General features: G+C 43.5%; 4 protein-coding genes and 1 non-coding gene across 7 annotated transcripts; 2 read left to right on the forward strand and 3 right to left on the reverse strand.

Moving 5' to 3' along the window:
- Positions 1 to 4,568: 4,568 nt before the first annotated feature.
- Positions 4,569 to 20,720, reverse strand: LOC109901904 (protein O-linked-mannose beta-1,4-N-acetylglucosaminyltransferase 2). Its single transcript, XM_020497915.2, has 2 exons — positions 20,456 to 20,720; positions 4,569 to 9,247 (listed from the first exon to the last, which is right to left on the reverse strand). The coding sequence occupies exon 2, from the start codon at positions 9,171 to 9,173 to the stop codon at positions 7,398 to 7,400; it is 1,776 nt and encodes a 591-aa protein (XP_020353504.1). The 5' UTR covers positions 9,174 to 9,247; positions 20,456 to 20,720; the 3' UTR covers positions 4,569 to 7,397.
- LOC109901902 (FAST kinase domain-containing protein 4) lies at positions 6,403 to 53,469 on the forward strand. Of its 3 annotated transcripts, XM_020497914.2 has the most exons (12): positions 35,887 to 35,980; positions 36,376 to 36,736; positions 37,336 to 37,851; positions 38,091 to 38,411; positions 41,824 to 41,998; positions 43,331 to 43,488; positions 43,624 to 43,734; positions 44,118 to 44,262; positions 44,426 to 44,677; positions 44,749 to 44,860; positions 44,936 to 45,050; positions 52,884 to 53,469. In XM_020497914.2, exons 3-12 carry the CDS (start codon positions 37,438 to 37,440, stop codon positions 52,983 to 52,985), a joined length of 1,905 nt encoding a protein of 634 aa, XP_020353503.2. In that variant the 5' UTR covers positions 35,887 to 35,980; positions 36,376 to 36,736; positions 37,336 to 37,437; the 3' UTR covers positions 52,986 to 53,469. The 3 variants fall into 3 exon arrangements, with proteins under 3 accessions (XP_031644298.1, XP_031644300.1, XP_020353503.2); XM_031788438.1 differs by lacking the exons at positions 35,887 to 35,980; positions 36,376 to 36,736 and adding an exon at positions 6,403 to 6,593; XM_031788440.1 differs by lacking the exon at positions 36,376 to 36,736 and having other exon boundaries at positions 35,879 to 35,980.
- Positions 22,543 to 22,615, reverse strand: trnat-ugu (transfer RNA threonine (anticodon UGU)). Its single transcript has one exon. It is a non-coding gene; the product is annotated as a tRNA-Thr (tRNA).
- Positions 53,470 to 58,582: 5,113 nt separating the features above from the next.
- Positions 58,583 to 76,780, forward strand: LOC109901899 (serine/arginine repetitive matrix protein 2). Its single transcript, XM_020497910.2, has 10 exons — positions 58,583 to 58,956; positions 65,449 to 65,717; positions 65,798 to 73,211; positions 73,329 to 73,553; positions 74,283 to 74,371; positions 74,639 to 74,707; positions 74,826 to 74,972; positions 75,085 to 75,213; positions 76,165 to 76,287; positions 76,479 to 76,780. The coding sequence occupies exons 1-10, from the start codon at positions 58,872 to 58,874 to the stop codon at positions 76,491 to 76,493; spliced, it is 8,565 nt and encodes a 2,854-aa protein (XP_020353499.2). The 5' UTR covers positions 58,583 to 58,871; the 3' UTR covers positions 76,494 to 76,780.
- A 1,426-nt stretch (positions 76,781 to 78,206) lies between these two features.
- Positions 78,207 to 81,906, reverse strand: LOC109901915 (Golgi-associated plant pathogenesis-related protein 1). The gene is made up of 5 exons (XM_020497927.2): positions 81,330 to 81,906; positions 80,161 to 80,269; positions 79,875 to 79,978; positions 79,168 to 79,245; positions 78,207 to 78,674 (listed from the first exon to the last, which is right to left on the reverse strand). The coding sequence occupies exons 1-5, from the start codon at positions 81,340 to 81,342 to the stop codon at positions 78,514 to 78,516; spliced, it is 465 nt and encodes a 154-aa protein (XP_020353516.1). The 5' UTR covers positions 81,343 to 81,906; the 3' UTR covers positions 78,207 to 78,513.
- Positions 81,907 to 144,179: the final 62,273 nt, after the last annotated feature.

Raw genomic sequence — 144,179 nt, forward strand, 5'->3', positions numbered from 1 at the left:
TTCAATATATCCACATAATTTTCCTGCGTCATGATGCCATTAATTTGTGAGGTGCACCAGTTCCTCCTGCAGCAAAGCACCCTCACAACATGATGCTGCCACCCCATGCTTCACGGTTGGTATGGTGTTCTTCAGCTTGCAAGCCTCACCCTTTCTCCTCCAAACATAACGATGGTCGTTATGGCCAAACAGTTCTGTTTTTGTTTCATCAGACCAGAGGACATTTCTCCAAAAAGTACGATCTTTGTCCCCGTGTGCATTTGCAATCCGTATTCTGGCTTTTTTTATGGCAGTTTATGGAGCAGTAGCTTCTTCCTTGCTGAGCGGCCTTTCAGGTTATGTCGATATAGGACTCGTTTTACTGTGAATATTGATACTTTTGAACCTGTTTCCTCCAGGATCTTCACAAGGTCTTTTGCTGTTGTTCTGGGATTGATTTGCGCGTTTCACACCAAAGTACATTAATCTCTAGGAGACAGAACGCGTTTCCTTCCTGAGCGGTATGACGGCTCCGTGGTCCCATGGTGTTTATACTTGTGTACTATTGTTTGTACAGATAAATGTGGTACCTTCAGGCGTTTGGAATTTGCTCCCAAGGATGAGCCAGTCTTGTGGAGGTCTACCATTTTTTTCTGAGGTATTGGCTGAATTCTTTTGATTTCCCCATGATGTCAAGCAAAGAGGCATCGAGTTTGAAGGTAGGCCTTGAAATATTTCCACAGGTACACCTCCAATTGACTTAAATGATGTCAGTTAGCCTATCAGAAGCTTCTAAAGCCATGACATCCTTTTCTGGAATGTTCCAAGCTGCTGAAAGGCACAGTCAACGCAGTGTATGTAAACTTCTGACCCACTGGAATTGTGATACAGTGAATTATAAGTGAAATCATCTGTAAGCAATTATCTGTAAGCAATTTTTTGAAAAATGACTTGTGTCATGCACAAAGTAGACGTCCTAACCGACTTGCCAAAACTATAGTTTGTTGACAAGAAATTTGTGGAGTGTTTGAAAAACAAGTTTTAATGACTCCAACCTAAGTGTATGTAAACTTCCGACTTCAACTGTATATAATAGGCGATGTCAGAGGAAAGCCCATAAAATTGTCAGAGACTCCAGTCACCCAAGTTATAGACTGTTTTCTCTGCTACCGAACGGCAAGCGGTACCAGAGCGCCAAGTCTAGAGCCAAAAGGCTCCTCAACAGCTTCTACCCCCAAGCCATTAGACTGCTGAACAATTAATAAAAATCGCCACCGGAAAATTTACATTGACCCCCCCTTGTACACTGCTGCTACTCGCTGTTTGTTACATATGCATAGTCACGTCACCCTCACCTACATGTACAGATTACCTCAATTAGCCTGTACCCCTGCACGGTGACAGGTACCCCTGTATATAGCCTTGTTGTCATTCTTATTGTGTTACTTTTATTATTACTTTTTATTTTAGCCTGCTTGGTAAATATTTTCTTCTTCTTGAACTGCACTGTTGGTTAAGGGCTTGTAAGTAAGCATTTCACGGTAAAGTCTACACTTGTATTCGGCACATGTGCCAAATAAAGTTTGATTTGACTTGATATGTCCATTGCTCATGTTTCTTGGCCCAAACAAGTCTTTTCTTCTTGTTGTTGTCCTTTAGTAATGGTTTCTTTGCAGCAAATCGACTATGAATACCTGATTCATGGAGTTTCCTCCGAAAAGTTGATGTTGAGCTGTGTCTGTTACTTGAACTCTTGTGAAGCATTTATTTGGGCTGCAATTTCTGAGGCTGGTAACTCTAATGAACTTATCTTCTGCAGCAGAGGTAACTCTGGGCCTTCCTTTCCTGTGGCAGTTCTCATGAGAGCCAGTTTCATCTTTGCCCTTGATGGTTTTTGCGACTGCACTTTGAGAAACTTTCAAAGTTCTTGACGTTTTCTGGATTGACTGACCTTCATGTCTTAAAGTAATGATGGACTGTCATTTCTCTTTGCTTTTTCGAGCTGTTCTTCCCATAATATGGACTTGGTCTTTTACCAAATAGGGCTATGTTCTGTATACCACCCCAACCTTGTCACAACACAACTGATTGGATCAAATGCAATAAGGAAAGAAATTCCACAAATTAATTTAACAAAGTCACACCTGTTAATTGAAATGCATTCCAGGTGACTACCTCATGAAGCTGGTTGAGAGAATGCCAAGAGTGTTGAAAGCTGTCATCAATGCAAAAGGTGGCTACTTTGAAGAGTCTCAAATATAAAACATATATTGATTTGTTTTTTGGTTAGTGCATGATTCCATATGTGTTATTTCCTAGTTTTGATGTCTTCACTATTATTCTACAATGTAGTAAAAAAATAGTAAAAAAATACTGTATACTGTATATAAAATAATGTTGCTTTATTCAATAACTCAGTTACTCAATACTTACTTTTTTTATCATTATAATAAACATAATACATGTACACTAGTTTCTGGCACACTTCAGTCTTAGCAAATATATATTTTTTTTTACTGGAGGTGGTATACACAACCTAACAAGCAAAAGAAACACACAAAATACAACATCACATTGAACAACAACAGTTCAAAATAATCTATTGAATACAAACACTGACAGAACTGCATTTGAGAACATCTTTTTTTTAAACAGTTCAAGTTGGACATTCAAACCGAAACATCTCAGGCAAAAAGGGACAAATTCCAGTTAATGTGGAATTTAGTTCATCAGTAGGATACCTCAATGGGTACAGCACAATGGGTAGGATATTCACATACTAGCAAGTCAGCACTGCATTTAAATCCCTTGATTATTATGACACCATTAATGTCCATTAAATGATTATACCAATAATCAACAATGCAACACATTGCAAAGTCTATGAATTGGCACTGGCGATCTGTGTGTCACTAGTGCTGTTTTAGGGGAAGAGAGAAACCCAATCCAATGCTATTGATTCACAGATTCCTGTCACCACTCTCAGCTGCCTCAAAAACCGTTTCAAACCTGTGCCCTCTGCTGAAAACTCAACGGTGGGACAGAGTGATCTGGGGCCGCATGTCAAGCGCTCAAGAGTAGGAGTGCTGATTTAGGACAGTTTAACCTTTTAGATCACAATACAGTGCCTTCAGAAAGTATTCACACCCCTTGACCTTTTTCCACATTTTGTTGTGTTACAGCCTGAATTTAAAATTGATTCAATTGAGATTTGTTCACTGGCCTACACACAATACACCATAATGTCAAAGTGGAATGATGATTTCCCCAAAAATTCTAAATTATACTGAACAAAAATATAAAGGCAACATGTAAGGTGTTGGTCCCATGTTTCATGAGCTGAAATAAAAGATCCCAGAACTGTTCCATATGCACAAAAAGCTGGTTTCTATCCAATTTTGAGCAGAAATGTCTTTAAATCCCTGTAAGGGATTATCTCTCCTTTACCAAGATAATCTATCCACCTGACAGGTGTAGCATATCAAGAAGCTGATTAAACCCAGTGGGTGGGCCTGGCTCCCAAGTGGGTGGGTCTATGCTCTCCCAGGCCCTGCGCCCCTGGCCAGTCATGTGAAATCCACAGATTAGGGCCTAATGAATTTAAATGGACTCATTTCCTCATAACTGTAAATCAGTAAAATTGTTCATTGTTGCGTTTATATTTTTGTTCAGTATAATTAAAAATGAAAAGCTCAAATGTCTTGAGTCAATAACTATTCAACCCCTTTGTTATGGCAAGCCTAAATAAGTATTTAAAAAATATTTAAAAAAAACAGACATTGAATATCCCTTTGAGCAGCTGTGAAAGGTGAAAACTGAGGATGGATCAACAACTTTGTAGTTACTCCACAATACTAACCTAATTGACAGAGTGAAACTAAGGAAGCCTGTACATAATTCAAATATTCCAAAACATGCATTATGTTTGCAACAAGGCAGTAAAGTAATACTGAAAAAAATGTGGCAAAGCAATCACTTTTTGTCCTAAATACAAAGTGTTATATTTGGGGCAAACCCAATACAACACATTACTGAGTACCACTCTCCATTCTTTTCAAGCATAGAAATGGCTGCATAATGTTATGGGCACGCTTGTAATCGCTAAAGACTGGGGAGTTTTTCAGGTTAAAATAGAAATGAAATGGAGCTAAGCACAGGCAAAATCCTAGAGTAAAACCTGGTTCAGTCTGCTTTCCACTAGATACTGGGAGATTAATTTACAGTTCAGAAGGACAATAACCTAAAACACAAGGTCAAATCTACACTGGTTGTTTACCAAGAAGACACTGAATGTTCCTGAGTGGCTGAGTTACAGTTTTGACTTAAATCTGCTTGAAAATCTATGGCAAGACCCAAATACAGTTGTCTAGCCATGATCAATAAACAATGACAGAACTTGAAGTATTGTGAAAAGAACAAGGGGCAAATGTTGCACAATTCAGGTGTGAAAAGCTGTTAGAGACTTGCCCAGAGAAACATGTATTGACTAAGTGGGTTGAATACTTATAAAGATATACTGTATTAGTGTAATTTTTCTTCCACTTTGACATTAGATTATTTGTAGATGGAAATAATTGTACGTTTTTCCCCAACCATTTTAATCCCACATTGTAACAGCAAAATGTGGAAAAAGTTAAAGGGTGTAAATACGTTCTGAAGGCAATCTATATACGCTTAGTAGGACAGGAGGGCTGCAGCAAGACCTGATCCTAGATCAGCACTCTTACTCTGGGGGCTTGGTACATACTGGGAAGCTAGTCATTACTTTAGTTTTGCACACCACAAGGCAATGTATATACGCTTAGTAGGACAGGAGGGCTGCAGCAAGACATGATCCTAGATCAGCACTCTTACTCTGGGGGCTTGGTACATACTGGGAAGCTAGTCATTACTTTAGTTTTGCACACCACAAGGCAATGTATATACGCTTAGTAGGACAGGAGGGCTGCAGCAAGACCTGATCCTACATCAGCACTCTTACTCTGGGGGCTTGGTACATACTGGGAAGCTAGTCATTACTTTAGTTTTGCACACCACAAGGCAATGTATATACGCTTAGTAGGACAGGAGGGCTGCAGCAAGACCTGATCCTACATCAGCACTCTTACTCTGGGGGCTTGGTACATACTGGGAAGCTAGTCATTACTTTAGTTTTGCACACCACAAGGCAATGAAATGTAACAGGCAGCATTGCACACCATCATATAGACTTGGGCTGAGTCCCAAAATGGCACCCTATTCCCTATAGAGCACTACTTTTAGGCTCTGGTGACCTTTATAGTTCTTGGTCAAAAGTAGTACACTATAAAAGGGAAGAGGGTGCCATTTGGGATAAAGACACTGAATCACGCATGGTTAGCAGCATTGATGAGCCCTAGAATGGGTTATTACTCCAGTTTGATTCAGGGCATAGTAGTCATTACCAAAGCATCACAGGCTAATTATTTCACAAGTTTATGCATGCATATAACCTGCACAAATTTTCTATGATCACAATCAGAAATGGTACCGATTAATAGTAAGTAAGGAATTCTGATCATTTTCTGCAACTGTGTAGACTGAATAAAAAATTATAATAGGACAATTGAACTCAGAATTGCTGTAATGGGCACACTGAAGTGACATGAACCTTTTTGTATTTATCTTTTGACACACAAGGACAAAGAAACTGATTAAAGAAGCTCCAGTTTTTCTGAAAGAAATAGAACTAACCCTCACATATCTAGCAACTGCACCGCATAGCAACAGAACCTTTCACATAAATACATAATATATTCTCTTTATTTTAATTTAGAGGAACAATGTTCGTAAAATACTGCTACTATTTGAAGGAATAATGCATGTTTTAGTCCGCATCTTTAGAAAACTGCAAACATTTTCCTGGAGACACTCTTTGAAAGTTTTTATCTGCCTTGAATTAATATCTCAAATAATCTAGAAGAGGAAGAATTTATTATCCATGGGTCACAATAGTTCAAAAAGGTAACTGGCAAATATTAAAGCCTCAATGAAGCACAAGATAATTCAATTACAACTAATAACACATACTTAATGGTACTGTAGACTTGTAACCACATTTTCAAATTCATTTTGGTTTCTCTTAAAGGGATACTTCGGGATTTTGGAAATGAGGACCTTTATCTACTTCCCCAGGGTCAAATGAACACCCTTCTTATATGTTTCTGATTGCGGTTTGAAGGAAGTTGCTAACTAGTGCTAGCATAATTGCTAACTGGATTTAGTGTAATGACTGGAAGTGTATGGGTATTTGCAGCTAGCAGGCCTGGGCAAGTCCAGTCCTCTGGGTCCTGATTGGTGTCACACTTTTGCCCCAGCTAACACACCTGACTCCAATAATCAACTAATCATGAACTTCAGTTAAAAATGGAATTAGTTTAAAATCAGGTGTGTTTGCTAGGGGGGGGGAGTGTCACACCAATTAGGCCCCCGAGGACTGGAATTGTCCAGGCCTGAAGCAGATACCCAGCTAGCAGATACCCATAGATTTCCAGTCATTGTGCGAATGCTAGTTAGAAGTAGTTTTGCAATCCTATCTTCCTTCATACTGCACGCAGAGGCATAAATAGGGTGCCCACGAGTTCATCGGCCTCTGGGTAAGTAGAAAAATTGCTAGAATCTTACAGTATCCCTTTAAGGTTTTGGCAACATTCTGCAAACAATTATGTAAATTGACAATTAGAAAGGCAACATGACAAAGCTACAACTTTGTGCAGGAGGGTAGGCTAAGCCACAATGTTGTGATTTCCCAGATAACAAATCACAAACCAATCAAATCTGAGATTTGCTGAAAACCTACATTACATACTCAAATAAGTACAGATATAGATAGGTTCAGTGTTTTAAGACTAATAAAAAATATTTTTGCTCATAAATAAGTATATTAAAGAAATTCCTATATCTCAAAAAGATACGTTGTATAGTACTTTCTGCTATTGGTACATAGCATGTACCAATAGCATGGGACGCATGTTCCTGCGTCCCATGCTAAATGCCATTGAACTTCCATTGCATTTCACTCTCTGTCTGAGGACATGGTTGTCTCTCATCCTAGATACAGATCACATCATATCAACTATCCTCAAATCGGAGACTATCCTCAATCAAAGATTTTCATATTAATGAGATTCAACGGGATCTTAAGCACTTACAAATTCGTAACATATCATACGAATTGTAGGAAATATACATTTATTGTGCAGGACGTAACATATCATACAAAATGAATGACATCGTATACAATTGTGCACAATTTTCTGGGACCCATTTTGGCTCGTGAGCGCTACTTTCAAAACTACTGGCTGAACTTATCTAGTATCACCTTCAGTAATCCACAAACCCAATATCTGATCATCCGGAACAAGCAGTCTCAAACTTGTAACTGTATAGATCAACACAAATTATGTCCTGCACATGAGTACATCGGCAAAAGGCCCCAGGAGGTTTTTGTTAAAGATGCAGCGCACCCACACCAGGTACGTCGTAAAGGGTTTGATGTTTTCAGAGAAGGTATAGTTCTGGTGGGGGAGAATATAAGGCATGTACGTGTTCTCTCCTTGCTCCTGGATCCACACTTCGTACTTCACTTCCCTGACCTTCAGGTACTTCAGGTTCCAGGGGATTTGCCAGGACACAGTCAGCTTGGCCTCATTGGTGGCCTGGACCGATGTCTGGCACTGGGGCTCTCTGACCCGGCCCGGGTGGACCGTGCTGGCAGGCTTGGCCTTCTTCAGGTTGGGCCTGGTTTTCACGATCGCTCTGAGAGCCTCTAGTAAAGAAGGGATGTCCACTATGGTGTCCTGGTAAATACGATAGAGCCACTCAGGGTTGCGGCAGCACAGGTGTCTGGGTACTTCCTTACTGGTCAGGATGTGATCCTGCTCTTCCTTATCCAGGTGGGCTATACCTCCCTGCTCCCAAGGCCTCTCTGGGTAGGCCACAGAGTTCTCCTCCACCATGTTCCTCCAGGCCACATACTGCAGGTCCATGCCTGGTAGAGAGGCCAGGGTTTTGTAAGGGGTGTACTGCTCTGGGTTGACCGCATAGGGGAAGAGCTCCACAACGATGGCCCCCCGGGGGAGGAAGAGAGAGGAGACCAGCTGGGCCCCGTGCATGCTGACCAATATGGAGGCCCCGCTGATGACCTTGACGATTCTGGGGAAGTTCTGCTCCTCCAGAGACACAGTCACCGCTCTCATCTGGAACTCCTGCACTAACGCCAGGATCAGCTCCGCTTCGTTCAGGATGAGTCTGTTGATGGAGCGACTGAACACTACGAAGTACTCATCCTTTTCCTCCGCTACACTCTCCTCTCCTCCTCTCGTGGTGATATTGAGCTTCTCCATCAGCGATGAGGCAAACTGCCGGATCTCGTTCCCAGAGACCAGGATGTTGGCTTTGGGGCCCTGTGGCTGGACAAAGCCGTACTGGTACCATGTGGTCATCTTGGACAAGCCCACGTAGGACTTAGTAAAGCACATAAGTTTGCCAAAGTTCCTCAGCTGCTCTTTGAGAAGTGGCTGCTTGCTGCTCAGCAGGCGGTAGAGGTCAAAGTGTGCGCCCTCACCCCAGCCCTCCATGAAGACCAGGCGGGCCTCATCGTCCAGGTCCGAGTACTGCCGCATGGTGTAGAAGATGGGCAGCAGGTCATCGTGGAACACGTGCATAAGGTTATCCGGATTGAACCGGTTGAGGATGAGGGTGACGTCAGGGACGAACACAGGCTTGGGCATGAACTTGAGGGCAGCTGCGGGCAGCTCCAGGAAGTTGAAGTACTGGGTGTTGTGATCCTCCACAGAGGACAGGTCCAGCAGGGCCGGCTGGAAGCGCCGGGGCCCCAGGTTGGGTAACATGAAGGAGGAGTTGCTGTGGAAGAAGACAAACTCTTCAGCCTCGGTGCAGTAGCACAGGTAGTCGAAGCGGCAGATGCGGTCAGTGTGCATCTTGCCGGTGCAGACCATACGGGTGCCATGCTCCTGGAGGGCGAGCAGAGCGGCGTGGTAGTCTATCCGGGCCTGGGACAGCTCCTGGGACTGATGGGTCAGCTGCAGCTCCTCCTCCAGTACTGCGGCGTGCTCACTTAGCCTCACGTACTTCCAGAGCAGTGCTGCCACCACCGACACCAGCAGGCCATTCAGAATGGCCGCCACGTTCATCCTGCAGCTCGCCGCACGCATCACAGCTCCATGTCCAATCTGATCTCTGATCTCACATGCATGCTCCGCCTCCCGCTAGCCAGGCGCCGATACACCTGGAGAGTGAGAGAGGGGGTGGGGGGAGAGAGAATTTTTTGCATATTACTGATATCATGTTTCCAACTGAACATACTATATTTCAGACGTAGTAATCATAGAAATAATATCAAAGTGTAAGCCTATTATTTTCAGTGCATGATGAAGGTCTACATACCGGTAGAACAATTTCAGGGATCAAAGTCCCTTCCCTTGGAGAAGTCTTTGTCTGCATCCCAAATAAAGGGATACTCCGGGATTTTGGCAATGAAGCCCTTTATCTACTTCCCTAGAGTGAAATGAACTCGTGGATACCATTTTCATGTCTCTGCATGCAGTTGGAAGGTAGTTTCTCACTAGCTTTAGCTCAATTGCTAACTACAGTTAAAGCAATGACTAGAAGTCTATGGAAATGGCTAACAACGCTAGTTAACATTGGCTCGCAATACCTCTAACTTCCTTCATACTGGACGCAGACACATACAAATGGTATCCACAAGGTCGTCGGACTCTGAGGAAGTAGATAAAGGGACTCATTGCCAAAATCTCAAAGTATTCCTTTTAAATGCACTACTTTTGGCCAGGACCCATATGGCTCTGATCAAAAGTAGTGCACTGTATAGGCTAGGGAGTTGGGACCTATCCTTTGTTTACCTTGGTGGATAAGCACAGGCATTCCTAGAACCTCAAATCACATTCCCCTCCTGGTTATGTCTTGATGAATGACATTGTGAGAAAGGGGAAAAGAAAAGTTCCTCTTAAAACTACACTAACCTGCATATTGAGAGAACAAGTGAGTCATGTGGTGAGACATGCTATCTGCGTCCCAAATGCTATTCCCTATATAGTGCACTGCTTTTGATCACTCCAGGACCCATAGTGCACTACTTTTTTACTGCAGCCCTATCTTGGGAATAAAGTGCCATTTGGGATGCCGCCACTAATTCAGATCCCAAGCAGCTGCTTCCAGACTATCTAAAGGTTGACTGCTACAAGAACAAATGTTTCAATAGGCTAGCCTCTGCCTGGAATACTATAAATATCACTTTCCATAATAGCGGCTGAGATTAAAATATAATTATTCCAGTATAAAAAAGTTGAGTAAATAACATTGAGACTTAAACAATTCATTTAAACAATTCAATTCATATTCATTTAAAATATGCTTTATATCACCATGATAATTTAGCAATACTCAAAAAGAAGAGTCAAGAGTTAGCGTAGTCATTGGCATCTATAATATTCATCAGAATCTACGGACTATCTCCCTAACCTTCAACTTTAGACACTAAATACACTCCCTTCCTCTCCCTGGAGCCAGACTGTCTGCAGTAGGCTTGGTAGGTATACTGTATATGCCGTATTCCAGAGTATTTGGTAATAGCCACGGGATGGTTTTTCAATACCAAATCTTTAAGTAAATACCTGCAGTCAACTTGTGCAGTAGGTTAGGAAATAAAGCAGATCACGTTCTTCATTTCACCTGTCAGATTATTATTCATTATGAAGTGTAGGCCTACCGGCAGTCCCCAGTCACATGTGTTTACAAGCACACAACAACAAGACATCGGAGCTTTGTGAGTCACATTGTTGTGCAGCATGCGCCAGGTGATCTAGTTAAAGTATGGAATTCACAACTAAATGTTTGCCAGCTAAATATCTTAGAACTATTAAAGGAAAACCCCACCCAAAAACTATATTTTGGTATTTGTTTCATTAGTCCATTGTTGACATAGTCCCAAGTTTTCAAGATGTAACTTTCAAAATACAGAAATCTGGCCCGTATGATGAATTTTGCATCATCTGATGCTGCGTTTTGCAGAGCTAAATGCTCTGAAGATGTGAATTTGGTTTGCTGATTTAGTACCTAGTTATCTATGAAAATGGAAGTATCAATGAACATGATTGTGGGAAATTAATGAATGCTCAGTTTGTCTGGCGCTGGAGTACCACGTACCGCTAGCAGCATTTTAGACACAGACTTAAGTGCTAGTCATCTAGTCTGTTTTATAAATGTGCAATGAGTAGAAAACAACATGATTCTGGTTAAATTTATAACAAAAACGGATTTTCATATGAAGCTTTGAAAGCCAGATCAGTGATTATTGCAAAAAAAGCAGGTTAAACTATTGTGATAAAATAATTAGTGGGTCAAAGGCTTATATTCATAATCCCTGAATTCATTAGATTATTCCTGTTTGAAATCCAGTGTATTGACCTTTATTTGTGCAACAAAGCTTATTCAGAGAAAAAGTTTCAAAAATCAAGATAAATCACCCATAAACTTGAAAACAATCTAGATATGGTTTTTAGAACTACCTTGCTGTCTAATATTAGTTTTGTGTGTGCAGCAAACTGTGAGTAGAATTTTTTTGTTACTTTTATAAACTTTATGAGCTGTGATATCTGTCCTGCAAACAGTTTATCAGAGACTGTAAAAATGTTTGCATGCGCTCGTTTGTTAGCATTGCTAATCTTGGTATTACAGAGGCTCAGTGGGGGTTGAAAATATGTGTGTGGTGCCGGTATTACCGAATATCCCAGGATGGCACACGGTCTGTTTGAAGGTAGGACAATCTGGATACCACCCAAGTCTATTTTGCAGCCAAGCCCATCTATCCTTCAATCCCATGTTGAGTCAAATAATTCCAGTTTAACCCTACCTCAATGTCTCTAATGCTTTGAGCAGCAGACATGGAGCACAAGATTCATAGAGCAGATATCATGGAAACATAATGAACGGGCATTGCCACTTCTAACACACATTTGGACAGACACACATGCACCTCTGATTTCTTAAAATGTTCCTCTGTAAAATCACTCTATCCTAAAAACTCCTGGAGAATCCTCCTTTGCCACTAGCATCCCCAGAGAGCAGCCATCCCCCCATGGTCTTCCTGTCTCTCTCTTCTCTCCAGACTGAGCTCATAAAGAACTCCAGTATCTCTGGCCAGTCTCAAATGGCACCCTATTTCCTATTTAGTGCAATACTTTTGACCAGGGCCCATTGGACACAGCCAGCCTTACACTCTCCTAAAGCCCCGGACTCTCTCTCCTCTAGCAGCCAGCCAACCCAAGGGCCCTGGAGGAAGAAGCCAGACTGAACAAAGACATGATGGCTCCATCTCTCCCTCCCTGCACTCTCTTTCACTCTCTCTTGCTGCTCTCATTCTCTTTCCATATCTGCTCTCATATGCTGCAATAGAGACAGGCTAAAAAAAGTCCTCAGGCTATTTTGACATCCAAATACATAGGCTACAATATGTCAGTGGTAGTAGTAGGCTCAGTATTTGTGGTAATACCCTGCAGTTGTAGCTAAGTTATAGGAAAAAGATCAGTTACCCAAGAGCTTTTTAACTTTTTTTCATTATGATTTGAGATTTAGTTAAGCAAAAGAGCATGATACTAATTCAGGTGGGAAAAGTCTTATTGTATCTATAGAGCTGGAGATAAGGGCTTCCATCTATAGATACAATATGATAGCAATGCAGATGTACTGGTACTCAGAATACTCATATGTGAACTGCACTACATTTGAAGTGATTGACCTGATCAGAAGTAGTGCACAACAAAGGGAATAGGGTGCCATTTGAAAAATAAATTACCTACAGGGTTCCTCTGAAGTTTGACCAAGCCCCCTACATGGGATTTAGGTCCAGAAATTACTTCTAAGATGTCAAATGTACCTGTATAGGCAGACAGCACAAACCCCTCGGCTTTCCCTTTTAGCCTACCCATTTAACCAATTCCTACATGCGTTTAAGTTGGTATGATATTCAGACAATACCACTTCATTTTACTCATTCACATTCACGAAGGATGAGAAATGGGCTAATAGTGCTCAATGCATTTTTTTGCTGCTTAAATGTCACAGCATGAAGACCTAAAGCAGCATTGCCCTCCAATCCATGAGGACAAGGGCAATGGTGCCAGTGGTGAGCGTTAATCCTCCTCAATGCACACAGGCAGCCCACAGGGATGCGTGCAGGGCCCACTGCAATTCCACTGTGCCAAGTACTGAAGGTTTTTCCAAACGTCAGCCTGCCTCTGTGATAAATTAGCAGGCAATTCCATGGCATCATCTAACACTGCACTGACCCACTGAGGTTTCGGCTGGAGATCAAAAGTTTTTGTGAGCGAAAATGTGGATCCAAACTCCACCGCTCCACTCCACAGTGTTCTCCCTAAAGAGGCACCCCATGATGCTTTCCATATTAAATATCCTGTTGTGTAATATTTTATTCCAATTCTGAATTATACAGATGTATAGAAAAGGATGGTAGGATGTATTGGGACATGCAGAACACTCAATTTAAGAAGTGGATTATTAATGATTACATAGCGTAATGGAAAGTCTCGCACAGTTTGACAATAAATCTGGACTTTCTAAAAAAAGACTCTGGCACCGTAACCAGCACGCAGAAATGACAGGACAAGTTTAAAAAAAAATACTTAGCCATCTTCTTACTAGGAACACAGAACTAGAAAGATATTCTAGATAAGATTTGTTGCACAACCGTTCACTGTCATAACCATTCAGGCACAATGACTTCAATTCACCTACATTTCGGTGCTCCAGATAATATTGCGGTACACACACTACTAAGAGACGGCCTTGAAGTCCATCATATGTGGCGAAATACATGTTCTATGTAGTGTGTTTTGTGAAACAGACAAAGTAGGCTACAGTGAGGGGAAAAAGTATGATCCCCTGCTGATTTTTTTTTAACATTTGCCCACTGACAAAATGATCAGTCTATAATTTTAAATGTTAGGTTTATTTGAACAGTGAGAGACAGAATAACAACAAAAAAATCCAGAAAAACACGTCAATTTTTTGATTTGCATTTTAAATGAGGGAAATAAGTATTTGACCCCTCTGCAAAACATGACTTAGTACTTGGTGGCAAAACCCTTGTTGGCAATCAGAGGTCAGACGTTTCTTGTAGTTGGCCACCAGGTTTGCACACATCTCAGGATGGATTTTGTCCCACTCCTCTTTGCAGATCTTCTCCAAGTCATTAAGGTTTCGAGGCTGACGTTTGGCAACTCGAACATTCAGCTCCCTCCACAGATTTTCTATGGGATTAAGGTCTGGAGACTGGTTAGGCCACTCCAGGACCTTAATGTGCTTCTTCTTGAGCCACTCCTTTGTTGCCTTGGCCGAAGGAGGTTCTCACCCAAGATTTGACAGTACACCCAAGATTTGACGGTACATGGCCCCATCCATCGTCCATTTGATGCGGTGAAGTTATCCTGTCCCCTTAGCAGAAGAACACCCCCAACGCATAATGTTTCCACCTCCATGTTTGACGATGGGGATGGTGTTCTTGGGATCATAGGCAGCATTCCTCCTCCTCCAAACACAGTGAGTTGAGTTGATGCCAAAGAGCTCCATTTTAGCCTCATCAGACCACAACACTTTCACCCAGTTGTATTCTGAATCATTCAGATGTTCATTGGCAAACTTCAGATGGGCATGTATATGTGCTTTCTTGAGCAGGGGGACCTCGCGGGCACTGCAGGATTTCAGTCCTTCACGGCGTAGTGTGTTACCAATTGTTTTCTTGGTGACTATGGTCCCAGCTGCCTTGAGATCATTGAAAAGATCCTCCCGTGTAGTTCTGAGCTGATTCCTCACCGTTCTCATGATCATTGCAACTCCACGCAGGTGAGATCTTGCATGGAGCCCCAGGCCGAGGGAGATTGACAGTTCTTATGTGTTTCTTCCATTTGCGAATAATCACACCAACTGTTGTCACCTTCTCACCAAGCTGCTTGGCAATGGTCTTGTAGCCCATTCCAGCCTTGTGTAGGTCTACAATCTTGTCCCTGACATCCTTGGAGAGCTCTTTGGTCTTGGCCATGGTGGAGAGTTTGGAATCTGATTGATCGATTGCTTCTGTGGACAGGTGTCTTTTATACAGGTAACAAACTGAGATTAGGAGCACTCCCTTTAAGAGTGTGCTCCTAATCTCAGACCAAATTCAAGAAAGCGTACAGAATGACTCCAACCTAAGTCTATGTAAACTTCCGACTTGAACAGTATATAGGTTTTCAAAATGCACAGTCGTGGTGGGTGATACACTGCTGAAGCCTGCTGGAGCCTGTTTCCTCCAGCATCTTCACAAGGTCCTTTGCTGTTGTTCTGGGATGGATTTGCACTTTCCGCATACCAAAGTACGTTCATCTCTAGGAGACAAAACGCGTCTCCTTCCTGAGCAGTATGACGGCTGCGTGGTCCCATGGTGTTTATACTTGTGTACTATTGTTTGTACAGATAAATGTGGTACCTTCAGGCGTTTGGAAATTGCTCCCAAGGATGAACCAGACTTGTGGAGGTCTACAAAATAATTTTGATTTTCCCATGATGTCAAGCAAAGAGGCACTGAGTTTGAAGGTAGGCCTTGAAATACATCCACATCCAGGTACACCTCCAATTGACTCAAATTATGTCAATTAGCCTATCAGAAGCTTCTAAAGCCATGACATAATTTTCTGGAATTTTTAACGGCACAGTCAACTTAGTGTATGTACATTTCTAACCGACCTGCCAAAACTATAGTTTGATAACAAGAAATTTGTGGTGTGGTTGAAAAACGAGTTTTAATGACTCCAACCTAAGTGTATGTAAACTTCCGACTTCAAATGTGTGCGTGTGTATCTATAAAAATAAAGTATGTGTATGTATTGTAAAAAATAATATATATATATATATATATATAATACATTAATTTTTATAATACCATCTTTGAGAAATAACAAAAAAAAAAGCTATACAGTCAAGGAGAAGAGAAACTGGGCATTCTGGGCACATGTCCATAGATTTTTTGCAGAGGAACACAGCATTAGCCATTGCAAAATGCATAGAAATGCAGGAAATTCGCTTTAAAACTGCAAAATTGTCTCAGCTCAATTGAAAAATGTGTAGAATTGCAGAAAATGTTTTATAACAGCAAAAATCTCTATGCCGCCAATAGACTGTTAGTTTACATTTCCTCTCCCAATGAACTTTGGGGATGTCAAAACAATAACTGTCTACAAAAATCTCTTCACTTTAAAATGTTGATGACTTCTACTTGCCATTGTCATTCACCTGATAAGACGTGATTTTTTTTTCTGCTAACATATGATGAAGGTCCCTGGTTTGCCTGGCTGGGGGTCTCTGGGCAAGAAAAGTTTGAAAACCCCTGGACTAAATAATTTTTAAACATTTTTATAATATGTAAACTATAGAACTACACATCTACTGAACTAATTATTAGGCCTAAAATAGACATTGACAGCCTAGGTTGTTTGAAAACTGATGTCCTTACATAGCTTAACTTCTGTTGCTGCGGGGAATAACACACTCTGAATGAAAAGTAAACAGAGTGCTTTTTGCTTGACATTTTCTGTGTGAGGAAGTAAATTTTACATTAAGAGTAAAATGATCCAATTGGAGAAAGGTCAGCATAGTTCCCATCATAATCATATGCATGCATGAACTCGGGCTACAACTGGGAATGCTTCACATTTAAATGATATTTCTGTCTGGCTTAATGTTACCGCTCCAGCTCCACTTCATCAGAATTCAGTCTCCCTAGAGCTCCCACCCACCCACCACGCTTCTCAGTCAACCAACTCACCCACATCTGCTTTCCCCTAATAGTCCCAAAATCTTTGTTATACTGAATGCTGCTTATAAATAATGAAACAGGCATTAAGAAAAGTAAATATTCCCTTCGAAGGCAGCAGGCAGGCGATACAGTAAGTAAATATGCCGTGCGTAGAAAAACTGTTAAACCAGCCAGACTGGACAACACATTTCTAGCCTGAGGTTTCACCTGACTTCGCTCTATGCTTTTACAGTAAAAACAGCTTTCTGCTTTTGTCTCTCTGAGAAGACAAAAAGCACAAAGCCTGGAGTAGTTCTGTCTTTATAGATGTCCCTGGGTGACCTAGTAATCCCAAGGCTCTTTCTTAATTGTCCTGATTCCTCAGATCCTCTCTCTTTGCCTCCTCAAAATGTACAGAAGATCCGAGGTTCCTTGGTCTAATCTTCTTCTCCAATGCATGTCGAGGAGGCAAAGAGAGAGGACGTGAGGAATCAAGGAAAGACAATTGAAAAATAGCCCTTGTTTCAGGGAAGCTGAAAAGGTCTTTGAAATAGTAAAGACAATTCAGCATCTGGGCAATTCCACAGTAGAGCAGAGTACAGCACAGCAGAGAGCATTCGAGTACAGCAAAGTACAGTTCAGTACAGTAGTCAAGTAGAGTACCGTAAAGTACAGTACTATAGTGTACCTAACTCTAGTGTGCCCACTAGAGTATAGTTCAGTATTCTTTACTTGGTTGTAGCCAATTCAACTGCAGAAATTCCATTTGCGATTTTTTTTTTTTAATATTTCATTACCAATCAAGTTATAATCACAATAATTCATAAACCAAATTGATATCAGTAAAAAAAAATCACTGACAACTTAATAGATCTACCTTTATTTGTTACTTGTGAACTTCTAATTTCTCTCCCTCATTAGGAGGGGAGGATAATGGAAAATATCTTAAAGATTGATAACAGAATCAAGGCACAAGGCAATTTTCCTGAAACTTAAAGGCAGAAAAATGTATCCAAAACTAAATATAAAGTGTTGATATTTGTTGGCAAGGGGTGTTTCCTTCAATATGAGTGTTATATATATATATATATATCTAATACCTTTAGACTATTTCTGGTAGAGGTTTTCCCAAAAAATACCCCTTTTCCATCTTTGCTTACTCCTACATTTTAAGATGGAAAATTGTAAAAAAAAGTATATATCCCTTAATTAATAAAAAAGGATTTGCCATACTCCTTTGAACTTCACATGGGTTATTTTTAGATGGAAATGACCATATCCTTTTTACATAGTCACTAATCTCTTATCTATACATGATCAAACCTCTGATGGGATGGGAGCAGGAGACAGTAGTGTTTCCAAACTGCTCCTATATGCATTTGGTTACAAAAGGGTGAGCAGTAGCAGCAGTAACCAAGGAGAATGTTGTTAAGCCTCTCTCTGATGACATCACAGCAGTAGCGACTCAGCTGAGGCTGAGCGTGCCAGGTCTCTCTATCAGGACTTGGCTGACAGGCCTTGCACAGCTCCCTAGTGTTTTGTATTGCCGTTTGCCTTGGAGATGATAAGCACCCTGATGATGGGGATGGGAGAAGCAGCAGCCTGGAGATTCTAATGCATTTTAATAAGGCTCCCGCTCCACGATAGGTAAACAGCGCTGTTAGTATCTTACTCTGGCATTTCTACCCACTGCCTGTCGCTGGCTTGTCCCTTCAGGATCACCTTGGAGATTCCCTCCCTGCTCTGCATCCTCATCCTTTTGAAGGACAACTTGCTCACCTCTCCGTTCACACAAAGAACCACTTAATAGACCGCTCTTCTCAGCTAGTTTATTGTCTGTGTCCTCCAGGCTCATTTGAGGCGTCCCCTTTTGTCATTTTTATTCCTGGCCCAATTGTGGCATGTCAGGTTGGATCAAGCCTCCTAGCGCTCATGTTAGCTAGAGCTACAGACCAACGCACAACATTAGCAGCTGTACCATATTCTCCCTCTCTTTCGCTCTGCTGGGGACACACTGTCAGCCTGCCACTGTCACAAAAACCCAGATGCAGTTAAAGCCACCGTAGCCTGTAAGGTTTCCAATCATTTAAAATGCACCCCTTGAATTCTAAAAGAAAATCACTTATAAACCCCTTAATAGCCTAGATTATTTTCCTTAAAGTTGACAGTACTTGTTTTGTTTCCAGTCATTGTTGCCCCAGGGGGGCCCATGAGAAATACTGGCCGACGCATCCATTCTGCAGGTTCAGGAGAAATGTCAGACAGAAGCGAGGACAGAACATCCTCTGGAAACATTGCAGCATAGCACATTATAATTCAGCCACATGACAGACTCCTAAAAGGCCAGAAAATGAAATGCAATACTATGACATAGAAAAATAGAATAGGTATCTCATATAGGCCTAAAAGGAAGTGTGCATTACACAGATATCCTAAAAAGCAGAAACTGTGTATTGTCAATAATACACCAACGAATTAGGCTACATTCCTAATATTCAGATACACACACACACACACACACTTCTCATCAACTCCCCCAGATTTCCACTTCATCTACAGGCTGCCAGCTGAGCTCCCATTCACTATAGAGTACCTTCTTCACAGAAGTACCGAGGCAATGAAAATTAGGCATTCATATTTAGGACAGGTTGGCTGTTTTCATGATATGTAGGCTATAGCAGCACCCACTCACCTGAGACCAAGAGCAACAGGTGAGAGAGGTCCATATTGCAGAAGAAGTCATGATAGCCTACTTTAAAAAAATGAATCATTCATAGTGTTGGCTAGGCCTATTTGTGAAACTATTAACTTAATGTGTAATCAAACACGGGATTCAAGTAGGTCTGGACAGGGGTGATGTTTGTAGGATGTAGTCGTTTGTATGTGCTGTATTGTTTAAAAGACATCAAATAAAATATTGTAAAAAATGTATTAAAAGGTCGATTCAAAAACGAAATATGAAAACCTCAACTTTAGTTGGTGGGATTTTCATAAACGTCATCCTCAGTCAACATGGATTTGTCTGTATGCGATTTAGGAAATTCTTGAAAATGTAAGGTATTAATTACTTGGGTTTGTGATTACCCTGGTGTAGCTAAATCTATTCCAGGATGAATCAATCCCAGACCAGAAAATACTACCTGACCAAACTGTCTTAGCAGTTACCCTTTTATGTCATCCAGAATTGAGTTGAACACACAGAACCCTCATAATGACAGGACAAACGTGTTTACTTCAGTCTTGTTAAGGCCTAGACAAAACTGTGTTAATGAAGAATCGCGATTGATAAATGTCAGGGTTCAGATTACCATAGTTATGATTAAACACGTATAGCCTTTGTAGGGCTAAGCTTGACTGATATTCATGAAGACTCCATGGGCTGCTTAGAAACAGGTGCTGTTCATATTTGAAGCCATAGCCTAATTTGTCCAAGCAAACCGCTAACGTTACATTCTTGCGTTAAAATAATGTCATGCCATGAGCAGAATACATTGATACAGTAGCGTCAAGACAATTTGCCAATGGCCGCAGTGCTTTTGAATTCGAAACTTTGTCTTGAAACTAAGTTTTCAAACATCACATTGAAAACATGACATGCACCGATAATAAACGTTTTTTTATTATTCTTACCGGGGAGTTTCGATTAAACTGAAAAGGTATTTTCTTCACTGTAGCTGAAACGTTTCAGCTAAGGCAGCATTACAAGCTCCAGAGCATACTCTCCGCAGAAACGTTCCAGAGGATTGACGTGATAGAATGAACCTCCTTAACGATATGCCTCGATGTAGGTGCAACAGTACGAAATATCAACGCATTCATTCATCAAGTTCAAGTTAAACAGTATTTTTTTACGTTAGCTGTCAAAAAGGCGATTTCGATTATACTTGCTATCCTGTCTCCACCCACTGCAAAGTCAAATCCCATATCCAAAACTCGCGAGATGTTATCGGCGCTTTCTCCACACTCCTTGGTGTGACCATAATTACAATGTAAGAGGACATAAAATGTTAAAAATATATCTATATAATTCCACATAATGCGAGGTTCAGGAATTTGCACAACGATTTGATTGTATATTTTATGGAGACCAAAGTATGGAACATTTATAATTTTCTCTAGTATTATGTTCATCTTGCATAGACCACTAGTTACAATTCACTCATGTGCGAACTACTTTGTTTTTCAGGACAAGCTATATACACATATCACAAATTGCATAGAGAATGTTTATATAAGAAAACATTTCAACATACTGCATTGTTCTGCTCTCCTCACAGCTCCATATTTCCTTTGGCATTTCATTAATCACAGTTTGCACCCTACTGACAGGGGGTTAGGGGACATTACATTTGCATTAATCATGCTCAATCTCTAAATAAAACAGAGTGGCTGCGTTTATACTGACACACACACCAAAAAAATATAAAATGCAACATGTAACAATTTCAAAAATGTTACTGAGTTTTAGTTCACATAAGGAAATCAATTAATTTGGACCTAATCTATGGATTTCACATGACTGGGAATAAAGATATGTATCTGTTGGTCACAGATACCAGCGTGCCAGTGGCCATCAAAGGTGAGCATTTGCCCACTGAAGTCAGTTACAACGCCAAACTGCAGTCGGGTTAAGACCCTGGTGAGGATGATGAGCAGTCAGATAAGCTTCCCTAAGACTGTTTCTGACAGTTTGTGTAGAAATTATTTGGTTCTGCAAACCCACATTTTCATCAGCTGTGCGGGTGGCTGGTCTCAGACGATCCCACAGGTGAAGATGCCGGATGTGGAGGTCCTGGGCTGGCGTGGTCTGCGGTTGTGAGGTCGGTTGGACGTACTGACAAGGGGAGTGAAACAAATGCTCAAGTAGGACTGCTTTCCTACTGCCATATACAATAATACATTGATCTCTGCCAGAAAAAGATCAATGAAAATAAAATGCAGAAACAAAACAAATCTGTAGTGGTGACATGATCAAATACAATGACATCCACAGATTTCACACATTCATCTCATATGTCAACAATGATTGCATTGGTCTCTCAAGCGAGGCCCTTCCCCCTGGGGACAAAGCTCCACAAACGCCCCACCCCGGCTCCCAATCCAGGCATTGAAGATATTAATAAAATATCTGTTTGTCATCTGCCCACGGGTGGAACAGTAGGCTACTCTTGCGAATTTCAATTATGTGCTGTCTGTCCATCAAATCTTGCGGCGTTGAATGATCATTGAGAAGCAAAAGAAGAGTTGTATGTTATTTATTGTTAATACGCACATTGTTTTGCTCCAATGCAATGTGTAGACAAGGCTGCATGTTAGGCAATGTAGTACTGCCAGAGCACACGTCAGCCAGGCCGAAACATATGACCCTTCATGGAAGGTCCCACCAGCATGATCTGAACTCGCAACCCCTGGTTTACCAGACCAGTGGACTAACCATTGAGCCATGACTGAAGCCATAAAACCCAGTAACTCGCTATACATTTTTTTTAAACAATAAGTCTAAATGTTTTTCTGGGTGTCTGTGATAGCTGGCATTGATAATGTTAAATGGTAACATGTTAACCTGATAGAAACTTCATTTCTGTGCTGGCTGTTCTGTTGACACGAGACAAACTACTACAACAACATAATTCTTCACAAGGTATGTATACATGAGCAGAATTTAACACAAATCGGGATTGTACTGACCTGGATTAAAACATGATACCCTTTAGTCAAGGCCCCAGTGAGAATTGAACTCACGACCCCTGGTTTACAAGACCAGTGCTCTAACCACTGAGCTATGGAGCCTTACCTACTCACACCTTGAGACAACAGGTAATTTACATATCACAACAGATCTTGCCAATTCACAGACAGAAGGCCACACCTCATGCCACTCACTCTACCACACTCAGCTGTTAGTGCAGTCTGGCCCAAACAGCTAAACAGGCTGTTAGCATATGAAGCAAAGTCAACTACTCTTGGCTTGAGTGTCTGCTGGTTTTCAGTCTTTCCATTACATCATGATCTACATGAGATTTAGACCAGAGAAACATAATACACATTCTTACATGCCAATTGGACCTGTGCAATAAAATGCACTCACCTCATCTGTGGCACTGCCACGACTTGCCACTAGAGAGCAGCAACAGACCATAAAATGCATTACCATTGACAGAACATCTCCGCCTACAGATGATCACTGCATATTATCGTCTGTTGCTGCACTCTAGTGGCGAGTACTAGCAGAGCCACAGAGAGTTTATTAGCAGGGTTGCAGATATAAATGCAGGGTACAGTGAATATCTTAAGTTCTTACAGTGCAAGTCAAAGGGAAGTGAATGAAACAATAGCAACATAATTAATAATTACATATTTACAACTGTAACATGATAAATGTCCATTGGGTGGGGGCAGGTTAAATGTAAGTTGAGATGGGGGGGGTCCATAGGGGGAGCGTCAATGTATAAACTTAATCTCCACTACAAAAAGCATCTAGACATTATCTCCCATTTCTTTTAGACTAGCATTTAGTTCTCAACAGCAGAGATTTGTATAAACCAGTCTGTCTCTCCGACCTTTCCAATATTGAATTGATCTTTTTATTTATTTTCCTTTATTTAACCAGGTAGGCTAGTTGAAAAAAGTTCTCACCGTCTCCACCTTCCCATATAAAGTGAATGTGTCCGAACGAGACAGACAGCAAATTGAGCTGGTTGTCATACAGTGGCAACATACTAAATATTTTTCAGTCGGCTGGTTAAATCAATACTTTGTTGCAAAAACAAAAATGGATGAGTGGAACATTTATTTTGGTCTTCTGGCGGCATGACTATAGATGATTGGGAAAAACAGATGGCAATAATACCCAGGCACGCAGATTTGGGGGATACTGCATTGAGAGAAAAGCCACAACGAATAAAAACAGTTAAGAATATAAACTGGGCTGTGCGTTGCTTCGAGGGCTGGATAACAGAGAAAAAAAAAGTTGACTTAAACTGTCACTAAGGAAGTTTAATTAGTTTCTCCGACAGTTTTATGGAAATTTAGGAAACGGGAAGGGGGAGCAGTACAGCATAAGTAGCTATCTGGCACTACCAGTTTCTAAATGACCCACCCATCGGTCACAGCTGGTGCCTTATGAAGGACACTAAATTTACCACCACGATTCATGCATTTATGGCCAACATCAAACAGCTAAGGCAAGGAAAATATATCACAAAAAGCCACCCTCCCATCACTGACAAGGACATGGCCCAGCTCCAAAACTTCCAAGCTCTGAATCCCGGTACACCAAGGGGTCTGGTCCAGAAAGTGTGGCTCGACCTCCAGTTACATATTGGTCGAATAGGAAGAGGGGAACAGACAACTAAAGCCCAACTCATTCCTCGTAAAAACAGACGAGAACGGTCTAAGGTATGTTGTTCATAGCCTGTTTGTGTTATCTCGTAATTAGGAAAACAGTTGGAAAACAATATTATAACAACGCATTCTCTCAGATACACCACTCTCACATATAACAAGGCCACAAAGAATTGTCTGGACCCAAGGGAGAGGAGCAGGGAGTCCAAGAGAGGATTCATGTTTGAGCAGCCAGGGAACCCACTATGCCCGGTGGCATAACTGGGGAAATATCTCTCGAATTGCCTGGAGAATGCCCTTGCATTTTATCTCCACCCAAGGAGGGGAGTGTATCGGGGACTCGATCTGGTACACGTTAGAGCCGATGGGAGTCACAAATGTATTAACTCATGGCCTGCTTGCAATTATATGGTGTTGTTTAGTCTGGGCATCAGTGATTTACTGTCTAAATTGGTCTGGGTTTAGTTCAGCTGTCCTGTTGCACTTACCCAACATGACCACTAGAGGGTACCAAACATCCACAGGAGTGCCTGCTTTCTCCACAACACACTGCATGCAGAAAACACAATGTTTTAGGTATGAAAAAAAAAAAAAATCTGCCCCCTCGTGGGAGAAAGTTGGAAACGCTTCCGGGTTATGTATGTCATCCTAATCTTCTCTATCATTCCAAGCACAAATAGTCCATTTTTACAGACCCTACCTATAGGACCAGACTAGCAGTCTCATTGACAGTTAATCTCTGGAAACACCCTGATACTCACAATTACTTAAAACACAAGTCAACCGCCGCTACACACACACAGCACTTTTGGAGGTACTATCTAAAAGATTCTAACAGTTGCCTTTTACCGAGCCGGAGAGCAGGCTGGGGGCTATGTAGAGTAGCGGGCCCGTGCTGGGCCTGTGATTGGTGTCGTTAGACAAAACCCAGGCTTTTAAACCCCCCTCCCTTCCCCCATAACACTATTTGCTAGGCTAGTAGAAACTAAACTTATCTTAAATCTTTATCTAGAAGCAGCTTTTACATAGAGCTATGACAGGTCAGGCTTAGTGTGTGTGTGTCTTGAACTCTTTCACATATGTAAACAGCAGAAACTCTTACCAACAAGAGGGTTATGAACTAAACACATTTGTGCTACACTCAAGTCGCCATCTTTGATTTTTTTTAACAGTCTTCTTTCACGTCCGCTTGTGCAGTACTCATGTTGTCCGCCAGATGGGGCTCCATCCACAGCAAATACGACTTGGGGGTGCGCAGAGGACTGATAAACGCTGTTCCACCGAGCCTATGAACCACCTAGCCAGAAAGGCAAGTCTGTTGACAACAGATGGACATTTTTATTAATTTCACACGTTTGACAACACATTTCTACAATTTTGGATATGACAAAGCATGGTAATACAACAATACAACAATCTCAGACGAATCTATATTTTAGAATGCAAAGTTCAAAGTAGACAAACTGACAGACTCCAAAATGGAGGAGAGCGAAACAGTTTTTATATAAATAGGTTGCACTTTAAATTACAGCAGCACTGAATAAAATGGTTGTAATTACATGTGGTAAGCAACAAGTTATAGCTAACTACTCATACCGAAGTGTAGCGGAACGTGTATAGCTAGTCTGAAGGTGCCCCAGTATCTGCGCGTTAGAGATGTCTACGATGAATATCGATATCTCTAAAGTAGATACTTCGGCTGTCTGATGGGAATGCATGGCCATAACGTAGTTAACTTTGACTTTTTCAACAGCAGTAGCTATAACATTAGGCCTTTTATAAAACCAGAGCAACTCAAGCTTACCTTTCGCAAGCAACCATAAAACTTTCAAGGTGTGATTCTGGTAGCTGCTAACTCGTATTTCTCGATAGATTACAATATCCCAAATGCGTTACCATCAGAATAGTTCAACTCGAGGCACCCCATCACCGCAAATTGTCTACATACACCTGGAGATGGTTGAAAGAAATAGAGCCTGCTCTGTATGCATACATTATGCAAATATCCATGTACACACTAGGCCTACACACAAAATAAAATGTGGCGGTTGTTACTCCAGTTTGAGTAGGTGTTCTAGAGGCATATTTCTAATATCAGTGCGCCATAGAAAATTCTATCTGACATTTCCAGAGAGGCAACGTGCAAAAACAACGGTATTCCAACCACTCAGAGACTGACGTCAACGTTGAAGGATCATACCTGAAATATTGATGTCATCATGTGAACCAATTTTCAACATAGATGGAAAATATTGTAGAACGTGTTGACTTTGTAAATCTGAAAAATGCGTGATCAGCTAATGTTTACTATCAGAGAAAGCAACAAACTGGGCACATTTATCTACAGTTGTTTATTCCATTCTAAACCCTATCCTGGCCTGCGTATATACACTACATTACCAAAAGTGTGTGGACACCAACTCATGGAACATCTCATTACAAAATTATGGGCATTAATATGGAGTTTGGTCCTCTGTTTGCTGCTATAACAGCCTCCACTCTTCTGCAAAGGCTTTCCACTAGATGTTGGAACATTGCTGCGCTGACCTGCTTCTATTCAGCTACAAGAGCACTGATGTTGGGCCCTCAGCCGGAGTTCCAATTCATCCCAAAGTTGTTTAATGGGGTTGAGGTCAGGGCTCTGTGCAGGCCAGTCAAGTTCTTCCACACCGACCTCGACAAACCATTTCTGTATGGATCACTTTGTGCATGAGGGCAATGTCATGCTGAAACAGGAAAGGGCCTTCCCCAAACTGTTGCCACAAAGTTGGAACAGAATCGTCTAGAATGTCATTGGTCACTGCCAGATGGTGAAGTGTGGTTCATCATTCCAGAGAACGCATTTCCACTGCTCCAGAGTCCAATGGCGGAGAGCTCTACAAATCAAATCACATTTTATTAGTCACATATGCCAAATACAACAGGTTTGGTTGGGTTGTGTATCGGAGGACGCATGACTTTCAACCTTCGTCTCTCCCGAGCGCGTACGGGAGTTATAGCGATGAGACAAGATAGTAGCTACTAAAACAATTGGATACCACGAAATTGGGGAGAAAAAAATGGGTAAATTAAAAAAATATATATATAATAATAAAATAACAATAGCGAGACTATATACAGGGGGGTACCGGTACTTTTATTTATTTTTTATTTCACCTTTATTTAACCAGGTAGGCTAGTTGAGAACAAGTTCTCATTTGCAACTGCGACCTGGCCAAGATAAAGCATAGCAGTGTGAGCATACAACAAAGAGTTACACATGGAGTAAACAATTAACAAGTCAATAACACAGTAGAAAACAAAGGGGGGGTCTATATACAATGTGTGCAAAAGGCATGAGGAGGTAGGCAAATAATTACAATTTTGCAGATTAACACTGGAGTGATAAATTATCAGATGGTCATGTACAGGTAGAGATATTGGTGTGCAAAAGAGCAGAAAAGTAAATAAATAAAAACAGTATGGGGATGAGGTAGGTGAAAAGGGTGGGCTATTTACCAATAGACTATGTACAGCTGCAGCGATCGGTTAGCTGCTCAGATAGCTGATGTTTGAAGTTGGTGAGGGAGATAAAAGTCTCCAACTTCAGCGATTTTTGCAATTCGTTCCAGTCACAGGCAGCAGAGTACTGGAACGAAAGGCGGCCAAATGAGGTGTTGGCTTTAGGGATGATCAGTGAGATACACCTGCTGGAGCGCGTGCTACGGATGGGTGTTGCCATCGTGACCAGTGAGCTGAGATAAGGCAGAGCTTTACCTAGCATAGACTTGTAGATGACCTGGAGCCAGTGGGTCTGGCGACGAATATGTAGCGAGGGCCAGCCGACTAGAGCATACAAGTCGCAGTGGTGGGTGGTATAAGGTGCTTTAGTGACAAAACGGATGGCACTGTGATAGACTGCATCCAGTTTGCTGAGTAGAGTGTTGGAAGCCATTTTGTAGATGACATCGCCGAAGTCGAGGATCGGTAGGATAGTCAGTTTTACTAGGGTAAGCTTGGCGGCTTGAGTGAAGGAGGCTTTGTTGCGGAATAGAAAGCCGACTCTTGATTTGATTTTCGATTGGAGATGTTTGATATGAGTCTGGAAGGAGAGTTTGCAGTCTAGCCAGACACCTAGGTACTTATAGACGTCCACATATTCTAGGTCGGAACCATCCAGGGTGGTGATGCTAGTCGGGCATGCAGGTGCAGGCAGCGACCGGTTGAAAAGCATGCATTTGGTTTTACTAGCGTTTAAGAGCAGTTGGAGGCCACGGAAGGAGTGTTGTATGGCATTGAAGCTTGTTTGGAGGTTAGATAGCACAGTGTCCAAAGACGGGCCGAAAGTATATAGAATGGTGTCGTCTGCGTAGAGGTGGATCAGGGAATCGCCTGCAGCAAGAGCAACATCATTGATATACACAGAGAAAAGAGTCGGCCCGAGAATTGAACCCTGTGGCACCCCCATAGAGACTGCCAGAGGACCGGACAGCATGCCCTCCGATTTGACACACTGAACTCTGTCTGCAAAGTAATTGGTGAACCAGGCAAGGCAGTCATCCGAAAAACCGAGGCTACTGAGTCTGCCGATAAGAATATGGTGATTGACAGAGTCGAAAGCCTTGGCAAGGTCGATGAAGACGGCTGCACAGTACTGTCTTTTATCGATGGTGGTTATGATATCATTTAGTACCTTGAGTGTGGCTGAGGTGCACCCATGACCGGCTCGGAAACCAGATTGCATAGCGGAGAAGGTACGGTGGGATTCGAGATGGTCAGTGACCTGTTTGTTGACTTGGCTTTCGAAGACCTTAGATAGGCAGGGCAGGATGGATATAGGTCTGTAACAGTTTGGGTCCAGGGTGTCTCCCCCTTTGAAGAGGGGGATGACTGCGGCAGCTTTCCAATCCTTGGGGATCTCAGACGAGATGAAAGAGAGGTTGAACAGGCTGGTAATAGGGGTTGCGACAATGGTGGCAGATAGTTTCAGAAATAGAGGGTCCAGATTGTCAAGCCCAGCTGATTTGTACGGGTCCAGGTTTTGCAGCTCTTTCAGAACATCTGCTATCTGGATTTGGGTAAAGGAGAACCTGGAGAGGCTTGGGCGAGGAGCTGCGGGGGGGGCGGAGCTGTTGGCCGAGGTTGAAGTAGCCAGGCGGAAGGCATGGCCAGCCGTTGAGAAATGCTTATTGAAGTTTTCGATAATCATGGATTTATCAGTGGTGACCGTGTTACCTAGCCTCAGTGCAGTGGGCAGCTGGGAGGAGGTGCTCTTGTTCTCCATGGACTTCACAGTGTCCCAGAACTTTTTGGAGTTGGAGCTACAGGATGTAAACTTCTGCCTGAAGAAGCTGGCCTTAGCTTTCCTGACTGACTGCGTGTATTGGTTCCGGACTTCCCTGAACAGTTGCATATCACGGGGACTATTCGATGCTATTGCAGTCCGCCACAGGATGTTTTTGTGCTGGTCGAGGGCAGTCAGGTCTGGGGTGAACCAAGGGCTGTATCTGTTCTTAGTTCTGCATTTTTTGAACGGAGCATGCTTATCTAAAATGGTGAGGAAGTTACTTTTAAAGAATGACCAGGCATCCTCAACTGACGGGATGAGGTCAATGTCCTTCCAGGATACCCGGGCCAGGTCGATTAGAAAGGCCTGCTCACAGAAGTGTTTTAGGGAGCGTTTGACAGTGATGAGGGGTGGTCGTTTGACTGCGGCTCCGTAGCGGATACAGGCAATGAGGCAGTGATCGCTGAGATCCTGGTTGAAGACAGCGGAGGTGTATTTGGAGGGCCAGTTGGTCAGGATGACGTCTATGAGGGTGCCCTTGTTTACAGAGTTAGGGTTGTACCTGGTGGGTTCCTTGATGATTTGTGTGAGATTGAGGGCATCTAGCTTAGATTGTAGGACTGGCGGGGTGTTAAGCATATCCCAGTTTAGGTCACCTAACAGAACAAACTCTGAAGCTAGATGGGGGGCGATCAATTCACAAATGGTGTCCAGGGCACAGCTGGGAGCTGAGGGGGGTCGGTAGCAGGCGGCAACCGTGAGAGACTTATTTCTGGAGAGAGTAATTTTCAAAATTAGTAGTTCGAACTGTTTGGGTATGGACCTGGAAAGTATGACATTACTTTTCAGGTTATCTCTGCAGTAAACTGCAACTCCTCCCCCTTTGGCAGTTCTATCTTGACGGAAGATGTTATAGTTGGGTATGGAAATCTCTGAATTTTTGGTGGCCTTCCTGAGCCAGGATTCAGACACAGCAAGGACATCAGGGTTAGCAGAGTGTGCTAAAGCAGTGAGTAAGACAAACTTAGGGAGGAGGCTTCTGATGTTGACATGCATGAAACCAAGGCTTTTTCGATCACAGAAGTCAACAAATGAGGGTGCCTGGGGACATGCAGGGCAGAGTCAATGTGTGGGGGCACCGGTTAGTTGAGGTAATATGTACATGTAGGTAGAGTTATTGAAGTGATTATGCATAGATGATAACAACAGAGAGTAGCAGCGGTGTAAAAGAGGGGGGGGGGGGTTAATGCAAATAGTCTGGGCAGCCATTTGGTTAGATGTTCAGGAGTCTTATGGCTTGGGGGTAGAAGCTGTTTAGAAGCCTCTTGGACCTAGACTTGGCGGTCCGGTACCGCTTGCCTTGCGGTAGCAGAGAGAACAGTCTATGACTAGGGTGGCTGGAGTCTTTGACCATTTTTAGGGCCTTCCTCTGACACCGCCTGGTATAGAGGTCCTGGATTGCAGGAAGCTTGGCCCCAGTGATGTACCGGGCTGTTCGCACTACCCTCTGTCATGCAACCAGGCAGTCATGCAACCAATCAGGATGCTCTCGATGGTGCAGCTGTAGGACCTTTTTTGAGGATCTGAGGACCCATGCTAAATCTTTTCAGTCTCCTGAGGGGGAATAGGTTTGGTCGTGCTATCTTCACAACTTTCTGGGTGTGCTTGAACCATGTTAGTTTGTTGGTGATGTGGACACAAAGGAACTTGAAGCTCTCAACCTGCTCCACTGCAGCTCCGTCGATGAGAATGGGGGCGTGCTTGATCCTCTTTTTCCTGGAGTTCACATTCATCTCCTTTGTCTTGATCAAATTGAAGGAAAGGTTGTTGTCCTGGCTTTCTCAGGCCTGTCCCTGAGAAAGCAGTATATCATTCGCGTCGGGCTCGTCAGACTCGTTATGGAATAAAAGTCCGTGGTGAGTAATCTCTGTCCTGATGTCCAGAAGTTATTTTCGGTCATAAGACACGATAGTGACAACATTATGTACAAAATAAGTAAAAAAATAAGTTACAAACAACGCAAATAAACAAACAAAAAAACACAATCGGTTTGGGACATGTAAAACGTCAGCCTTCTCCAGCGCCATTTTTTCGTATCTCCAGCAGACATTTGGCATTGCCCATGGTGATGTTAGGCTTGTGTGCGGCTGCTCGGCCATGGAAACCCATTTCATGAACCACACAACGAACAGTTATTGTGTTGATTTGCTTCCAGAGGCAGTTTGGAACTCGGTAGTGAGTGTTGCAACCGAGGACAGATATTTGTATGCGCTACGCATTTAAAAAGAGAGGGAGAGAGAGACACAGCTGCATGTGAGCTCTCACATTTTTCAACATGTTTTTTGAGAAGGAGTAACTCTGCAAGATCATGGTTGAACCATCTGGGTCAGATAGTTAAGACTCATTCTTCTTTAAGGTTGCTGTCCCTATCATCGCCAAGCCTATCTCTGAACTTTTTAACCCGTCTCTCCTTTCTGGGGAGGTTCCCATTGCTTGGAAGGCAGCCACGGTTAGTCCTTTATTTAAAGGGGGAGATCAAGCTGATCCTAACTGTTAAATGCTTATTTGCCCTGTTTATCAAAAGTGTTGGAAAAACTTGTCAATAATCAACAGACTGGCTTTCTTGATGTCTATAGTATTCTCTCCGGTATGCAATCTGGTTTCTGCTCAGGTTATGGATGTGTCATTGCAACCTTACAGGTCTTCAATGATGTCACCATTGCCCTTGATTCTAAGCAATGTTGTGCTGCTATTTTTATTGACTTGGTCAAAGCATTTGATACGCTAGACCATTCCATTCTTGTGGGCCGGCTAAGGAGCATTGGTGTCTCTGAGGGGTCTTTGGCCTGGTTTGCGAACTACCTCTCTCAAAGAGTGCAGTGTATGAAGTCAGAACATGCGCTGTCTCAGCCACTGCCTGTCACCAAGGGAGTACCCCAAGGCTTGATCCTAATCCCCACGCTCTTCTCAATTTACATCAACAACATAGTTCAGGCAGTAGGAAGCTCTCTCACCCCTTTGTATGCAGATGATACAGTCTTACACTCAGCTGGCCAATCCCCAGATTTGTGTTAAACGCTCTACAACAAAGCTTTCTTAGTGTCCAACAAGCTTTCTCTGCCCTTAACTTTGTTCTGAACACCTCCAAAACAAACATCATATGGTTTGGTAAGAAGAATGCCCCTCTCCCCACAGGTGTGATTACTACCTCTGAGGGTTTAGAGCTTGAGGTAGTCACCTCATACAAGTACTTGGGAGTATGGCTAGACGGTACACTGTCCTTCTCTCAGCGTCTAGATGTACTTTACCATTCGGCCATCAGATTTGCCACCAATGCTCCTTATAGGACACATCACTGCACTCTATAATCCTCTGTAAACTGGTCATCTCTGTATACCCGTCGCAAGACACACTTGTTGATTCTTACTTATAAAACTCTTAGGCCTCTTGGCACAGCGGTTGCATTAAAGAGAGGTATACAGTGCCTTGCGAAAGTATTCGGCCCCCTTGAACTTTGCGACCTTTTGCCACATTTCAAGCTTCAAACATAAAGATATAAAACTGTATTTTTTTTGTGAAGAATCAACAACAAGTGGGACACAATCATGAAGTGGAACGACATTTATTGGATATTTCAAACTTTTTTAACAAATCAAAAACTGAAAAATTGGGCGTGCAAAATTATTCAGCCCCTTTACTTTCAGTGCAGCAAACTCTGTCCAGAAGTTCAGTGAGGATCTCTGAATGATCCAATGTTGACCTAAATGACTAATGATGATAAATACAATCCACCTGTGTGTAATCAAGTCTCCATATAAATGCACCTGCACTGTGATAGTCTCAGAGGTCCGTTAAAAGCGCAGAGAGCATCATGAAGAACAAGGAACACACCAGGCAGGTCCGAGATACTGTTGTGAAGAAGTTTAAAGCCGGATTTGGATACAAAAAGATTTCCCAAGCTTTAAACATCCCAATGAGCACTGTGCAAGCAATAATATTGAAATGGAAGGAGTATCAGACCACTGCAAATCTACCAAGACCTGGCCGTCCCTCTAAACTTTCAGCTCATACAAGGAGAAGACTGATCAGAGATGCAGCCAAGAGGCCCATGATCACTCTGGATGAACTGCAGAGATCTACAGCTGAGGTGGGAGACTCTGTCCATAGGACAACAATCAGTCGTATATTGCACAAATCTGGCCTTTATGGAAGAGTGGCAAGAAGAAAGACATTTCTTAAAGATATGTGTTGTTTGAAGTTTGCCACAAGCCACCTGGGAGACACACCAAACATGTGGAAGAAGGTGCTCTGGTCAGATGAAACCAAAATTGAACTTTTTGGCAACAATGCAAAACGTTATGTTTGGCGTAAAAGCAACACAGCTCATCACCCTGACCACACCATCCCCACTGTCAAACATGGTGGTGGCAGCATCATGGTTTGGGCCTGCTTTTCTTCAGCAGGGACAGGGAAGATGGTTAAAATTGATGGGAAGATGGATGGAGCCAAATACAGGACCATTCTGGAAGAAAACCTGATGGAGTCTGCGAAAGACCTGAGACTGGGACGGAGATTTGTCTTCCAACAAGACAATGATCCAAAACATAAAGCAAAATTTACAATGGAATGGTTCAAAAATAAACATATCCAGGTGTTAGAATGGCCAAGTCAAAGTCCAGACCTGAATCCAATCGAGAATCTGTGGAAAGAACTGAAAACTGCTGTTCACAAATGCTCTCCATCCAACCTCACTGAGCTCGAGCTGTTTTGCAAGGAGGAATGGGAAAAAAATTCAGTCTCTCGATGTGCAAAACTGATAGAGACATACCCCATGCGACTTACAGCTGTAATCGCAGCAAAAGGTGGCGCTACAAAGTATTAACTTAAGGGGGCTGAATAATTTTGCACGCCCAATTCTTCAGTTTTTGATTTGTTAAAAAAGTTGTAAATATCCAATAAATGTCGTTCCACTTCATGATTGTGTCCCACTTGTTGTTGATTCTTCACAAAAAATACAGTTTTATATCTTTATGTTTGAAGCCTGAAATGTGGCAAAAGGTCGCAAAGTTCAAGGGGGCCAAATACTTTCGCAAGGCACTGTATCTATATTTCCATATCTAACAATTGTATTTTCATCTACATTTATAATGAGTTTTTCTGTAAAATTATGTGGCTCTCTGTAATATCACCGGATGTTTTTGGAACGTGCCAATGTATACTGAGATTTTTAAAATATAAATATGAACTTTATCAAACAAAACATACATGTATTTGTGTAACATGAAGTCCTATGAGTGTCATCTGATGAAGATTATCAAAGGTTAGTGATGAATTTTATCTCTATTTGTGCTTTTTGTGATTCCTCTCTGGCTGGAAAAATGGCTGTGTTTTTCTGTGAGTTGGTGGGGACCAAACATATTCGTTTGTGGTGCTTTCGCTGTGAAGCCTATTTGAAATCTGACACTGTGGTGGGATTAACAACAAGATTACCTTTAAAACAGTATAAGATACATGTATGTTTGAGGAATCTTAATTTTGAGATTTCTGTTGTTTTGAATTTGGCGCCCTGCACTTTCACTGGCTGTTGTCATATCGATCCCGTTAACGGGATTGCAGCCCTAAGAAGTTTTAAACCAGGCACACGTGAGACGTTTTACAGTTTTGAGACTATGAAATGTGTTTCAAAACATTTACTAAATTTCAATTGAGAGACTTAGCGAACACTTCTTAATGGGCTGTTAGCTGTGTATTCAGTGGTGGAGAAAATACCATATTGTCATACTTCAGTGCAAGTAAAGATACCTCAATAGAAAATGACTCAAGTAAAAGTGAATGTCACCCAGTAAAATAGTACTAGAGTAAAATGTAAAAAGTATTTGGTTTTAAATATACTTAAGAATCAAAAGTAAAAGTATAAATCATTTCAAATTCCTTATATTAAGCAAACCAGACGGCTTTATTTTTTGTTTTTTAAATTTACGGATCTCCAACAGTCAGACATAATTTACAAACAAAGCCTGTGTGTTTAGTGTGTCCGCCCGACCAGAGGCAGTAGGGATGACCGGGGATGTTTTCTTGATAAATGCATGTATTGGACCATTTGCCTGTCCTGCTAAGCATTCAAAATGTAAAGTGTTCTTTTGGGTGTCATGGAAAATGTATGGAGTAAAAAATACACTATTTTCTTTATGAATGTAGTGAAGAAAAAGTAAAAGTTGTCAAAAATATAAATAGTAAAGTACAGATACCCCAAAATCCTACTTATGTAGTACTTTTAAGTATTTGTACTTTTAAGTACTTTTGTGCTGGCGTCTTGTTAGAAGGTAACAGATGATTTTATTACAGTGGTTAAAATGGATTTTCATTGTGTTCCATGATGTTTATTGCTCCCTAGTGGAGCTTTCTGGTACTTAGAAAGACTGTACGGAAACAGGAAGTAGAGTAGTCTTTCTGCACGCAGAGAAGCAGCTAGAAACAACGCTACGGTGCAGGTCTTTCAGTGCAGTTATTTCTTGTCACGCTTCAGCCTCGGAAAATATTTGTTTGTAAGTTAGATTCAAGCATATTGCTAGTGATGATAATCTTGTTATTGATATAATTGCTTACTTATCAATGTTAGTTGGTTGCATTTACTCACACAAATTGCCTTTCCTTTCATGTATGACGTCAGCTGTATTACTTTGCTCGTGCGTCATGTAAACGAATTGTAAAACATACAATACTGTAGTTTTGTTACTGTTTCTAGTGTAATATGCTTTGTTATTGTACAGAGGTGGTTGCACATTATTAGAGTAATTAAAGGAGTTAGACAATTACCATATGAGTAACAATTAGCTATATGGTTTGGCATCATGCCAGATGCATGGTACTTTGGCACGTGCTTTGTATTTATGCAACTGTGAATTGACTACTAAAGTATATTCTTTTCTGTATTTTGCAGTTTCACAACATAAACGTTTTCAATATATTCATTCAAGAAAAGTTACGCCTTGGGAGTTTTATTGAAGACTTAGTTAACTATCTGTATAGTTTTGCATGGGAACGCAATTGAAAGGCAGAATAACTTTACACCACTGTGTGTAGCTAATTCTATGGGTTCCGCGCATAGACATCAAGACCAGGTTCTGCAATAAAAAAAATACGATCTAAAGTGCCTTGAAACAAGTGGACCAATCGCAGCTTCGTCCGACAATCATGTGACACTGGTAGCTTTGAGGTCATTTTCTTGCGACTATTGCTGACAGCTCCATGTGAATGTCGCCTTCGTTTTCTACCACTAGCTTTCTATCTTATTTATCAAGGTAAGAACAGGCCTTTAAATATATAAATGGCAACTACATGTATTTATATGTCTACCTAAGACCTGTCACAGGTGTAGTTGTGAATGCAGAGAATGTTGCCAGTCTGAGTTTCATAATTGTAATAGCTAGAACGGCAGAAACCCTAGTCGGCAAGGTCAGAATACGCTTGATGGCAGCTCAGCTTTTGAGACTGAAATGTTGCTAGTGACGTTAGTGGACTGAGCTGAATTATGACTACTTGCCACAACCATGTCTATTCATTGATTTCCTGCAAATATTTTGTTTGTAGTAGTACAGGCTACACGATTGTTGACACGATGTTATGTTACACAACACAATCCCCTCGTTACTGTTACTAATTGCTAAAGCGTCTCAAGATAGCTAGGGTAAGCTTGTTGACAGCAGTCCATGACCGGCAGACTACGGAGAATAAGAACATATAGTCCTTATCATAAAGTTGCACATGAAGGGGTTGTTTGGGCATAGCAACATGTGATCGTAGGTTCAGGAACAAAAAATAAATAATGAGAACCACAGTGATATTCACTCTCTTGAATTAACTCTCTCTCTCTTTCTTTTTCTCTATTGCTCGCTCTCAGGTGTTAGCACGGTAACTCTGGCTGCTGTGTTGTGAATACGTGTCTCGCTTCTCTCTGGCCTGGTGCTGCTCTCTCTGGTCTCGTGCTGCTCTCTGTTTCTCCATGACCAGCCGTCTGCTGGGCCGATGTGCCCGTCTCCTCCCCAGGCCTCCCCAGGCCTCAGCCGCCGCTGCCCTCCTGCCAACCCCTGCAGCTGGGCCAGCAGAGCCACTGTGGGCCCAGGCCTGGCGGCAGCCTGTGTTAAGGGGGCTATGTGAGGGCAGGAGTTTGGTCAAAGAGGAGTATCCCATCGAGCCCAAACGCACCCAGCTGGATGAGCTCTTAGAGAGGGCCCAATCTCCACAGGATGTCCTGCAGGCATGGGCGGCACAAGGAGGAAAGGCCAATCAGGCAGCTAAGGCTCTGGTTCAGCTTGTCAGATTGGCTGGGAGAGAGAAAGGTGGGGCTAAAATGGACCAATTTGAGCTGCTGAATGATCCTAGACTGCTAGACATACTGGACACGGTTACTGCACAGGTAGGAGAGGGTGTTGTAAGAAGGGTCAGGGGATAGGTAGGATGAGGAAAGTTGAGGGTAGATAAGTGGAGGGCTGAGAGGGGATGAAGATGGGTAAGGAGTGATGAAAGCAAGAGACATGGGGCAGGTTACAGTTAGGGCAGAAGGCAGCTCAAAATATTCACTAAACCTTTCGGTGCTCTCTGAGAGTTTCTTTGAGTGTGTAAATTGACAGTGTGTGCGTGTATCTCTTACCCCAGGTAGCGTCGGTGTGGAATGGTACGCTGGTCTCTCTGCTGCGCTCCCTCTCTGCTCTGGGTGTTCCTCCTACAGCTGCAGTACAACGCTCCATCCAGACAGAGGTGCTGTGGCGTGTACGCAGGCTCTCCTACAAACAGCTGGCTTTCTTGGCAGACTGGGGAGCAGGGCGGAAGGGTCAGATGGAGGTGTCGCTGGTGAGTGCAGCGCTAAAACAGCTGGAGCTCCGCTGGACTGAGATCGCTGACGCTAGAACAGTCAGTACCCTGATGGCTAGGGCTGGACACCTCAGTCCTGCACTGATGGACAGACTGGAGGATAAGGTAACAAGCACTACTACCCCCACACTACACATACTAAGTTATCAAAAATTTATTTGGACAGTGAATAAAAATACATTTAAATTGTCGCTATACTCCAGCATTTTAGATTTGAGACAGAATGTTTCAGATTAGGCGACAGGAAAGAATGTTAGCTTTTATTTTAGGGTATTTTCATACATATCTATTTTACTGTTTAGAAATGAAGCACCTTATGTATCTAGTCCCTCTAATTGAAAGTCATAAGTATTTGGACAAATTGACTTAGTTTATTAAACTAGTCAAGTTTAGTACTATTTGTCACCATATTCCTTGCACGCAATGATTAGGGATGGGCATTTGCCATTTTTTGACTGTTCAAATATCCTATATTTATTTTCTGAGTACTCAAAGGAATTTAAAAATATATATTTTTAGAACACAAGAACTGCACTGGAAACAAATGTGCGCATTTATCTATAGGCCTATGCCAACAGTGCTCGACAAAGCCAAATGTATCATAACCATTACAGATAACAAATCCTAATTGCTAAATTGCCCCATATACACAGTATTCAGTCAATAAAAAAGCAAGTGCCATTTAAGATGAATTTATTGAAACCTTAATATCAACTGGTAATATTATATTGTGGAACATGATCTTCAAAAAGGCAGTAACCTCAGCAGTGATGCTTGCTTGTAGAAACATATGGCTGTGCAATGGCATAGGCTTGCTTGTTAATTTAGCAGACAAGATGCTCTTATTTCCCGAGCCCTTATCACAGAAGACACCTATATTATAGTAAAAAAAACATGATGTAATATAACAATAAAATTGAACAAAGTATTCAGACCCCTTTTTCCACATTTTGTTACATTTTAGAATAAAGCAGTAAAGTATTACATTGTTTTCCCCCCTCATCAATCTACACACAATAACAAAGCAAAAACAGATTTAGACATTTTTGATAATTTATAAAAAATTAACTGAAATATCAAATAAAATGGTATTTGTCATATGTGCCGAATACAACATGTATAGGTAGACCTTACTGTGAAATGCTTACTTACAAGCCCTTAATATCACATTTACATTGGTATTCAGACACTTAGTACTTTGTTGAAGCACCTTTGGCAGCGATTACAGCCTCGATTCTTCTTGGGTATGACGCTACAAGCTTGGCACGTGTATTTGTGGAGTTTCTCCAATTCTTCTCTGCAGATCCTGTCAAGCTCTGTCAGGTTGGATGGGGAGCATTGCTGCACAGCTATTTCAGGTCTCCAGAGATGTTCAATTGGGTTCATGTCCGGGTTCTGGCTGAGCCAGTCAAGGACATTCAGAGAATTATCCCGAAGCCACTCCTGCGTTGTCTTGGCTGTGTGCTTAGGGTCCTGTTGGAATGTGAACCTTTGCCCCAGTCTGAGGTCCTGAGCGCTCATGAGCAGGTTTTCATTTAGGATCTCTCTGTACTTTGCTCCGTTCATCTTTTTTATAAAAAAAAAAAAAAACGTTTTACCCCCCTTTTTCTCCCCAATTTCGTGGTATCCAATTGTTGTAGTAGCTACTATCTTGTCTCATCGCTACAACTCCCGTACGGGCTCGGGAGAGACGAAGGTTGAAAGTCATGCGTCCTCCGATACACAACCCAACCAGCCGTACTGCTTCTTAACGCAGAGCGCATCCAACCCGGAAGCCAGCCTGGCAACCTTGGTTAGCTCTCACTGCGCCCGGCCCGCCACAGGAGTCGCTGGTGCGCGATGAGACAAGGACATCCCTACCGACCAAGCCCTCCCTAACCCGGACGACACTAGGCCAATTGTGCGTCGCCCCACGGACCTCCCGTTCGCGGCCGGTTACGACAGAGCCTGGGCGCGAACCCAGGGACTCTGATGGCACAGTTGGCGCTGCAGTACAGTGCCCTTAACCACTGCACCACCCGGGAGGCCTGCTCCGTTCATCTTTGCCTAGATCCTGACTAGTCTGCTTATCCCTGCCGCAGAAAAACATCACCACATCGTGATGCTGCCACAACCATGCTTCACCAGACGGGATGCTTAGCATTCAGGTGAGAGTTTCATGAGACCAGAGCATTTTTTTCTCATGGTCTGAGAGTCTTTAGGTGCCTTTTGGCAGCTCTAAGTGGGTTGTCATGTGCCTTCTACTGAGGAGTGGTTTCTGTCTACCATAAAGGCCTGATTGGTGGAGTGCAGCACAGATGGTTGTCCTTCTGGAAGGTTCTCCCATCTCCACAGAGGAACTCTGGGGCTCTGTCAGAGTGACCATTGGGTTCTTGGTCACCTCCCTGATCAAGGCCCTCATTCCCTCGATTGCTCAGTTTGGCCGGGCAGCCATCTCTAGGAAGAGTTTTGGTGGTTCCAAACTTCTTCCATTTAAGAATGATAGAGGCCACTGTGTTCTTGGAGACCTTCAATGCTGCAGACATTTTTTGGTACCCTTCTCCAGATCTGTGCCTCGACACAATCCTGTCTCGGAGCTCTATGGACAATTCCTTAGACCTCATGGCTTGTTTTTTGCTCTTATGTGCACTGTCAACTATGGGACCTTATATAGACAAGTGTGTGCCTTTCCAAATCATGTCCAATCAATTGAATTTACCACAGGTGGACTCGAATCAAGTTGTAGAAACATCTCAAGGATGCACCTGAGCTCAATTCCGAGTCTTAGCAAAGGGTCTGAATACTTATTTACATAAGGTATCTGTTTTTTTTATTTTTTATAAATGTGCAAAAACGCCTATATTGGTTTTCGCTTTGTCATTATGGTGTGTGTGTGCATGCATGCATACATACATACAGTTGAAGTCGGAAGTTTACATACACTTAGGTTGGAGTCATTAAAACTTGTTTTTCAACCACTCCACAAATTTCTTGTTAACAACCTGTAGTTTTGGCAAGTCGGTTGGGAAATCTAGTTTGTGCATGACATAAGTAATTTTTCCAACAATTGTTTACAGACAGATTTCACTTATTCACTGTATCACAATTCCAGTGGGTCAGAAGTTTACATACACTAAGTTGACAGTGCCTTTAAACCTCTTGGAAAATTCCAGAAAATGATGTCATTGCTTTAGAAGCTTCTGATAGGCTAATTGACATAATTTGAGTCAATTGGAGGTGTACCTGTGGATGTATTTCAAGGCCTACTTGTGTCATGCCCAAAGTAGATGTCCTAACCGACTTTGCCAAAACTATAGTTTGTTAACGAGAAATGTGTGGACTGGTTGAAAAACGAGTTTTAATGACTGCAACCTAAGTGTATGTAAACTTCCGACTTCAACTGTACATATATAGCGGAGTGGAACTGTAATTGCCACCATCAACAAATCTATCTCAACCCAACACTCCTTTTCTTTTCTTTTGATTTTCTTTTCCTTTTATTTTCTCTGTCTCCCCCCTCTCTCTGTTCCCACCCCAGGCGTTAGAGCTAGCTGAAGGGTTTGGGGCGGAGGATATCCGCAGGGTGTCTGTGTCTCTGGCGTCTCAGGGACGCCGTTCGGTGCCTCTGCTCAGAGCTCTGTCCTACTACCTCCTACAGAAACCCTCAACAGACCTTTCCACACCGCTACTGTTGGACCTCGCCTACGCATATGGTACATAGACTCACTTGACTAAAATATTTCAGTTGTTGTGTATATTAAATTTGTTTTATTTAGAATGTATTATTTTATTTCATCTCCATATAGGTGCTGCCTATGCTGTCTGCCAAAATCAATCATGTTTAGTTCTTCAAAGTAAATAAGGCATACTGTTTTTTTTTTCTCTAGAGAAAATGTGCACATTGAGCTCAGAAAAAAACTGAACAAAATGGAATTCAAATAATTTAATCACTGTAGGTCAATAAGTTGTTTAAAAACCGAACAATAACCGAAATGTCTGTTAATTGCTCAGCAGTAATATATATATATATATATATATATATATATATATATATATACACACACATAAACTGGAGATGTAAAAGGATGTGCCACAGGGTTGAATGCTGGTACCATTGTTCTTCTCCATTTTTGTTAACAATATACCTAACAACAAACTACCTCCGGTCAACTGATATTTCAGCCGTGAATTTTTCTTTGTTCCAACAGATTTATAGGGGCATTGAAAGAAATGCCTGTGCCCTCAATTATCAAGGTGCATGTGCAAAAAAAGCCTCCTGTATTTCCATCTTCACGTGAATTATGGGGATTTGGGCCTGGTCTCGGGGAAGCTGTCGGACTCATTAAAGGAAAAATCTTTGTCCAGTTTAAGGAGAGTAATCTCTGTTCTGATGTCCAGAAGCTCTTTTTGGTCATAAGAGACGGTAGCAGCAACTTTATGTAAAAAATAAGTTACTAACAATGCAATAAAACGAACAAAATAGCACAGTTGGTTAGGAGCCCGTAAAATGGCAGCCATCCCCTCCGGAACCATTATATAAGTGTTCAATGATTTTTATATATATATACATGAATATATGAATGAAAACGTGTATATGACGGTTTGATAAATACCAATCATTTGAGGTGCACTCAAATCCTAGAATCTCCAAGTACGCCAGAATTTAGTAAGAAATGTTCGCACGGTTGATGAATGAGGCCCCTGGAATTTCAGCCTGTTCAGGTGGGATGGAACATTTGCCCCACATCATGATCTTAATATAATAGACCAATGACTGGTCATCTGGGTAAGTGGTGGACTCTAGACCATCCTATCAGCCAATCAGGGCTGTGTATGTAAATATCTTAAATGCCCACACAATCAGACATCATTTCAGGGGCCAAAGGAGGTTTAGGGAAATAAATTATAAAAAATATTTTCTGTAATTGAACACAGTGATTTATTAGACATACAGTGATAATTTCAAAATAAAATTACAAAGACTGCATGGGGGCTTTAAATTCTCTCTCTCTCTCTCTCTCTCTCTCTATTTTTCTTTCTTTCAGGGAAGTTGAATTTCCACCATTCCCAGGTCTTCCAGCGATTGGCAGCCGAGTTGTTACCCAGAATGCCAGATATTAGTTCTGCCGATGTTACTCGCTGCGCCAAATCACTAGCCTTCCTCAAGTGGCTCCATCTCCCATTGTTTGAGGCATTCGCTGAGGTCTGCACACACTCAGACACTTCTAAGCACGTCTTAAACTGGTTGGATCATCCCCTAGCCCTCTTGAGTAACAAATATTGCTTTAACTCATCCTCTTATTTTCTTCCTTTGTTTGATTTTTTAAAAACTATTCAGCACTACAGCGTGAACAGTCAGAAGTACAGCACACTGCAGCTTTGTAACCTGCTCATGTCACTGGCCAGGCTCAACTTCCAACCCAGCAAGGGAGAGGAGTTCTACAAGAAGGTAAACAATGAGAGTAGCAATTTGTTTCTTTATTTACCTTATGCTGTTAAATTTGATTTAACCTTTATTTAACTAGTCAGGTAAGTCAGTTAAGATCAAATTCTTACTTAAGGACTGCCTACCCCGGCCAGACCCGGACGGCGCTGGGCCAATTGTCTGCCGCCCTATGGGACTCCCAATCACAGCCGGATGTGATGCAGCCTGGATACTTGAGGATAAATATTGTGTAGAACCGACTGGGTTCTCAGTCATGTAGAGTCATGTCAGTGCTGCACATGACAGTTCTATCAACTTTGGTTGATGAGGGGAAGAGGCATTTGGCTAGAGTACCTTCCCAGAATGTAGTCCGTGTTTGTCAACTCATTCCTCCTGTGTGTATGTAGGTCCACTCTGCCCTGGAGGGTGTTCTCCCTAGCCTGGAGGCGTTCCTGCAGATAGACGTGGTGTGGTCTCTGTGTGTGTTACAGCAGGCCAAGCCCCAGCACATCACAGCCCTCAACCAACAAACACATGTTGCCAAACTCTCAGGTAATCACACACTCTAGTACTGGTCCACCCCAGGAGATGGCAGCAGAGGACAGATTCACTGATGTTCATGTGGTCTGTGCTCATAGCCCTGTGCATTCTCAGTTGTACAGACTTGGGTGATTCTGCTGATTTGATGTTGCGTTGCTATATTGTTGTTTCACAGAAGGCAGTCTGTCTCGAGTGGAGAACTATCGCCTGAAGCTCCTCCACATCATTGCTACCCTCCAGTTAGAACACCCAGAGTCTCTGTCCTCCACCCTGCCTACAGAGGCCATGTTGATTTCCTCCACCCTGGGCCGGGACTCCCCCCTCTCCCCTCTACAGACTGGGCTGAAGGGGGCCCTGGATAATCTGGTGGGGGGGAAAGCAGAGGCCCTACGTACCGGGGTCAACACTATATACGGCTGGACCATAGGTGAATACACGCGCACACACAAACACTATAAGGCTGGAACAACAGGTGACTGACTTGTTGTGTCCTATCAGATGGAGAGCTGGTGGTGGACAGTGAAAATAAGCCAATGGACCTGGTGACACTGACAGCCCCTCACCTGCCTGGAGGAGGCGGAACCAATCCCCTACCTGAGGGTGCATGCAGGTGAGGGAAGAAGGGTGTGTGTGTCTGTGTCTGTCTGTGTGTGTGCATGTGTTCTGACAGTCCTCCTCTTTGCAGGTTAGCGTTCTTGACCTGGGAGTTTCCTAACTATGGCTCCAGGAGTAAAGATCTGCTGGGACGATTCACCATGATGAGACGGCATCTCAAACTGGCTGGCTTTATCCTTGTAGAGGTATGGAGGGATGATGAGGAGAGAGGGAGTGATGCAGGTGGACTGAAAGAGACGTTCTGGCAGTCATTATAACAGTAACTGTCTATCGCATACACACAAACCCTAACCACAGCATACTCTCCAGCCCAGGCCAGACACTCTTGGGTGTAATCACCAGAACAAGCCTCTTTCCTGGGGGAGATCCGGTAGACTGGGATGGACACCGCATTACTGCATTACACTGCTTGAAGCTCATTGCCTCAAACTAACACACGCACAGTACAGCAGTCTTCTGAAGTTAAAAGGGAATTGACTTCCATCCACTGTAGATGTCTAGGTGTGATTCATAGCACATCCCCTTAGCATGTGCCTCAGAGTTGTTACATAGGGAATGGGCTGTGTGAGATATGCTCGTCTCAGTGTTTCCACTTCAGCAAATTAACTCATCACCCTGACAAAGTAAAATGGTTCTTTATCCTTCTCTGATTAACAGACTATGAGAACGACAAGCTCTTTGTGTGGCTAATAGGGTTGTCAGTATAACACAAATCTCTTTTCCATGGCAAAAAGAAAGCACAAAGCCAAATATACTCTATTGTCCTTTTTAAAAACTGCTGTATAAGCTGAGTATACAAAACATTAAGGACACCTTCATATTGAGTTGCACCCTCCCCTTTTGCCCTCAGAACAGCCTCAATTCGTCAGGGCATGGACTCGACAAGGTGTCAAAAGTGTTCCACAGGGATGCTTGCCAAGGTTGACTCCAATGCTTCCCACAGTTGTCAAGTTGGCTGGATGGCCTTTGGGTGGTGGACCATTCTTGATACACATGGGAAACTGTTGTGTGAAAAACCCAGCAGCGTTGCAGTTCTTGACACAGAAACCGGTGCAACTGGCACCTACTACCATACCCCATTCAAAGGCACTGAATATGTTTTCTCTTGCCCATTTACCCTTTGAATGGCATACGTACAGGGCATTCTGAAAGTATTCAGACCCCTGGACTTTTTCCACATTTTGTTATGTTACAGCCTTATTCTAAAATGGATTAAAAGGTTTTTACCTCATAAATCTACACACAATACCCCATAATAACAAAGCAAAAACAGATTTTTAGAAATTGTTGCTAATTTATAAAAAATAAAGTGAAATATCACATTTACATAAGTATTCAGACCCTGTACTCGGTACTTTGTTGAAGTACCTTTGGTAGCGATTAGAGCCTCGAGTTTTGGGTATGACGCTACAAGTTTGGCACGTGTATTTGGAGTTTCTCCGATTCTTCTCTGCAGATTCTCTCAAGCTCTGTCAGGTTGGATGGGGGAATGTCACTGCACAGCTATTTTCAGGTGTGTCCAGAGATGTTAGATTGGGTTCAAGTCCAGGCTATGGCTGGGCCACAAGGACATTCAGAGACTTGTCCCAAAACCACTCCTGCTTTGTCTTGGCTGTGTACTTAGGGTCATTGTCCGGTTGGAAGATTAACTTTCTCCCCAGTCTGAGGTCCTGAGCGTTCTGGAGCAGGTTTTTATCATGGATCTCTCTCTGTACTTTGCGTTAAACTTTCCTGGGATCCTGACTAGTCTCCCAGTCCCTGCGGCTGAAAAACACCCCCACAGCATGATGCTGCCATCACGATGCTTCACCGTAGGGATGGTGCTAGGTTTCCTCCAGACGTGACACTTGGAATTCAGGCCATTGAGTTCCATCTTGGTTTCATTAGATCAGAGAATCATGTTTCTCATGGTCTGATCGTCCGTTAAGTGCCTTTTGGCAAACTCCAAGCGTGCTGTCAAGTCCATTTTTACAGAGGAGTGGCTTCCATCTGGCCACTCTACCATAAAGGCCTGATTGGTGGAGTGCTGCAGAGATGGTTGTCCTTCTGGAAGGTTCTCCCATCTCCACAGAGGAACTCTGGAGCTCTGTCAGAGTAACCATCTGGTTCTTGGTCACCTGTCTGAACAAGGCCCTTCTCCCCCGCTGGACCAGACGGATTACCAGAACGTGTACTCCGAGCATGAGCTGACCAACTGGCAAGTGTCTTTACTAACATTTTCAACCTCTCCCTGTCAGTCTGTAATACCAACATGTTTCAAGCAGACCACCATAGTCCCTGTGCCGAAGAACACGAAGGTAACCTGCCTAAATTACCCGTAGCACTCACGTCTGTAGCCATGAAGTGCTTTGAAAAGCTGGTCAGGGCTCACAACACCATTATCTGAAAAACCCTAGATCCACTCCAATTTGTATACCGCACCAACAGATCCACAGATGATGCAATCTCTATTGCACTCCACACTGCCCTCTCACGCCTGGACAAAAGGAACACCTATGTGAGAATGCTACAGCTCAGCGTTCAACACCGTAGTGCCCTCAAAGCTCATCACTAAGTTAAGGACTCTGGGACTAAACACCTCCCTCTGCAACTGGATCCTGGACTTCCTGATGGGCCGTCCCCAGGTGGTAAGGGTATGTAACAACACGTCTGCCACGCTCATCCTCAACACAGGGGCCCCTCAGGGGTGAGTGCTCAGTCCCCTTCTGTACTCCCTGTTCACTCATGACTGCACGGCCAGGCACGACTCCAACACCATCTTTAAGTTTGCTGACGACACAACAGTGGGCCTGATCACACAACAGTAGGCCTGATCACCGACAACGATGAGACGGCCTATACGGACGAGGTCGGAGACCTGACCGTGTGGTGCAAGGACAACAACCTCTCCCTTAACGTGTCAAGACAAAGGAGATGATTGTGGACTACAGGAAAAGGAGGACCGAGCACGTCCCCATTCTCATCGACGGTGCTGCAGTGGAGCAGGTTGAGACCTTCCAAGTTCCTTGGTGTACACATCACCAACAAACTAATATGGTCCAAGCACACCAAGACAGTCGTGAAGAGGGCAAAACCTATTACCCCTCAGGAGACTGAAAATATTTGGCATGGGTCCTCAGATCCTGAAAAAGTTTTACAGCTGCACCATCGAGAGTACTGGTTGCATCACTGCCTGGTATGGCAACTGCCCAGCCTCCGACCGCAAGGCACTACAGAGGGTAGTGCGTACGCCCCAGTACATCAGCGGGTCCAATCTTTCTGCCATCCAGGACCTCTATACCAGGCGGTGTCAGAGGAAGGCCCTAAACATTGTCAGACTCCAGTCACCCGAGTCATAGACTGTTCTCTCTGCTTCCGCACGGCAAGCGGTACTGGAGTGCCAAGTCTAGGTCCAAGTACATTTTCTATTGTGTTATTGACTGTACGTTTAGCCCATGTGTAACTCTGTTGTTTTTGTCGCACTACTTTGCTTTATCTTGGCCAGGTCTCGGTTGTAAATAAGAACTTATTCTGGCCTACCTGGTTAAATAAAGGTGAAATAAATCAAATTTAAAAGAGCTAGGCGATATGCACAAAATATCAAATCATGGTATTTTTCAAATATTTGATGCTATTTGACGGTATTTCATGTTTTTGATTCATATAAATTCTACATTTGCTTTATGAGTAGTGCGTGACCCTAGGGTGGCAACATATAAACGTCCCTTTTTCGGGACCCTGTCTTTCAAAGATAATTTGTAAAAATCCAAATAACTTCACAGATCTTCATTGTAAAGGGTTTAAACAGTTTCCTATGCTTGTTTAATGAACCATAAACAATTGATGAAAATGCACCTGTGGAACGGACCTTAATTAAGACACTAACATCTTACAGACGGTAGGCAATTAAGGTGACAGTTATGAAAACTTAGGACACTAAAGAGGCCTTTCTACTGACTCTGAAAAACACCAAAAGAAAGATGCCCAGGGTCCCTGCTCATCTGCCTGAATGTGCCTTAGGCATGCTGCAAGGAGGCATGAGGACTGCAGATGTGGCCAGGGCACACAATTTCAATGTCCGTACTGTGAGACGCCTAAGACAGAGCTACAGGGAGACCGGACAGACAGCTGATCATCCTCGCAGTGGCAGACCATGTGTAACAACACCTGCACAGCATCGGTACATCCGAACATCACACCTGCGGGACAGGTACAGGATGGCAACAACAACTGACCGAGTTACACCAGGAACGCACAATCCCTCCATCAGGGAAGACATTCTCCTCCCTCATGTGGTACCCTTCCTGCAAGCTCATCCTGACATGACCCTCCAGCATGACAATGCCACCAGCCATACTGCTCGTTCTGTGCGTGATTTCCTGCAAGACAGGAATGTTAGTGTTCTGCCATGGCCAGCGAAGAGCCCGGATCTCAAACCCATTGAGCACGTCTGGGACCTGTTGGATCGGAGGGGGAGGGCTAGGGCCATTTCTCCCCCCCCCCCCCCCAGAAATGTCTGGGAACTTGTAGGTACCTTGGTGGAAGAGTGGGGTAACATCTCACAGCAAGAACTGGCAAATTTTGTGCAGTCCATGAGGAGATGCTGTGCAGTACTTAATGCAGCTGGTGGTCACACCAGATACTGACTGTTTCTTTTTATTTTAATCCCCCCCCACACACACACTTTGTTCAGGGACACATTATCCACATGTCTGTGGAACTTGTTCAGTTTATGTCTGTTGTTGAATCTTGTTATGTTCATATAAATATTTACACATGTTAAGTTTGCTGAACATAAATGCAGTTGACAGTGAGAGGACTTTTCTTGCAGAGTTTATACTCAATTATTTCAATGGGTCTTTCTCCATTCAGTTTTATACTGTTCAATTCAACTTCATCCTAATATAATTTCCTGCGTTTCCCTCAGTTTCTGCATTTCCTGCACTCATTTGAGAGAATTTCCAAACCGCCACGATATGGGCAAAAAAACTGGGCCTTATTTTTAACCAAATGTTGCAATTGTGATTTAGATCAAAACACTTGGGTGAACTTTTGGAATCATGGAAATATGTTTATTCTAATTCTATAGTTAGAATATAAATAATAGTTGGCACTTTGATTACAGTGTTGTTTGACATGACAAAGAGTAAAAATGCCATTAGCTAGTTGTTGTGACTGGGTAGGAACCAAAGTGATGTTCATAGTTTCCTAGGTGACCCTGTAATCTTTGGCTACATTAAATATTTATTCATGTAGCCAACATATTCATGCTTCGCCTATTCCTCTTTGATATAGAAGGTACTTTTGAAGAAACAACATGCTGATTTAGGCCTCCACTAGCACTGGTATCAGGCTGTATTAGCTAGCTACGTTTGCCTAACTCATTAATTTAAGTAGCTAGTTAGCTAACACGATTTAGCATAAGTTGCTAAGAAAACACAAACTAGCTGTTTTGTAGATGTAAGGAACACTCAAATATTGTAATTATAGAACGCTTGTGGATTTATATTAAGATCAAAGTGGAAACAACATCATGGTCATCAACATTGTTCCATGTGTTGCATTGACCATGCAGTCTGAACGAAAGTGTCTCGTGGTCAAGCAACAGCAAATGCGCTCCTAGAGTGACTGGGTGGGACCAGGTCTGTGTGGGAAGCAGCATGGAGAGAGAGAGCGGAGAGGGATGACTCAAGGAGCGGGGTAACCTATACAAATGGCCGTTACAGACGGCGTATCACATTTTAACAAACCAAACATTATAATACCGTTATAGAAGGTAAACTAAAAACACAAACCGGCCCGTTCATCAATACCGGTGTATATAGTCAAATATGTATACCGCCCTAGGTCCAAGAGGCTTCTAAACTGCTTCTACCCCCAAGCCATAAAACTCCTGAACATATAATCAAATGGCTACCCAGACTATTTGCATTGCCCCCCGCCCCCTTCTATGTCACTTTAATAACTCACATGTACATATTATCACAATTACCTCGACACGTGCCCCTGCACATTGACTCTGTACCAGTACCCCCTGTATATAGCCTCTATTGCTATTTACTGCTGCTCTTTAATTATTTGTTATTATTATCTAACTTTTTTTGTTGTTGGTATTTTCTTAACTGCATTGTTGGTTAAGGGCTTGAAAATATGCATTTCACTGTAAGGTCTACACCTGTTGTATTCAGTGCATGTGACAAATAAAATTGGATTTGAATTCCTTTGACCTCATGGCTTGGTTTTTGCTCTGACATGCACTGTCAACTGTGGGACCTTATATAGACAGGTGTGCCTTTCCAAATCATGTCCAACAATTGAATTTACCACAGGTGGCCTCCAATCAAGTTGTAGAAACATCTCAAGGATGCACCTGAGCTCAATTTCGAGTCTCATAGCAAGGGGTCTGAATTTTTAACATTTTATTTTACCTTTATTTAACTAGGCAAGTCAGTTAAGAACAAATTCCGTTTTCAATGACCGCCTAGGAACAGTGGGTTAACTGCCTTGTTCAGGGGCAGAATGGCAGATTTTTACCTTGTCTGCTCGGGGATTTGATCTTGCAACCTTTCGGTTACTTGTCCAATGCTCTAACCACTAGGCTGTATGCAAATACGGTATCTTTGTTTTTTTTATTTGTAATACATTTGAAATAATGTCTAAACCTGTTTTCCCTTTGTCATGATGGTGTATTGTGTATAGATTGGTGAGGAATAAAATTATTTCATACATTTTAGAATAAGGCTGTAACATGACAAAATGTGGAAAAAGTCTAGGGGTCTGAATACTTTCCGAATGCACTGTACACAATCCATGTCTCAAGGCTTAAAATCCTTTTTTAACCTGTCTCCTCCCCTATTCTACACTGATTGAAGTGGATTTAAAAGATGACATCAATAAGGGATCACAGCTTTCATCTGGTCAGTCTGTCATGGCAAGAGCAGGTGTTCTTAATGTTTTGTATACTCATATTAAATATTGTGATATAGTTTGGAAAATTCAATAATTGGACTCTAGGTGACAACATAATGTTTGTTTCCAACTTTTGGACAGTTTTCCTCAAATTAACTCTTGACTTTTTAGTTTCCTTGTCACAATACTTAGTATAGTGATATTGGTATCGTGACAACCCTAGTGGCTAATGCTGGCTAGCGGTGTACCGTATGATGCTATAGTTGGCTAGCTAATGCTATAAAAAACAATCTAATGCTCATTTAATGCTGCATCATGCAGGGCCAGGCTGGTCTGTCTCCCTGAAGGATGCCAGTTATAAAAAGGCCTGATAGTCAGTCAGGAGCCAGGAGAATAGCAGCAGCAGCTCTGTCTCATCTAGGCCAAGCTCCTTAGCCAATCCCAGCACACGCTCTCATCTAGGACAATCGCGTTAGCCAATCTTACCGCTCTCATCTAGGCCAATTGTGTTAGTTTGAGAGCTCTCAGGTCTGCAGTGGTGCATGCTGGGTAAACTAGGCCACTGAACTTACCTGTGACAGACTTCCAGACATAGGCCTTTTATCAATTAGATTTGTCCACCTCCTGTGTCCTCTGTCCTCTTTCACCTTCTTTTGAAAAAGGTCAGTTAATCGGGGAGAGTCTGCAAGATAAATGTCTAAAGTGATCAAAACAAATTAGGTAGTTCTGACTTTTTATAAATAAAATAATAAGTAGCATATTGTTTTTAAACGTGCATGTTTTTTTCCACTGACACAACAAAAGCTGATTCAAAGGGTGTGTGGCAGATTTAAACACTTTCCTGTGGTAGGATACACATGAGTATCCTCAAAGAAAGGTGGCAATTGAGGAGGGGAGGACACTCTTCTTACTAATGAATTGACACACATCTTGACAACTTATCTGTTTCTGGGTCATGGAGGAGAGAAGATGAAGGATTGACTTTTATCCAAATGAGAGAACCAGCTAGATTGTCTCCAACCCTGATTTGCTTAAAAACACTACTGGGTGTATGTCAGCTATAGTATTGCAAGGTAAAGAGTATTATTGATAGACAAACCCCTGAATCTGTACTTTCTGTCCCTCCCTAGGTGCCATACTATGAGTGGCTGGAGCTCAAGTCTGATTGGCAGAAAGTGGCGTATGTGAAGGATAAGATGGGGAAGGCCATTGCTGAGGAAATGGCGAAGTGAACTAGGCCAAACAGCAGAAGTTTAGAACTGAACCAGACTCAACTGGACTGGAAAGAGGAGAGCCAGGATGTCAAGGACGGCTCACCAAAACCAATCTGGTCTCAAACAACTCTGAACAACAACCCCACACACACACACACACACACACACTAATCAACCCACTTTAAAACAAGCTGATTGGTGGAAAATGTCTTTGTCGTTTTATCTTTGGTTGCCTTGCCGGTGCGTGGGGCTTTCCATGTTACCATGGAGACGGCCCCTGAGAGTTCTGAATGCTGAAGAGAGCAAACAGAGAGGGAGAAAGAGAGAGTGGGCTCTATAGCAGAAAGCAAGGGAAGAAAGACCTCTTGCTAAGGAGATGTGTCCCTAAGTGACACTCAGTGAAAGAGAATGGAGAGCAGCATCATATAATCAACGCCCCAATCAATGTTAAAAGCTGTGTATCACCTGTGAATAGAATGGTCTAATTAAATGATCAATATGAGCTTTGTTGAGTGATGTTATTATTGAATACATTATTTTATGCTTTCATTTTGATATACGTGTTCCACACACTGTCCTCCATGTTAGCACAAATGTTCCATGACTGTAACATTGTTTGTGTTTGAGAGCATAAAATCTGTGATCCATTGTGGGTAAATTGTGACTGACTGATTTACAAATAATAAGTATTTATTCATGATGCAAGGTGATTTGTAGATCAGTCAATCAAATTTATTTATAAAGCCCCTTTTAAATAAGCTGATATCACAAAGTGCTGTACAGAAACCCAGCCTAAAACCCCAAACAGCAAACAATGCAGATGTAGGAGGCACGGTGGCTAGGAAAAACTCCCTAGAAAGTCCAGAAACTAAGAAGAAACCTAGAGAGGAACCAGGCTCTGAGGGGGGACCAGTCCTCTTCTGGCTGTGCCGGGTGGAGATTATAACAGAACAGGTCCAAGATGTTCAAACCTTCATAGATGACCTGCAGGGTCAGATAATAATAATCACAGTGGTTAGAGAGGTCAGCACCTCAGGATTAAATGTCCGTTGGCTTTTCATAGCTGATCATTCAGAGTTGGAGACACGAGGTACAGTAGAGAGAGGTCCAGGTCCAGTGAACAGGTCAGGGTTGGGGAATGCTGCTTTTTAGTTAGCTTTGCGACAGTATCAACATTTTGGATTGTTCTTATTCTCCTCAATGAAGTTGGAAAAATAGGATTATCGAGCAGCAGTGAGGGCTCTTCGATACTGCACGGTACTGTCTTTCCAAGCCAGTCGAAAGACTTCCAGTTTGGTGTAGCGCCATTTCCTTTCCAATTTTCTGGAAGCTTGCATCAGGGCTCGGGTACTTTCTGTGTACCAAAGAGCTAGTTTCTCATGACAAATGTTTTTTTTTGTTTTTAGCGGTGCGACTACATCTAGGGTATTACACAAGGTTACATTTAGTCACTCAGGTGGTTAACAGGTTTTTGTACTCTGACGTCCTTGGGTAGGTGGAGGGAGTCTGGAAGGGCATCTAAGAATCTTTGGGTTGTCCGAGAATTTATAGCACGACTTTTGATGATCCTTGGTTGGGGTCTGATCAGATAATTTGTTGCGATTGCAAATGTAATAAAATGGTGGTCCGATAGTCTAGGATTATGAGGAAAAACATTAAGATCCACAATATTTATTCCATGGGACAGTACTAGGTCAAGAGTATGACTGTGGCAGTGAGTAGGTCCGGAGACATGTTGGACAAAACCCCCTGAGTCGATGATGGCTCTGAAAGCCAGTCAGACATCATCCGCCTGCACTGTTGGCTGCAGTGTGGACAAGCCCATTATCTATGGCTCTGGTAGGTCTTGTGTTTAGAGAGGACGTTGAGTTGGATGAGCTTCTATGGTATCATTGGCATCCTGATGGTGTGATATTCAGCCTGAGGATGCTTCTCTTCACAAGATGCAGCTAATAAGACATATTTATTATTAAACGTGATGGGTCAGTGGTGTGTGTGTGTTGTGGGGGAGTTGCTGAATGTATCCCACAGGGATCGGCTCACACACACTGCTGTTGTGTCCATGCCGTCGCATACCCCTTGACTTATTTCACATTTTGTTGTTACAGCCCGAATTCAAAATATATATTTTTTACCCGTCTACACACAATACCCCATAATGACAAAGTGAAAACATGTTTTTAGAATTTTATTGCACATTGTATTGTAAATTAAATACATAAATATCTCATTTACATAAATATCCACACCACTGAGTCAATACTTTGTAAAAGCACATTTGGCAGTGATTAGTCTTTCTGGTTACGTTTCTAAAGCCTTGTTCACACTGCAGGCTTTAATGCTCTAATCAGTTTTGTTTTTCAAATCCATTTTGGATTATTGACTTTCCAAACAGCAAGTTACAAGTGACCAAATCTGATTTGTGTGTGTCCAGACAGCAGTTATTTGATTTGATGACATGGCAACGATAGTTGTCATAGTAACAATGGGTGTGTGCAGTAGTGTAGGCTGATTGGTGGTGGTGCTCGTGAATCCTATCACTCAGAAGGTATAGAGCAAGCTAAATGCTACAACAATGCCTGCCGTGGACGTTTCCCAGTTGCTTTGTATGTTCAAAATCACAGTGTAAGAACACTTTTAAAGCGTCAAAGTAGATTTGTAGTCAAAACTGTAACTCGGCCACTCAGGAACATTCACTGTCTTGGTAAGCAACCTTAGTGTAGATATGGCCTTGTGTTTTGGGTTATTGTCATGCTGAAATATTTTTTAATCTCCCAGTGTCTGATGAAAAAGAGACTGAACCAGGTTTTCCTCTAGAGGTTTGCCTGCACTTAGCTCCATTCCGTTTATTTTTATGCAAAAAAAATCCCCAGTTCTTGCCAATGACAAGCATACCCATAACATGATGCAGCCACCACCATGCTTGAAAATATGAAGAGATGTTGTGTTGGATTTGCCCCAAACATAACACTTTGTATTCAGGACATAACGTTTATTTCTTTGCTACATTTTCTGCAGTTTTACTTTACTGCCTTATTGCAAACAGGATGCATGTTTGGAATATTTTTTATTCTGTACAAGCTTCCTTATTTTCAATGTAATTTTGGAGTAACTAAAATGTTGTTGATCCATCCTCAGTTTTCTCCGATCATAGCCATTAAACTCGGTAACTGTTTTCACCATTGGCCTCATGGTGAAATCCCTGAGCGGTTTCCTTCACCTCCGGCAACTGAGTTAGGAAGGACACCTGTATCTTTTGTAGTGACTGGGTATATTGATTCACCATCCAGAGTGTAATTAATAACTTCACCATGCTCAAAGGCATATTCAATGTCTGCCTTATTTTACCCATCTACCAATATGTGCTCTTCTTTGTAATTGAATCTGTGTTTGAAATTCACTGTTTGACCTTACAGATAATTGTATGTGTGAAGTACAGAGATGAGGTAGTCATTCAAAAATCATGTTAAACACTATTATTGCCCACATTCCATGCAACTTATTGTGTGACTTGTTATGCACATTTTTACTCCTGAACTTATTTAGGCTTGCCATAACAAAGGGGTTGAATACTTATTTACTCAGAACATTTCAGCTTTTCATTTTTAATTAATTTGTAAAGAATTTTCAAAACATATTCCACTTTGACATTATGGGTAGGCCAGTGACACAAAATCTCAATATAACGCAACAAAATATGAAAATAGTCAATGGGTGTGGATACTTTTTGACTGCACTGTATGTAGTTGAGTTGCTTTGCGCTGATTGGAGCATGTGTGCTCAGCTATAATGATAAAGCAGGATGTTTAAGATTCTGTTTCCATTTATTATCTCACCTAGAATCATTTGTGGAAAAAGTACCCAATTGTCACACTTGAGTAAAAGTCAAGATACCCTAATAGAAAATGACTTAAGAAAAGGTGAAAGTCACCCAGTACAATACCAATTGAGTAAAATTATTTGGTTTGAAATATACTTAAGTATCAAAAGTAAATGTAATTACTTTGATATAATAAAAGTATAAATAATTTCAAATTCCTTATATTGAACTAACCAAAACAATACCATTTTCTTGTTTTTTAAATGTACTTACAGATAGCCAGTGGCACACTCCAACACTTAGACATCAGTTACAAACAAAGCATGTGTGTTTAGTGAGTCCGCCAGATAAGATGCAGTAGGGGTGACCTGGGATGTTCTCTTCATAAGTGTATGAGTTGGACAATGTTTCTGTCCTGCTAAGCATTCAAAATGTAACGAGTACTTTTGGGTCTCAGGGAAAATGTATGGAGTAAAAAGTACATTATTTTCTTTAGGAGTGTAGTGAAGTAAAGTTGTAAAAAATATTAAAAGTACAGTACAAAAACCACAACAAACTACTTAAATAGTACCTTGAAGTATTTTTACACCACTGTCTAGATTGTAAGAGAGAGATATTCTATTTCTGTAGCAGCTCCAACATGTACGTTAATATATATATATATATATATATATATATTTAATTTAACTAGGCAAGTCAGTTAAGAACAAATGGCGGCCTACCCCGGCCAAACCCAGACAATGCTGGGCCAATTGTTCACCGACCTACGGGACTCCCAATCACGGCCAAATGTCATACAGCCTGGATTTGAACCAGGGACTGTAGTGACATCTATTGCACTGAGATTCAGTGCCTTAGACTGCTGCGCCACTTGGGAGCATAATTCTATAATTCAAAAGGCTCAGATGGTTCATTTCGAACTCTATATCATGTTGTGATATAGAGAGTGAGCTGCTAAGTAACTCCATTAATTGGTTAGTTGGTTGATTGACTGATTGATCTCATCACCCCACCTCTGAGCCCAGCCAGCCAGCTGTCCCAGTATTAACTGTGTTGTCATAGAGACCAGATCCTGTCTGAGGGCAGTATGCTTCTGTGTGTTGCTGACCTCAGGTCAGCGAGGAGCAGGGAAATATGAGTAAGCAGATGAGAGAGGAGGATACCGCTGGTGTATAAATGCCAGCCGGGCTGAAATTGGCAGAGAGAGGAGACAGGGGATTCTGTTGAGCTGGCAGAGCAGATGCAGAAACCCCCTGATACACACACACACACACGCACACACCACCCAGCGTGGGAAGCTTGGGGTGGCCAAGGAAACTGCCAGTGATCTGGGTTTTGGGGGGGACAAATGGAAAAGGGGAGGAGACTGAAAGTCCCCCTTTCTCTTTTCTTTCTTTGTAACTCTCCTTCAATTTCCCTTTCAGAAGTGTTATTTCCTCCATCTCTCTTTCTACAATAGCCCATCTTCTCCACACACCCTCTCTCTAGCCCTCTGTCTCTGCAGTACCTTCCTGTAAGGATGGGGGCAGCACTCAGACAGCAGCAGAAATCTGCTGACATCATCGCTGAGTATCAAGTCATCGCCAGGGAGAGAGAGAGGGATGGGAAGGAGAGAGGGAGGGGAGGCAGTGCAGCTCAGATGGGTAATGAGAGAGAATACTGCAGCTCCCTCTCAAATTCCACACAAACATATGCGCCCACACACACACACACACACACACACACACACACACACACACACACACACACACACACACACACACACACACACACACACACACTGGCAGCATCGCGAGACCCACACACACTCTCACTCAGCATCATCACGGCTCTGCTCTGCTGCACCACAGAGAGAGGCATGCACTCTCTCTCTCTCACTCTCTAACACACACACATATAGACACACGTGTGCTGCAGGAGATCTGAGTGCCAGGTCGCTGAGCATTCACCCTCTCTCTCTCTCTCTCTCTCTCTCTCTCTCGCTCTCTCTGCCCCTCCCGATACTGCGCACTCTCGGTTCACCTTGGCTACTGGGTGGTGTGGAGTTATTGTTGCGTCAGAAACAGAGAGATCCAGAGACAGCCATGCCGGGGGAGAGCTCTCGAAGATCTGTCCCCAAAGAAAGACACCCGGAGCTTGGAGCAGAGCAGACAGGCCTGCCTGAACCAGGTAGGACCACCTGGGAGGAGAGGGGGAGGAGAGGGGGAGGAGGGGGGGGGGGTAGAGGGGGAAAAAGAGAGAGGGGAAGGAGGACATGGGAGAGTGTAGATGGCAGAGGAGAGACAGGGAGGGTGAGGAGCATGTGAGACACTAGGGAGAGGAGGAGATGTTAGAGTTACAGAGAGGCTGGTAGAGGAGGGATAATAGATACCTGCTATACTGCCATGTGGGAAGCAGACAGGCCGACGGATTAGAGAGGTAGAGCTGGGTCATGTCTGTCTGTCTGTCTATCTTTGATCCCCACTCTAGTCCTAGTTCCAGCTCCAGCACCCTAGCCTTCACCCCAGACCCCCCATCCACAACACCTACCCTACTTAACCCCACAAACATCCCCTTCCCCCTACCTGACCCCGAGCCCCAGCTCCATATTCCCCTTTCCTCTCACTAACCCCATACCCACATCCCCTTCCCCCACTCTATCCCCAGCCCCATCTCACTGCCCAGTGGCTGTATGTTTTCTCAGGGCAGAGTGGAACTGCTCCTCCCTCTCTCTCTCGTCCATTACTTCCCTTCCCCCAGTCTCAGCATGCAGGGCATGACACAGCATCGCACTCAGCAGCAGCATCCACACAGTAACAGCAGGGCCACATGCTGAAGGAACAGATTTAGACACGGACTGATGTAGGGTAAAGCAGAGCATTTGAAAATGAATTGTTCATGTTAGATAAGACACCGACTACCTGAACTGTGTGTGTACATGTCACTGTATGCTACTTACTGCTAACATAGCTATTGATGAGATGATGTAGTCTATATGGTTATTATGGTATTGTTGTTATGTTGCATCTGGTAGGTTTGTGTCTAGCAGACAATATATGTATTCTATGTTAGATGCTGTACTTGACAGTAAAGTATAGGAGTTAGAGTATAGGAGTTGCATCACCCAGACTGTATTTACCTGGGTATTATGTTTGTGAGTTCATTGTGTTGAAGTGAAGGGGGATAAGTACACTGGGAGGATAAATGCATGTCTCAGACAGTAGAAGTACAATGTAAGTGTTAGGTTTTATTTGTGGTTTATTTGGCCCCCAAATAAAACCACTAAAAATAAATATATCATGTTTATTTTGGGGGGGATTTTCATTGTTGGTCATAAAAGATTGTACCAAATACGAGAAAATCCACTCCAAGTGATTTTAATTTAATAAATCTGATAAGTGATATAATGTATAATGTATACAAATGTAAGCAATGTTTGAAATGATTGTTTTAGTCAAACAATATATATGTTTGTGCTTCTTACAGTTAATTTGCAGTCTACAAATTATTAGTAATTATGTTCTGGCCCGCCAACTATCCGCTCAAGAAAAATTTGGCCTGAGGCTGAATGTAGTTGATGATCCCTGGGTTAGGGTATTATCTCTCCGACAGTAGAGGCGGTTGGGGTATAAGGTACGGTAGCATAGAGGTTAGAAGTGGCGGGCCAGCAGCCAAAAGGTTTCTGGTTCAAGCCCCAGGCTGGGAGACTCAAAAATGGCAATGGAACTGGATCTCTGATTCTGCCCTTGAGCAAGGCCACCCACAACTTCTCTCCATTCAGGGTTCTGTATAGGTACAGACTGTACAGTAGAGGGACAAGTGGTATAGGTAGGGCCAGGAGTTTTGAAGCACTGTGCTTTTACCTGCATTGTCCACTAGTGTTGCTGCAGGTAGGAAATCCTAGAAAATGTTCGGTAATTGACCCATGCTGTCTCCTCCGATCAATCAATGTCTGATTGTGCTTATCTCTGCAAATCTTAATTGCACCAAACCTAATATTTGGCAGAGAATACTATTTGTAGAAGAGTGATTCTACACCTCAATTTGCTGAAGATGATCCTTTCGAACGGAATCGAAAGTTGTATCTAAAAATAGGTCAATTTGGGCAGTTAAAGAGAGAGTCAGTGAAACCAACCTTGGAAGTATATTGTACGCCTCAGACAGCACGTATCAGCTCTGCTGGTCTGGCGCTAATGATGTGATGTAATCCAGATGGCTATTTGGAGTAAGACTGCTAGTCTTTGTATTATTGCACTGCCATTCGTTTTTCGTAAAATACCCATCCTACTAGTTTAGGTTTAATATAAATCCTATCCTTACATTGTCTTGTCTGTTCCTGGAGTGTTCTGATGAAGGCCTTTCAATCCGAAACATCACTGTTTTGAAACGAGTGCATCCTGCACTGAGAACACTATGGTTAGATGAGAAGAGAATGCAGCAGAATAGGATGATGGTGGGAGAGAGAGAGAGTGGGAGGGAGGGAGAAAGGGAGAAAGGGGGAGAAGCAGAGAGCTGGAGAGAGGTATTGTGAGGCAGTAGGCTCCTGGGGTTTGTCTCAAGGCCTGGGACTGTCTTGGAGTGAAGGCTGAAATAGAAGCTCGCTCTGGGGCCTGACAGGCCGTGGAAGCAGCCTCTGTGACGCAGTTCCAGCCTGCTGCGGCCTGCACACTCCAAGCATGTGGGTGTAGGCAGAGCCACACGCGCACACACACACAAACAAAGAAACCTTAGAACGGCACCCACTTATTGTGTCCTTGTATGCATCTCTGTGACATATTGTGTGTGTGTGTGTGTGTGTGTGTGTGTGTGTGTGTGTGTGTGTGTGTGTGTGTGTGTGTGTGTGTGTGTGTGTGTGTGTGTGTGTGTGTGTGTGTGTGTGTGTGTGTGTGTGTGTGTGTGTGTGTGTGTGTGTGTGTGTGTGTGTGTGTGTGTGTGTGTGTGAGTGCGTGCGTGCGTGTACACACTGAGACATGACTCAGCATAACAATCCAGTAATAAACATCCCCACCCTGGGCCTAGGAAAGGATAGAGACAGTGCAGCTAAGTGCTGACAATATTAGCTATTAGCTAGACCACAGGCACAGAGAGAGGAAGGAAGGGAAAGGGAAGGGGGAGACAGGAGAGGAAAGAAGAAATAGAGAGAGGGAAAAAAAGGAGGGAGGGAAAGAGGACAAAGAGAAATGCAGCAGAAGAGGATGGGCTATCAGAGATAAACAAAGAGGGAGGGAGAGAGAGAGTCCACATACTCCATCAGTAAGTGATATTTGGGTTCCTGGTGGAGCTAGTGTGTGTGTGTGTGTGTGTGCGTGTGTGCGCGTGTGCACGCGTGCACATTTCTGAGGTCACTGTGCATGGCGATGGCCCAGTTGAGAGAAGAGAATAAAGTCCTGTTCTCTGGTCAGTGTGTGTGTGTGTGTGTGAATGCGTGTGTGTGTGTGTGTGTGTGTGGCTGGCTGGCTGGCTGGCTGGGTGAGTGTGTGTGTGTGTGGTTGGCTGGCTGGCTGGCTGGGTGAGTGTGCATATCCCTATGTCTGTACCAAGGTTATTATAGTTTACTGCTTTTCTATTTGTTTTTATTTCTATTGGTTTTTCGATTTGTATTTGCAATTCAGTTTAGTTTCAGCTCATTTTCTGACCTGATTTGCTAGTTTTTATTTAGTATTAGTTGTATATTATTTAGTTTCAGTTTTTATGGAGGTTTTAGGGATGCTGGAGCCATTTAAAAAATATATATATATTTCACCTTTATTTAACCAGGTAAGCTAGTTGAGAACAAGTTTTCATTTACAACTGCGTCCTGGCCAAGATAAAGCAAAACAGTTTGACACAAACAACAACACAGGGTTACACATGGAATAAACAAGCGTACAGTCAATAACACAATAGGAAAAATTAAGAAAGTCTATATACAGTGTGTGCAAATGGCGTGAGGAAGGCCATAGTAGCGAAGTAATTACAATTTAGCAAATTAATACTGGGGTGATAGATGAGCAGATGATGACGTGCAAGTAGAAATACTGGTGTGAAAAAGAGCAGAGCATTAAATCAAAACAATATGGGGATGTGGTAGGTAGATTGGGTGTGCTGTTTACAGATGGGCTATGTACAGCTGCAGCGATCGATTAGCTGCTCAGATAGCTGATGTTAAAAGTTAGTGAGGGAAATATAAGTCTCCAATTTGAATTATTATAGATATATTTTTCATGTTATATCGCAGATGTGCCCATTGTTCACATGTAAATCTGCTCTCTTATTGGCTAGAATGTTCCAGCCTGCTACCACCTCCTCCCGACTGCCTTCTGCCTTTTCTGACATTTATTCCTATTGAGTCCCATCTCTTGTTAGTATATAGATAATCTTTGGTAAATGCGTTAGTTGAAGGGTCAGGTCATAGGTTAGGTTAGGTTTAAATTATAAAGTCAATCTCAATGTGACTTGGATTTAAAAGGACTGGTGCCGAGACTGGTGCAAAAAATATGAGAGAAGGAAAGGCTCTTGCCCATTTTTACACCTATCCAATTATTTTTTACATTAGTACTATGCCCTAAATTTAGAAGATAAACTAAAACTGAATATAATCCACAATGGTTTTTATTTTATTTGAGTTAGTTTAGGAGTCAAAGATAGTTTAAGTTGTTCAAGCGTATTTGTTAATTATTTTATTTCAGTTACTAAATATTTTTTTTCATGATTTGTTTTTGTTTTTGTTTACTATAATAACCTTGGCATGTGCACTCACAGTACATGACAGGACTCAGGGGATTTCATGGAAATCTCATAAGGAGTCTTGTGTGTTGTTTTCATTTAAATCCTGCAGAACCGTCACATCAGTAAGGAGCAGCAGAGCTGGTCATAATAGAATGGAAAATACCCCCTTTGTCGACCCCTCTCTCGCTTTCTCTTTCTCTCTCTCTCTCTGACTGATCCAGACTCCCTCCTCCACTCGCACTCTTGCCCTAGTTCCTCTCCTCCATTCTGTCATTTTCTCTCAAAATGATCCTTCATTCCTGTTTAAGGTTATGGAGACGATGGCGTAGTCACTGGAGTGGAGTGTGTGTGTGTGTGTCGAGGGAAAGGCGGTGATCTAATAATGGCACCATTTAGCCTATGGCTAATCTGAGTGTCTGATTAGAGAGAGAGAGAGATGTAGCGCAAGAGAGGGAGAGCAAAAGAGAGAAAGATGAGGAGGAGAGAGAGCAAAAGTGCAAAGAGAAAGACGAGAGCTAGCACCAATAGCCTCATTTCAAATAAGAGACGGAGTAGCATAAGCTAGCTACCATGTTGGCCATAATTTTACCACTAAGCACTGAGAGCAGTGTTAGCATGGTATTTTCAAGTTGTACATGAAGTAGCTAGTGAAGTTATCGAACTGTGCTAGCTGTAGTACTATCAAGCATCAAGCAACGGAAGAGGGCAACAGACACCCTGCATGTAGCGCCCCTGCAGGATCTGGGATGAATATCACACAAGACCAGCTTGTTCTCGATGTTACCCATCAATCAATATAAATTCTTCTTTATTCAATTCCTTTCATTCTCTCTTGTCTTTTCTCTCTCTTTCTCCAATACGCCATAATGTCAAAGTAGATTATGTTTTTAGAAATGTTTACAAATGAATAAAAAATTAAAAGCCGAAATGTCTTGAGTCAATAAGTATTCAACCCCTTTGTTATCGCATGCCTAAATATGTTCAGGACAAAACATTTCAAATCAAATCAAATTCGCTTAACAAGTCACAGAAGTTGCATGCACTCACTTTGTGATTTTTGAATGACTACCTCATCTCTGTACCCCACACATACAATCTCTAAGGTCCCTCAGTCCAGCAGTGCATTCCAAACACAGATTCAACCTCAAAGACCAGGGAGGTTTTCCAATGCCTCACAAAGAATTGTTAGATGGGTACAGGAAAGATGGGAGGAGGGGTAGAGGAGAGGGGGAAAAACACCTACATGCACAAGCTTACACACACTCGTGCACAGTGCGGGCTCAACTGAACTAGCAGCAGGTACTAGAGCCAGATATGCAGACTTCAGCAAACTCAGGGTGTGTTCCATTCCCTTGGGGGTCAGGGGTACTAGCAGCAGGTACTACAGCCAGATACGCAGACTTCAGCAAACTCAGAGTGTGTTCCATTCCCTTGGGGGTCAGGGGTCACTACTGTGGAAGGAAAAGTGCCTGAGTAAAGAACTACCCTGGGCAGTGAGCCCTGTAAATGGAGGGAGCACACATTTAGTTAATTCAAAACTCACTACCAGTAAATGGGCTCCACTCACCCAGCCGTAGTTGATGGTTGTAAGTGACGACAGTAGGGACCTTATATTTTGATATGTTGATACCACTTGATGTGTACCCTGCTGTGAGCGTGGTCTTTTCAGTCACCTGACATTTAGGTGAAATTCTAGACCCCGCAAGGTATGGCTGTGTGTGCAACAGTAATGGAGGGAGAACAAGCTTCAAAGAGAGAGCTGAAATTCAACAAAGTCAAAGAGACTACAGCATCCATTACAGATATTTTGTGTTTTAATTGTATTCTTTTTAATACATTCAGGAGGTAAACTGAAATTCTAGTTGCCTTTTCTCCATTACTGTTACTGTTGCCACGTCATGAAGCAGCTAGTGATTCTGACCTCATGGACATAACATTACAGAAACAGTTTCTTATTTTTCGCTCCTCTTTCAGACATGACCAGACATGCCTCCACTGATTCCACCCCTAGTGACAGCGGCTCTAGTCCCTCCCCCAGCACCCCTCAGAAGCTGCTGCCATCATGCACCTCTCCGTTCGGGCCACGGCTGGTTCGGGCCACACCTAGCTCCTCCGCGACCCCGCGACCCCAGCCTGAAGGTTCAGACCGTCGCCACAGTAACACGGTCCGACTTAGCGGGACATTTGGAGGTCACGGACCCTGTGGACGCCGCAGCGGACCCGTGAAGATGGAGAGAATCAAGGTGTGTATATGTGTGTGTATGTTTACCAATGGTCTACTCTTCTCTTTATGTTTTTCTAAAGTTCTCATTATGTTCTCCAGGTTCTGATGGGCTCAGAGGTGGAGAGCGACTACAAGGAGCCAGAGAACATGGACACACGGGTGGTGATGGGCCAGGAGGCCCTGCTCAAGACAAAGAAAACCCTGACAGGGAAGTGCCCATGCGGGCAGAGCAGCCAGGCGATACCCCTGCCTGGAGGCCCAGTCTTGGAGGTCCCTAAGCCTCCCTTAGAGCCCCAGGCCGAGGCTGGAGAAAAGGCCCAACTGGACACAGGGCAGGAGAGAGACAATTCACCTCTGACCCCAAAGTTGGAGCAAGAGCAGGAGAGAAGCCCTGTCCTGCCCATTAGACCTCTCCTCACCCCCCTCATCCCTGCGTCCCCTCCCTCCTCAGAGCCAGTCACAGTTGATGTTAGCTTGATGGGCAGCTTAAGCCCTTTGGAGGCAGGGCTGTCTCCCTATGATGAAATGTCTTTTGTATGTTCCATGTATGCCATGCCCTCCCTGTCCGAGCCAGCCTATCCCCCTGCTATCCTATCCTTCACTGAGCCGGCCTATGCCGTGGACCCTCTGAGAGTGGGTGTTCCCTCGTCCCTGGATCCTGACCTGTACTACACCGCCCCCTCCACCCCCATCAAGATGGCTGCTCGCCCCTTACACCTCAAACACCGCTCTTACCCCGGCTCCCCAGCCTCTCCCCTCTCACCAAACTCGGACAGTGAGGACCTGTGCTCCCCCCTTACTTCCCCCTCTGGCTCCTACGTCACGGCGGAGGGGGGTAGCTGGACCTCTTCCACCTCCCCCTGCACCTCCCCCAATCTTCTCTTGGCAGAGGATGTGCAGGAGGCACCTGCATGCTTTGTCAGCTCGCTGTCCGAAATCGGAGATGAAGTGGGGGAGGATAGGGGAGCAGTAGGGGAGAGGGCAGAGGAAAAGGGAGGAGGAGCAGCAGAGTGGCGGTTCTGCCTCTATAAGGGTCTAGCAGAGACTGTGATCCTGGAGGAGGAGGAGGTACTGAGAGGGGAGGTAAGGGGGAGAAGGAGTGAGGAAGTGACAGTCTCAAGGGGTAGCTGTCGCCCTCGCTGGGTGACAGAGGACACTTCCCCATTGAGGAGCAGCAGCGGCAGAAGCACCGACTCCCAGGAAGATGGAGGGGAGTCGGAGGGCTCGCTCTGCCCAGCAGAGGATGCTCTGGCTGGGGGACAGCAGTACTCAAGTCCCCTGCTGCAAAGAGGCCTGGAGCTGGAGCTGCAGGCCTGTGTGTCTGAGGAGCTTTACCCTCCCATTACCAACCCAGATGATGATGGAGCAGACTCCCCACGGCTGACCTCCATCTCCTTGCCCTTTGCCCCAGACATGGGGAACCTAAGCCCTCACACCTCCAGCGTCAACCCTGCCTCCTCCAACCTTACCATGGACACCTGCTCTCCAGATGTGTCAGACGGGGATAACTCCAGCCCTTACGGAGAGATGGGTACCTTCCTGCTGTTCCCAGGCTCCTACAGTGATGATGGAGAGATGGAGGAAGAGGAGAGTATGATCCCAGCCTCTCTGCTTAACTTCCCCCTCCACACCAGTCTCCTCTTTCAGGCAGACTCCATGGAGATCACTCTCTTCCCCACAGAGGAGGGGAATGAGGGAGGAGAGGGAAACGACAGGAACGATGTGGATGCGTACGCGGCCGGAGAGGAGGAGGGGGACGTGGAGGATGATGATGAAGATGATGAGGAAGAAGTGGAGGCTAAGGTAGAGATAGAGGAGGCTAAAGTAGAAATAGTGATAGAGGAAGAGGTGGATGAAGAGGAGGGTGAGGATGTTGAGGATGAGGAAGAGGAGGAGGAGGGTGAGGGTAAGGCTGTAAATGACCCAGCTGAAGAGGACAACTCAGCCTCCTTCCTTCATTCACTGTCAGAAACTTCCATCAATGAAGGGCTGGATGAGTCCTTCTGTTTCCAAGACGACACTGACGACTCACTAGACTCCGCCTCTTATAATGGCGAAGAGGATGAGCGACTGTACAGCACAGAGAGACATGCTGAACCACCCACAGTACCACCCACAGGACCACCCACAGGATCACCCACAGAACTACACCAAGCCAAACCTCAGCCTGAAACCAGACCAGAGGCCTACAGCACTGAACTGTCCCAGTCCCAGAGCAGACTTAGCCTAATCAATCCCCCAGGTGACAAAGAGCCCCGGCCTGAGGATCCTCCAGGACCTAGACCACCACAACCTGCACTTGCACCTGCCCAACCTGCGGAATCAGCCCACCCCGAGTCCTCCAACAGCAGTAGTGGGAGTGAAATGGAGATCTCCTCAGAGTCCTCTGACCCTCCTGTCCCCGCTCCTTCTCAGGAGAGCCCTTATGTCCCTACCCTTACCCCTAAACTTTCTACAACCCCTTACCCTGCCTTCACTACCCCAAAGACTACTCCTGCTACCGTGTCAACCCCTGAAACCAAGGATGACTCTCTCTCTAACCCCAACACTTACCGTGCTCCTGCCTCTAATGCTAAATCTGCTACTGTCTGTACCACTAACACTAACCCTGCTACAGCCTCAACCCCACAAAATAATTCTGCTACTTCCTCAACCTTCAAAACTAACCCTGCTACCGTATGTACACCTGAAATTAACCCTGCTACGGTCTCTACCCCTAACACTGACAGTGCTCCTGCCCCTAACGCTAAATCTGCTACGGCCTGTACCACTAACACTAACCCTGCTACAGCCTCAACCCCCAAAACTACCCCAGGTACATGCTCTACCCCAAACCCCGCTGCTACTCCTAAAACTAACCCTGCTGCTACTCCTAACACTAACCCTGCTGCTACTCCTAACACTAACCCTGCTGCTACTCCTAACACTAACCCTGCTGCTACTCCTAACACTAAGCCTGCTGCTACTCCTAACACTAACCCTGCTGCTACTCCTAACACTAAGCCTGCTGCTACTCCTAACACTAAGCCTGCTGCTACTCCTAACACTAACCCTGCTGCTACTCCTAACACTAAGCCTGCTGCTACTCCTAACACTAAGCCTGCTGCTAGTCCTAACACTAAGCCTGCTGCTACTCCTAACACTAAGCCTGCTGCTACTCCTAAAACTAACACTGCTGCTACTCCTAACACTAAGCCTGCTGCTACTCCTAAAATGAACACTGCTGCTACTCCTAACACTAACCCTGCTGCTACAATCGAGGAGACAGCGTCCCACAGCAATCCTGTCATCCTGGCAACCCAGCCATCCCATAACAGCCCTGTGACCCTGGCAACAGGAGCAGGGCAAGCCAAAGCAGTTGCAGAGGAAGTACAGGCTGGTACTGTGAGAGAGGAGGACAAAAGGAGCAGTGCAAAGAGAGAGAAGGACAAACAGAGTGGTGGGGAGAGAGGGAAGGACAAACAGAGCAGTGGGGAGAGAGGGAAGGACAAACAGAGCAGTGGGGAGAGAGGGAAGGACAAACAGAGCGGTGGAGATAGAGAGAAGGACAAACAGAGCAGTGGGGAGAGAGGGAAGGACAAACAGAGCAGTGGGGAGAGAGAGAAGGACAAACAGAGCAGTGGGGAGAGAGGGAAGGACAAACAGAGTGGTGGGGAAAGAGGGAAGAACAAACAGAGCGGTTGGGAGAGAGGAAAGGACAAACAGAGTGATGGGGAGAGAGGGAAGGACAAACAGAGCGGTGGGGAAAGAGAGAATAATGAACAGAGCACAGAGACTTCAGACGAGGACCACACAGAGCAGACAGACAGGGACTCATTCAAACTACTCATTAAGCCACGCCCCTCTAAGTCAGACACACCCCGGCCTAAACAGAAGACCTCTGAGCCCCGTAAGCCGCTCCCACGTGTGTTTGGGGTGGCAGCAGCTTCAGTCCGGTCCAAACCGCTTCTGGTGTCAGTGCTGGAACTGGACCAGAAGAACGCGAACAGCAGCGCTGAAGGTGTGGACTCCCATCAGGTCCTTGAAGGGACCACTGCCACCAACGACCTGAACAAGGGGGTCCCTCTGCTCTCATGCCCGAAAGAGCCTAACCCCAGCAACATCCCTGTCTCCTCCTGCCCTGAGAGCTCACCTGACCTGGCTGACAACCTGTCCCTGACCTCTGACATCTGCCCATGTGACCCCGCCCAGGAGAACCTGAGGGAGAACACCCTGAGCACTGAGGACGGGGGCCCTGGGGCCCTGGGCTCCCCTCACACACCCCTGGCTGTCTCTCCCAAGAGGGAGAACTCAGAGACAGATGCAGGGGGGAGGAGGGGGGATGGGGGCTTGAGGGCTGATAGGAGGGGGTTAGGAGCAGGGTCCGGGTCCTGGGGGGCAGGGGAGGCCCTATCTCTCTCTCTGGGGCAGGGCTGTGGGTTGGAGGCACAGAGCCTATTACTGTATGAGGTGGAGGGACATACGATTGGACAGACAATTGGACAGAAGATTGGACAGACACTCTCCGGGCTGCCCAATGTCGGCACAGATGAGGATGAGGTGGGTGATATAATGGGGGACGAAGAAGACAACAACAGCCTGTGTGGTCGGCCAGACAAGATGGCAGATGTTGAGCTTGTGGGAGAGGGTGTGCCAGAGTCCAACCTGTCCAGCTGGAGGTCCATCGAGGAGATATCAGAGGCAGGGGGAGGAGAGGACGGAAGCTCCCAATTCCCAGAGGATGATGTCAGCAACCTGCAGAGTCACCCGGAAAACAAGGAGGAGCAGGAAAACAACAACAATGTCTCAGTGTTCCTATCCTCTGGAATGCCAACCTGTATGACTCTGAATGCCCTGTCAGAGGACGTGAGACACCAGAGCCAGAGTGTGTGTCTGAGGGCGTCTCTCTCAAACATACCACTCACAGAGGTGAGATCACAGGCTGCTGCAGCCTCCGATAGGCCATCAACATCAACTGACAGCTCAACACACCAATCAGACATAAGACAACCGTCCTTGTCCATGGAAAGCCCTGGGCGTGTCTCACCACCAGGAGGTAAACCACAGACTGTCTCAGACCAGAGCCCTGGTTCAGTAGAGGCAGCCATTTCCAGACCCAACAGTAACACAGATATTAACCCAGCAGTCAAACAGGCAGACCCAGCTCTGTCTCTGCTGGGTGGGGCATTTGGATCCTTCAGCCATAAAATCAGACCAAGCAACTCCAAGTCAGGCAGACTGTCCCAAGAAACTTCTCGATCACTGAAGAAAGACACCGTAGAGAATGTCCAAGTCTCCCAAGAAACTTCTCTCTCAGTGGGCAAAGACACAGTAGAGAAGGTCCAAGTCTCCCAAGAATCTTCTTTATCAGTGGGCAATGACACAGTAGAGAAGGTCCAAGTTTCCCAAGAATCTTCCATATTAGTGGGCAAAGACACTGTAAAGAAGGTCAAAGTTTCCCAAAATCTTTTCCAATCAGTGGGCAAAGACACAGTAGAGAAGGTCCAAGTTTTTCACGAAACATCCCCATCAATGAGCAAAGACATAGTAGAGAATGTCCATGTCTTCCAAGAAACTTCCCTATCAGTGGGCAAAGACACAGTAGAGAAGGTCCAGGTTTCCAAAGAAACTTCCCCATCAGTGGGCAAAGACACAGTAGAGAAGTTCCAAGTTTCCCAAGAGACTTCCCCGTCAGTGAGCAAAGACACAGTAGAGAAGGTCCAAGTCTCCCAAGAATCTCCCCTATTAGTGGGCAAAGACACAGTAGATAAAGTCCAAGTTTACCAAGAAACTTCCCCATCAATAGGCAAAGACACAGTAGAGAAGGTCCAAGTTTCCCCAAAAACATCCCCACCAGTGGGCAAAGACACGGTAGAGAAGGTCCAAGATTTCCAAGAAACTTTCCCATCAGTGAGAAAATACACATTAGAGAAAGTCCAAGTCTCCAAAGAATCTTCCCTGTCAGTTGGCAAAGACACAGTAGAGAAAGTCCAAGTTTCCCAAGAAACTTCCCCATCAATGGGCAAATACACAGTAGAGAATGTCCAAGTTTCGCAAGAAACTTCCGCATCAGTGAGAAAAGACACAGTAGAGAAAGTCCAAGTTTCCCAAGAAACTTCCCCATCAGTGTGCAAGGACACAGTAGAGAAGGTACAAGTTTCCCAAGAAACTTCCCAATCAGTGAGTAATGATACAGTAGAGAAAGTCCAAGTTTCCCAAGAATTTTCCCCATCAGTGAGCAAAGACACAGTAGAGAAGGTCCAAGTTTTCCAAGAATCTTCCCTATCAGTGGCTAAAGACACGGTAGAAAGTGTGAAAAAACTATGTTCCCAGCCTCAGCCAGAGGAGACAGAGCCACAGATGGTGAGCCAAAAAGAAGGTGGTGGCGGTCAGAAGACTGACAGGCACATTGACCAACCAAAGACGAGTGGGGCCTTAGAAGAACAGGAGAGCAGTGTTTGTATCTCAGGGGAAAGAGAGGTGGAGGAGATTGCAGAGGAGAGATTCTCTCCAACAGAGAGTGTTCCAGAACCTGCACAGCGTCAGACACCCGAGGGAGAGCTGAGCACAGAGAAAGCCATCACTCCTCCTCAGCCAGGGAGGAGAGGGAAGCAGAGCAGAGACAGACCCAGTCAGCCGCGCAGACAATCTCCATCAGGCTCTGGGTCTGCTGATCACCCACAGGAACCAGCTCTCACTGCCAAGACCCTAGAAGACACCTCCCCACCAGGGAAACAAAATAATAAGAATATGAGGGGACAAACATCTGCTGCAGATACCAGACAGAGGACACCTGTGAAGGGCAAACCTGAGGCAGAGTCCGAGAGGAGAGGGGAAAACAGAAACGTCTCCAGATCCCCGACTCCCCCTAGTCCTACCAACCTCTGCCCTATCTCTCCTGCTCTCCTACTCAACCAGGAAGTGAACATGGAAGTGCACCAGGAAATGCTTGACAACAGGCCGCTGCCTGGTTGCCAGACAGAAAGCAGGAAGGACATCAACGATAACAATGTGGGGAGTGGCCATGCCTCCCCTACAGAACAGAATAGATCTTCTTCTCCTCCACCTCTTCCCTCCTCTTCTCCTCCCCCTCTCTCCCCCTCTCCTCCCCCCAGTACCTTCACAGTGCAGCCAGATGAGGACCTCCCCACCCCCATACAGGAGTCCCAGCCTCTCCTCACCACAGTCCAGCCTGTCACCCCACTCCTAGACACCCAGCCTCAATCAACCAATCTTCAGGCAGCCTCCGCAACCCTTTCTACTACCCCTATCGCCCTTCCTAAGCATCCCCCTATACCCACTGAAAGTGTCCGTATGTCCCCTACCCCCTACTCATTCTCATCTCCACTCACGTCAGCCCTGCCCTCGACCCCCAGCCTTACCCAGCCCACCCAGGAGTCTTTGCCACGGCTGGAGGCTCCAACCACAGTGCCTGTCCTAGACATCCGCTGCCAGGCCCAGCCCCAACCAAACCTCCTCACCAAGCCCAACAGACAGATCAAGCCAGTTCAGTCACAAAGCCCACAGGACAGAGGTGAGTTACACTCAGTAGAGATAGGGGTGTGGGGTGATTTGATTTTCTCTTTTTGGTAATCAAGTATCAGTGAATCATGAATCAGTCCAACCTGTGTGAACTTGGATTTTGTTGCAGATGGGATGGACACAGACAGTGATGATGATGACACTGCTGTTCCTCTACGACGTCACATGACTCAGCCCAGGGGGATTGTGGGAAACCCTTCTCATAAAGAGTCTGGCTCCTCCAATCAGCGAGAGATACTGCTTCACTCCTCCCGCCAACCAACAGAGAGACAGATAGACTGTCCAATCAGCCACAAGGATTCACAGGAACTGGAACTGTCCTTCAAATACAACTGTACGTAGTCTGAAAACCCATATCTCTATCTCTGTCTGTTTCTCTCTGTTTCCTTGAGAAGCTGATTCTGAGAAGTGACTCCACCTATGACCTTCCTCACACACACAGATGGCTCTGAATATGTCTTGTGGTCCTGCTATGGTCCTGATGAAGGACATACTTCAGATTCTAGGAAGGCTTCTCAATAATACCCCGTCGACCACAGAACACTGCTGCAGCTACTGAATAATGGAGGAGAAATACTCAGAGAGAGGATCATTTTATCCAGGAGGAATATTGTTATTGCACATCTTTCAATAGAGGTTATTTTAGGGCAACCGTCAGTCAACCTGAAACCACTGGTTCAATCTAGCTAGAACTGACCTCCCTGTAGATGATATGTACATAGAATCATGGATGGGGATTTATGTGTACTGTATGTGTGGTAGCACTGCAGCATAATGAACAATGCTACATGCATTGAAACACAGTAGTACAGAATGTAATTATACATCATAACCTGCATGTTCCATAGCATAGAGATGAAATGCCATTACTATTTAATGAGGTGATCTATTTCTCCTCTGAGATCGGTGATTAGGTTAGCCGTAGAGCTTTATGATGAACTGTCCCATTACCAGTGCTAACGAGCTACACCATATCCTCATCATCTATATCTCAGTCATTAGTTACCATAGCAATGAGGATGTGATGCAGTACTCTGAGAGTAACAGTGTGTGTGTTCCACAGTGGGCTCCTGCAATGAGTCGGAGAGTGAGGGATCAGTGCCAGAGTTGGAAGAACCAGGGGGCGTGCCACTGAGATCCTCAGAACCCCAGGTGAATCTACCGTGTGTGGGCAGAGAACACTCTAGAAGTCCCCTTACCTCCAAGGGTGGAAACCTTGCTTTCACTGTGTGTTATGTAATAACATATTGATGTCATTACCTTTAGGTAGAGTGGTAAGAAGGATGTGTGTTGTGGGGCCTGTATTTTCTGAATGGGTCGCAGCTTCAGAGATCTTTTCCATATTATCAGTCTGTATATGGGTAAACTACTGTAGAATGTTCTCAGGTTTTGAATTGATGTTGTTATTCTCCTTCTCAGCCCATCTCTCCTGCTGATGAGGGGATTAACAGACCTAAGCAGAGCCGCAGTGAGAAGAAGGCCCGCAAGGCGAGATGTGAACACAGCTGCTCCATGCGGCAGTCTCAGCTAATCAAACACAGAGCAAATGTGTGTGTATTCTGTGTGTTTGGCCGCGTCATGGTGTAACAAGTGTGTGTGTGTTTAGGCCATGGGTAAGCTGGGCTTGCGGCCGGTCCACGGTGTGACCAGGATCACTATAAGGAAGTCGAAGAGCATCTTGTTTGTCATCAGCAGACCTGACGTCTTCAAGAGCCCCGCGTCAGACATCTACATCGTGTTTGGAGAGGCCAAGGTGACCTCCTAACCTTCTCTCACTCCCCTCTCTCTTTATCCCCCTCTCTTTTCTCTCATCTACATTGTGTTCAGAGGCCAAGGTGACCTCTCTCTTCCTATTTCCTTCCTAGATAGAGGACCTGTCTCAACAGGTGCACAAGGCAGCGGCAGAGAAGTTTAAGGTCCCGGTGGAGCCCTCCCCACTGGTGCCCCCTGCACCACCCAGCCTCACCATCAAGGAGGAGAGCGAGGAGGAGGAGGTATGGAAATGCATGCTCACTCATTATGTCAAGGAAAAACACCAATCTTTACGCTATTCTTACTCTTTCATGTACAGTAGTTCTTTTAGATCTTAATATGAAACAATTCTGTCTAGTGTTTTTAATTAAGTAATTTCTACTGCAGTGGTGGAAAAAGTCCCCAACTGCCGTGAGAAAAATAAAGATACCTTAATAGAAAATGACTCAAGTTAAAGTGAGTCACACAGGAAAATCCTGTATTTGGTTTTAAATATACTAAAGTAAATGTAATTGCTCAAATATACTTAAGTATAAATCCTTTCAAATGAGTTATATTAGGCATACCACACGGCATGCTTGCCAGGGGCACCCTTCCAACACTCAGACATAATTTACAAACAAAGCACGTGTTTAGTGAGTCCCCCAGATCAGAGGCAGTAGGGATGACCGGGATGTTATCTTGATAAGTATGTGAATTAGACCATTTTCCTGTCCTGCTAAGCATTCAAAATGTAACGAGTATTTTTGTGTCTCAAGGAAAATGTATGGAGTAAAAAGTACATAATTTTCTTTAGGAATGTGAAGTAAAAATTGTCAAAAATATAAATAGTTCAAGTCACATAGATAAAAAAAAAAGTAGTATTGTTACTTACGTAAGTACTTTACTGTAGTTAGCCTGATGGCTATTTAAAAAAATGTTACTAGGCAAGTCAGATAAAATAAGAACAAATTCTTATTTTCAATGCCGGCCGAAGAAAAGCGGGGTAACTCCCCTGTTCAGGGGCAGAACGACAGATTTGTACCTTGTCAGCTTGGGGATTTGATCTTACAACCTTCTGGTTACTAGTCCAACGCTCTAACCACTAGGCTACTTGCCACCCCAATGCTACAGTTACGAACTGTAGCATAATTTTTTTTTTTCATGTTCAGAAGTGTTCCATAGTGCAACTGACTTTGATCTCTGTCTGTCAGGTGGACGAGGGAGGTTTGGAGCAGAGGGATATAGAGCTGGTGATGGCCCAGGCTAACGTGTCCCGCTCTAAAGCTGTCCACGCCCTCAGACACAACACCAATGACATCGTTAACGCTATCATGGTGAGGAGGGATTTATAAAGGAAGGAATCTGTTGTAACACACTGTCCGCGTTGGGCCTACATTTGCTGTTATGACCTACTGACTGCAACAGTCCCTTTTCCAACAGATCTTGAAAAAAAAAAAAGCTTAACAATATGTTCTTCATGCATCCAACCCCAAGTAATTCTCCCCCTTTTTCTTCTCTCCCACAGGAGCTGACCATGTGAGAGGACCCCCCCCCCCCAAAGCATAAATGCCAGTGTCACATCTGTATCGCTGCTATGTTGCATTCTCCTTACCTGCTAATAAACAGTCTGTAATAACCACACTAGTGGGCGATACTGTTAACCACCCTTATACTGCACATGTCATGTATGTTTAGTGAAAATGGGGCATTTTACAGACAGTCGCTTTTATTACATTAAAACAAACAGAATACAAAACATAGTCAAACAAGTCAGTTTAAATCATGCTCACAATGAATAAAACACATACAGAACCATTGAAAAGTTGACACCTACTCATTCCAGTGTTTCTTTATTTTCTACATTGTAGAATAATAGTGAAGACATCAAAACTATGAAAATACATATGGAATCATGTAACCAAAAAAAGTGTTATACAAATCAAAATATATTTTACATTTAAGATTCTCTTTGCCTTGATGACAGCTTTGCACACTCTTGGCATTCTCTCAAACAGCTTCATGAGGTAGTCACCTGGAATGCATTTCAATTAGCAGGTGTGCCTTAAAAGTTCATTTGTGGAATTTCTTTCCTTCTTAATGCGTTTGAGCCAATCAGTTGTATTATGACAAGGTAGGGGTGGTATACAGAAGATAGCCCTATTTGGTAAAAGACCAAGTCCATATTATGGCAAGAACAGCTCAAATAAGCGAAGAGAAACAGTCCATCATTACTTTGAGACATGAAGGTCAGTCAATCAGAAATATTTCAAGAACTTTGAAAGTTTCTTCAAGTGCAGTCACAAAACCCATCAAGGGCTATGATGAAACTGGCTCTCATGAGGACCGCCACAGGAAAGGAAGACCCAGAGTTATCTCTGCTGCACAGGATAAGTTCATTAGAGTTATCAGCCTCAGAAATCACAGCCCAAATAAATACGTCACGGAGCTCAAGACACATCTCAACATCAACTGTTTAGAGGATACTGCATGAATCAGGCCTTCATGGTCAAATTGCTGCAAAGAAACCACTACTAAAAAGGGCACCAATAAGAAGAGACTTGCTTGGGCCAAGAAACATGAGCAATGGACATGAGACTGGTGGAAATCTGTCCTTTGGTCTGATGAATCCAAATTTGAGATTTTTGTTTCCAACCGCCGTGTCTTTGTGAGACACAGAATAGGTGAACGGATGATCTCTGCATGTGTAGTTCCCACCGTAAAGCTTGGAGGAGGTGTGATGGTGCTTTGCTGGTGACACTGTCAGTGATTTATTTAGAATGCAAAGCACACTTAACCAGCATGGCTACCACAGCATTCTGCCGCGAAACACCTTCCGATCTGGTTTGCGCTTAGTGAGACTCCATTTTTTCCCCACAGGACAATGACTCAACACACCTCGAGGCTGTGTAAGGGCTATTTGAGCAAGGAGAGTGATGGAGTGCTGCATCAGATGACCTGGCCTCAACAATCACCCGACCTCAACCCAATTGAGATGGTTTGGGATGAATTGAACCGCAGAGTGAAGGAAAAGCAGACAAAAAGTGCTCAGCATGTGAGAACTACTTTGAGACAGTTGGAAAAGTATTCCAGGTGAAACTGGTTGAGAGAATGCCAAGAGTGTAAAGGCGTCAAGGCAAAGGGTGGCTACGTTGAAGAACCTAAAATATAAATCGAGTTTAGTTTAATTATAATTTTTTTGGTTACTACGTGATTCCATAGTTGGGATGTCTTCACTATTATTCTACAATATAGAAAATAGTCAAATAAAGAAAAACCCTTGAATGAGTAGGTGTCCAAACTTTTGGACTGGTACTATTTAAAAAAAAAAAAAAAAAGATTTTACTATGTGTAAAATCCCCACCCCCACTAACAATGGAATGAGTAGGTCGAAACCCAGTTGGGTGGCTGGTACACCTCCGGAAGGCACAGCTGGCATGGTTTGGTCAATGGTGTGCCTATATTTTTGTTCATGCATTTGTTAAGTCACACATATACATACATATATAAGTCAAGGTCACAAGTCAAAGTGCAAATGTCTTTTGGATGGGTCAGTATGTTCCTTAGTCCTTGGGCGGCAGGACGTTGTTGTCAAAGTGTCCCTGGTTGGTGATGTTCCCTGCTGGAAAGTACCTGGCTACCACGAATGACGAGCCATCTGGCGCACTGGCCTTCCCCACACCCAGCTTCTTACTGCCCTTCCACACCATTGCTGTGAAATGACCTGGTTAGAGAGAGAGACACAAGCTAAACACCTTCACTGAAGGAAGCCCTCTGCAGCACTGCTCCTCTAAATATTTACAGCTACAGATCCCTATATTCATCTCCTCCCCCCCTCTATCATCCCCTCCATATACACTCTTTCCCCTCTATTGCACACTCCCATCTCTCCCCCTCTGTCTTTCCTCTCCTCTATCTGTCAGCAGCACATGAGTTGATAGGAGTGATCCTGATGCTGCAGGGTCGGTCACACTGAGCAGGAGGCTTCAGGAAGAGAACAGGAAGGACAGAAAAGACTGGGAATGCTATAAAGAACTGTGATTTTCCACAGGAAGCAGTGTTCCATGCATGTTTGTGAGCAGAGTCACAGAATGATAATGTCACATTTATAGAACAAAGACCACAGTTCAACACTGCCTGGGTGAACACAACACTGTGGCATGCAGCACTACACAAGTCAGAGTGTGTGTGTGTGTGTGTGCATGCGTGTGTCTCACCTGTGCCAGAGGAGAAGCCGGGGCGGTTGAAGTTGTATTGTTTGACCTCATCATACCAGCGGTCAGCCACATCCTTCCCTATACACAGAGAGGACAAAGGTTACAGGTTATCACATAACATTATACTTGTTTGTTGCCTTTGTCACTATTGTTTAACAGAAACTCGGGCTAAAACCCCCAGAGTTCCAGCAGAGATGACAGCGGCAAGGAAATATTATCCAAGATGGCAGCTGTCCAAGGCAACAGTGCTAACCGTATAAAAGCTGCCAAAGCTTTAGGTGGGTCAGAAGAACACGGAGAGGTTTGAGATCCCGAGTTTCAGAGGAGCAGTCCAGAGAGAGATTAACTGAGCTTGACCCAGTGACAGTATGTATCCATAGGAGACTGTTTATGAATCACAGCAGACTGTCAGGTCAGTGCACAGACATAGTTGTGCCCGGAGTCATGGTCTTGTTGCTGAAACACTCCGAACACAGAGCAGGGAAATGGACCCCAGCTGTTCCTGCCTGGGACACCACTGGACAGGATAGTCTATAGTTTAGACCTAACTAAACCCTACAGAGACTCTGGATCGCTCTCTTTAATGTTACCATCTGTACCGTACACAGTGAATAATGTATCTGTCTCCATTTACATAACTAAACATATGCAGGCTATGTCAATGTTTGGTCATAGCATTAGGAGTCATCGGGTTACAGTGTGTGTACCTGGCTGGTCATAGGAGGCCCAGGCCAGGTTCTCGCCACAGCTCCCCTTACTGGACTCAACACTGTGCTTCAGGATCCGTGTGCTGGCCAGAGACTCAGCATACCTACAGGGTGGAGATAGTTGTGGTAATAGTTAGATAAAGACAGCTAAAATATGGGTGGGGTTAGGTGAAGTGGAAGGAAGTAAGGGTGTGGTTGGCCATGTCTCTGATAAAGGTGGTGGGTGGAGTAGAAGGCTAAGTGTGTGTGTGTGGGTTGGGGGGGCCCCGATGTCTCGGTGACCCACCTAGTGGCATCGCTACTCAGCTTGCTGCTCAGCTTCAGAGGGGGTGTCTGGTGCTTCCTACGATACTCATTGTGACTCCGCAACACCTCCTCCGAAAACTGTTTAGAAGCTGAGAGAGAGAGAGAGAAACACAAAACAAGATGCCATGAAAAAACTGAAGGTAAATGTCTATTGTTTCCCTTGTTTTCACTGTAATATACAATCAAACTTTCAAATCATTAATACAACTCAATAAAACGATAGGCTGCAGATAATCAGACAGTAACTTAGGCTGCAGATAATCAGACAGTAACTTAGGCAGTAGTAAATCTCCAGTAAGCCCCATACATATGGCTGTTCCCCAGGCTTGAGTCTATAATACTAGACAGACAGTACCAGGGTATGTATGAATGGGGGACACATCCACTCTCCCCAGCCTGGTGCCAATCACAGCCACTCTCACACATCTCCATTCTCTCTGGCATTCACACAATGAGGCGATTCTCACACACACACACACTTAGCAGATGTAGCAGAATACAGTCTGTTACAGCCTTGTGAATAATCAGTGGTTGCAGTCCTTGGGGCTGGATCCTTGACCCAGACTTAGCTTATTCCTAAACTAAATACCACTTTCAAATGGAGGATAATGTGGTTCTGGAAACTGGCACCTAAAATGTTCTGTCAATTGATCTCACACACACACACAGTGCAAATAGGGAATTCCCCTACTGGCACAGCTATTCCTGATACTCTCAATAGTGGTTTCATCCTCACCACAGAAGGGAAGAAACTGACCTAGCGCATAGGCGTTACAAGACTATGGCGACAGGGTACCCTAGTGGTTAGAGCGTTGGACAAGTAACCGGAAGGTTGCAAGTTCAAACCCCCGAGCTGACAAGGTACAAATCTGTCGTTCTGCCCCTGAACAGGCAGTTAACCCACTGTTCCTAGGCAGTCATTGAAAATAAGAATTTGTTCTTGACTGACTTGCCTAGTTAAATAAAAAGGAAAAATAAAAAAAAAGTACAGCTTTTTAAAATCCACCCCTTTGTCCCTGTTGCATGATAACAGCCCATTGTCACAACTTGAGACCTAATCCTCTTGTAATCTCACACACACACACACACTTTGATAAACATTCTCCACTTTCAGTCATATTCCAGTACAATTAAATCATGTAGTCTTACCGGATTTGCCCATGACACAGAAACTCTCTCTTGTTCCCTTTGGCTCAGTCCGCTCTCTGATGGTCTGAAACAGCTGCTATAACTTTGTTTCTGTCCCGCTCTCCCTCTCTGTATTCCTATTTTTCTCCGTAGCCTTTGTTCCTCTCGCTCACACTTCTCCCTCTAGTAAACTAGTCTTTTTCAAAACTTCTGCTTCTGTCCTCTCTCACTCTTAAACACCCTGCCTTTTCCTTGGCCACACACACATTATCCTCCCTCTCCCCTTATCCCTCTGTAACACACAGGCTCCCTCCCTCTGTGTAACTGAAAGGGGAGACCCAGCATGGCTGTTCTGATGACATCATCTCTATGAGACACATGCCCTTTTATGGCCTGAGATTCCTGCTTTCTGCTTGAAATGTGAGCTGGACATAATACCCTAACTAATTAAGAGCAGTTTAACTGTTTAGAAGCACTTTTACACCGTTTTTACTAGGCTGAGCCTATGTGGCATCGATATTAGTCAGAAAATTTTATTCTAGTGTCCAAATTGACTACAAAGTTTAAATAGTAGGATCATTCAGGTCATAAAGTCAGTCTCGTCCAAAACTGAGATTTTCGAGAACATATAATTTTCAAACCTGCCCACAGCTGGCAGCACCCAAGTAATCATCAATTCGAAGTGCAGCTGCATGTGACCCGATTGTAATACCCTTAGGCTAGGGTATAGTTAGGGACCATCAATAAAATTACACAATGTACATGTGACAATATTAAAATATTTAAATAGCTCCAAATTTCAATGACTTAAAAACCTCAAACCAACTATAAATTGTAAACGCATATACAAATATTGAAAGCAGTTCATGAGACAACTAAAAGGTGTTCCTTTAATGTAAATATTGTCCTAGTTACATTGTGTAATTTATAGACGGTCCCTAACTAGCCCAGAAGATAGGCTATCCAAAGTCTAACTCTGTCACTTGGGCACAACAGCCGGCTGAAGATAATTGGCAAAAGAAGTTGCCTAGGTGACTTCAAGACATGCTTAGGCTGTTTTATGTTATCTCGAAGGGTGAATGACTAACTGTTTTGGAAGAGTGAATATACAAACCCTTGTCACGTGCGAACACACACACAAGAGACACCCACATTAAAGTCTCGTTTGATTTCCGTCATGGCTACTGCATTTCTTATTGTTCAAGCAACAACAAAAAAACAATGCCAAATGAGTAACTTCAGCCCCTCTTTAAGTGTACATTTCCTCAGAAGATTACTTCCCTAAAGACTTGCTCCAGGACACAGTAAGCTATTCTACCTGCCAAGAGCAAATAAGGTGTCATGATTCCAAAGCCTGAACTCTCTCAGGAGAATCAGTTTGACACAGAGGCCTGGTCATTTGTTTTGGTGGCTTGATCAGAGTAGTGGCACTGCAATTCGACTGAAAAGGAATAAGAGATAAGAGATAAGAGAACAATCAAACTTTACTCGGTGTGGCGACAGTTCGGCAACGCTGTGCTCTGACTGGGTCAGAGATGGTAGGAGATCGTGATGGAGAAGAAAGTGAAGCAAGTGATGGAGAAGAAAGTGAAGCAAGTATGGAGCATAGCGGTAAAAATAAAAGGGAGAAGAAGAAAAAGGAAGTGGGAGAGAAAGAGAGTAGGGGTTTGAAGGGGAGCGATAGGTCGATGGAGGCAGAGATGAAGGAGAAAAGGAAGTGGGAGAGAAAGAGAGTAGGGGTTTGAAGGGGAGCGATAGGTCGATGGAGGCAGAGATGAAGAAGAAAAGGAAGTGGGAGAGAAAGAGAGTAGGGGTTTGAAGGGGAGCGATAGGTCGATGGAGGCAGAGATGAAGAAGAAAAGGAAGTGGGAGAGAAAGAGAGTAGTGGTTTGAAGGGGAGCGATAGGTCGATGGAGGCAGAGATGAAGAAGAAAAGGAAGTGGGAGAGAAAGAGAGTAGGGGTTTGAAGGGGAGCGATAGGTCGATGGAGGCAGAGATGAAGAAGAAAAGGAAGTGGGAGAGAAAGAGAGTAGTGGTTTGAAGGGGAGCGATAGGTCGATGGAGGCAGAGATGAAGAAGAAAAGGAAGTGGGAGAGAAAGAGAGTAGGGGTTTGAAGGGGAGCGATAGGTCGATGGAGGCAGAGATGAAGAAGAAAAGGAAGTGGGAGAGAAAGAGAGTAGGGGTTTGAAGGGGAGCGATAGGTCGATGGAGGCAGAGATGAAGAAGAAAAAGAAGTGGGAGAGAAAGAGAGTAGGGGTTTGAAGGGGAGCGATAGGTCGATGGAGGCAGAGATGAAGAAGAAAAGGAAGTGGGAGAGAAAGAGAGTAGGGGTTTGAAGGGGAGCGATAGGTCGATGGAGGCAGAGATGAAGAAGAAAAGGAAGTTTGAGGAGAGCAACATAGTTTCCAAAGCCAGCGGCAGTTCGGAGGTAGAGCGTGCCGAGAAGGAAGGGCAAGCTAAGTCGCGAGGGGATCATGAGTCTGATAAGGCTGACGGCTGTGATAAAAGAATTGATTGGGGAAGTTGTCAATACTAACGTGTTAAGAGTGGAAGCCTTTTCTGTTCACATCATTTTTAGGATGATGCTTTTGTGCCGATGTTGGTGCGGTCTCTTGCTCCATTCGTATTTGGGAACCCATTGATGACATCATGGCAAAGAAACCCCTCTTGAAAAATGACTGCACTTTAGGCTATATGGATTAGTATTGTAGCAAATGCACTGATGTTGTCAAATTATATGATATAGGCTGTTAGCTAGGTAAGTCCAGCCGGCCAGTTAGGTAGGTCTGGCCAGTAAGGTAGGTCCGGCCAGCCAGGTAGGTAGGTCGGCTGGACCTCCCTACCTTGCCAGACATAGGTTCAGCTGGCTGGCCAGGTTGCTAGGTAGGTCCGGTCATGTAGGTAGGTCTGGCCAATTAGGTAGGTCTGGCCAGCCAGGTAAGTATGTCCGGCTGGCCGGCAAGCCAGGTAGGTAGGTCGGCTGGACCTACCTACCTGGCCAGACTTATCTACCAGATTAGGTAGGTAGTTCCGGCAGGCCAGGTAGGTTCAGCCGACTGACCAGGTAGGTCCGGATGAAACAGGAATTTATTGAGCTGATCAGCAACCTAAAAGGCTCTGAAAAGCATCCAATTATCTCCTGTCCCTTGCTATCACTGGGTCGTGGCTGCGAAAGTTTCAGCAGGCTCTTAGCACTTTAAATCTGGCTTAAAGTCTACTGCCATTCTGTTGGTGTAACCTTTGCTGACAATTTCAACACTTGTTGGAAACAAAAGATGCTCTACAGGGACGATGGACCCAAACCATCTAGGCACTTTTCATATTTCAAGGCTGCGTTAAGATATTGACTGAGAGACAGAACAAGCCCTGCTCAGGTAATACCTCCCATCCTCTCTAAGCGTTATCGTCATACTGTTGTCTATGTCTGCCAGGGGTGTTGTCAGTTGTAATTTTGTACCCATTGACTCCCATTGCTATTGTTAGCTCAAAAGAGGAACCCGCTGTGGCCTGCTCACCCAATGCTTTTAGTTCAAGTGTGAATTCCGTAAACCTGAATACCCCCTGGTTTTCAAATCGCTTGGGCTATGCACCATCATTGGTTACTCTGAGAGTTCCTCATATTGACATTGGCTGCAGCCTCAGGCCCTATGGTGCTCACCTTGGCAAAGTCCATCCAATGTGTTATTGTTCCTCTATTACTAACAGGGATAGACCAAATGGTGCAGTTCTATGAAATCTTTTATCCATACCAACTATATCAACCATCAGACAGGGCGTGCAACCGCCTATTGAACATAGCTTGTGTGAGCTGGAGTTTCCATGTGACTTCAAAAATCGTAAAGGACTTGGGTTGATGCATCTGAACATTAGGAGCTTACTTCCTAAACTAGATTACATCAATATCTGAGCTATGCAGACGAATCCGGATATTCTGGTATGGACTGAAACTTGGAACTCTGGGGACATTCTGGACTCTGGTATTAAAGCCATAGGCCACAAATAAAAGCAGGCTCAGCTACACTCATAGACTGCATAAAAAACAACTGACATGGCTCATACTGCATTACACAAAATGTGTTACAATAGTAATAATAGTAGCACAGTAGTTAGTGTAAAAAAAAGGCAGATGCTTGTTTTTTATGTCTTTCCCATTAGATGGCGGTGTTGGCACAGACATGAAGAGTGGAACATGGAACCTAAACTGAAAGAAGGAGGTACATGAGGATTGTGGACGGATGTTGAGTTTAATTCGAAAGAGTTAGACCACATCCCATACCAACACTTAGATGGGCTGCATCTCCTCTTCTCCAGCCTTCTTCTGCACTCATTTGAAACTGCACTGGTGACCTATTCTGTGTAGGAAATGAGTCGGGTTAAAACAATACATACAAAAATAATTATTGTGCAATGTATAATATTTATATAGGCTACATTTAGATGTCTTTCATAATTTGGCATTAGTGCATAAGCCTTAGCTTTAGGGCCTAACTTTACACGTGCCAAATAGCCTTCACGCCACATGCTTTTGTGAACTGGCAGAACAATTCCACTGAGGCAAAAAGTAAAATGTTGGAGTTTAATTCAATAAGAGAAAATCTGCAAAATGGAGAGTTTAAAATAAAGAGAAGGGAGGGCCAGAAAAGTCATGTTTAGGAAAGTGGGGTTTGGGGAATTTGGGGAAGTGGTAAAAGAGGATGATAGCAGTGCCTATGTGTGATGACTGTGAGGCGCTACACTAATTTGACAGAGACAAGATGGGGACATCAAATAGACCTATGCCATGTCAAGGAAAGGGTAGCCTACTCTTTAGATGGCTTAAGTGAAATCTGAACACTGAGTATAGGTCTATAACCTTTCACATGTTTCCAAGCCGAACTGAAACATATTGGGTCATTTTCACAGATTTCTATTTCCTAACAACTGGTCAAACTGATGTCATTAGGACATTTGGCACAGAAAATCTTTCCAATTTTTCTTCCCTGTTCCTAAATGTATTTTCCCGTGAAAGCAGAGATGACACTGAAAACGTTACCGATGTCAACTAGTTTGAAGCATTCATTCTATAATTTAGGACATTAGTCTGGTGAGCAAAACTTTATTTTGTCTTCTAGGGCAACATACACTACATGACCAAAATATATGGGTACCTGCTTGTCAAACATCTCATTCCAAAATCATGGGCATTAATATGGAGTTGGTCCCTTACTTTGCTGCTATAACAGCCTCCACTCTTCTGGGAAGGCTTTCCACTAGATGTTAGAACATTGCTGTGGGGACTCGCTTCTGTTCAGCCGCAATTAGTGAGGTCGGACACTGATGTTGGGTGATTAGGCCTGCCTCGCAGTCGGCGTTCCAATTCATCCCAAAGGTGTTTGACGGGGTTGAGGTCAGGGATCTGTGCAGGCCAGTCAAGTTTTTCCACACCGATCTCGACAAACCATTTCTGTATGGAACTTGTTTTGTGCACAGGGGCATTGTCATGCTGAAATGGGAAAGGGCCTTCCCTGAACTGTTGCTACAAAGATGGAAGCACAGAATCGTCTCAAATGCCATTGTATGCTGTAGCGTTAAGATTTCCCTTCACTGGAACTAAGGGGCCTAGCCCGAACCATGAAAAACAGCCCCATTCCATTATTCCTCCTCTACCAAACTTTACAGTTAGCATTATGCATTGGGGCAGGTAGCGTTCTCCTGGCTTCCGCCAAACCCTGATTCGTCCTTCGGACTGCCAGATGGTGGAGCGTAATTCAATACTCGAGAGAACGCATTTCCATACCTCCAGAATCCAATGACGGCGAGCTTTACACCCCTCCAGCCTACACTTGGCATTGCGTATGGTGATCTTAGGTTTGTGTGCAATTGCTCGGGCCATGGAAACACATTTCATGAAACTCCCAACGAACAGTTATTGTGCTGACGTTGCATCCAGAGGCAGTTTGGATCTCGGTAGTGTTTTTATACCCTACGCGCTTCAGCACTTTTTTAATGATCAATTAGCCTTTTAAAATTAGAAACTTGGATTAGCTAACACAACGTGCCATTGGAACACATGAGTAATGGTTGCTGATAATGGGCCTCTGTACGCCCATGTAGATATTCCATTAAAAGTCAGCCGTTTCCAGCTACAATAGTCATTTACAACATTAACAATGTCTACACTATATTTCGGATCAATTTGATGTCATTTTAAAAGAAAAAAAATGTGCTTTTCTTTCAAAAACAACCCCCAGAACCATCCTCACATACGTTGTGCCCCCGCTGGGTTTTGGTGTGTGTGTGTGTGTGTAAGTGATCTGATTTATAGAGAGAAGCTCTTTCAGAGGGCAGTGGAGATGTTGATCCATGCAGATATAATATCTCTGCTGTCAAAAAGGTTGGCACTGCTACCTGTGAATTGTGGCAGTTGGTCTCTCTCTGTCTCTCTGTGTCTGTTCCAACCATTTATATCCCTCATCCCTATATATATATCTTTCTCCCCCCTCTCTATCGATCTATCTTTCCTCTCTTTTTCTCTGTCTCTGTCTCTGACTTCACCTTCCCCCTCTCTACCGTCCACTCTCTAGCTCCCTCTATTATTCTCTCTCCTCTTTCTATCTCTCTATCTCTCTGCACTTTCTTTCTGTCTCTCCTTCAGGAGATAATATGATATCTGTGATGAGAAGCATTTCCTTGCTTTAACGATTCGATAACGACCCCCTCCTATCAATCCTTCACAACGTTGTTCTCTCCACTCTGTTCTCCTGTCATGTGTGTCTCAGGCCGTTAACATTGATGGCACATTACGGAGTTAACTACGGAGATATTAAAAGTGCTCAAAATGTGAAATAACTTGGAAAGTGCATGCAAGTGCACTTAAGTGCATATAAGTACCTATAAGTTGCTATAATTGTATTCCAGCAGTCGGAAGAGGAGGTTGAGGACTTTTTAATAACTGTTGCAGTTCAATCTCTTCCTCATTCAAAAGTCGTGTGTGTGTGTGTGTGTGTGTGTGTGTGTGTGGGGAGACTGAGACGGTATTAAAGAGACCTTATTACCAGGAATTAAATTATCAGCAGGAGGTTGAGGAGGAGGAGGAGGAGGGAGTTTATTTTCGCCCAATAAATTCCCAGTGTTCTGTATCAGAACCCTACAATTCAGTAAGAATTAGCTGGCATTTGTGATATCATCAGATAGAACCACATAGAATGTTCCACAGAGGATAGAAGTATTCAGTCAGTACATCTAGCATGTTTAATAGGAGTCTAGCACCTGTCAATCAAATTAAATAGAATTCTCACAATAAGAGATGTCGTTTCCCCAAATGCCATAAATCTGATCACCCTGTTGCAGGAGAACTTTCCTTTCCTAAAATGTGCAGTGTATTTGAGGTTTAAAAAGGCTTCTGAACTTTGTAGTTTCCACTTAGAAATGTCCGACTTGATTTTCCCTAATCCACATACAATCATTTCCATGAATTATAATCCACAATTCACATTTCCTGTTGCTGCAGGATTATTTTAGTGCTGTATCAAACTGGCACAAATTAAGACCCTACATCTGTATCTAAAGGTGAGATAGGGAGGGAGGGAAGTGATAGAAAAAGCGAGAGTGAGATTCTGAGGCAGAGAGTAAGAAACGGGGAGAGGGAGAGAGCAAGACAATGATGATGATGGCTTGTCTGGGGGGAGATGGCTGACTCCTGGCTGAGTCTAATCAGCAGAAATGTAATGTCTTAATAGGCCAGTGCAGTAACACACACGCACACACACACACACACACACACACACACACTTTTAAAAGGCCATAGCAGTCAATAAAGTTCCTAATGTGCTTTAAGAAATTAAGCCTTTGGAAAGGAGCAGAGTGCATGTAGGATATTAACCCCAGGCAGTAACCTGCTCTATCAACACTCTAATTAAATTACCCTCTCTCTCTCTCTCTCTCTCACACACACACACACACACACACACACACACACACACAGGGACAAACTCTTCAAAAGGAGGATGAAATTAGTAAGGTAAGGGAGATAAGTCAGATGATGACAGTAGGCGTCTGTGCCAGTGGTCTATAGACGTCTATATTTATTGACCATGGCTGTTTCTTATTGATTTATGTATTATGTTTTGATATCCTGTTTCAGAGCACAATCTCTCACTGGTCGCTGCATGCCTCAATATGAATCCCGAGTTGATATTTTCTTTGTAGAGATTGGCTTTTTAATGGAATATGTCACCCCTCTGTGGGGCATTCAGGCCTTCTTTATTTCTTTCTTTTTTTGCCTCAGTTCAATATTCAAAAGGCACTCACACATTAGAGCTGTCTTTGTTGCTGGTGATGGTAACAATTGAATAAGATGAATTCAATCAATTGCAGAAGAAGGAAACCGCTCAGAATGTTTACGCTGTATTTTAAGGACAGGTGTTGTTTGTGTCCTACACTGTATCAGAGGTGTCAAGCTGTTTCTCTTGCAGACATTGTAATTGGATATTGACACAAAACAACTCCTGTCCCTAAAATATAGCGGACACATTTGAACCAACAGTGCCGTTTCCATTACCTGATGAAATTGGGACTCTGTCTAGACTCTCTTACTCTGAAACTCCCAAAGTCAATTCAGGCTACCATATTCAACAGAGTGTGTGTGTGTGTTTGCCATGCTGAGGTGCACTCTTATGCTGAGACAGGAGACTGTCTGGGAGAATGCTGGACTGGGGAGAGCGGTTAGCAGCACATCAGCAGCTGTCACACACGCACACACACAAAAACACACAAACAAACACACAATGCAGCCGTCAAGCGCTGACAAATGGAGAGACAGTGCCAGATAACTCCCATTCAACACACACACACACACACACACACACACACACACACGAGTCCATCCCATATCCTATTCGAGCTAGCCCTCTTTCTTTGTCCTCCTGTATTAAGGTGTCAGTGTCAGTGTCAGATCCACTTCACAGAGATAAGGAGTTAGTGTGTGGGTACGTGCGTGCTTGTGTTTGTGTTGGTTCTGGTTCGTACCACCCACTCCTCTATCTAGGAATCTCTTCCATAGACAGACAGCTATACATCTTATTGTCTTTCTTTGTGAGAAATGTTGACTGATCTGTTTTAGAAAAGGCCATAGTGTATCATGAATGTAGTCACAGCCTAACACCTTGCCTTACAATCAGAGGTGTCATGCCCATAGGGGGCACAGGGTTTTTCCTGTTTAATATTTTGTTTTTAATAAATTGTTGTTAATATTGTATCTCTGTAATACTACTAGCCACCTAGCAATTTTATGAAGTTGGCTATAGCTAGTCCAGATTGGTTCCCAATCTCATAACTAGCTACCAAGAAAGTTATTTCAGACTATCAATCAATTTAGAGTAGCTAGCTTGTCTAACTATCTTAGCTGGCATGGCTGCTGGCAAGGTTGGTAGACTTTAGACAAGCAAACAATTACTAAATGTACTGGAAAAGACACACATTCCTTTCAATCTTTTACCCAGATTTTAACAGAGATGCAAAGAAACATATTACATTTCTTAAAAACACCAGTCAGGAGGATACAGAGAGCTCCAGAGGTTTACTTAGTACCCCTCCAGACCACCCCCCAGCCATCTTCACATACTTTGTACCCCCTCAGATTTTGGGGGTGCATGACACCTTTGCTTATAATGATGTATTATCCATGATGTACAGTGCTGTTATTTGCCCTCTTTCTAATTTTCTCTACTTTTGCATATTTTTTTATACTGTATGTTATCAGATCATAACCTAATGAGATGAGTCTCATTATGTGTGGCGAAAACCAAACGCTGCATATCACAGTAAGAACCTCATACCAACAATCAAGCATGGTGGAGGTAGTGTGATGGTTTGGGGATGCTTTGCTGCCTCAGGTCCTGGATGACTTGCCTTAATAGAAGGAACCATGAATTCTGCTCTGTATCAGAGAATTCTACAGGAGAATGTCAGGCCAACCGTCTGTGAGCTGAAGCTGAAGTGCAGCTGGTTCACGCAGCAAAACAATGATCAAAAACACACAATCAAGTCTACATGGTTAAAAAGCAACACATTTGAAGTTTGGGAAGGGCCTAGTCAAAGTCCAGACCTAATCCCAATGGAGATGTTGAGGAAGGACTTGAAATGAGCAGCTCATGCTTGAAAACCCACAAATGTTGCTGAGCTAAAGCAGTTCTGCATTCAAGAGTGGGCCAAAATTCCCCACAGCGATGTGAGAGACTGATCAACAACTACAGGAAGCATTTGGCTGCAGTCATTGGAGCTAATGGTGGCACAAACTGTTATTGAGTGTAAGGGGGCAATCACTTTTTCACACAGGGGAATTGGGTGTTGCATAAATTTGTTAAATAAGTATTTTTTTTGTGTTATTTGTCAACTCTGGTTCCCTTTATCTAATATTAGGTTTTGGTTGAAGATCTGATAACATTCAGTATCAAAAATATTTTTAAAAAATAGAGAAAATCAGAAAGGGGGCAAATACTTTTTCACGGCGCTGTACCACATTCTCAAACACATTATGGCTTAAACTCTGAACAGAGACAAAGTTTATAGTTTACAGTAATATACACATACCAGATACACACACACACACACACAGAATGACTGAATGAAGAATAACTTTGTTCTGCATTCTCCCTCTCTTCTCCTGCAGTCATGGATCATGGGAGGTCAGGGAGACAAAACATAGTCTAATATAGAAGGAGAATGCAGGACCACAGCCTTGGGGAGTGAGAAACAGCAGGTGTGTGTGTGTGTGTGTGTGTGTGTGTGTGTGTGTGTGTGTGTGTGTGTGTGTGTGTGTGTGTGTGTGTGTGTGTGAGAGAGAGATTGGGAGAGAGGGACTGAGAGAAAATGAGATTGGTGAAATGAATAGTGCACTTTCTTTCCCCAAATGAAAGTGGCTCTCATATTTGGGGAAAAAAGTGATGGGGTGTGAAGAAAATCCATCTGAAGGAGGGAGGGATGCCAGTATCCCTGATGAAATGACAAAGGCTCACAAACAGAAAACGAATAAGAGAGAAAAGCAGACAAACAGATTGTATAGAAAGCCAAGGGCTCCCCATGAGACAGTTAGAAACTTCACTGAAACTTTACTGTGAGACTTTACATGGAGAAAATTTACTCATCGTTACATGCAATATACTTAATTAAAGTGGAATGGACAGTGTTTTAACTATTTTGCAGATATGAAACAAACAATCATAATATTCATCCAAAAAATCAAACTCCTAGTCAAAGAGTTTCAAACTCCCAAACTCCCATGTCATGTTATGATGCTGGTTGTAAAGTAAAGTGTTACCGTTGGCAGAATAGATGGATGCAGTTCAATACAGCATGATTAATATAATTCATCAATACATTTCCCAAAAAATCTGGCTATCAATTTGTAAATCACAGCTGGCCTGGTACACTGTTTGCTTCCTCTACCCATTCAGGATGCACTGTTTCAGTTTCAATGACTCAATATTTTGAACAGAAATGGATGACTGTAACTAAGGCTGGGAATGTCAACAAGTCAGTCATGATCACAAGTCAGTCATAACATGACTAATAGGCTAGCACACTTGTGTCAAACACAATGTCTGCGGGCCGAATAGGACACACAAATGAGTATAAATGAGTCAAAAGTTGAGTTATCTACATTATAAAATTACAGCTTGATGCGCTCGCATCGGTGAATTCAACTTCAATTGTTTTCAAGTGTCCCATTTACAGTAAGGTGACCAGATTTCTGAAATTAAAACCGGGGACATTTCCAGCTCTGCAAGTCAATATATCATTAAAATATCCAATGTTATTATCTATGAAATAATAAAGGGGGACAATTCCAGTTTCATGTATTTAGTTTAACAGGCACGCTGTGATAGAGAAAACAACTATACTACAGAAACACTACAGACAAGACAGAACTGTCAGATCTGAACAGCCATTCAGTGGTCCTGGTCGTCTGGGTAGAATAAGAGCAGAAGAGAACATGAGCAAAATGTAAAAAACAGGCAATAGTATATGTGAAATACTTAACATAATAAAGAAATAAGACGATGACGAGGTTGGTGCCTACATTGTATACTTATACCAACCTAATCTATATATTTCTCAGAAGAATGCATCTTCTTCAGGATTACTCTGTCTTTGGCCAGCTTCCCCATGAACTCCTGGCAGGGGAGGTTGAAGTTTGTCTTCACAATAAGCATGGCCTTGATGGTAGGAACAGTGAACCTATTTCTTGCTGCTGTCCATAGATCATTCATTTGGGAGAACACTCTCTCGACTGGTGCATTACTTCCAGGTAAGCACATGACAACAGACGCTATTCTAGCCAGGTTAGTGTGTGGGATGTCGTTCTCTTTGAAGTGAGTAACCACCGTGCTCCATCTCTGACTAAGCGGTGTCTCAGATGTTTTCCATTCCTCAACGGATCCCCCGTTTAGGAACTCTTGCTGGCCAGTAACCTCGTCAAACAATGCATTATCATTGATGGTCACATTAGGGTGTTTTTCCTGTAGTGTGCCTGCTGCCTTCTGGATCTCTTCATGCTGAGGTTTCCTTTTTAAAAGGAGACAATGTAAATATTTTAGTTGATCTGTGTGCTTTCCCCAATGCTTGCAAGTAGTTCACAGCCGTAGTGAAGAATGATTGGGATGTTTTGTGAAAGCTCTCTTTAGACATGGCTCCATTTTCCTCCAGCTCTCTCAGAAGTCCTCTGACCAAAACTGGAATGAAGTTGTCATCACGTCTTGCAGTCAATTTTGCCTCAATGTTTCTCAGAATTGCAGCGGACTCCACAGCACAGTGGTCCTGGCCTTCAAGCATCTTGATCGTGTCACTGAATACGGTCAGGTTTCCATGGACAAAGGCCAGCCAAAGTTCAGTCAGTGGATCTTCAAACATTGTTCATAGGACAACAAGGCATTCGTCTTCAGAAAGAAAAAAGGATTTCAATGGCACATACATTTTCAGCACTCTTTCTAGAGCAGGGAGCAGGGACAGCCAGCGAACATCGCTGTGTCCTAAAATGTTATGGTACTCCTGGCCAACAAAATCACAAAAGCTCTTCAGTCTTTCTACTCTGACGGTGAAAATATGAAAATATCCAAATATCTTTGTGAGCAGGTTCTCAACATCAAGGGGAATCATATCCAAAGCTGTTCTGGCCGTGTTATGAATGATGTGGGCAGGACAACCTAAGCCAATCACATCCCGCTGCAGAGCATTCTTTACATTGGTATGGACATTGACCCTCCCCAAAATTGGTGGACATTTTACATTTTTGGATGACCACCAGGACCTCAGCTGCAATTTCCTCTGCTGTTTCTCCTTTCAATTCAACAAAATCAAGCAGTTTTGTTTCCACAGATGTGCTGCCATCATATATCTTACAATATCTGACTAGTATTGGCAGCAGCTTTACATGTCCATGATTGGATGCATCAATGGACAGGGACACAAATTCAACCTGGTCTAGGTCCTGTGTTACCAAAGTAGTTGCCCATGGTGCTAACACGTTACTCACTGTGGCATCACATTTTGTCCTAGCACATGTAAACTTTGGCTCATAAAGCTTCCGTGTGAGTTGTGCTGTGCAGTCCATAGATCTGTAACTATGATTGTGTCGCATAGTGTGGTATGCAAAGACACCCTCCTGCACAGCTAAATCATATTCTTCTTGGGAAGGCTCTACCTTCTTGAAGAATGTGGTGACAGAGGGCAAACCAACACGGCCAATCAGAGAGGCTTTATGCTTTTTCGTCTGTTGATGTTCTACCACTAACGCTCTTCCCCCACTGCCAATTGAAAAAGAGAAATTACAAAGGGTGCAGTTAACCATTCTATCGCCTTGACCTGAGCGTATGAATGGAAATTCTCTCATCATGTTGTCATTAAAATGGCATTTCCGTTTCTTGGAAAGAGCCATTGCACCCCCTCTTCGGTCTGCTCTTCTTCACTCTCTTTGTGTCACTCTTCTTACTCTGTTAACTTTTTCGTCTCCTCCAATCTTTCTCCTCCTCTTTTCTTCACTCGTCTTCCTGCTCTTTCTTCCTTTCCTTCTCTTTACGTTTCCACCTCACTCTTCCACACTATCCTAGCTTCACTCTTTTTACTCCCTGATTTTTCCTTCTCCTTCCTCTCCAATCTTTAATAATAAATAGTACACTATTAGATAAAATACTTTGGTTAACAGATTCCCATTGCTTGCCTAATTTTTGTATTTTATCTCAAAAACATTGTTTGGAATAATAAATTGGCAGGCTCTGCAATCATATCTTTACCTTTCCTCCTCTATCTCTTTCACACTTCTTCCTAGCCAGTCTTCCTCCTCTCCACTCTAACAGAAAACATTATGCTAATGTTATCCATGAAAATGTCTAAATATATTTTCACACTACTTTTAAATAATGCCAAACCATTAAAATTGTAATCTACAAATACATATTCTCAGAATTATGCATTAATTTAATATCATATTTTCAAAATAGCCCGTCCACTGCATGAAAGTTTTTTAACCTAGCTACCATGAAAGTACCTAGTTAACCTAGCTAGATAACGTTAACTTCGTCGACATAGCTAATGTTAGCTAGCATAACCTATTTAAAACCTTATAAAGCAGATCATCTATCTATATAATAAATTGTGACATTATAACATCATTAGCTAGTATCTCAAACAATTGTAACTTACCTGGCTTGAAAATACATTTGTGGTGATGTGGATTAACTTGATACTTGCTAGCTTCTGGCCGAGTTTTCCACAGCAGGCGGAGCAAGTAGTTAGTAGAAGAGATAATGAAGCTGCTGGACAAAACAAGCAGAACGCGATTGAGACGTCAACCGGTACTCTCTGCTGCCAGGTCTTTCTTGCCACGTAAAATATTATTTCACTTTGCAGTCTGTTTTTAACGCACAGTTAAAAACGGGGACATTTCCGGGGACAGCTCCAGCCGGGGACAGTCCACCAAAAACGGGGACGTCTGGTCACCCTAATTTACGGTGCAGCAGAGGGAAAGTGTATAGACACATGCCACAGTCCTAGCTAGGCTACTAAAATGTTGCAGTCTAGCTATGGTTTTTAAAGCTTGACAATGTATAACCAAAAAACTGAACCTGCAACAAAACACCATGCAAAGGAGAAACATGTAGGCCTATTATAGCAACATTTGAGCAGTAGCCTATGGTGGCTATTCAACTACAATACATTTTGAGTACACCATACAGCAATGCTGCATTCAACTGCACTGGTGATCCATGCAGTACAAGGAGTATTTCTATCTGTAATAACGCCCACCTGTGGGGAAAACTCATTCTGATTGGCTGGGCCTGGCTCCCAGTGGGATGGCTCCAATGTAGGTGGGCCTATTGCCCTCCCAGGCCCACCCATGGCTGCGCCCTTGCCCAGTCATGTGAAATCCATAGATTGGGGATAATGCATTTATTTCAATTGATTGATTTCCTTATATGAACTGTAACTCAGCAACAGTATCTATTTATGGCGCTAGATATTTATTTAGCACACTAAAAACACAGAGCCTAACATAAACTAGCTAGCTGCTGGTAGGATGTCATGTCATTGGAGGAGTGGGTGAGTGACTGGCTTTTTACCCTCACATCGTTTTTCGGTGGCTACAGCTAGAGATGAAGGTGTCATTTGGTTAGCTAGCAAGAAATGTGAATAGTTTTGCTAACTAGATATGCTGAACTTGAACGACTGTTTTGTTATCCACAGTTCGCATATCTCTTAGTTGTCAATCAAATGTATTTGGTGTCGATCAAATGGGCGGCCAGGCAGACAAGTTCCCACTCAGTTGTCAAAACGTGGGTTTGGACAAGCATGGTAGGCAAGTTGTAGACGGACGAGCATGCTACTACTGCAATTTTGACGCCAACTAGCTGAGAGAGTTTATCTAATGTTCCTTCGTTAGATTTTAGCTCATCTCGCTCTGGCTAGCATTAGTTGTTAATCTTGTTGTTGTTGATATGCATAGGCAACTGATGGAGAGATTTCCTACCTTTTCAAGGTTGTTTGATCAATAGGACTGTAAAGTTCCCAAATGTAAGAGGACTCCCGTGCTATTCACATATTTGCATAAATCATTTCAGGTGTATTTTGAAGCTTTTGGCAAATGTGTTCTAATGATCTGAAGTTGCTCGATTGTCAGAAAGAAAGTCATATTCTTCCTGGGGGTGTATATGAACAGATTTGAATAAGATTTCATGTTGCTAAAACGCTGTCAGCTCCACTTTAAATATTGAGCTTCAGTGCTCCTATGAAAAAGGTAGAGCAATGCAGGGCTGTTGCGGTGACCATATTACCGGCAGTCATGAGTCATGACCGCGTTAAAATTCCACATGACCGGTGAGTCACGGTCATTTCCTCTCATGCACTCTGGACATGCGTTGGTTATACCCAAGTCGCTAACAACGATTAGGTTGCTAATGGCCTGGTGCTTAGGGCTCTATTGTTCCTCTAACCACTTTGACATCGATGAAAATGCTATCAAAAATCACATCATAAAAACAGTATCATGCTTTTAAAACTCAGCTCACTGTGATTGATGAAATTGAAGAAAGAATTTCAACAACAAGGTAAAACTGAGTGGAAAATATGGTCGTTGTGGAAGTTGTTTCAAAGCCTAACAACAAAATGGACAGCGCTTTCAGAGGTGATGATTAATTCAAAACGCCCATATGCATATAAGAGCATATGCATATACATAGGCCTATATAGAGTGCATTCAGGAAGTATTCAGACCCCTTGAGTTTTTCCACATTTTGATATGTTACAGCCTTAATCTAAAATTGATTAAATAGTATTTTTTTCTCATCAATCTACACACAATAGCCCAGAATGACAAACCAAAAACAGGTTATTCTACATTTTTGCAAATAAGTCTTACAAATAAAAAACAGAAATTATTAAGACCCTTTGCTTTGAGACCCAAAATTGAGCTCAGGTGCATCCTGTTTCCATTGATCATCCTTGAGATGTTTCTACAACTCGATTGGGCTCCACCAGTCGTATATTCAATTGATTGGACATGATTTGAAAAGGCACACACCTTGAAAAAAACCAAGCCATGAGGTCGAAAGAACTGTCCATAGAGCTCCGAGACAGGATTGTGTTGAGGCACAGATCTGGGGAAGTGTACCAAAAACAAAATGCAGCATTGAAGGTCCCCAAGAATACAGTGGCCTCCATCATTCTGAAATGGAAGAAGTTTGGAACCACCAAGACTCTTCCTCGAGGTGGCCGCCCAGCCAAACTGCAATCGAGGGAGAAGGGCCTTGGACAGGGAGGTGACCAAGAACCCGATGGTCACTCTGACAGCGCTTTAGAGTTCCTCTGTGGAGATGGGAGAAATTCTGGAAGTTCAACCGTCTGTGCAGTACTCTACCAATCAGGCCTTTATGGTAGAGTGGCCAGATGGAAGCCACTCCTCAGTAAAAGGCACTTGACAGCCTACTTTGAGTTCGTCAAAAGACACCCAAAGGACTCTCAGACCATGAGAAACAAGATTCTCTGGTCTAATGAAACCAAGATTGAACTCTTTGGCCTGAATGCCAAGTGTCACATCTGGAGGACACCGGGAACCATCCCTACGGGGAAGCATGGTGGTAGCAACATCATGCTGTGGGGATATTTTTCAGTGGCAGACTAGTCAAGATCGAGGAAAAGATGAACGGAGCAAAGTACAGAGAGATCCTTGATAAAATCCTGCTACATAGTGCTCAGGTCCTCAGATGGGGGCGAAGGTTCACCTTCTAACAGGACATCAACCCTAAGCAGACAGCCAAGACAACACAGGAGTGGCTATCGGGACAAGCCTCTGATGTCCTGGTGTGGGCCAGCCAGAGACTGGACATGAGCCTGATCGAACATCTCTGGAATGACCTGAAAATAACTGTGTAGTGATGCTCCCCATCCAACCTGACAGAGCTTGAGAGGATCTGTATAGAGGAATGGGAGAAACTCCCTAAATACAGGTGTGCCAAGCTTGTAGTGTCATACCCAAGAAGACTCAAAGCTGTAATCACTGCCAAAGGTGCTTCAACAAAGTACTGACTAAAGGGTCTGAATACTTATGTAACTGTGATATTTCCTGTTTTTGCTTTGTCATTATGGGGTATTATGTGTAGATTGATCAGGGGAAAAAAACAATTTAATCAATTTTAGAATAAGGCTATAATGTAACAAAATGTGGAAATTGTCAACAGGTCTGAATACTTTCTGAATGTACTGTATGAGCCCCCCAAAAATCTAACCTGAATTAAAATTATCATTATGCCTTTCTACAAGACATAGCCTATTGCATATTATGCATGGCAGAAAAACATATAAAAAACATATTTAAGATGTCTTTGGTAAATAATTGGTTTAGCCTATACTCCAAAATTTAAATAATTCTAGTAATCTCCTTTAAGTGTCGACTTTATTATTATTAGCTGACTTGCCTAGTTAAATAAAGGTTAAATAAACAATTTAAAAAAATGCATACTGGGTGGGCTGGTTACCTTATGCTATGCTCCAAACCTTCTATCCACGAGTCTTGGAGAGTGTCACGCCCTGACCTTAGAGAGCCTTTTTTAGGTCTCTTTTTGGTTTGGATAGGGTGTGATTTGGGTGGGCATTCTATGTCCTTTATTTCTATGATTTGTGTTTCTATGTGTCGGCCGGGTATGGTTCTCAATCAGGAACAGCTGTCTATCGTTGTCTTTGATTGGGAATTATACTTAGGTAGCCCTTTTTCCCTCCTTTCAGTGTGGGTAGTTAACTTTGTTTGTGGCACTTTGCCCTGTAAGCTTCACGGTTGTTCAGTTTGTTTCTTGTTTTGTTGGCGTCATTCCGAAATAAAAAGTAATGTACGCTCACCACGCTGCGCTTTGGTCTTCCTTCAACGACGGTCGTGACAAAGAGAACATATAGGCCTAGGCGACACTGTTGGTTCATTGATTGTGCAGGGCAGCTTACAGTTAGCCTACAATTATATTGAATTTGTATTTGTAAAATCATGATACAGTCAATGTTCCCAAAAATATTTTACTTGGTTTACCAAATGAATCATTGGGCAGCTGCAGGAACAGGGTTGGAGAGCCCTTGGCATACAGAGTTTGGGTGTAATATCACCTGTTGTGCAGCGAGTCTGTCATGACTGTCCACGAGGATCCAAATATGTCAGACAAGGTTTGCAATAAATAACTTAAATCAGACCCCCTCTCACGCGTAGAGGAGGGAAGGAAAGAACTAGTGGGGATGAACAACTTACATCATGTTGTAAATCAAGGGAGAAGATCTCTCTCCCTCTCCAAGATTCCCCAAAGGAAATGCTCTTTGTTTCAACATACTTTTTTCTGCCAAAACTCTAACAAGTGAATACTGGAACAATATTTCTATAATAGAATGTGGGAAATGGTCAGAAGCGATCTATGGAACACAATATTGATTGTTATGTTGTGATGTCATTAAAAATGTTATAATGGAAATACTGTTTAACTTGGAAAGTATGCCCACTACATGTATAAAGTTTCCATACTATGCGTTGTGCATGTAATATGACAAATTATGAAAGTGTTTTTGTTAAGAGAGGGATGGGATTTGAAAAGCTATAAGAGATGATTGTTTTTTATAACTTGCTGCAGCTGTACGTTTAAATTGGTTTGAACTTTGAATCTCAACACGAGGTGGAGACGATAAACTCACCTCCCGGACAATCACTGGTACGACTGATTAGCTGTCCTAAGTAAAGTATATTCAAAAGCGAATTTAAGGAGGACCATCCGGTTACTCTGCTCAAACCATCGTATTACACTACCCTCATCACCCCACTGGGGAACCATCGATACGGCTGGCTAGCCTATCTTCATAGAAGCATCTTCAAGAGCAAATGGATGGAAATAGACTCTGACTCAGTTACCGGACAACTGCAAAGAAGGACAACAGTAGAAGACTTGGTGGAACCATTTTGGACAATCAGAGCCTTACAAGCGTTTCCAAGGCTGCCCTGTCCAACGAGAGATCCCCGGCGAACCAGGCATTTCACGTAAATACATTCATGATTTCTTACTCAAAGTGGGCGGCGGTTCATGTGCAAAGTATATGGTTACTGTAAGTGAGAGTAGTTTGACTGTACCAATGTTAATCTAACTGCCCTGCACCATTTACAGTAGCTATTACAGTGAAATAATACCATGCTATTGTTTGAGGAGAGTGCACAGTTTTGAACTTCTGCTTTTAACAGCTAGCTGCTTGCTAAGCTGCTAGCCATCAAGCTAACAAGGTTAGTCCCAGATAAGTTTTGCAATGGAGCCTTCTCTGTCTGGAGAGGTAAATGAACAGTTACAGCTCTGTAGGAGCTGTATCTACTACGCTTTGTTTCTGGACAAACTGGATAACTCAGAGTTCCAATGCGGCAATTGTTTGCTTGCCAAGGATTATAGGATTGAAGTGACTTCCTTGATCAAGCAGGTCGCCAGCCCCTACGTAAGAAACTGGGGAAAACGCAGAGTGGAATGTTTACTTTTTCTATGCCGGGGGCTGGACAGCGTTTGAATCTCTGCCTTGTCGTTTGGCATTGTCCGACCGGCCAGTGTTGCCTGAAGTTCGCCAGGGGATTTCTTCAGCCTTCTCACCAGCCTTGATTTTGGGCAGCTCCATGGTAAGAAATGTTACTGTTCCTGGTGCTAAAACAATATCCTATCCCGGAGTTTGAGTAAAGTACATTACTAAGCTCCTCCAGAATGTTCTACGCCAGGTCAATTATGACATTATGAAGGGCAGCTCTGAACATTTGAAACTGGATATTAAAGAGCTGATTGATTCTCTGCCACTAATAAAATACCCATTATATCTGGCCCTGTGCCCTCTCTGAAACGTGGCATTGAACGCTTTACCAGGATTCTTTCTCTCCACACCTGGTTACATGATTATTGCAGCTCAATGGGTGTAACTTTTGTTGACAATTTCAATACATTTTGGAAACAAGACAAGTTTTATAAGGAGGATGGGATCCACCTGAATAATTTGGGTTCCTGGGCCTTTCACAGATTTATAAGACTGTGTTGAGACAATGACTTATCAATGACCCAAGCACAGCTCAGTTAATCACTACCATTGTGTCGCTAAGTTGTCAAAATACTTCAGCAAATGTACATTATACCAGGGGCATTGGTAGACACCATTTAAGTAACCAATTGCATGTCTTTCCAACTTCCCTGGATGCCTCTGCAGATCCTACAGCTATTGTATGCATTAATCCTGTGCCTATGAACCAGAGTTATACTGTTCGCACTGAGGCGGTGTGCCCTAGTAGGAAGTCCACTGTGTGCAGCGCACCCTGCACTAACATAACTAACATGAGAATATCTGTTTCTGATAAGCTTTCCAGTAAAGCAATTAAAACAATCAAGCATCCCAGAAAAGTGCTAAAAATAGCCCATGTTAACATATGTAGCTTAAGAAACAATGTTCATGAAATTAATACCTTGCTAGTAACAGATAACATTCATATTCTGACTATCTCTGAAACTCACTTAGATAATACCTTTGATGATACAGTGGTAGCAATACATGGTTATAACATCTACAGAAAAGACAGAAATGCCAATGGTGGAGGTGTTGCTGTTTATATTCAGAACCCCATTCATGTAAAGCTTAGAGAGGATCGCATGTTTAATACTGTTTAAGTAATATGGCTACAGGTTCATCTGCCTAACCTAAAGCAGATTCTTGTGGGGAGCTGCTATAGACCATCAATTGCTAACAGTGAGCATCAGGAAAACATGTGTGAAAGTCTTGATATTGTATGTGATATCAACAGAGGGGTATATTTTCTGGGTGATTTAAATATGAACTGTCTTTCATCAAGCTGCCCACTCAAGAAAAAGCTTCAAACTGTAACCAGTGCCTGCAGACTGGTTCAGGTTATCAGTCAACCTACCAGGGTAGTTACAAACAGCACAGGAATGAAATCAGCAACATGTATTGATCACATCTTTACTAATGCTGCAGAAATTTGCTTGAAAGCACTATCCATATCGATCAGATGTAGTGATCACAGTATAGTAGCCATATCTAGGAAAACCAAAGTTCCAAAGGCTGAGCATAATATAATGTATCAGAGGCCATACAATACTATTTTTTTGTGATTCCTATGTTGTTGATATAAATAATATTTGTTGGTCAGTGGTGTGTAATGAGAAGCAACCAGACGCTGCATTTGACACATTTATGAAATTGCGTATTGCAGTTACTAATAAGCATGCACCCATTAAGAAAATATCTGTAAAAACTGTTAAATCCCCATGGATTAATGAGGAATTTAAAAAATAGCATGGTTGAGAAGGAATAGGCAAAAGGAATGGCAAATAAGTTTGGCTGCACAACCAATTGGCAAACATACAGCAAATTGAGAAATCATGTGACTAAACTGAATAAAATGAAGAAGAAGCTATACTATGAAACAAAGATAAATGTTATAAAGAATGATAGTAAAAAGCTCTGGAAAACCTTAAATGAACATTTTGGCAAAAATGAAAATTACTGAGGATACTAGTGGACAATATCGCCACTCCTATTTGCCATGTCTTCAATTTGAGCCGACTACAAAGTGTGTTCCCTCAGGCCTGGAGGGAAGCAAAAGTAATTCCACTACCTGAGAATAATAAAGCCCACTTTACTGGCTCAAATAGCAAACCAAGCAGCCTGTTACCAACCCTTATTAAACTTTTGAAAAATGTGTGTTTGACCAGGTACAATTCTATTTGACAGTAAACAAACAGACTTTCAGCACGCTTATAGGGAAGGACATTCAACAAGCACAGCACTTACATAAATGGCTGATGATTGGCTGAGTGAAATTGATAATAAAACGTGGGCTGTTTTGTTAGACTTCAGTGCGTCTTTTGCCATTATCGATAACAGTCTGCTGCTGGAATGTTATGGCATTACACCCCCTGCTATATTGGGGATAAACAGTTACCTGTCTAACAGATCATAGAGGGTGTTCTTTGATGGAAGCCTCTCCAACATAATCCAGGTAGAATCAGGAATTCCCCAGGGCAGCTGTCTAGGCCCCTTACGTTTCTCAATCTTTACTAACTTCACTGGCTTCGCAGTTAGTTTCAGAATGGGAGGCAAGGAATAAGTTAGTCCTAAATATTTCAAAAATGAAAAGTATTGTATTTGGGACAAATCATTCACTAAACCCTAAACCTCAACTAAATATTGTAATGAATAATGTGGAAAAGTATCAAGTTGAGGTGACTAAACTTCTTCTATTAACCCTGGATTGTAAATCGTCATGGTCATGGTAACAGTAACTAAAATGGGGAGAAGTCTGTCCATAATAAAGCGCTGCTCTACCTTCTTAACAACACACTTTGTAGGAAGCTTAAATTGAAGACATGGTAAATAGGAGTGGTGATATTTTCCACTATTCGCGTTCTTAGGAAACTATGCAGTATTTACTTTTTTAATGTATTATTTCTTACATTGTTACTGCAGAAAACCATAAGTCTTATTACATACAGCCGGGAAGAACTATTGGATATAAGAGCAATGTCAACTTACCAACATTATGACCAGGAATATGACTTTCCTGATGAGGATCCTCTCTTCGGACCACCACCCAGGACAATGGATCTAATCCCAGCAGTTGACCTAAAGCAACAGCGATGCAGAAGGGGCAGACGGAGCGGTCTTCTGGCCAGGCTTCATAAACGCTCACTGCTCCCAAATATACTAATCGTGTCGTGGCAGAATCAGAAACCTTTAGGTAACATTTATAAATAAGATGTTTTATTAATTTTCATATGTAAACATATCTTTTAAACCATGTGAAGGGATGATTGAAGGGGAACCAATTATCTCTTGGCTCCACAATGTCTGTGTGCCAGTCACTCCCTACTTTTCCCATTGGGGAGAGGTTAGGCTTGTCTTCTTATGGGAATGTGTCTAACTATTTACATGTCCCCTCTGAAGTTGCCCTTATCTTGATTTAGTATATGGTCTAGGAGGCTCACTGTCTCTGTGATCTTGTCCAAGAGGGGTGTATTTGATATATGCTAGTGGATGAGGTTTTGTTTTTGGTCCTGAGTGGTACCAAGAGCGGGATAAGAACATAGTTTAGGAGACCAAAGCTGAACGATAATTTATAGCCAATGCTGTCTGGCTATATGTGTCTTTGCTATAAAGGATCTCAGTTGCAATGTGTAAGGACTCTCAGAGAATTCATTTATAGACACTGAATTGATCTGAGAGTCACAGGGTTGTGATGGAGCTCTGACTTATGTGTGGGTTTTGCTCTCTCATGATTTGATAATACAGGAAATTTCCACTATACTTGCCAATGTCCAGTCTCTTGACAACAAGGTAGATGAAATTCAAGCGAGGGTTGCTTTCCAGAGAGACATCAGAGATTGTAACATTTTCTGTTTCATGGAAACATGGCTCTCTCGGGATGTTGTTGGAATCGGTTCGTGCCAACAGAGATAAACACCTCTCTGGGAAAAGGAAGGGCGGGGTGTAATTCTTTATGATTAACAACTCATGGTGTAATCACAACAACATACAGGAACTCAAGTCCTTCTGCTCACCCGACCTAGAATTCCTTACAATCAATTGGTGGCCATTCTACCTACCAAGAGATTTCTCATCAGTTATAGTCACTGCTGTGTACACCCCCCCAAGCAAACACCAAGACGGCCCTCAAGGAACTTCACTGGACTCTATGTAAACTGGAAACTATATATACGGAGGCTGTAGTTATTGTAGATGGGGATTTTAACAAAGCAAATTTGAGAATAATGCTACTTAAATCTTATCAGCATATTGATTGCACGACACGTAGGGCTAATACTCTCGACCACTGCTACTCTAACTTCCGTGATGCATACAAATCCCTCCCCCGCCCTCACTTCGGCAAATTCGACCACGATGTTATCTTGCTCTTCCCGGTTTATAGGCAGAAACTCAAACAGGATGTACCAGTGACGAGAACCATTAAACGCTGGTCCGACCAATCGGAAGCCACGATCCAAGATTGTTTTCATCACACGGACAGGAATATGTTCCGGTCAGCCTGAGGACAACATTGACCTATATGCTGACTCTATGAGTGCGTTTATAAATAAGTGCATAGGAGATGTGGTAACCACTGTGACGATTAAAACCTACCCTAACCAGAAACTGTGGATGGATGGCGGAATTCGCGTAAAACTGAAAGCGCGATCCAGCGCATTTAACCATGGAAAGAGGTCTGGAGATATGGCTGAATATAAACAGTGTAGTTATTCCCTCCACAAGGCAATCAAACAAGCGAAATGCTGGTACAGGTGTAACGGTTTTCTTGACTTGAAGGAGAGGCGGACCAAAGCGCAGCGTGTTTTTTTAAATTCATGTTTAATAAAGCACTTCACATGAACAAACTAACAAAAACAAGAAACGTGAAAACCCAAAACAGTCCTATCTGGTGCAAACACAGAGACAGGAACAATCACCCCCAAACACACAGTGAAACCCAGGCTACCTAAGTATGATTCTCAATCAGAGACAACTAATGACACCTGCCTCTGATTGAGAACCATACTAGGCCGAAACATAGAAATACCCAAATCATAGAAAAACAAACAGACTGCCCACCCCAACTCACGCCCTGACCATACTAAATAATGACAAAACAAAGGAAATAAAGGTCAGAACGGGACAACAGGGACAAGGTGGAGTGGCAATTCAATGGCTCAACATGAGACGTATGTGGCTGGGTCTACAGGAAATCACGGACTCCAAAAACAAAAACAGCCTCGTCACAGATACCGACGTCAGCCTTCCTGACAAACTTAACATCTTCTTTGCCCACTTTGAGGATAATACAGTGCAACCATCGCGGCTCGCTAACTTAGACTGTGGCCCCCCCTCTCCTTCACAGTGGATGACGTGAGTAAAACATTTCAACTGGTTAACACTAACCAGCTGCTAGCCCAGACGGCATCCTTAGCCGCGTCCTCAGAGCATGCACAGACCAGCTGGCTGGTGTGTTTATGGATATATTTAATCGCTCCCTATCCCAGTTTGTTGTCCCCACATGCTTCAAGATGGCTACCATTGTTCCTGTACCCAAGAAGGCAAAGAACTGAACTAAATGACTACTGCCCCGCAGCACTCACTTCTGTCATCATGAAGTGCTTTGAGAGCCTAGTCAAGGATCATATCACCGCAACCTTACTGGCCACCCTAGACCCACTTCAGTTTGCATACTGCCCCAACAGGTCCACAGATGACGCAATTGCCATCACACTGCACACTGCCCTATCCCATCTGGACAAAAAATAATACCTATGTAAGAATGCTGTTCATTGACTACAGCTCAGCATTCAACACCATAGTACCCTCCAAGCTTATCATCAAGCTGGATGCCCTGGGTCTCAACCCTCCCTGTGCAACTGGGTCTGGAATTTTCTGACTGGCCGCCCCAGGTGGTGAAGGTAGGAAACAACATTTCCGATCTGCTGACCCTCAACACTGGGGCCCCACAAGGGTGTGTGCTCAGCCCTCTCCTGTACTCCCTGTAGTGGGCTTGATCACCAACAACGACGAGACAACCTACAGGGAAGAGGTGAGGGCACTCAGAGTGTGGTGTCAGGAAAACAACCTCTCACTCAATGTCAACAAAACAAAGGAGATGATCATGGACTTCAGGAAACAGCAGAGGGAGGACCCCCTATCCACATCGAAGGGACAGCAGTGGAGAAGGTGGAAAGTTTGAAGTTCCTGGGCGTACACATCACAGACAAACTTGAGAGCATCCTGTCGGGCTGTATCACAGCCTGGTAAGGCAACTGCACTGCCCTCAACCGCAAGGCTCTCCAGAGGGTAGTGTGGTCTGCACAACACTTCACCAGGGCAAATTACCTGCCCTCCAAGACACCTACAGCACCCGATGTCACAGAAAGGCCAAAAAGATCATCAAGGACAACAACCACCCGAGTCACTGCCTGTTCACACCGCTATCATTCAGAAGGTGAGGTCATTGCAGGTGCATCAAAGCTAGGACAGAGAGATTGAAAAACAGCTTCTATCTCAAGGCCATCAGACTGTTAAATAGCCATCCCTAACTCAGAAAGGCTGCTGCCTACATTGAGGCCCAATCACTGGACACTTTAGTAAATGGATCACTAGTCACTTTAAACAATGCCACTTTAATAATGTTTACATATCTTACATTACTCATATTACATGAACAGTGGGGCAAAAAGTATTTAGTCAGCCACCAATTGTGCAAGTTCTCCCACTTAAAAAGATGAGAGAGGCCTGTAATTTTCATCATAGGTACACTTCAACTATGAAAGACAAAATGAGGAAAAAAAATCCAGAAAATCACATTGTAGAATTTTTAATGAATTTATTTGCAAATTATGGTGGAAAATAAGTATTTGGTCACCTACAAACAAGCAAGATTTCTGGCTCTCACAGACCTGTAACTTCTTCTTTAAGAGGCTCCTCTGTCCTCCAAGAAGGACATGGACTGCTGGAAAAACAAACATTTATCCTGTTTAACATATAGATCATGCTCCAACAGTCTTCTCAGCACAGACCTGACTAATGAGACATGCTGGCCGTGGCCAGCAGAGTAGACCAAAATGTTGTCTATATAGATCACTAGGCCCCGTCCCAGCATGTCCCAAAACTTTGTTGATGAAGGCCTGGAAGACTGAAGGAGCATTAGACAGTCCAAACGGCAGACTCTATGGGGGTACCACAGGGTTCAATACTCTGGCCGACTATTTTCTCTGTATATATGATGTCGCTCTTGCTGCGGGTGATTCCCTGATCCACCTCTACGCAGACGACACCATTCTGTATACATCTGGCCCTTCTTTGGACACTGTGTTAACTAACCTCCAAACGAGCTTCAATGTCACACAACACTCCATTCTGTGGCCTCCAACTGCTCTTAAACACTAGCAAAACCAAATACATGCCTTTCAACCTTTCGCTGCCCGCACCCGCCCGCCCGACTAGCATCACTACTCTGGACGGTTCTGACCTAGAATACGTGGACAACTACAAATACCTAGGTGTCTGGCTAGACTGTAAACTCTCTTTCCAGACTCATATCAAACATCTCCAATCCAAAAATCAAATCTAGAATTGGCTTCCTATTTCGCAACAAAGCCTCCTTCACTTACGCCGTCAAACTTACCCTTGTAAAACTGACCATCCTACCGGTCCTCGACTTCGGCGATGTCATCTACAAAATAGCTTCCAATACTCTACTCAGCAATCACAGTCGATCACAGTGCTATCCGTTTTGTTACCAAAGCGCCTTATACCACCCACCACTGCGACCTGTATGCTCTAGTCGGCTGGCCCTAGCTACATATTCGTTGCCTATGCTAGGTAAAGCTCTGCCTTATCTCAGCTGACCCAGTGGGTCACGATAACAACACCCATCCATAGCATGTGCTCCAGCAGGTATATCTCACTGGTCATCCCCAAAGCCAACACCTCCTTTGGTCGCCTTTCCTTCCAGTTCTCTGCTGCCAGTGACTGAAACGAATTGCAAAAATCGCTGAAACTGGAGACTTACATTTCCCTCACTAACTTTAAACATCAGCTATCTGAGCAGCTAACCGATCGCTGCAGCTGTATATAGTCCATCTATAAATAGCCCACCCAATCTACCTACCTCATCCCCATTTAGTTTTTATTTACTTTAATGCTCTTTTGCACACCAGTATCACTACTTACACCATCATCTGCTCATCGATCACTCCAGTGTTAATCTGCTAAATTGTAATTACTTTGCTACTATGGCCTATTTATTGCCTTACCTCCTTATGCCATTGACACACACTGTATATAGACTTTCTTTTTTTTCTTCTATTGTGTTGACTACGCTTGTTTATTCCATGTGTAACTCTGTGTTGTTGTTTCTGTCGCACTGCTTTGCTTTATCTTGGCCAGGTCTCAGTTGTAAATGAGAACTTGTTCTCAACTAGCTTACCTGGTTAAATAAAGGTGAAATAAAAAAATAAAAAATAAAAATAACGAGATACTCGTAATGACCCATGGTCTTGGAAAAAAACATCTACCGTTCATCGCCTGCATGAATGCGCACCAGATTGTAGGCGCTCCTCAATTCCAGCTTCGTAAGTACTGCGCCCCGTGCATTTGTTTGATGATGGTTGGGATGAGGGGTGTCGTGTCTTTGGCTATGCCGGATTAAGTGATATGACATGCTATTCTATCAAATAATTTCTCCGTCATTAATATTACCTGATTGAGCTAATCATGTACATGTAATTAACTAGAGAGTCGGGCACCACAAAATAATATTTATAGAGCTGTTATCTTCCGAATAAACACTTAAAAGACCTAGTAATATTTTACATCAATAGCCGTCAATATTAATCGTCATCTTAATTCAGTCTCATCTGAAAGTTGTAAATTCTTGGTTTTCTGCATGAACCCTGGCTAACAAGTTGAACCAGCAATACAAAATTGGGTTTAATTATTTATTTACCAAATACCTAACTAATCACACAGAATTACACATACACATACTTAAATCATAACTTGATTACAAATTACGTCATAAAGGAAAATGTCCCTGGCGGGCAGAACAGATATGACAGCTTGTTACACAAAAGAAAAGGGGCTGGGTTTGAGTGAAAGAGCGGGAAGACTGAGAAACAAAGGGCGAAGCTGTGCATTCGTAAATACAGTATCTTATGCATTCTAAATTACCGCCCATTTGGAAAAGGAAAATGCAATAAATATTTACTCTGAGCTGTGCTTCGGTAGGTTGGTGGTAGATGGAAGGCCGTGTTGCCCAACCGAGTCCTTTGAAGAATGTCTCTGGTTGTCAATTGGATATGTTGTAGTAACGTCATTTTGTGATAGACGGGATACTCTGTCTGTTCCTTCCTAACCCCCGTTTGCCATAGCTGTTGCTAACTCAATGGCTAGGAGGTATCACTTCTGTAGTGAATAAGAGTTCAAAGCTCATACCATTCGCAACCAAAGCTCACGCTGATGTTGGCGTCGTTCTGTATTTATTATCTGAACCATTCTGACAGTCGTCCTCACGTCCTTGGAAAAGGAGGTTACATTGTCGTCAAGGGCTTATATAGGAAGGGAGAGGAGGGCGTGTTTGAAAAGTTTTATAGCCCATGTCTCTTCACAGGGGCGGGCCACTGATTGAGCAGAGCCCTATCTTATGAAAACCCAAATCTCACATTTTAGAAGCTAAAATCACATTTCATCCCATCACGAAACATTTCATATTCAAACATTTAAATTGAACAACAATTCCACGTGAATCCGATAACTCTGATGTGTAGACGTTCCACTGTAGAGTTTATGTCATCTCATCATTGATGAGAATGTCTCAGATGACAACTGAACAGACATCATATTCATTAAGTACCACCACATATTGGTCGGATTACCAGAATATAGTTCATTTTCCCCCACCTTCTGATGTTCCCAGAATCTCTATGTTAACCAAGGATTTTGCAAATGTAACATCAGTGGGGTAGAGAGAGGAAAAAGGGGGAAAGAGGTATTTATGACTGTCATAAACCTACCCCCAGGCCAACGTCATGACAAGGGTAAAGGATAGCTGAACTTGGTGGCCTTGTTCAATGTTCAATAATCAATGCAGGGGCGCAGTCCCCCATCTTTCAAAAAAAATAAGCTTGAGGAGGCTGGTGACTTGCGGATAAAACTCTGCTGGAGACTCTCCTGTACATAGTTCTCCATGGCCTCGGTCTCTGCATAGGAGAGGGGATAGACATGTCCTCTCGGGAGGGCTGCATCAGACAACATGTCAATGGCACAGTCCCAGGGGCGATGGGGAGGCAGGCGTGTAGCCTGGGTCTTAGAAAAAACCCGGTACAGATCCTGGTACTCCTCTGGTAAATCCACTTGAGGAGCACAGTCCAGAATTTCCACCGTAGTGGTGTTGACAGACAACGCAAGATACCTCCCCTGATACTCCTACGACCAACCCAGCAGTCTCCTCTCAGACCAGGAAATAACTGGGTTATGCGACACGGCAGTAAGTCGTCCTGTCGTGTCGTGTCCCTGTATATTTCGTTTATTTTTCGTTTATTTTTCGTTTTTTACATATTTTTCGTTTTTTACATAGCTATCCCTTTAAAAACATTTTGCTAAACCTAAGCTTCCAAATACGCTGGATCTTCACAACTAGCTATCTAGCTAAACCGCAACCCCGGATGATTACCCCTGGCTAGCGTTTCCACCCACTTAGCTTGAAGCTAGCCCGGCCTGCGCTACCACCGTAGCATACTCCTGAGCTACAATACCCGGGCCCACGACCGGTCTATCGATGTCACCGCATGAAGAGGAATAAACAGACTCACCCCATCGCGACGTCCCCCAAAGGCTAACTCTCTAGCCCTCGCTATCTCCCTGCTTGCTAATTCGGCCTGCTAACTGCTAGCTTGTCCAGCTCCGGTCCGCTAACTGCTACCTTGTCTAGCCCGGGCCTACAAACTGTTAGCTTGTTAGCACAGGCCTGCTAACCGCCTGAATCGCCGCGTCCCAAACGCCCACCGGACCCATATTTACTTTCTATCTCTTTTGACTTTTAATTTGTTTATACCTTCCGGAAACCTGCCTCACCCAATGTGATACGGAATCGCTATTATTTTTTATTTATTTTTAGAACACACTCAAGAACCTCCAGAAGCTAACCAGCTAACTAGCTACAAGCTATTTAGTCATTGTTAGTTTTTTTTAATCCTGGATAACACTCGCCAGTCCAGCTTCCCTGCCCCATCCACCGCTGCCCCCTGGACACTGATCTCTTGGCTACATAGCTGATGCACGCTGGACTGTCCATTAATCACGGTACTCCATTCTGCTTGTTTGTTTTATCTGTTGGCCCCGTTGCCTAGTCTACGCCATTTTACCTGCTGTTGTTGTGCTAGCTGATTAGCTGTTGTCTCACCTACTGTTTTAGCTAGCTTTCCCAATTCAACACCTGTGATTACTGTATGCCTCGCTGTATGTCTCTCTCAAATGTCAATATGCCTTGTATACTGTTGTTCAGGTTAGTTATCATTGTTTTAGTTCACAATGGAGCCCCTAGTTCCACTCTTCATACCCCTGATAACTCCTTTGTCCCACCTCCCACACATGCGGTGACCTCACCCATTACTACCAGCATGTCCAGAGATACAACCTCTCTCATCATCACCCAGTGCCTGGGCTTACCTCCGCTGTACCCGCACCCCACCATACCCCTGTCTGCGCATTATGCCCTGAATATATTCTACCATGCCCAGAAACCTGCTCCTCTTATTCTCTGTCCCCAACGCTCTAGGCGACCAGTTTTGATAGCCTTTAGCCGCACCCTCATACTACTCCTTCTCTGTTCCGCGGGTGATGTGGAGGTAAACCCAGGCCCTGCATGTCCCCAGGCACCCTCATTTGTTGACTTCTGTGATCGAAAAAGCCTTGGTTTCATGCATGTCAACATCAGAAGCCTCCTCCCTAAGTTTGACTTACTCACTGCTTTAGCACACTCTGCTAACCCTGATGTCCTTGCTGTGTCTGAATCCTGGCTCAGGAAGGCCACCAAAAATTCAGAGATTTCCATACCCAACGATAACATCTTCCGTCAAGATAGAACTGCCAAAGGGGGAGGAGTTGCAGTTTACTGCAGAGATAGCCTGCAAAGTAATGTCATACTTTCCAGGTCCATACCCAAACAGTTCGAACTACTAATTTTGAAAATTACTCTCTCCAGAAATAAGTCTCTCACGGTTGCCGCCTGCTACCGACCCCCCTCAGCTCCCAGCTGTGCCCTGGACACCATTTGTGAATTGATCGCCCCCCATCTAGCTTCAGAGTTTGTTCTGTTAGGTGACCTAAACTGGGATATGCTTAACACCCCGCCAGTCCTACAATCTAAGCTAGATGCCCTCAATCTCACACAAATCATCAAGGAACCCACCAGGTACAACCCTAACTCTGTAAACAAGGGCACCCTCATAGATGTCATCCTGACCAACTGGCCCTCCAAATACACCTCCGCTGTCTTCAACCAGGATCTCAGCGATCACTGCCTCATTGCCTGTATCCGCTACGGAGCCGCAGTCAAACGACCACCCCTCATCACTGTCAAACGCTCCCTAAAACACTTCTGTGAGCAGGCCTTTCTAATCGACCTGGCCCGGGTATCCTGGAAGGACATTGACCTCATCCCGTCAGTTGAGGATGCCTGGTCATTCTTTAAAAGTAACTTCCTCACCATTTTAGATAAGCATGCTCCGTTCAAAAAATGCAGAACTAAGAACAGATACAGCCCTTGGTTCACCCCAGACCTGACTGCCCTCGACCAGCACAAAAACATCCTGTGGCGGACTGCAATAGCATCGAATAGTCCCCGTGATATGCAACTGTTCAGGGAAGTCCGGAACCAATACACGCAGTCAGTCAGGAAAGCTAAGGCCAGCTTCTTCAGGCAGAAGTTTGCATCCTGTAGCTCCAACTCCAAAAAGTTCTGGGACACTGAAGTCCATGGAGAACAAGAGCACCTCCTCCCAGCTGCCCACTGCACTGAGGCTAGGTAACACGGTCACCACTGATAAATCCATGATTATCGAAAACTTCAATAAGCATTTCTCAACGGCTGGCCATGCCTTCCGCCTGGCTACTTCAACCTCGGCCAACAGCTCCGCCCCCCCCGCAGCTCCTCGCCCAAGCCTCTCCAGGTTCTCCTTTACCCAAATCCAGATAGCAGATGTTCTGAAAGAGCTGCAAAACCTGGACCTGTACAAATCAGCTGGGCTTGACAATCTGGACCCTCTATTTCTGAAACTATCTGCCACCATTGTCGCAACCCCTATTACCAGCCTGTTCAACCTCTCTTTCATCTCGTCTGAGATCCCCAAGGATTGGAAAGCTGCCGCAGTCATCCCCCTCTTCAAAGGGGGAGACACCCTGGACCCAAACTGTTACAGACCTATATCCATCCTGCCCTGCCTATCTAAGGTCTTCGAAAGCCAAGTCAACAAACAGGTCACTGACCATCTCGAATCCCACCGTACCTTCTCCGCTATGCAATCTGGTTTCCGAGCCGGTCATGGGTGCACCTCAGCCACACTCAAGGTACTAAACGATATCATAACCGCCATCGATAAAAGACAGTACTGTGCAGCCGTCTTCATCGACCTTGCCAAGGCTTTCGACTCTGTCAATCACCATATTCTTATCGGCAGACTCAGTAGCCTCGGTTTTTCGGATGACTGCCTTGCCTGGTTCACCAATTACTTTGCAGACAGAGTTCAGTGTGTCAAATCGGAGGGCATGCTGTCCGGTCCTCTGGCATTCTCTATGGGGGTGCCACAGGGTTCAATTCTCGGGCCGACTCTTTTCTCTGTGTATATCAATGATGTTGCTCTTGCTGCAGGCGATTCCCTGATCCACCTCTACGCAGACGACACCATTCTATATACTTTCGGCCCGTCTTTGGACACTGTGCTATCTAACCTCCAAACAAGCTTCAATGCCATACAACACTCCTTCCGTGGCCTCCAACTGCTCTTAAACACTAGTAAAACCAAATGCATGCTTTTCAACCGGTCGCTGCCTGCACCTGCATGCCCGACTAGCATCACCACCCTGGATGGTTCCGACCTAGAATATGTGGACGTCTATAAGTACCTAGGTGTCTGGCTAGACTGAAAACTCTCCTTCCAGACTCATATCAAACATATCCAATCGAAAATCAAATCAAGAGTCGGCTTTCTATTCCGCAACAAAGCCTCCTTCACTCAAGCCGCCAAGCTTACCCTAGTAAAACTGACTATCCTACCGATCCTCGACTTCGGCGATGTCATCTACAAAATGGCTTCCAACACTCTACTCAGCAAACTGGATGCAGTCTATCACAGTGCCATCCGTTTTGTCACTAAAGCACCTTATACCACCCACCACTGCGACTTGTATGCTCTAGTCGGCTGGCCCTCGCTACATATTCGTCGCCAGACCCACTGGCTCCAGGTCATCTACAAGTCTATGCTAGGTAAAGCTCCGCCTTATCTCAGCTCACTGGTCACGATGGCAACACCCATCCGTAGCACGCGCTCCAGCAGGTGTATCTCACTGATCATCCCTAAAGCCAACACCTCATTTGGCCGCCTTTCGTTCCAGTACTCTGCTGCCTGTGACTGGAACGAATTGCAAAAATCGCTGAAGTTGGAGACTTTTATCTCCCTCACCAACTTCAAACATCAGCTATCTGAGCAGCTAACCGACCGCTGCAGCTGTACATAGTCTATTGGTAAATAGCCCACCCTTTTCACCTACCTCATCCCCATACTGTTTTTATTTATTTACCTTTCTGCTCTTCTGCACACCTATATCTCTACCTGTACATGACCATCTGATCATTTATCACTCCAGTGTTAATCTGCAAAATTGTAATTATTTGCCTACCTCCTCATGCCTTTTGCACACATTGTATATAGACCCCCCCTTTGTTTTCTACTGTGTTATTGACTTGTTAGTTGTTTACTCCATGTGTAACTCTTTGTTGTATGCTCACACTGCTATGCTTTATCTTGGCCAGGTCGCAGTTGCAAATGAGAACTTGTTCTCAACTAGCCTACCTGGTTAAATAAAGGTGAAATAAAAAATTAAAAAAAAGCTCAACCAGGAGATCTGTTCTGAATGAGTATCCTGGATCAGCAAAGAAACAGGAACAGTAATGTGATGTAGGAGCCCTGTCCATATTGGACCATTATCCAGGGCTCAAACCGGAATGGGTGACTGTAGGGGAACAAAAGGGATGCCAGCACACTGTCCATGGCGACACAGAGTCTGGAGAGACAGTCCTCATGGTGATGTACTGTCCCTAAAATGGTTGCAAGCTTGGCCTTCCCTGTTGTCTCCATATGTTGGGTCAATCATTATGTCATGCTGGTATAAAGGATTTGGAGAAAAGGCGCAGGAATACATCTGGGGTTTTTAATACGGCCAAAACAAACACGTATACAAACACTGGGATGTGCACAAACAAAAGAGCGTGGGTAAACCTCGTAGAACGACATGGGGACAGGACCCGTAGTACACAAAGCACAGGCTGAGACTACGCATAGGTACTCACACGACCAACGGGCATGGGAACAATAATCAACAGCCCAATGGGGAAACAAAGGGCACACTTTCACTGCATTGCACTTTCCCTTAATCTGAATTTCCTGTTTTGGGACCTCAGTCAGTGGTCTCCCATGCTGGTCCTGGAAACTCAGGGTGTGTTGACTCCTGTTTGTGCTTATGGACTGGGGCTGGGGCTGAGACTGGAGGGTCATTGAACTGGTGGTTAGTAATAAGGGTCTGTGTGGGGTAGAGAGCAGTTCAGGTCACACACTGCTGACAGGCCAGCTGTAAACGACAAGATACAGAAGAAACAACTGAAAACTGTTTTATCTTGTGACCCACACAGTAACATCAACACGGCCTCTGTCTGGTTCTTAGCTAATACCAAACAATAATAAGCCTGATCAACCTAAGTCTGATTAACTACATTAATCCCAGTCTTTAGTTTGGACCTTGATTAGACTGAGTCTGGTGTTTTAGTGCTGGGCAAGAACAAAAACTTGCAAATTCCAATAGCGGTCAAAGCCAAAACTGAAGAACCTTGTTGTTATGGGAGGAAGTGGATGCATATTGTTAGTTGCCAGGTAGCAGAAACTTTGCTGGTAAGGAGGCAGACCAATCAGAAGGCCATTAACTATGCCGGCGCTGTGCCCCATTATCAGTTTGTTTGTGTGTGTGTGTATCTGTATTTTCCCCTCCCGTCTTATGAGATAATGACTGCTGGTGAGTGGGTGTGACATGGGTTCCAGAAGAAAACCCACAAATTACAGGCTAATTAATGTAAGACCTAGTCTCTCTCTCCCTCTAGCTATTTCTCTCTCTCTCTCTTTCTTTCCTCAAATACACAAAATATTATTATATAGGACTTATAGGTCAAGGTTTAACATCATTACTCAATTCCACCTCTGAAAGCTCCTCTTCCTGTGTTCATAGAACACCATAATTGCTGTGTTTGGGTTAAGGTGAACCACAGTTCTGCTGACCTGTGATTGCTCTCTGTGGTATACTGTGGGTGGTTGGGTAGCAGTGTGTCTTTGTGTGTCTGTCTTTGTGTGGTTCATGATGTGAATGGGAGGGTTGTTTATGTCGTTCCCACACACACACTGATCACAAACACGCACACACAGAGAGAACTCAAATCAACATTTCTTGGTTGCGTTCACATATTTTGCAGAGGTTATCGCAGGTGCATCGAAACATTAACTTGCTTGACCATGCTGTCGGTCATGTAACTGTTACATGCAATATGTTTTGTGGAGTTCACCGGACAGAGGTTGCTCTTCGGTTTTGTAATGAAAGAAAAGGTCTGGTTCAATTTATTCTGCCACTGTGTCTTCATATTGTCTCAGACTTATGCCTATATATCAAGGTCTCAAGGCATATGAACTAACCAGTTGTAGAGCAAAACGCAATTATCACAACACATAGGTTGTAAAATGGCAATTTTTTCGCTTCGGAAGTATATAGAATGGTGTCGTCTGCGTAGAGGTGGATCAGGGAATCGCCCGCAGCAAGAGCAACATCATTGATATATACAGAGAAAAGAGTCGGCCCGAGAATTGAACCCTGTGGCACCCACATAGAGACTGCCAGAGGACCGGACAGCATGCCCTCCGATTTGACACACTGAACTCTGTCTGCAAAGTAGTTGGTGAACCAGGCAAGGCAGTCATCCAAAAAACCGAGGCTACTGAGTCTGCCGATAAGAATATGGTGATTGACAGAGTCGAAAGCCTTGGCAAGGTCGATGAAGACGGCTGCACAGTACTGTCTTTTATCGATGGCGGTTATGATATCGTTTAGTACCTTGAGCGTGGCTGAGGTGCACCCGTGACCGGCTCGGAAACCAGATTGCACAGCGGAGAAGGTACGGTGGGATTCGAGATGTCTCTGTCCAGAGACAACACTACGACTTCCTTCAGCTAAATCAGCTAAAGGGAAAAGTAGCATATACTGTATGTTTTATTACTTTTGCAATATGTATGAATGTCTGTTTTGCCAGCATTTAGCCAATATATTCTATGTTCCAGTGTATTTCAAATAACAAATGTATTGGTCACACACACAAGGTAAGCAGATGTTATTGAGAGTGTAGAGAAATGCTTGTGTATTTAGCCAATAGAATGTATATTCCAGTGTATTTGGACAATATATTGTATGAATCAGTGTATTTGATGCCCTGTTGATTTGCAGGTGTTGGTGGACCTCAGTAACAACCTGAGGAAGAATTATTACCCAGTGGCCAACGTAGATTACCCGCAAATGTGAGAGCTATATGGTTGTTTTTATGTTTTTATATGTTGATGTGTATATTAATGTAATGTAAATTTTGTTATATGTACATGAACAGTCTGGTCCCTGGAGCTGAGGTGGTTAAAATGCTTCAATACCTTGTCTGCCTGGAGCCTGCAGAATGGACCTTCATATGCCAAGACAGGTACACGCATCAAGGTTCAAGCCATGCCCATGAAACCAATTGGCTGCTAGATTCAAGTCTATATACACTACATGACCAAAGGTTTTTGGACACCTGGTCGTCTAACATCTCATTCCAAAATTATGGGCATTAATATGGAGTTAGTACCCCCTTTGCTGCAATAACAGCCCCCACTCTTCTAGGCAGGCTTTCCACTACGATGGAACATTGTTGCGGGGACTTGCTTCCATTCAGCCACAAGAGCACTAGTGAGGTCGGGCACTGATGTTGGCCGATTAGGCCTGGCACGCTGTCAGTGTTCCAACACCACCCAAAGGTGTTCAATGGGGTTGAGGTCAGGGCTCTGTGCAGGTCAGTCAAGGTCTTCCACACCGATATCAACAAACAATTTCTGTATGTAGCTTGCTTTGTGCAAAGGGGCATTGTCATGCTGAAACAGGAAAGGGCCACAAAGTTGGAATGTCAAGATTCCAGCGTTAAGATTTCCCTTCACTGGAACTTAGGGGCCTATCCCGAACCGTGAAAAACAGCCCCAGACCATTATTCCTCCTCCACCAAACGTTACAGTTGCCACTATGCATAGGGGCAGGTAGCATTCTCCTGGCATCCGCCATACCCAGATTCGTCCGTCGTACTGCCAGATGGTATAGTGGGATTCATCACTTCCAGAGAATGCGTTTCCACTGCTCCGGAGTCCAACGGCGGCGAGCTTTACACGACTCCAGCCGATGCTTGGCATGGAGCGTGGTGATCTAAGGCTGGTATGCGACTGCTCGGCCATGGAAACCTATTTCATAAAGCTTGCAGAAGTAGTTTGGTGCTTCCAGAGGCAGTTTGAAACTCCGTTGTGAGTGTTGCAACAGATGATTTTTACGCACTATGCACTTCAGCATTCAGCCGTCCCATTCTGTAAGCTTGTGTGGCCTACCACGTCGCGGCTGAGCCATTGTTACTCCTAGACATTTCCACTTCACAATAACAGCACAGTGACCCGGAGCAGCTCTAGATGGGCAGAAATTTGATGAACTGACTTCTTGGAAAGATGGCATCCTATGATGGTTCCACTTTGAAAGTCACTGAGCTCTTCAGTAATGCCATTCTACCGTCAATGTTGGTGTAAGGAGATTGCATGGCTGTGTGGTGATTTTATATGCCTGTTAGCAATGGGTGTGGCTGAAACAGCCGGATACACTAATTTGAAGGGGCGTCCACATACTTTTGTATACACAGTATATATACACTGCCTTCAGAAAGTATTCACACCCCTTTACTTTTTCCACATTTTGTTGAGTTACAGCCTGAATTTAAAATGTATTACATTTATGTTTTCTCTCACTGGCCTACACACAATACCCCATAATGTCAAAGATCTACACTGTATTGGCAGGATAGAACAGCAGCATCTGGTAAGACAAGGGGTTGCGGTCTATGTATATTTGTAAACAACAGCTGGTGCATGATATCTAAGGAAGTCTCAAGGTTTTGCTTGCCTGAGGTAGAGTATCTCATGATAAGCTGTAGACCACACTATCTAGCTAGAGAGTTTTCATCTGTATTATTCGTAGCTGTCTATTTACCACCACAGACCGATGCTGGCACTAAGACAACATTCAATGAGCTGTTTACTGCCATAAGCAAACAGGAAACGCTCATCCAGAGGCGGCGCTCCTAGTGGCCGGGGACTTTAATGCAGACAAACTTAAATCTGTTTAACCTCATTTCTATGAGCATGTCAAATGTGCAACCAGAGGGAAAAAAACTCTAGACCACCTTTACTCCACACACAGAGACGTGTACAAAGCTCTCCCTCGCCCTCCTCTATTATTAATCTGACCATAATTCTATCCTCCTGATTCCTGCTTACAAGATCAAATTAAAGCAGGAAGCACCAGTGACTTGGTCAATAAATAAAAGAAAATCGGTCAGATGAAGCAGATTCTAAGCTACAGGACTGTTTTGCTAGCACAGACTGGAATTTGTTCTGGGATTCTTCCGATGGCATTGAGGAGTACACCACATCAATCACTGGCTTCATCAATAAGTGCATCGATGACGTCATCCCCATAGTAAGTACATACCCCAATCAGAAGCCATGGATTACAGGCAACATACGCACTGAGCTAAAGGGTAGAGCTGCCGCTTTCTAGGAGAGGACTCTAACCTGGAAGCTTATAGAAAAATCCCACTACGCCCTCCGACGAACCATCAAACAGGCAAAGAATCAATACAGGACTTCGATCGAATCGTACTACACCGGCTTCGAAGCTCGTCGGATGTGGTAGGGCTCGCAAACTATTACAGACTACAAAGGGAATCACAGCCGAGAGCTTCCCAGTGACACGAACCTACCAGACGAGCTAAATTACTTTTATGCTTGCTTCACTGAAATATGCATGAGAGAATCAGCTGTTCCAGATGACTGTGTGATCACGCTCTCCGCAAACATTGCGAGTAAGACTTTTAAACAGGTCAACATTCACAAGGCCGCAGGGCCAGACGGATTACCAGGACATGTACCCCAAGCACGCGCTGACCAACTGCTGACCACTGACATTTCATTTATTTATTTATTTTTTGAATTGTACCCATTTTTCTCCCCAATTTCGTGGTATCCAATTGTTTAGTAGCTACTATCTTGTCTCATCGCTACAACTCCCGTACGGGCTCGGGAGAGACTGTTGAAAGTCATGCGTCCTCTGATACACAACCCAACCAAGCCGCACTGCTTCTTAACACAGCGCCATCCAACCCGGAAGCCAGCCGCACCAATGTGTCAGAGGAAACACCGTGCACCTGGCAACCTTGGTTAGCGCGCACTGCGCCCGGCTCGCCACAGGAGTTGCTGGTGTGCGACGAGACAAGGATTTCCCTACCGGCCAAACCCTACCTAACCCGGATGACGCTAGGCCAATTGTGTGTCGCCCCACGGACCTCCCGGTCGCGGCCGGTTACGACAGAGCCTGGGCGCGAACCCAGAGTCTCTGGTGGCACCACTTGGGACAGCGCCCTTAACCACTGCGCCACCCGGGAGGCTTCACTGACATTTTCAACCTCTCCCGGACTGAGTCTGTAATACCAACATGTTTCAAGCAGACCACCATAGTCCCTGTGCCCAAGAACATTAAGGTAACCTGCCTAAATGACTACCGACCGGTAGCACTCAAGTCTATAGCCATGAAAGGCTGGTCATGGCTCACATCAACACCATTATCCCAGAAACCCTAGACCCACTCCAATTTGCATACCGCCCAATAAAATAACTTCAGGAAGGAACAGCTGTGCAACCTGAGGCAAGGAACAGAGCACAAGTTTTTTTTGTTTCTCAAATCATCAATAGCTTATAGTTGCACCATGCAACCCATAAATGTTTTGATTTCTAAGACATTCTAAGGTTTGTATCATTCATGATTAAAGTTGCCAAGTAACTCTAAATCTATCATATAGGACCTGTTTAAAAGTATAATTTGACGCTCAACATAGCCACTTCATATGGGCACTCACTCTGTAGGCTAATGGGGAAAATATCCTTTCTATTTTATTCAGCTAAATTGAATTATATACTTTCTATCAAATCTGATAAAATAAAATAATTGAACTTATATATATAACTTATATATATTGTCAGCTAAATGAACAAGCCTACAGCCTATGGCATGGAGCATAGCCAGATAACATGTGGCAAGGGTAGGCCAAAAAATATTCTGTTCTTCTGAAATACATTTTCTTCATATCATAATCACGGTTCCCTCAAACTGAGCAAATTTCAGGTCCGCAAACTTAAACGTTGTGAACATTCTGTGCAACTTCCAGGGCCGGTTTACTGTGAACACTGAGGCTGTACCTGCTTTAAGTTTCAGTTTTAACAGTGCTCTGTGGCTATTTGGTCATAATGTAGGCTTACCAGAGTGGTCTATCATCAAAAACAATGTAGAAAATGCATCCCATAACATTTTAACAAGGAAATAGCTGTTCTATCATTCAGCCTACAGTATAAGCCAATGTGTGGTGTTCAATGTAGGCCTAGATTCCGTTAGACTTTTGAAAAAACATGCAGGGCTTGACATTAACCTGTCTATCCAGACCTCCAGACAAGAAGGTGACTGAAAATGCTTTTGTGTTGTTTGATGCAAAAAACAGCTTTACAAAATAAAATGCATTATTGTTCTCAGACTACTATTGGCTACTTAGCTTTATTCAAGCCTGTCTCAAAATGCAACACTGCCCCTTTAACTTCTTGGTGACAGGGGGCAGTATTTTCACGTCCGGATGAAATACATGCCAAAATTCAACTGACTGTTACTCATCCCTAGAAGATAAGATATGCATATTATTAGCAGATTTGGATAGAAAACACTCTGAAGTTTCTACAACTGTTTGAATCATGTCTGTGAGTATAACAAAACTTAATTAGCAGGCTAAACCCTGAGGACAAACCATTCAGAATTTTTTTCGAGGTCACTCTCTTTTAAATAAGATTTAATTGGGAATCCAGATTTCTAAGGGACCATCTTGCAGTTCCTACCACTTTCACTGGATGTCAACAGTCTTTAGAAATTGGGTGAGGTTTTTCCTTTATGTAATGAAGAAGTACGGCCATCTTTGTTTTCCTCCTGTATTGAACACAGATCATCATGTCTTCAATTTGATTGATTATTTACGTTAACAAATACCTAAAGTTGTATTACAAAAGTAGTTTGAAATGTTTTGGCAAAGATTACAGGTAACCTTTGAGATATTTTGTAGTCACGTTGTGCAGGTAGGAACTGGTGTTTTTCTGGATCAAACGCGCCAAATAAGTGGACATTTTGGATATATATCAACAGAATTAATCGGACAAAATGACCATTTGTGATGTTTATGGGACATATTGGAGTGCCAACAGAAGAAGCTCGTAAAAGGTAAGGCATGAATTGTGTTTTTATTTCCCAGTTTTGTGTCGCGCCTGCAGGGTTGAAATATGCTTCTCTTTGCTGACTACAAATGATCTATAACTAGGCTAATAACTCACTAACTAGCAAAGGATATGAACAAAATGTGCACATGTGGCTACATGCAGCTCTTGCTTGATCACAAAAAAAGCACATATACTCATGACTGCTTATGCTGTAAACACAGTCCAGTTCAAAGTAAATGGCACATATCCATATATGGCAATGGTCTATTTACATATAGGCCTACTGCAGCTCTGATTGTTTATGCCACACGGGTCTGTGTAGAGTACAGGCTGGGGCCTTCCGAATGGCGTGCGGTCTAAGGCACTGCATCACAGTGCTTGAGGCATCACAACAGATCCAGGTTTGATTGTGGGCTGTGTCACAACCGGCCACGACTGGGAGACCCATGAGGTGGTACATAATTGGCCCAGCATCGTCAGGGTTAGGGGAGGGTTTGGCCGGCTGGGATGTACTTGTCCCATCGTGCTCTAGCAACTCCTGTGGCAGGCCGCGCGCATGCATGCTGGCACGGCTGGCTTTTGGTTAAGCGAGCAGTGTGTCAAGAAGCAGTGTGGCTTGGCAGGGTCTTGTTTCGGAAAACGCATGGCTCTCAACCTTCGACTCTCCTGAGTCCATACGGGAGTTGCAGCGATGGGACAAGACTGTAACTACCAATTGGATATCACAAAAAATATATAAATAAAAAGATTGCAGGCTGAGTAATGTGTGTCAATGCAATAGAATCTGGACATCCTACTCCAATGTGTTCGGTACGTTGCATTGAAAGTGGCTAATATTGCGTTGATTCGATCGCAATAGTGATATGCTCTAAAATGCTCTGGTGACAAACAAACTTTGATGCACTGTTTACAATCATCCACATGGCTAGGAGAAACTATTCAAGAAAGTAAATACATTTCAAAAATGTTTTAAAAAACAATATATTATTAGCTAACTAGCTACACTGCAGGGTAACTCAAATGAGCTGCTAACGTAGGTGACTCACCCCATTCCGTACAAATGTGCGCAACCTCGAGATTCAAACGAGGCTACAAAGAAAACGAATGGGACTGTAGCGATTGTGTTGCCTTCAAAATCTGGGCTGTGAACTACGTTTCTATTGAAGCGTTGATCGACATGGTAATGGCTCTATAGTATTGGAGAAAAGTTGAAAAAACTGACCCTCCGTTACATCGTGACGTGTCATGCCGCAATGTACAGCACACATAAAGCAACTATTTCTGTTTTACAATCTCTCTCCCCAGGTGTAGCACTTATCTTATCGTTTAAAAACAAGAAATGGACAGTGACGGGGGTAAGTCATATATATTTTAGTCATATTTTGCATAGTCACTGCAAGCGATCACGATTCTCAAAAAAACTGTTTACTTCTGAAAATCACTTTAGCATAAGGTGACCAGATTTCTGAAATTAAAACCGAGGACATTTCCAATTTGGCGGTCAATATACATCATTAAAATATCCAATGTTATTATCTATGAAATATAAAAGGGGGACAATTCCAGTTTCATGTATTTAGTCTAACAGGCACGCTGTGATAGAGAAAAAAACGATTACAGAAACACTACAGACAAGACAGAACTGTAAGATCTGAACAGCCATTCAGTGGTCCTGGTAGTCTGGGTAGAATAAGAGCAGAAGAGAACATGAAAAAAAATAGAAAAAACAGACAATAGTCTATGTGAAATACTTAACAACTTAATAAAAAAATAAAACGATGAGATTATATTATGTAGTTACCACTTTTACCAACCTAATCTTTATATTTCTCAGAATAATGTATCTTATTCAGGATTGCTCTGTCTTTGGCCAGCTTCTCCATGAACTCCTGGCAGGGGAGGTTGAAGTTTGTCTTCACAATAAGCATGGCCTTGATGGTAGGAACAGTGAACCTATTTCTTGCTGCTGTCCATATATCATTCATATTTTTTAAACTGCATTGTTGGTTAGGGGCTTGTAAGTAAGCATTTCACTGTAAGGTCTACTACACCTGTTGTATTCGGCGCATGTGACCAATACAATTTGATTTGATTTCATGCCTTGTAACTGGAGATTCCTTCAAAATGATTTCCTACAGTTACTGTGTAGGGCACTGCAAGGTTGAGTGACCAGGGCCATCTGCAACTGCCTCCTGGGGGAATTCAGGCATGTGAAGGCTACCTGTGTACTGCATAACTTCATGAGGATGGGTCGTGTGCCAGAGGAGAGGTCTACTGCAATGCAGGATATTTCAAGGATGGGGCCAACAACGCAGCAGTGGAGGCAATCCGTGTGCAGGAGATCTTCACCTCCTACTTCTTCGAAGAGGGTGCTGTTTCCTGGCAACACCATAGACTAAACTTTGCACAACAAAATGCTGTTTTAAGAGCCATCCACATTGCAATAAGAGTATTCTTCCATTTACTTAGCTATGTTACCTGCACTCAACTGCAAATCCCAGTTTCTCTCCTTTTAGATTTCTATTTCTCTGGTGAGGGTGCTGTTCAGGTAAGGGTGATGTCTGTACAAAAACAAGGTATTTTAACAGGCTGACCACACTGCTCGCGAGCGCTGCAAAATAAATTTTGAAATCTATGTTATTCAATTATTGCACCCACACTGCTTGCGCACGCCAACGAGCGTCTGCGTTGCCAAGGACTAAAATAGAAATCAGTTCTATTTCTGACACAGATCACGCTGCAAGTCCTGCCTCTCCCATCTCCTCATTGGTATATAGAAGCAGGTACCCACATGCCATCTCCTCATTGGTTATACCCACGTGGGTGACTGAAAGACTAACGAGGTCAGTGGCGGTAATGCCACTGACCTGATTGGTGGATTGGTGGATTGTGTTGTGCAGTAAGCAGGTGTATAACTGTGGCTCCTTCCACCTTCAAAGAATAGGCAAGAGGACCAACCATTGAGAATAGTAAGACACCTCATTATTTCTGTTTATATAACTAGGCTATATTGTTTGTCCTTGTGTGTCTGTGCATGTTTTCAAGTATAAATTACTCTGCAGCCACTTAGTGTGGACACCAGTTGTGACCACACACACAGATTCCTGTTGAGTACTGTCTCTTTAACTACCTTATTTTCTCAATAACAGTATCTCTCTCCTTCATTTCATCCCTCTGCTCTCTTCTCCCTAAATCCTCTAGGTTATATCAGCTATGTCGGGGAACCCCACCTGCATCTGAACTGGCTGAAACATAGAGGGCACAGCATGATCAGAGGTGAGGTCACTTGGTCGGGTCAACAGAAAGTATTATTAAAGAGATGCTTTACATTGAAATACAGATAGAGATGTAGTAGTCCCAGAGTTAATGATCCAAGGTCAGTTTTGCATTTCCCCTCATGATGATTATGATGACTGACAGTGTTAGAATAAAAAAAAAAGGCTTAATCATGCTCTCTCTCTCTCTCTCTCCATCCGTCTGTCAATATGATTGGTCATCACCCAGTGGTCGCCGTGGTGATTTCCATAAAGTTGTGAGATGCTGATTTCCACTAAGTTGTGAAAAGCTGAAAAATCACCACCTCCCATGCCACTTTTGCACCGCCCAATGGTCCCCTGCCCTCTCTGCTTCTCACCGCTTTCCTTCCATTGAGAATGAATGGGAAGAGGTGTTTCACAGCACAATACCACGTACTAGTGTACACGAGGCATGAGGGTCCGCCTCTCAACATCCCAGCTAGAAATGAGGAATCGACCCAGAAGCGGCCCTCTCCGAGGGGCAGGAATTGATTGAATCGGCCCGGAATCGGGTGTCGGGCTCGGCCCGGAATCAAAATGAATGACTGCCCAGAGTGAGACCAAGTACATCTGGCCGTTTACATCTACTGGAATTCCGGCAAAGTCGGCTCAACTCTCTCTAGTCATGGTTTTAAACATTTTGAAATCTCACAGTATAAACTTTGCTATAGCTATCTTTTATGCCTGCTTCTTATTGCAGACAAGATAATCTAAGCCATCCAATGAGCCAGTGGTAAACCTATTGTACACTTCATTTGCTCTCTGGGCCCACCGGGAAGGCAGTTTGTCTGAGAAATGGTTCAAAATGGCAACAGTTTGCCTAACCAGCACGTGGGGCAGCTGAATCGGGAGCATCTAAAGCCCAAATAAATCTTTATCGTTTTTTTTTGTGACATTTTTGGCGACCGACTAGGAATGGCTTGGAGATCGACAAGTTGATCGCGATTGACCGGTTGGTGACCACTGCTCTAGAAAGTTGAGTGAAGTTCAATCTCATTCTCTCTGTGGCCTGATATTTCTGCTTGCAGCAGTCCGGGGGAGCTGAGCGTTAGTCTTCAAATCAAATCAAATCAAATGTATTTATATAGCCCTTCGTACATCAGCTGATATCTCAAAGTGCTGTACAGAAACCCAGCCTAAAACCCCAAACAGCAAGCAATGCAGGTGTAGAAGCACCTGGGACCACAGTCTTGGGACTACTGCGCGCACGGGCACAGTTTAGAAGGAACATTGACCATAATGTTTCTTTAGACCCGACTAAAATAAATAATGAATTTATTGTGAGGGTGTATATTAAATAGATTTATTAGACTTTTTAAAATGTAGATGTTCCAAAGGTGCTCATCCAGCTTTTATGTTGGAGGTCTGTAGATACAAAACCTGTTTATGTTAATTAATGGTCAATTACTGTGAGACCGGCAGTCTTTTGCATGATAATAACAGTCTGACAAAATGTTATGATCACCACAGCCCTAGACACCACCGTCTTTGTTCTTTCCAGAGAGAGCCCGCTTCCTATCTACTCGATGAACTGTAAAACCTGCTGGTTTTATATAATCCGTTTGAATGTCAGAGGAATGCCAAGTCTCAGAAAAACAGTGTTGCAGAATCCGATGTCTCTCTGGAAGGAGATCCTCGCTCTGAGTTCGTCAAGTTTATTCACTAATGATTAATATGCTCGGTAATGGAGGACGGGTTGCCCGGCATCTCAATCTCACTAAGACCCCTCCATGTCTACCTCAAGTCTTCCTCAGTCTGAGTCTTCAATTCCTTCTCTCCAGTAGGACTCCCAGGCTACCCGGCGCCTCACCGAAGAGGCTAGACCATTGTTCTGCCTTCTGCCGTAGGTCGGGTGGATGGTGAGTACCCAGCAATTCATATTCAAATAGTTCGACCGTGTGTATGAAGTAATGCACAAAACAAACTGGGTAATAACATTGAAGAAGATTCAAAGCAATCTCACATCGGGAGATCTGAAGAACAGTGACCCAAGATGGCCTTCCTTTCTTTAGCTGTAGCCCCAACTAGGCTACGCAAGAGGGGCAGGTTTCTTTTTAAACGCAGAGACATAGCGGTTACTTTTTAGGAATGTACGTAGCTGGCCACTGTTCAAACACATCCCCCCCAGTTCAACCAGGTCCCTACACATCAATCATCATGACAACTTCAAATGAATAGATGCAATATAGCCATAAAATAACACACCCTCCAACACGTGACAACATGAACAGGATGTATATTTGGATGTACATGCCCATATCTGGGCATGTACGCGTCATCTGGACATAGGGTCATATATCAGACTTTTGACCTGCGCCATCTACTTTATTCTCTATCAAATCAAATTGTATTAGTTACATGCATCCGAATACAACAGGTGTAGACCTTAGTGAAATGCTTTCAAGCCCTTAACCAACAATGCAGTTAAGAAAAATAAGTGTAAAAATAGATAAGTAAAAAATAAAATAAAGCACCCCCCCAAAAAATGCCATTAAAACCTGTGTTGCGATAATTGCGTTGTTTGCTCTATAACCTGTTAATTCATATGCCTTGTGACCGTGATATATATATATAGGCCTAAAGGCTGAGACAATAAGAAGACACAGTGGCAGAATAAATTCAACCACACCTTTTGTTTTATCACAAAACCAGAAAGCAATCTCTGTCCAGTGACGTCCACAAAACATATTGCATGTACAGTAACAGACAGTTACATGACCTACAGCATGGTCAAGCAAGTTAATGTTTCCGACATTTTTGGACCAATAAACAACTATTGATTTAGAACCACAGAGAGTTACCGCAGGTCGCAAAGAAAACAGGTGCTGCTGTCACGGTCTTCCTCCTCTTCATCTGAAGAGGAGAGGCGAGAAGGATCAGAGGACCAAAATGCAGCGTGGTATGTGTTCATGGTGAATTTTAATAAAGAAAACACTGAACACTGCAACACTATACAAAAACAATAAACCAATGACGACCGTGAAGCTACAAATGAGACCTGTGCTGACACAAGCCACTAACATAGACAATCACCCACAAACAAACAGTCCAACCCAGGCTACCTAAGTATGATTCTCAATCAGAGACAACTAATGACACCTGCCTCTGATTGAGAACCATACTAGGCTGAAACATAGAAATCCCAAATCATAGAAAATCAAACATAGACTGCCCACCCAACTCACGCCCTGACCATACTAAATAAATACAAAACAAAGGAAATAAAGGTCAGAACGTGACAGCTGCCTCCACTATTCCAGCACCATTTCAACATCATCAAATCACCTCTGCTTAGTTTAATACAGTGACAACTAAAAGAGTTTTAAAAAATGTTTAGTTCAATCAACACCGTAAACTAAGTATGATGTGGCTGTCCATGGTTCTGATTTCTGTGTGTGCGCGTTTGTGCAAGTAGAAAAACATGTTGACTCACCGACTTGTAGAGAAACACCAATGCCATCCTCCTCTCTTTCATGCTGGCAAAACAGTCTATCACTCTGTCGTACGCTACATGCTTTTATTTTTGTTGTTGTCCTCGGCTACCTGGCTAAAATGCTTGCTCGCTAGCCTAACTTCCATTCATGGGCAACGTTAGCGAGAATTAAGTAAAACCACAAGTCCTAATCCCTTTCTCCATCCATGGCTAATTCCAGAAAAGGGCCATTTTTAGCAAGCTGGCTAGCTAGCCACTGGAGGATAACACAACCAGATGTAACAAATCAAGTTGTCTGTCAATGATGTATGCTCTCAATGGGATTTGATAGGAGTGACGCCAAATCCAAGCTGGTTTCCCTTAACACTTTTTTTGGTGCGAAAGGATAATTCACAGTTGAGCTTGCACAATTTCGCTCAACGCTGATTGGCAAATGTACTTTTTTTTGTCAAGGGAGGCCAGATGCTCGCTGGCTTCCCTTGCCTTCAATGCTATGGGTGGCAACAATGTTATACTCGTTTGGACCAGACAGCATCAGATAGATGGCCTACATGTAGAGAGACAGAGAGGTGCTGTTTCACTCACTCGTATGCTTTCTCCTGTGAGATCTATTCAGCCAATTGCGAAAGAGTGAGATTGTGATGCAGAGAGCATGAGAGACAGCGTGAGAGAGTAAGAAAGAGGGAGAGAGAGAGATGATGGTTTGTCTGGGGAGAGCTGGCTGACTCTAAGCAGCAGAATGTAACGTCTTAATAGGCCAGTGCAGTGACACACACACACACACACACACACACACACACACACACACACACACACACACACACACACACAGACGTGCATAGTTTTAAAAGTCTGTTTAAAGTTCCTAATGTGCTTTAAGCAATTTAGCCTTTGGAGAGGAGCAGAGTGCAAGTAGGATATTAACCCCTGGCAGTAACCTGCTCTAATTAAATTACCCTCACACACACACACACATCTATAAAACACACACACTCTTCAAAAAGAGGATGAGATTAGTGAGGAGGAGGATAAGGGAGATAAATCAGATGATTACAGTGGGCGTCTGTGCTAGTGGTTTATAGTTTGGGACGGCAGGTATCCTAGAGGTTAGAGAATTGCGCTAGTAACCAAAAGGTTGCTACATCAAATCCCTGGGCTGGTAATAATCTGTTGTTCTGCCCCTGAACAAGGCTGTTAACCCACCTTTCCTAGGCCGTCATTAAAAATAAGAATGTGTTCTTAACGGACTTGCCTAGCTAAATAAATAAAATAAGTAGATAAATACTGTATTTATTGACTTTGGCTGTTCCTTATTGATTATGTATTATGTTTTGATTGCCAGTTCAGAGCACAATGTATCACTGGTTGCTGCATGCCTCCTAACATGAATCCTGAGTTGATTTTTTCTTTGTAGAGATTGGCTTTTTAATGGAATATGTCACCCCTCTGTGGGACTTTCTGGCCTTCTTGTGTTTCTTTTTCTTTAGCCTCAATTCAATTAATTGCAGAAGAAGGAAACAGCCCAGAATGTTTACGCTGTATTTTAAGGACAGGTGTTATTTTGTGTCCTACAGTGTATTGGAGGTGTCAAACTGTTTCTTGCAGACATTGTAATTGGATATTGACACAAAACCACACCTGAAATATAAAGGACATATTTGAATCCACAGTGCAGTCTCCTTTTCCTGATGACATCTGTCTAGACTCTCTTACTTTGAATCTCCCCGAAGGTCAATTCAGGCTACCGTATTCAAAGGGTGTGTGTGTTTGTGTGTGCCATGCTGAGGAGCACTGTTGTGGCGAGACAGGAGACTGTCTGGGAAAATGCTGGACTGGGGAGTGCGGTTAGCAGCACATCAGCAGCTGTCATTCACAAACATAAACACACACACACACAAATGCTGCTGTCAAGCACTGACAAATTGAGAGACAGTGCCAGGTAACTCCCATTCAATACACACACCTCTTTCTTACACACACTTGTTAGGTACACTTATCTAGTACTGGGTAGGACCCCCTTTTGCCTCCACAACAGCCTGAATTATTCAGTGTTGTACATTAAGAGATGCCCTTCTGCACACCACTGTTTTAAACAGCTGTTATTTGAGCATGTGTGGCCTTTCGGTAAGCTTGAATAAGTCTGGACATTCTCCTCTGACCTATCATTAACAAGGTGTTTTACCCACAGAACTGCCGCTCACTGAATGTGTTTTGTTTATCGCACAGTTCTCTGTAAACTCTAGAGACTAGTGCATAAAAATCCCAGGCACGCAGCTGTTTCTGAGATGCTGGAATCACCATGTGTGGCATCAATCTTACCACAGTCAAAGTTGCTTAGATTACGCATCTTGCCTGTTCTAATGTTTGGTCGAACATCGAAAGCTCTTTACTCTATATATTGAGTTGCAGGCAGCCACATGAGTCGCTGTTCGACTGTAACCTTCCTTGATGAGCTAAATCAGGTCTGTAGAGCTGATGGCATAACCTATGTCATTGTGTGGGATAATGTCAGGTTCCATCACGCTCAAATGGTGCAAGCATGGTTTCAGGCCCATCTACAATTTACCAACCTGTACTTACCCCCATACTCTCATTAAAGCCTTATTCTAAAATGGATTAAATAGTTTATTTCCCCCTGATTAAGCTACACAATACCCCATAATGACAAAGCAAAAACAGGAAAAATCACATTTACATAAGTATTCAGACCCTTTACTCAGAACTTTGTTGAAGCCCCTTTGCAGCGATTTACAGCTTTAAATCTTCTTGGGTATGATGCTACAAGCTTGGCACACCTGTATTTAGGGTGTTTCTCCCATTCCTCTCTACATATCCTCTCAAGCTCTGTCAGGTTGGATGGGGAGCATCACTACACAGTTATTTTCAGGTCATTCCAGAGATGTTCGATGTTCGTACTTGGCTCCGTTCATCTTTGCCTTGATCCTGACTAGTCTGCCACTGAAAAATATCCCCAAAGCATGATGTTGCTACCACCATTCTTCACTGTAGGGATGGTTCCTGGTGTCCTCCAGATGTGAGACTTGGCATTCAGGCCAAAGAGTTCAATCTTGATTTCATTAGACCAAAGAATCTTGTTTCTCATGGTCTGAGAGGCCTTAAGGTGCTTTTTTGGCAAACTCCAAGCGGGCTGTCATGTGCCTTTTACTGAGGAGTGGCTTCCATCTGGCCACTCTACCATAAAGGCCTGATTGGTGGAGTGATGCAGAGACGGTTGAACTTCTGGAAAGTTCTCCCATCTCCACAGAGGAACTCTACAGCTCTGTCAGAGTGACCATCGGGTTCTTGGTCACCTCCTTGACCAAGTCCCTTCTCCCTCGATTGCTCAGTTTGGCTGGGCGGCCAGCTCTAGGAAGAGTCTTGGTGGTTCCAAACTTCATCCATTTCAGAATGATGGAGGCTACTGTGTTCTTGGGGACCTTCAATGCTGCAGATATTTTTGGTACCCTTCCCCAGATCTGTGCCTCGACACAATCCTGTCTCAGACAATTCAGACAAATTCTTTCGACCTCATGGCTTGGTTTTTGTTCTGGACCTTATATATACAGGTGTGCCTATCCAAATCATGTCCAATCAATTGCATTTACCACTGGTGGACTCCAATCAAGTTGTAGAAACATCTCAAGGATGATCAATAGAAACAGGATGCACCGGAGCTCAATTTTGAGTCTCAAAGCAAAGGGTCTGAATAATTTCTGTTTTTTTTGCAAAACTTTCAAAAAACCTATTTTTGGTTTGTCATTTTGGGCTATTGTGTGTAGATTGATGAGAAAATGTTAGAATAAGGCTAACATAACAAAATGTGGAAAAACTCAGCGGTCTGAATACTTCCTGAATGCACTTTATATAGGCCTATGTATATGCATAAGCTCTTATATGCGTGTGGGCGTTTTGAATTAATCATCACCTCTGAAAGCGCTGTCCATTTTGTTGTTAGGCTTTGAAACAACTTCCACAACGACCATATTTTCCACTCAGTTTTATCCTGGTGTTGAACTTCTTTCTTCAGTTTGATCAATCACTGTGAGGTGAGTTTTAAAAGCATGATACTGTTTTTATGATGTGATTGATAGCGTTTTTTTATTTAATATATATTTTTTATAGCATTTTCATTGATGTCAAAGTGGTTAGAGGGAAAATAGAGCCCTAAGTACCAGGCCATTAGCAACCTAATCGTTGTTAGCGACTTGGGTATAACCAACGCATGTCCAGAGTGCATGAGAGGAAATGACCGTGACTCACCGGTCATGTGGAATTTTAATGCGGTCATGACTCATGACTGCCGGTAATATGGTCACCGCAACAGCCCTGCATTGCTCTTCCTTTTTCAAAAGAGCACTGAAGCTCAATATTTAAAGTGGAGCTGACAGCGTTTTAGCAACATGAAATCTTATTCAAATCTGTTCATATACACCCCCAGGAAGAATATGACACATTTTTCTTTCTGACAATCGAGAGGCTTTAGATCATTAGAAGGCATTCGCCAAAAGCCTCAAAATACACCTGAAATTATTTATGAAAATATGTGAATAGCACGGGAGTCCTCTTACATTTGGGAACTTTACGGTCCAATTGATCAAACAACCTTGAAAAGGTAGGCAATCTCTCCCTCAGTTGCCTATGCATATCAACAACAAGATTAACAACTAATGCTAGCCAGAGCGAGATGAACTAAAATCTAACAAGGGAACATTAGATAATCCCTCTCAGCTAGTTGGCATCAAAATTGCAGTAGTAGCATGCTCGTCCTTCTACAACTTGCCTGCCAATGCATGCTTGTCCAAACTGACGTTTTGACAACTGAGTGGGAACTTGTCTGCATGGTCGCCCATTTGATCGACACCAAATACATTTAATTGACAACTAAGAGATATGCGAACTGTGGATAACAAAACAGTCATTCAAGTTCAGAATATCTAGCTAGCAAAACTATTCACATTTCTTGCTATCTAACCAAATGACACCTTCATCTCTAGCTGTAGCCACCGAAAAACGATGTGAGGGTAAAAAGCCAGTCACTCACCCACTCCTCCAATGACATGACATCCTACCAGCAGCTAGCTAGTTAATGTTAGGCTCTGTGTTTTTAGTGTGCTAAATAAATATCTAGCGCCATAAATAGATACTGTTGCTGAGTTACAGTTCATATAAGGAAATCAATCAATTGAAATAAATGCATTAGTCCACAATCTATGGATTTCACATGACTGGGCAAGAGCGCAGCTATGGGTGGGCCTGGGAGGGCAATAGGCCCACCTACATTGGAGCCATCCCACTGGGAGCCAGGCCCAGCCAATCAGAATGAGTTTTCCCCACAGGTGGGCGTTATTACAAATAGAAATACTCCTTGTACTGCATGGATCACCAGTGCAGTTGAATGCAGCATTGCTGTATGTTGTACTCAAAATGTATTGTAGTTGAATAGCCACCATAGGCTACTGCTCAAATGTTGCTATAATAGGTCTACATGTTTCTCCTTTGCATGGTGTTTTGTTGCAGGTTTAGTTTTTTGGTTATTCATTGTCAAGCTTTAAAATCAATGCCAGACTGCAACATTTTAGTAGCCTAGCTAGGACTGTGGCATGTGTCTATACACTTCCCCTCTGCTGCACTTTAAATGGGACACATGAAAACAATTGAAGTTGAATTCACCGATGCGAGCGCATCAAGCTGTAATTTTATAATGTAGATAACTCAACTTTTGACTCATTTATACTCATTTGTGTGTCCTATTCAGCCCGCAGACATTGTGTTTGACACAAGTGTGCTAGCCTATTAGTCATGTTATGACTGACTTGTGATCATGACTGACTTGTTGACATTCCCAGCCTTAGTTACAGTCATCCATTTCTGTTCAAAATATTGAGTCATTGAAACTGAAACAGTGCATCCTGAATGGGTAGAGGAAGCAAACAGTGTACCAGGCCAGCTGTGATTTACTGGGGCGGCACGGTAACCTACTGGGGCGGCACGGTAACCTGCCAGGGTGGCAGGGTAGCCTAGTGGTTAGAGTGTTGGACTAGTAACCGAAAGGTTGCAAGGAGCTGACAAGGTACAAATCTGCCATTCTGCCCCTGATCAGGCAGTTAACCCACTCTTCCTAGGCTGTCATTGAAAATAAGAATTTGTTCTTAGCTGACTTGCCTAGTTAAATCAAATTAAAAATTAATTTACAACTTGATAGCAAGATTTTATGGACTACCAAGAAATGTGTTGGTAAATTACATTAATCATGCCTCATTGAACTGCTTCCTTCTATTCTGCCAACGGTAACACTTTACACCCAGTAACATAATAAGTTATGACAAGGTCATAACCATATGGTAATAACACTTTTTTAAATCATATTTGAAATAATTAGCAGAAAATACACTTTATGACACTGTCATGAAGTATTATGACCATCCAGTGTCACTTTACACTGACACTTTCAAGAAGCATTATGACCATCATAATCATATAAGCCAGATAGGCCTATCACATACATGCCATTATGTCAGTCTCCAGTCAAAAAGAGGGTGTCTTGTCCTGCTCCTGCATTCATACCAATCATCAGCAACAGAGCATTGGGGGTAGATGCATGTCTAACATCAATCAAATCAAATCAAATGTATTTATATAGCCCATCGTACATCAGCTGATATCTCAAAGTGCTGTACAGAAACCCAGCCTAAAACCCCAAACAGCAAGCAATGTAGGTGTAGAAGCACGGTGGCTAGGAAAAACTCCCTAGAAAGGCCAAAACTTAGGAAGAAACCTAGAGAGGAACCAGGCTTTGTGGGGTGGCCAGTCCTCTTCTGGCTGTGCCGGGTGGAGATTATAACAGAACATGTCCAAGATGTTCAAATGTTCATAAATGACCAGCATGGTCATATAATAATAAGGCAGAACAGTTGAAACTGGAGCAGCAGCACGGTCAGATGGACTGGGGACAGCAAGGAGTCATCATGTCAGGTAGTCCTGGGGCATGGTCCTAGGGCTCAGGTCCTCCGAGAGAGAGAAAGAAAGAGAGAATTAGAGAGAGCATATGTGGGGTGGTCAGTCCTCTTCTGGCTGTTCCAGGTGGAGATAACAGAACATGGCCAAGATGTTCAAATGTTCATAAATGACCAGCATGGTCATATAATAATAAGGCAGAACAGTTGAAACTGGAGCAGCAGCACGGCCAGGTGGACTGGGGACAGCAAGGAGTCATCATGTCAGGTAGTCCTGGGGCATGGTCCTAGGGCTCAGGTCCTCCGAGAGAGAAAGAAAGAGAGAAGGAGAGAATTAGAGAACGCACACTTAGATTCACACAGGACACCGAATAGGACAGGAGAAGTACTCCAGATATAACAAACTGACCCTAGCCACCCGACACATAAACTACTGCAGCATAAATACTGGAGGCTGAGACAGGAGGGGTCAGGAGACACTGTGGCCCCATCCGAGGACACCCCCGGACAGGGCCAAACAGGAAGGATATAACCCCACCCACTTTGCCAAAGCACAGCCCCCACACCACCATCAATGTGTGCACAATTACAATGATAATTTAACATGGTTAATTTCAGAAATGTTGATTTAACATAAACACACTGTTGGCATATAGGCTTAAAAACGTAGTGGTGTCATGCAGTGGTTCCCAAACTTTTTATGGTCCTGTACCCCTTCAAACATTCAACCAGGTGCGTACCCCCTCTAGCACCAGGGTCAGCGCACTCTCAAATGCTGTTTTTTGCCATCATTGTAAGCCTGCCACACAGACACGATACGATACATTTATTAAACATAAGAATGAATGTGAGTTGTTGTCACAACCCGGCTCATGGGAAGTGACAAAGAGCTCTTATAGGACCAGGACACAAATAATAATATAATAATAATATTCAATAATTTTGCTCTTTATTTAGCCATCTTACATATAAAACCTTATTTGTTCATCAAAAATTGTGAATAACTCACCACAGGTTAACTTCTTATGGCTGCAGGGGCAGTAATTGAGTAGCTTGGATGAAAGGTGCCCAGAGTAAACTGCCTGCTCCTCAGTCTCAGTTGCTAATATATGTGTCACGGTCATCCTCTTCTTCATCTGAAGAGGAGAGGCGAGATGGATCGGAGGACCAAAATGCGGCGTGGTATGTGTTCATCATTAATTTTAATACAGAAAACACTGAAACCCTATACAAAAACAATAAACGAAATAACAACCGTGAAGCTAATGCAAACTGCGCTGAAACAAGCAATCAACATAGACAATCACCCACAAACAAACAGTGCAACCCAGGCTACCTAAGTATGATTCTCAATCAGAGACAACTAATGACACCTGCCTCTGATTGAGAACCATACTAGGCCGAAACATAGAAATCCCAAATCATAGAAAATCAAACATAGACTGCCCACCCAACTCACGCCCTGACCATACTAAATAAATACAAAACAAAGGAAATCAAAGGTCAGAACGTGACAGTACCCCCCCCCCCAAAGGTGCGGACTCCGGCCGCAAAACTTAACCTATAGGGGAGGGTCTGGGTGGGCGTCTGTCTGCGGTGGCGGCTCTGGCGCGGGACGCGGACCCAACTTCGCCATTGTCTTAGTCCGCCTCATTGTCCGCCTCCGTGGCTTCCTAACCATGCCAACTCTTCTCAATGGACAGAGGGGCAGCTCGGGACAGAGGGGCGGCAGCTCGGGACAGAGGGGCTCTGGCGCCGAGGGGCTTACCGGCAACCAGACCCGCTGAGCAGGCACCATACGCCCTGGCTCGATGCCCACACTCGCATGGCACTTTCGGGGGGCTGCCCTATAGCGCACCGGGCTATGGGCACGTACTGGCGACACCGTGCGCTTAACCGCATAATTTTTTTAAATTTATTTTATTTTACCTTTATTTAACCAGGTAGGCAAGTTGAGAACAAGTTCTCATTTACAATTGCGACCTGGCCAAGATAAAGCAAAGCAGTTCGACAGATAAAACGACACAGAGTTACACATGGAGTAAAAACAAACATACAGTCAATAATGCAGTATAAACAAGTCTATATACAATGTGAGCAAATGAGGTGAGAAGGGAGGTAAAGGCAAAAAAGGCCAAGATGGCAAAGTAAATACAATGTAGCAAGTAAAATACTGGAATGGTAGTTTTGCAATGGAAGAATGTGCAAAGTAGAAATAAAAAAATAATGGGGTGCAAAGGAGCAAAATAAATAAATTAATTAAAATTAAATACAGTTGGGAAAGAGGTAGTTGTTTGGGCTAAATTATAGGTGGGCTATGTACAGGTGCAGTAATCTGTGAGCTGCTCTGACAGTTGGTGCTTAAAGCTAGTGAGGGAGATAAGTGTTTCCAGTTTCAGAGATTTTTGTAGTTCGTTCCAGTCATTGGCAGCAGAGAACTGGAAGGAGAGGCGGCCAAAGAAAGAATTGGTTTTGGGGGTGACTAGAGAGATATACCTGCTGGAGCGTGTGCTACAGGTGGGAGATGCTATGGTGACCAGCGAGCTGAGATAAGGGGGGACTTTACCTAGCAGTGTCTTGTAGATGACATGGAGCCAGTGGGTTTGGCGACGAGTATGAAGCGAGGGCCAGCCAACGAGAGCGTACAGGTCGCAATGGTGGGTAGTATATGGGGCTTTGGTGATAAAACGGATTGCACTGTGATAGACTGCATCCAATTTGTTGAGTAGGGTATTGGAGGCTATTTTGTAAATGACATCGCCAAAGTCGAGGATTGGTAGGATGGTCAGTTTTACAAGGGTATGTTTGGCAGCATGAGTGAAGGATGCTTTGTTGCGAAATAGGAAGCCAATTCTAGATTTAACTTTGGATTGGAGATGTTTGATATGGGTCTGGAAGGAGAGTTTACAATCTAACCAGACACCTAAGTATTTGTAGTTGTCCACGTATTCTAAGTCAGAGCCGTCCAGAGTAGTGATGTTGGACAGGCGGGTAGGTGCAGGCAGCGATCGGTTGAAGAGCATGCATTTAGTTTTACTTGCATTCAAGAGCAATTGGAGGCCACGGAAGGAGAGTTGTATGGCATTGAAGCTTGCCTGGAGGGTTGTTAACACAGTGTCCAGAGAAGGGCCGGAAGTATACAGAATGGTGTCGTCTGCGTAGAGGTGGATCAGGGACTCACCAGCAGCAAGAGCGACCTCATTGATGTATACAGAGAAGAGAGTCGGTCCAAGAATTGAACCCTGTGGCACCCCCATAGAGACTGCCAGAGGTCCGGACAGCAGACCCTCCGATTTGACACACTGAACTCTATCAGAGAAGTAGTTGGTGAACCAGGCGAGGCAATCATTTGAGAAACCAAGGCTGTCGAGTCTGCCGATGAGGATATGGTGATTGACAGAGTCGAAAGCCTTGGCCAGATCAATGAATACGGCTGCACAGTAATGTTTCTTATCGATGGCGGTTAAGATATCGTTTAGGACCTTGAGCGTGGCTGAGGTGCACCCATGACCAGCTCTGAAACCAGATTGCATAGCAGAGAAGGTATGGTGAGATTCGAAATGGTCGGTAATCTGTTTGTTGACTTGGCTTTCGAAGACCTTAGAAAGGCACGGTAGGATAGATATAGGTCTGTAGCAGTTTGGGTCAAGAGTGTCCCCCCCTTTGAAGAGGGGGATGACCGCAGCTGCTTTCCAATCTTTGGGAATCTCAGACGACACGAAAGAGAGGTTGAACAGGCTAGTAATAGGGGTGGCAACAATTTCGGCAGATAATTTTAGAAAGAAAGGGTGCGGTGCCTGACCAGTAATGCTCTGCTTATAATAAGCACGAGGAGTGAGCTCAGGTCTGCTACCTGGCTTAGTACCACACCTCGTCTGCCCCCCCCCAAAAAATGTTGGGGGCTGCCTCACGTACCTGTCGCACTGCCATGCTGCCTCCTCATATTGCCGCCGCTCAGCTTTCGCTGCCTCGAGCTCTGCTTTGGGGCGGCGATATTCCCCAGCCTGTGCCCAGGGTCCCTCTCCGTTCAGTATCTCCTCCCATGTCCAGGAGTCCTGTGATGCTGGCTGCTGTTGTTGCTGCTGCTGCTACTGTCGTCGCTGTCTTTTACCACGCCGCTTGGTCCTTGGTTGGTGGGTGATTCTGTCACGGTCGTCCTCCTCTTCATCTAAATGGACTGTTTGAAAATGTGAAGATTTTGAATCACATTTTTTTGGGGCGTACCCACGACGGGGAGACCGTAGGTTTAGACACATGTAGATGTCCTAACCATCCATAAATTAATGCAACATATGTCAAATCAGGTCTAAATATGTGTCATGACAGTGTTATGACCATATTATGACAAGTTATGTCAGCTGTTATGACATATTATGACATGGTCATGACCGTTCAAGCAATGTGTAACCCTGCCACACTGTACATCATGGAATGTTTTGTCAAATAGAACACATTTTTTAAAACCTTTTATGAATTTGGTTTTGCATTAACCAGAATTTGGTTCCAGCGTAAACTGGAAGTTTGATATTTTTGACGGATACTTTATTTATGTTTATTACATGTAACAATGAGTAAAGTTTCGAACAGACTCATAGGGAACACTTGGCTTTCTATACAATCTTTGTCTGCTTTTCTCTCTGATTCATTTTCTGTTTGTGAGCCTTTGTCATTTCATCAGGGATACTGGCATCCCTCCCTCCTTCAGATGGATTTTCTTCACACCCCATCACTTTTTCCCCAAATATGAGAGCCACTTTCATTTGGGGAAAGAAAGTGCACTATTCATTTCACCAATTTCGTTCTCTCAGTCCCTCTCTCCCCATCACACACACACACACACACACACACACTGTTTCTCACTCCCCAAGGCTGTGGTCCTGCATTCTCCTTCTATATTAGACTATGTTTTGTCTCCCTGACCTCCCATGATCCATGACTGCAGTAGAAGAGAGGGAGAATGCAGAACAAAGTTATTCTTCACTAAGTCATTCTGTGTGTGTGTGTGTGTGTGTGTGTATGTGTGTGTGTGTATCTCTGGTATATGTATAAGCCTATGAGTGAGTGCGTGCATGCGTGTCTATTTGAATGTGCTTTTGTATGTGCATGAGTGAGTGTGTGCATGTGTGTTTTCTGTGCATTTTCTGTGTGTGTGTGTGTGTAGTTACATGTGTGTGAGTATGCGCAGTGAGCGTGTGTGTATGTTCGTTTGTGATGATTAAGTTTCAGCATTGAGCTGCCCAGTGGACACAAGAAAACACATACTCCCATTTCTCCTCTTTTTCCATCTGCTCTCCAGACCTTTTTATTATTACGGTAAACTATAAACTTTGTCTCTGTTCAGAGTTTAAGCCATAATGTGTTTGAGAATGTGGTACAGCGCCGTGAAAAACTATGTGCCCACATTCTGATTTTCTCTATTTTTGTTATCAGATCTTATCAGATCTTCAACCAAAACCTAATATTAGATAAAGGGAACCTGAGTTGACAAAAAAAAAATTGGGTTATTTATTTATTTAAATTTATTCAACATCCAATTCCCTTGTGTGAAAAAGTAATTGCCCCCTTACACTCAATAACGGTTTGTGCCTCCATTAGCTCCAATGACTGCAACCAAATGCTTCCTGTAGTTGTTGATCAGTCTCTCACATTGCTGTGGGGGAATTTTGGCCCACTCTTGCATGCAGAACTGCTTTAGCTCAGCAACATTTGTGGGTTTTCAAGGATCAACTGCTCCTTT

Source organism: Oncorhynchus kisutch, linkage group LG2 (genome assembly GCF_002021735.2).
Source record: "Oncorhynchus kisutch isolate 150728-3 linkage group LG2, Okis_V2, whole genome shotgun sequence".
Classification (NCBI taxonomy): domain Eukaryota; kingdom Metazoa; phylum Chordata; class Actinopteri; order Salmoniformes; family Salmonidae; genus Oncorhynchus; species Oncorhynchus kisutch.

Bases quoted from the DNA above. Each gene is read 5' to 3' on its own strand.
- LOC109901899 (XM_020497910.2), top strand. From the start codon at position 58,872: ATGCCGGGGGAGAGCTCTCGAAGATCTGTCCCCAAAGAAAGACACCCG. The intron at 65,718-65,797 runs GTGTGTATATGT...TATGTTCTCCAG, and splicing joins TGAAGATGGAGAGAATCAAG to GTTCTGATGGGCTCAGAGGT. The intron at 74,708-74,825 runs GCGAGATGTGAA...GTGTGTGTTTAG, and splicing joins GTGAGAAGAAGGCCCGCAAG to GCCATGGGTAAGCTGGGCTT.
- LOC109901915 (XM_020497927.2), bottom strand. The intron at 79,979-80,160 runs GTGGGTCACCGA...TCCACCCTGTAG, and splicing joins CTGAGTAGCGATGCCACTAG to GTATGCTGAGTCTCTGGCCA. The intron at 78,675-79,167 runs GTGAGACACACG...CTCTCTAACCAG, and splicing joins CGGCTTCTCCTCTGGCACAG to GTCATTTCACAGCAATGGTG.
- LOC109901904 (XM_020497915.2), bottom strand. From the start codon at position 9,173: ATGCGTGCGGCGAGCTGCAGGATGAACGTGGCGGCCATTCTGAATGGC.
- LOC109901902 (XM_031788438.1), top strand. From the start codon at position 37,438: ATGACCAGCCGTCTGCTGGGCCGATGTGCCCGTCTCCTCCCCAGGCCT. The intron at 37,852-38,090 runs GTAGGAGAGGGT...CTCTTACCCCAG, and splicing joins TGGACACGGTTACTGCACAG to GTAGCGTCGGTGTGGAATGG. The intron at 38,412-41,823 runs GTAACAAGCACT...TTCCCACCCCAG, and splicing joins TGGACAGACTGGAGGATAAG to GCGTTAGAGCTAGCTGAAGG.